A 130,440-nucleotide genomic window follows, 5' to 3' on the forward strand; every position below is an offset into this window, starting at 1 on the left:
ACAGTAATAACTAAATGGTCATGGTTAAAATGAACCAACATTGACTGGCTGTAGGAAACAGGAGCAAACAGCACCCTACTGTGTCAAATGCTGCGTTCCAGGCAATCCGTAATCCATGTTTTCACAACCTTCTACCCGTGAAAGTGCCCTGGAACGGCAGTCAAACCCGTAACTTACTACCCGTGAACTCGTACAAAATCGTTGTACTCCCAGTTACAGTTTTTGACGTCACACACACAACAAAACAACAATGGCGACCCCTGTTGATGCTGTACAGACGACAGTGATTAACAGTGAGAAATTGAAATAAATAGACATCAATAGGCAATGTAAAGTAATTCCGCACACCCAAATATGTCGCAGACTAGAAATCGGTAGTATCAGCTAGCGCTAGCTAACGTCAATGTTAGGTAGCCGCTGGCTAACGTTAACGTTAGGTAGCCTAACCTGAACCCTGCCAACGACACAATGTTTAGCTAGCCAGCTCGTGACTTTGCCGGGAATCGCTACCAAGTCGTGAGTCGTGACTTGAAGTCCTAACTTATGGGCTAAAAATTGTGTCTGGAACGCAGCAAAAGTCCAATCCATCGTCCCCGTCCTCTTTACGTCGACTTTGTCGCTCTATAATAACGTCACATGACTTCCTCCTTTTATCCCATCGTAATTAAAAAAAAATAATTTTTAAGCTTCCAGAGGGCTTTGTTACTTTAACGTAAACAGATCATGTTTTGGGGCGTTTGCTGAAACAGCTGATGCTGTCGTTTGTTTCGTAGAATGTCCTCCCCTGAAAAAGGCTCCCAGAAGTCGTTTGAACAAGCAGTTACAACCTATATTTACATTTCTAGTGGCGGCGCCCTCTAGTGGCTATAGTAATTATGGCAGGAGCAAAACTGGAAGTAAGGTACATTTATGTTGTATGTTGGGATGGTGGATGGGTCAAACAAACACAGGACTTTCACCTGGGAGAGCAGAGTTTGAGTCCTGTTTGAAATTAAAAGTAAATGGGTGAGTTTCTTTTAACTTAACGAACGTCACGTGCAGCATCATGTGCGTAAACTGGAAGTGAAGTAATGGCTGATTTTAACCCAAACCACAGTCTTTTTTAAACCTAACCAGAGAATGTCTAATAAGGGAAGAACTTCAACTCTCTGGATACTTCCGGCTTCTGAACAGGTTGCAGTTCCACTCTGGTTCCATATGAGTGCGCTCACAGGCAAGTGCAGAATGAATGGAGGTCTATGGAGCTATACCCCTCAAAATCCACTTTTCTCAGGATATCATTTTTTGTCTAGTAATTTGAACGTTGCATTTGAAAGGGGAGGCTAAGCAAATACACACTGCTGGGTGTTTTTTATTCTAAAAAGCCTTTTAAAATGTCAATGACGTCATAAACATATACGGCCAGAGATACTGCTTTACGACAAGCTCTGAGTCGCTTCCTTTGTTCTCTCGAAGCATCGACAACACAGCTGACAGGTTAGCCTCTCCCTGTTAATACACGTGCTAGAAAGAGGTTTGCTGATGTTTTAAAGACCACGCCGAAATATTCACACACACACACACACACACACACACACACACATATATATATATATATATATAAATGTTATATATACAGTATATATATGTGCCATCAAGCGGGATCTCTGGTCATAATCAGTCCTTCACTGACCAATCAGCATTCATTAGCAGAATGCTAGCGTGTTATGGGCAACAACGACTCAACCTGTAAGAAATCGAAAGGACACAAGTACTCGTTCATTCAACTTTCGACCTATAATCCATGTTGAACTTGCAAAAACTACAATCAAATCTGAGATTTCTCAACGACAATCAGGCTAAAGAGACAAATTTAGCCGTCTAGCTCCATAGACGCGATCCCCCCCCAGTGGAACTCTGGTGGAACTGCAACCAAATTCGGTACAATGGGGCTGAATAGGGAGTGAACAGGCTCTCCGTAGACGGGCTCTGACTTAACTAAGTAGTTTTTGTTCCTAACCAAACTGCAACCATTTCACAACGTTAAAGATATGTTTAAAATTGCGACCTTTACGTTCAAAACCGCGACTGACGTTCTCTGGTTTAGATAGGCCTATGAGGTTGTAGGTCCGCTATTTTATGAAATGCTCCTGTGGGTCGTATTAGAGGGTTAGGAACAAACGTCCCATATCGTTGTATGGTTTGGAGGACTTGTTATCTTTTTGGGAGGACAGCCTCCAACAATAAGGTTCTTTTCTGTTCTTGGAGTACTCTTTGGAGTGGGACAGGCCTTTTGACATGCCACAGTACGACATATGGGGAGATGAAAGCTGTAATGTGCAGCAGCTACAGATCACATCAGGCCTACAGCTCATTCGCATGAACAGAGATAAAGTGATCAGATTGGAAAAGTCATCCAATTCGCATATGAAGATATAACTCCCGTACCTGTGGAAGAAAACACCACATGGGTAAACGCTCGGATCCTTAATCAGTGTGCTACATCATGTGAGATCCGTGCCTAAAGAGATATGTCTAAATCTAATCTAGGTGTGTGGTCACCAGGTGACCAGCCTCAGCATTAATGTAGCTGTCAAAATGGCTCATCCAATGACTGTTCCCATGGCTGTGTCTCCGTTTGATCAGATGGTGCGGTGGTGGGGGGGAGGGGGAAGGAAATAAGGACCAAGACCAACATGATGACAGGTGGTGTGTCTAAAGTAATGTCTACATTTCATACCAACAAGGTCAATAGGCGACCATCTACATCATTAATGTAGCTGTCAGAAAGCTCCTCCAATTACTGCTCTCAATTGGCTGCAGTTCAGTTTGTCAGGGTTCTGACGCATCTACAATTCACCATGCAGTGTTTGTGTGTGTGTGTGTGTGTGTGTGTGTGTGCGTGTGCGTGTGTGTGTGTGTCTGTCTGTGTCTGCATGCACGCAGACCTACCTGTGTGTGCATGCTTGACAGTTGGCTTGACACCTACTAATGAATGAAGTAATTAACTAACGCAGGAACAAATTGTAGACAAAGTGACATCTTAGAAAATCTGAATTACACATGGTTCAGTGGTAACTGGAGAAGCTGTGGTTGTCAGAAATGGGCTGCTGGTGGTGATGTTCATGGTTAAGAGAGAATGATCATGTTGTTTGCAAAAATAATGGCTATGGCTGTGAATACAGATTTACCCCAGGGATAGACGTTAATATTGTAACACTTCCACAACTGAAAATACATGAACAGAATGAAAATATATATAATCATTCATCAGTCATTCAAATTGAAAACTCAAGTTCTTTGAAAACATTTATTATCTCGCTGTCTCTTCCTTCAGTCTATCTGTAATAAATGGATAATGGACTGCAACATTATGATTTTCACGGAAACGTGATAACAACAGCACCGTTCTCTATAGGGGCGCTATGTTCTCCGGTGTCATTCTTACGATATAACTGCATGGTGGCCACAGAGGGCCACCAACGAAATTTGGTAGCCACTTTTTTTTTGGACATCAGGCCATGCTTAATGTCAAACCCCAGCTTTTCAAATTCATTCTTTAAAGGATCATTCTTGTGATATTTTCTATTTTCCTTCTAGTCGAAGAGTCTCATGTGCAGAGCCAAACAAACAATAAATGCATCAAGTAACATCTATTGTGTGTGTATCAAAGCATTGCCATATCTTTTTCCTATATTCCTATTTTTTTGATTGTGGAAAAAAAATATTTTGCTGTTGTGATATATGTTAAGGTGTTTGCAGACTCATGTTGAAAAGTGTAGCTAAGCATTATGTAAAAGGTAAAAAGCCACAAGTGTTTTATTTTTTATTTTTATCGTGCTAACGTGATGATACAAGTGAAGACAAGTACAGGGACACATAAACAGCCAAAAGACATACATGCGTCAATAATTTTAATATAATAGGTCTATATATGTTTCTGAAATGGGCCAGTCTGCATAATGAGTACATTTTAGTATATTTTGATGCTGATACTTGTGTACTTTTGCTTGAGTATGATTTTGAAAACAGTGCTTTTACTTGTAACAGAGTTTTTTTTTTTTTTACAATGCAGTGTTGTTAATTTTACTTGAATGTAGCATCTGAATAGTTTATCCAGCACTGATTCTGACCATGCATAATCGCCCAGCCCCGCTCAACAGAGTTCATCCATCACTACTCAGGCTTCTCTTAAAAGTGTAATGTCATGTTTTTGTGAAACAGCGCCCCTGCCAGCGCATCACTAACAGTTCAGGCGGAGAGTGGTACTGCAGCATGGGCGACAGCAATACATTCAGATAACGTTATGTAAGAAGTTGATGAGAAAGAAGCTGCAAACATCAGGGAGACACAACAGTGACTATAGAAAGCGCTGTGCTGTTTCAAAGTGGTGTTTGTGAAGAAAATATCACTCCTCGAAAGAGAGGGAGTTTTTCCTTTCCTGGTCTATTTGACGTTAATGAGAAACACGGCGGTGTGTCTGGTGAGAAGAGGGGTTAACACCCGGATATGGTGTTTGCCGAATTACAGGAGATGCTCTGACAGATACAGAAAATATAGTGTGTCCATTTTTAGGAATTGGGTAATTCGAGCTGCGTTGTTGTTGTTGTTATTTCCTTGTTTTTGTGAATGGAGTTCTGCTGATACAGACACCAGCAGAGCGGGACTGTGCAGCCGGCGAGCGGTTTATGACCTGCTCTAATCTTCTTTTCAACTTCGTTGAAAATATTATATATATTTTTTGAGCCCCGCTCCCATGCAGCAAAGTTAAAACTAAACTTTACGATCTCACATTATGTTATTTATTTATTATTATAACATGCTGCCGGTCATCCATCCTTTTTTCTTATTGCCTCTGACTAATTCATATCACTTTACCATATTTTATTTAAAGGAAATATTCCATTTCTAAAATAAATGTTACGTATTTTGTTTTCTGCTACATTCAAAAACTAAGACCTAGATTACAATTGCATCAATGAAATGTCCTCACTTCACTGTCTGATTGATCTAGGTTACACGTCTGGATAAAAACACCAACTTTCATATGACAGGGGGATTATATATCTATTAGAAAAATATATCTATACATTTCGGTCCCTGTAAATCTGTAATATTAGAACTTTTGATTAAATTCTCGTAATATAGAAACACATAAGGCGATACAATGCATTACATACGAAATAAATTAATATACAACTAAAAATATATTACAGATCCCCCTCTGTATTTTAGAATGTTGTAGCCCAAGGCGCGCTCAGCGATTTGGCGCTAGAGTGTCTCCGGTTTACTGTAAATTACGCTCTAAACTAGCTGCTGTAACGTAGACACTTTACTCTTTCAGTTTTTAACTGGGTTTTTAAAATATAATCCCATGACATTAATGGACAATCATGTCTGAGGAGGAAAATAAGGTTGTCGAAGAACTTTTCAAAGATGTCAAATTCTACGTGGTAGGGGACATTGACCAAAAGGTGAGGCTCTGGACGTTAGCTTCTTGTAGCTAAATTGGTAGCAGGCTAAATTGCTAGCACCATTCAATCTGAATGGGGTGCTACAGGAGAAGCTAACCAGCTAGCTAACTGGCTGACATGCTACATGAGAGACAGTGATCTTGTTCTTTGGCTGACAAAGTATTGTGGCGATCCTTATATTATGTCCTGTAAACATATGTGTGAGGGTGTGTTTGTGATACTCGACTTCACTGTGAATATTTTGGTGTAGAAGCTTAGTTACCCAGCACTAACATTACACTTTTCATACAACCCTGTTAGCATTAACGATAGCTATGAGTTTCGTAGTTGCACAGATGGTTAGCTGCTAGCTTATTCCTGTGGTTTATCTGTCACAGGGCTTCTTCAGCTAGCTAGTAATACAGCTGGCGTGTGTTAGCTTGCCTTTTCTAAACCATGACCGCAGTACATATATTGCGTTGTTGTGACGGGTAGTGAAATACCTAGGTGCACAGGATTATGCACGGTGTTATCCTGCATCAACCTGTGACCATCAACATCTTGCTAAATTGGGCGCCCCTTATTGCGCATGCTATTTCTCTTGTTGGTGCTGGGGGACCTGTGGCACGGAGCTGTTTTTCCTGCCAAATTGTGACTCCTAGTCGCACCTCTCTTTCAGCGTGTTTATATACAACAGAGGTGATGCAAGTGTGTCACATTAGGGAACTGTGATTTCAACAGTAAATGAAATGCAACGTCATTGTCTAGTGATACACCACCTTGTGAGGTTATTGTTCAAGTCAAATGGGAGCACGAGAACATAACGTTAGAGTAACGTTAGTTGTTCATAGAGCCTTTCCACTTAAAAATCGTCAACCTAGTGAGCACAGTCCGACCAACACCTTCATTTGATTTCTGTGGGAACTATATTTCAAATGTTAATGCATCATGTAATTTCCTGCTTGTGTAATATGTGCACATTTCCACTTATAATCCAGTGCACGTGACTGTTTGGTTCAAACCACTCTCACTGCCATTTGTTTTGCTTCCTTTTTGCATTTCAGTCCTAACACTGACAGTTTGAGATCTAAGATGTCATTGCATGTGTCTTAGTCCTTTATGTCTTTTTGCTGAGGCACCACACATGGGCTTCTGTGGATGCATCGTTCAAATGAGACCCTTGCAAACAAATCCAGGTTTTGAGTAAGCTGTACTGAAATGATGTCAGAATGTATGAAACTTGGGACAAAGTAGCTGCCAGATGCAGGGCGAAGAGGCGGTGCATCTGATAAATATCAGGGTTTTAACAGGATTCTACTGAGTACTGATTTTTGACAAATGCTTTGTTGAAATGTGCAGCCTTCTTGAATTCAGTGGATAAAGCTCTACCTTTCTCAACGCGATTGATAAACATGTTAGATTAGATTAGATTAGATTAAACTTTATTGTCATTGTGCAGAGTGCAAGTACAAAGACAACGAAATGCAGTTTGCGTCCAACCGGAAGTGCAAAAAGAGCAGAAAAGTGAAAATGTGATATTCAAGTATAGACGGGACAAGAAATATAGTGCAGTGTAGACAGTAGTGTACAGTTGGTTAACAGATGGTGGTTTAGAGTAGTATAAATTAAATATAAATGTGTGCAGTGTATTAGCAGTTACCTTATAAGAGCAGTATAAATATGGCTATGTAATATGAACAATATTACATAGATATGTGCAATGTAGTAGCAGTAACATTATAATAGTAGTGAAAATAATATAGATATATGCAGTGTATTAGTATAAGAAAAACAGAATAAATATGGATATTCAGTACGAACCATATAGACAGATGTGTACAGTATGTACAGCTATGTGATATAACCACAGCTATGTGCATGTAACCACTACTCTAATGACTTATTTATTTCAAAAATATTGCTATGAACTGAACTATGCTGCTTCATCCCCGACAACGTATATAGAGCTGGGCGATATGGAGAAAATCTGATATCCCAACTATGACTGACTAAATACCTTGATGTCGATATTGTGTGGTGGACAATTGGTGCCTTCCCAACATATTTTACCAATGAGATTTGTGATAAATAATCCTCATCAATAATGTGGATACAATGACTAAGTGGGTAAAGGCAAATAATAGAACAGTTACAACAGTCTGGTAAATGTAGAAAATTACATCTTTACTGTAATGCAGCCTTTAAAACCGGGAAAAGACAAAACTTGTGTCTTATTACAATATCCAAAATCTACAACAATATGTAGTCCCATGTATCGATATCGATATAATATCGATATTGCCCAGCCCTAGTTGCATTGCTAGCAAAGTAACTCCTATTGTATGACCTTTGGCCACCGTGCAGATTGTTGGGGTCCCAGTTGAAGCCAGTCTGGGCTGTACTCTGGACTGAACTGAATTTGACTGAACCTTGTGCGGATATTCCAGGTGGTGCAGCTGCTGAAGGCGGGAAAAGGAAAGGAGGTGTCCTACAATGCTTTAGCCACTCACATTATTGCAGAGGACGGGGACAACCCCGAGGTGGGCGAGTCGAGAGAGGTCTTTGACCTGCCTGTTGTCAAGGTAAGGACTGTGCCAGAGTACGTTCACCCATAGCCAACGTTAGACTCTGTGTAACTTTTTATAACTTGTCCCTCCCTATAGTTAAATAGGCTGGTAGTTTTTAATTTCCATTACTTCCTTTTTATTTTTGGGTTGAAAGTGGTCCTGCAGCCGGTCAGCTTGTCCTAGCATAAAGACTGGAAACAGACGGACAACGGATAAGCAATTTTCCACGGAATTGCAAACAATTCCTTTCATGCATAAAAAACACAGCATGTGTGGCATGTTAATTTTTAACCGCAGTCAAACAGTAACGGTGACCTAAAGATACGTTGCCCTAGTGTAACTGAGAGAATCAAGCATTGACCTTTTTTGTTCTTTCTTCTGTTTTCCAGCCGTCCTGGGTGATCCTCTCAGTCAGATGTGGAGACCTGTTACCGTATCCTTCCACCATCGGGTCCAAAACACCTCAAATTGGTGTCATTTAAACATGTTAACAATAACGGTGTTAATGGCAGCAGAATTGTGTTTACAATTCCAGAAAAAACAAAAGTGTTTTCTAACTAATTGACCCACAGGGTTATAGAATGTGCAAAGTTTATCAAAAGGCCAAAATCAGAGTTTTCCTGTGTTTCTCCATAACCGTGAACACCACAGAGTTACTGGATTCTCCCCAGAACCAGGACAGATATTCTTTGGTGTGACAGCTTGTCTACCTAGGGTAAGTGTGTGTGTGTGTGTGTGTGCGTGCTTTCTTATGGCAATCCATTTTAACATTCTCAAGGTCTCTACATGTACATATCATATTTGAGATGTATGCAGACAGGAGAGGTCAGTTGAAATCATCTGTCTTCCCGTCAACCATGCAACGCTTTGTTTTTCTGGGTCAACATTTTGACATTTTTGTCATGTTTTCCGATGTTCTTATCAACTTCTTTCTGCGCCTTTTGACATTTTTGTGGGATTTTTTTCAATGTTCTTTTTTTTTTTTTTTTTTCAAAATGCTATAAAATTGAATAAAACACCCAAATTAACTCATAGTAGCAAACTGATCATTATTTTACTTGTGAAGAGCGTTGTAGTGAACCATCCATATTACTTTTTTTTTTTTTTTTTTTGAAAATTTGGTTGAAAGAAACCCAAATTTCTGATAGAGAAACTTTTTGAAAATGGGTAAATTTGACCCGATGACAACAGGAGGGTTAAGACATGGACGTTCAGTTAGTGCTGGGCGGTATGACCAAATATTTGTATCACGGTATTTTATTAAGATTTGGGTGTTTTCACTGCATATCATGGTATTTATTTCTTTTGCATGACTGGCCTTTTTTTTTTTTATAGGTTTATAGTGGCGTATTCTACTCTCAGGAGTACAACAATATAAAACAAGTTTTAATGTCATCATGGATTATGAAAGCGTTGATTAGTATAGGGTTTGCTCGGCCCCACGACATGGTACAATATACGAAGGAATCAGAATGCATGAAGCAGTTGCAGAATGTAGACAGTTTTTATTGTGGTATAACAAAACCTAAAAAGTCATCATGTCGGCTAAGGGAGAGAGACCCTGTCCCTGTTGGCTGAAGAGCCGTGGACTATGATTGCTCTGAGCAGGATGCATGGAGATGAATTACAGTATATTATATCCGGCTTTTCCCCTGATGATACAAAGTCACTAAATTTGTCGCTAGTCGCCTTTTAGAAATAAAGTCGCTAACAGGGTTTGAGAAGTAACACTGCGCCCAGCGCGACGTTCAATGTTGCTTTACTCCTTTATACACCCTCTGCATTATTTGGAAAAAGACACAGTTTCAGGTGGTGCAGGCCCTCTACTTACTAGAGCTGTAATCGGGCCTTAAAAGTTAGGCCCGACAAGGCTCCGAGTCCGACAAGTACATTTAGATTGACAGCTTTTTAAAAGCCTGAGCCCGTTTACAGCCCGACATCATTCAAATGTCCGCACGCACACAGCTCTTTTGTCAAGAATGAGTCATTTATACATTTATACAACATGATTCATGACTAATGTAGGCTATAGGGTCCCGTCGGGTTCGGGCAAAGATCTTCAGCTCCACTACTTACATTTGGAAAGTCTGGGGATGGGCTGGCCTGACACTTTCTACTTTTGAAAAAAAACAAAAAAAAACATGAACCTTTCGAGCATCTTAATCTCATGATGTGTGTGTGTGTGTGTGTGTGTGTGTGTGTGTGTGTGTATACACAGCTTCCAGACGATCTCAACACGTTGTGGGCCTACATAACCTTTTATGGAGGAGAATGTCAACTTAACCTCAACAAGAAGGTCACCCACTTAGTCGTGAAGGAATCAAAGGGGGTAAGTGCACGCTCTGCTTGTAACCGACCATCTACCGACCGCCAGAAATGATCTCGCGACCGCCAAGTTGAGAACCACAGCTCTGAGCAAACTAATGTCATGTAAAAAGATATTTCGTGAATGTGCCTATGCAATGAGTAGAAATCAAAGATTGTCATGTTCATCGTTATGGGCACTTCTAATTATACGGTATGTTTTTTGCCCTCCAGGCCAAGTTTGAGTGTGCCCTGAAACACCCGGGCATCAAGGTTGTTACCCCGGACTGGATAACAGATTCTGTTAAAGGTAATGCTAGTGCTTTATCTAGTGTATTTCTGCCTTAATTTGACTTATTATTAATATTTTTTTTGATTGGTTTCGATTCTAATATTTGTCTATATGATGTGCTGACGGAGTTTTGAGGGTGCGTTTCTATAGTAGGGCTGCAACTAAAGATTACATTACATTACATCAGTCATTTAGATGACGCTTTCATCCAAAGTGACTTCCAATTAAGTGCTTTCAACTTTGAAGGTACAAACTCCAGACAACGAGTAGGAAGTGCAAGTACATTAGCTTCAGATAAGCAAAACTACAAAGAGTCATATGAACGTGCAGCTGTAAAAAAAACGATGTCTGTCAAACGATTAAAATATTTAATCGCGATTAATCGCATTAATGTCATAGTTAACTCGCAATTAATCGCACATTTTTATCTATTCTAAATGTCCCTTGATTTCTTTTTGTCCCATTGTTTTTTTTTTTTTCATTTTAATGCTCTTATCAACATGGAAAAGTGGATGCGATGCAAATGATATCAGCTAGACCCTCGTCCTCCACAACGTTAACATGCCTACATGCAGTAGCCACCCATTTAGCTATGGCTGCAGTAAGTTTGTTCTTAGTTGTTGTATCCATGTGCTTCTGTCTGAAGTCATCCATTGTCGCCTGGCTTTGACGCGGGGGCGGAGAATTCACATCAGCTGTGTGCTCGGCCATCAAGTGGTATTTCAGACTGGACGTGGTGCGATGAGAGCTCAGTTCACAACGACAAAACACACAGATCACTTTGGTCTTGTCAGTGGAACCGTTTGGCAACTTTTTAAAAGTAAACTTTCCATCCAGAATCTTATTGGCATCCATTTCGGCGTCTGGCGCTCGCCATCCACTCAAAACGTAACGTTAGCCTACTACTCTTTGGCCGGCTCGCAAGCCCAAGCAAGTGTGTGCGGCGTGCCTGTTGTTTTGTTTCCGGTCTAGCTAGATCCGGTGTGGTGTTGTAGTTTTTCTAACGTTACTAGTTGTTGCAACAGCATGTGAAAAAAACTACAAAGTTTGCTAGGCCAAAAAGAACGTTAATCTCGCACTAAAAAACTTGATGCCGTTAAAATGGGTTTGCGTTAACGCCGTTAATAACGCCGTTAATAACGCGTTTAACTGACAGCACTGATATATATGTGTGTGTGTGTGTGTGTGTGTGTGTGTGTATGTATGTATGTATATATATATATATATATATATATATATAGTCAAATGTCATTTTCTGAACTTACAAGACTGCTGTAGCTTTTACTATTATTTGCCTTTACCCACTTAGTCATTATATCCACATTACTGATGATTATGTATCACAAATCTCAGTGTGTGAATATTTTGTGAAAGCACCAATAGTCAACACTACAATATCGTTATCGATGTATTTGGTCAAAAATATCCTGATATTTGATTTTCTTCATATCGCCCAGCTCTAGTTCAAACCTTAAATATAATCAGTTCACTACCCTACATGTCAAAGAAAAGCATCAAATCTCCTGAGAGAATATTTGGCACTTTTGCTTGAGAAATTACTGAAACGATGAATCCATTATTAAAACTGTTGCAGATTAATCTTGTGTCAATTGATCGACTAATCAAATGTATGGATGAATGAAGTTTGTTCAAACCGGGGTGCCGTCCTTTCCCCAATAATAACTGATCTCGGAGGTTAGGAGTTTTTTTTTTTTTTTTTTGGACAAGTGTTTCCCAAAGCAGCACCAAACCGCAGTGCATGTGCAGGCTTCTAAGAGCGGTTGAATACACTTAAAAGTGACACAACATATTTAAGTGTTTGTACGCCGTGCTAAATATTTAAAATACATACTGTACATTACCATGCATCCATAGCATGTTGGAAATGACACAAAAGAAATGTTTCTTACAGTGAAGTATGAAAACGTAGCTTAATGTACGGTTTCTCTTTGATTGATTTAGCAGACTTTTCCCTTGCGCTCCACTGAAACCTCGAAAGAAGCAGTGATGCCTCTTTAAGAAGCTCATAAGAATCTTTTAAGTTTAATAAATATGTACGCCATTGGTTTTTAAAGTGCTCATATTATGCTTTTTGGCTTTTTCCCTTTCCATTATTGTGTTATATATCTTTTTTGTGCATGTTATAGGTTTACAAAGTGAAAAAGCCCAAAGTCCACCCCAAAGAGACTTACCATCTCCAACAGAAAACACTGTTCACAAACTGCTCCAAACAGCTCTATTGTAGTCCAGCCTTTACTTCAGAGACAAACGTGGTCACTTTGGAACACGCGTTATAATGCTCGCCTAGCTGCTAGCGTGGCACGCCCTCATACTCTGCTTCTGACTGGCTAGTAGTCCCAACAAAGGTGGAACAGAAGTGAGAGGTCTCACTCTGTAGCTAAAACAGAGAGCTCAACACACAGGGTGAAAAGAGGAGCTGCAGCAATCTACAGTACAACAAAAATATGGTGTTTTTTGAAAATTAAACCACATATACCTATTCTGATATAATCTCTAAATACAATTATGAACCTGAAAATGAGCATAATATGAGCACTTTTCTCTTAGACCTATGTATGTAAGGAAATGAAAGTGTGTATATATACAGTACATCTATAAGTCCAACAAAAAATGGAGTAGCTAATCATCGCCGTGATCAGACATAAACCAGTCAGTTGATGCACAACAATTGTGACTCATTCCTTTCCCTTTCCACCTTTTACAGACAAAAGCAGGAAAGATGAGGTGCTCTATCACCCCAGACTCACCTACGTGGAGCCAGAGGAGGACGACGAGAGTGAAGCCGAGTCGTACGACCAGCGCTCCCATTCCGACGGAAGCTACAGCCCCCGGCGATCCCGGCGGTCCAGCGGCGGCTCGTCTGGCGAGGAGTCCAGCCCGCGGCGCCGACCGGGACCCAAAAAGCTGAACTCTGTCTCCCCGAACTCTCCCCGCAAGCCCGAGCGCCGCAGCGAGCGCATGTTCGACGACTCGGACGACGACTCCTCCACGGAGAAGGAGGGCACCAACCTCAACTGGACGCCGGCCGAAGTGGTCACGCCGACCGCCCCCGTCCCGACCGGCACGGCCAGGCGCCGAGCCGGGCCCCCCAGCAACAAAGACCCGGCGTCGTCCACCGGCAGTGGGCTGATTAACCTGTGTGCCACCGTGCCTCCCGTGCCGGGGAGCGTGGGCGCCATGCCTGCAGAGGCTCGCTCTGCTGCTGCTGCTGCCATCAGTCACGCCACACAGCAAGGTCAGTGTAAGATCCATTTTCATTTGTTTTGGGCTGTAGGACACAAATTGTCCACTGGTGTCACTAGTGTGCTTTTGAGTGATGTAGGCCTGCACGATTCGGGGAAAAATATGAATCATGATTTTTTTAGCTTAGAATTGATATCACGATTCTCTGCCACGATTCTTTTCACACGAAGTGTAATGTTTATTACACACATGAACCATGACAAAACAAAACAAACTGGCAGTACCGAACATAGATTTTTTTTTTTGGCACCTATAGCACATTGCGCATCACCACAAGCCTGTAAACACAGAGGCTTCAATGAATTAAGAAAATCAAGTACATACTGGCCATTTAAGTACAGTAAGCTACCAAGAATAGGGACATATAACACATTGAACTACATATGGCCCTGATACAGGCTCTATTTCAACTCCTTGAACATGTCTTTACATAATTAAAACATGTCCAGTCCTTCCAGAAAAATGCTGAGTTTTTTTGTGATCATTGCGGGCAAAAATCCTTGATTATGCGTCACGTTTTCTTAAAACATGCGATGGAATATGCGGGATATTTATTCAATTTTATGCGATGAAATTGCGGGAACTTGCAAAAACTTTCATCGCGGGGTTTGCAGCTTTTTCGATGACGTTCACGTCGCGTAATTACGTCACTTCATAACGTTCCCATGGCAACGGGAAATGGCTGCTCTTGTGTGAAGTAAACGCAACATTTTTCAACTTTCTGCTAAGATATATGTGACTTTTTTGCAACGAAAATGCGGGGATTATGAAATCGTGCAAGCCCCGCATATTTTGCGCGGAAATCGGCAATTTATGTGGCGAAAGTGCGGCGTATTTGAAAAAATGCGCCCCCCCCCGGATAAATATGTAGACTTTGGCTGATTATGCATTGAATTATGTGATCGCATAATCGCGTTTTTCTGGCGGGACTGTATGTCAATGTCAAAAAAATCTTTTTAGGTAGGAACCTTTCAGCAGGTAACATGGCGTGCTGTTAATCGGAGGAGCACAAATAGTTTTTGAAACGCTACACTGCGCAACGCTCGCGTGGATGTGTAAATGTTTGTTGATGGAGCTTAATGGACACATGGATTCTTGCACGTTCATACGAAGAACATTGTGATCAATAAATGTCCATCAAAGCTGACTAAGATGACTATTGGAGTCAGTGATTTCAACAGTAGGCTACTGAGCGGTGTAAGGTAGAAGAGAGCGCGTCAGCTAGTTTACTAGCCATAGACCGTTTATTTCAAGTCCGTATAGCAGCCCCTCAGTGGCTTTAAGTTTTTAGGCTTAGCCATTATAGTCTGTACGTCAGGAACGTTCATATGCCTTCGTCCCCAAGGCTGCACAGTTCCTCCTAGATACAGTTCCAGGGTTTCCCCTGGTGTATTGCAAGCCCGGTGGCCCACCGGGCCCAAGTTGCCCCTCCCCAGGCCTAAGTATCTGGGAATTATTAATGTATTTTAGGACGTGTTTTTAAACTACAGTTACAATGGGGCGGCTCGGTTGGAAACTTATACGTAGTAATAATTTTTTTTCTTCTAATTTCCAGTTAGCTTTTAGCTCTGACTGAATGCAGAGCCCTATGGAATCTGTCTTCAGTGTGTTTTAAATTCTCAATTTCGCGATTCCGTCCATCATCCGGTTTTCAGAGAAACTTCTGGGCTCTCCATTAATGCTGCGATCAGTCTGGGACTGGCTCCAGCCGGGCCCTGGTCGAAAAAAGACACCTGCTACCGGGCTAAAGAACATTTTTTTGGGGGGGGAACACTGCAGTTCTATATCACCGCCACGCGACAGGTTGAAGACATGCTCTAAATAAAGTCTTGGTGTCAGGACCTAAGTGTCTCGCTGTATTGTGACCATCGTTATGCTGGGCAACGATTTGTGACAGTATCGTATTGGGAGTTACTCTTTGATTCCCACCGCTGGTTTCTAACCCAGTATCTTGTTGATGAAGCTTTCACGTGTTTCTGCTTTTTAGGTGTATCGGTTCCAGAGGGCATCCCTGGGTGGAGCCCGGCTGCTAGAACTCTCCGCAACATCACCAACAACTCTGACATGCAGCCAGCCAGTCGACCTGCCAACGTAGCACATGTAAGACATCCCAATGGTTCTCCCCAAAAACATAATGTAATGTGGACATAATGTCTAAGTGGGGAAAAGGCAAATAATAGAACAGCTAGAACAGTCTGGTAAGTTCAGAAAAGTACATCACTTTACTGTAATGCAGCCTTTAAAACCAGGAAAAGACATGTCATATCACAATATTACCATATCCAAAATCTAAGACGATATCTAGTGTCATATCACGATATCGATATAATATCAATATATTGCCCAGCCACTCAATAGATTATGATCGTTTTTTTGGCTGGTGAGTGAAGCAAATCCACCAGCATTTGGCTAGTAGATGCTAGGTGCTAATTTTGAACCTTGGTAGCATGTGTCACGTAGCCGACTAGTGCAAAGTTAGCACTAGCAAGTTAACTAGTAGTTAAAAGGGAACTGTGCAGTTTTTTTTTAGCTTAATTTACCTTAACTGAACAGCTTCGGAGTCATTGGAATAGTTATATGACTTTTTCGGTGTTGAATGGTGGTCGTCTCGCTCCCCCCTAGCGCCTGTGAGAGCAAAAACCACCCTCGCAACTTTGGGCCAGCCTCAGCGTCAGGAAGTATCGCGTGATATCAGGTCTCGCGATGTAACAAATTGCTTCACGGCACTGCACACATACGCCCATTCAGGAACCGGCTAACAAGGTAGCGATGGAGTTTTTCACACTATCGTCATGGCTGAGCCGGCACAAAAGAAGCAGAAAGCTAGGAAAGCATTGTCGGGGGAACAGAGAAAGAGGAAACAGCAGACTGACTGAGCGAGTTTTTACGACAGCGTTGCCAAATATCTATTCCGAAGCTGTAGGGGGAGCTCTATAGAGAAACCTACAAGCAAAAAGAAAGCAGCAGCGAAGAAATTGCTAAAACTGCATAGCGCCCCTTTAAGAAATGGATTGTTGCCTATTTTTCTTCTATCATCCGCAAAATGTTTTTCTCACTGTCGGTTAGCGGTTAAACGGTTAATCGTTAACATCCCTACAACAAACTGTGTGACGTTGTAGGGTCAAGGTGTTGGCAAGAGTCACATGATTACAATCTCCAGAGATCGGATTTATGGCTGAATATGGACTAGCGATGACACCACGACGGCAACACTCATTGATGTGCATCAATGGTGTCACTTCACTGGTCCCTGTCCTCCTTTGTTGCAGATCCTCCAGAACCTGACCGCCAATCAGACAAAGCCGTTGGAGCAGCAGACCAATCAGAGCCACGCTCCGACCCCCAACAGCACCAACCCTCTTCTGTTCAACCAGTCCAAGCTGACGAGCCAGTCGCTCACGGCGGAGCAGCAGCAACAGTTGCTGCTGCAACAGCAGTCTCACCAGGTCGCCCAGCAACAACACCAGCAGCTACCGCAGCAGCCGCAGCATCCCATAATGCACCTGCAGCAGCAGCAGCAGCAGCATCAGATGTTGCAGCTACATCACCAACAACAACAGCAGCAGCAGCAGCAGCAGCAGCAGCAGCAGCAGCAACAACAGTCCCAGGTCCCACAGCAACCGGGGTTTGCACAGTTGCCCCAACAACAGCAACAGTTTCTGCAACAACAGCAGCAGCAAATGCACCAACAGCAGATGTTTTCGCAGCAGCAGCAACAGCAGCAGCATCATGCGTTCCCCCCGCAGCAGCAGCAGCAGCAGCAGCAGCAGCTCCGGCCCCAGCAGCTACTGCGGCCCGGTCTACAGCAGCAGCTGCAGCAGCAACAGGCCCTGCAGCAGCAGCTCCAGCAGTTCCAGCAGCAGCAGCGCATGCAGATGTTACAGCAGCAGCAACAGCAGCAGCAGCAACAACAGCAGCAGCAGCAGAACCAACAGCAGTTACACCAACAGCATCTCCAGCAGCAGCAGCATTTCCTGCAGCAGCAACACATGCAGCAGCTGCAGCAGCAGCAGCAGCTGCAGAATCAGCAGCAGCTGCAGAATCAGCAGCAGCAGCAGCAGGCTCTGCAGCATCAGACCCAGCAGGCCCTGCAGCAGCAGCAGACGCTGCAGCCTCCGCTCCAGCAGACTCCGCACATCTCCCAGCTGTTTGGACACGAGCCGGCACAAGAAAGTGAGTACACCCAGAGTCGAGCGTGATTTATGCTTCTGCGTTAAATCTCCGCCGTGACTACGTGCGTAGAGGCACGGACCCTACGCCGTAGCCTGACGTGCACCTCTCGAAAAATCTAGCGTTGCCGACGCATGTCGCTCAGCCGTGGCATGGTAGGGTTGCATTTTCCCCCGACTCATTTCCTGGTTCTCCTTCTCCATAAACAACATGAAATCAAGGAGAGGGTTAACTTTTCCTGCTACAGATTTCCCACCGTGGTCAGAAAACACGGGAGACACTTTGTTTCTCTCACTATGACTCTAGAGTCGCTACTCGCTCCGAAGCTAATCGCCGTCACTCTCTCACTCGCTCTACCATGCACTCCCGATGCACACACACACACACGCCGGCCCTGCTATTCTCTTAGAGATTGACGCACACACCAAGGCACACGTATGAACGTCGGGCCACTTACGTAGGCCACGGCGAAAGCCCCTGCGTGGAGCCTCTGCAGAACCATAAATCCTGCTTTAGCGTGGAGGCTGCCGAAACAAATACAACCCCTTCAGAAGCTCCGCCCCCGCAGATGCACAGACGGATAACTACTGGCCGGTCGGCACATTCACATGCTGCCTCCCCCCACCTACCATCAACTGTCGCCGCCACCTGTTGCCGATTGGGCAGAAATAGTCTTTTGTGGCACTCCTTCCTGTTTGTTTTCTATTTACAGAGCCAGGGCTGTGTATTAACACCGGATTTTTCAGCGCACACAGAAAATAGAGAGCTAGGTGACCGTAAGGAGACATTTGCTGAATTTGACAAAGTGTATTGGATTAACATCACTTACTATCCCTTTAACACATTGGTCCAGAGTGAAATATGAATGCCTAGTGTTCAGATAGGGCCAAAATGGAGAGAAAAAGATAACTCTTTAAGCGTGATCGCCTTAAAGCTATAGTGCGTAGTTTCAGTCTCCCCCATGAGGAATTCTAAGTAATGACAACAACACTGTCGGCGCGTCCACATGATACAAGCCTTACATGATCGTGCACAGCCTCCTCTCCTCCTCCACGCAGTTACTAGTAGCCAAGGAGGACACGGAGGATTAAAATCATCTTCACTCAAGTTGCTGCGCACGAAAGTCGCTGGACGACACAATCTTCTGAACATAGCCATACTGACAAATCCAGAGAGAGTTGTGTGGAGCTGATCGTCTTAATTAGCTTTTTAGCAACTCTTTTGGCAACGGCTTGAATGTAACAGACGTTCATTAATATCAAAAAGTTACGCACTAAAGATTTAATGTGGAGTCTCTCTGTCATTGATAATAAAAACCAGGGCTGAAAGTTCTCAGGCACCATGCCTAAATTTAGGCATAGAGCAGTATTACATTTATATAATATGTAATTCAATACATTGTATGCATTTCCTCCAGGGCAGCATTCCAGGCTCACAAATGGTTTCTTGCTTTAACCCCTAAAAACCCATCTGAGAAGATTTAGTTACACTGTGATTTTTTTTTTCTTTCCTTCTTTTCTTTAGTTACTTTAAGTTAGTTTAAAACTATTACTCTGTTGGTATTTACATTTGGATTTATGGAAGAACATCAAAGCTGGGTAGAAGTGTTCGTCACACACCAAAGTCGTGGCTATTTAGGGTCAGAAACACCGGTGGAGTACAGGGGAAAACCCACCAAGAGCAGGCTTTTAGGCAAGGTAGGCAACTGCCTGGGGGCCCGAAACAGATATCGATTTATTATGATGTTTAAAAATCGGATCGGATCGTGGGTCAAAAAGCTGATCGGGGACATCCCTAACAGCAAGTTCATTAAGTCTTGGCATGTTCTTTTCTTGAACCTGCACATTCACTTCTGTGCCTTCTTTCTTTTCTAACCCTCAGTTCCACCGGATGGCTTCCTGCTGGGCTGTGTGTTTGCTGTCGCTGACTACCCGGAACAGATGGCTGACAAACAACTCCTGGCCACGTGGAAGAGGGTAAGACAGTTACTCAGTCTGCACAAGAAAAGCAAGAAGATTCTCATCTCCTCCTTTTAGAACTGCCTGGGATAAAATACCAGCAGCTTATGTTATGAGTAGGTTTTAGTTGTTTTAGTTTTTTTGGTACAGCAGGGAAAACAAGGCCTTTACTGATAGGACAGCTTAGACATGACAGGGCAGAGAGAGGGGGGAATGACATGTAGCAAAGGGCCGCAGGTCGGAACCGAACCGCGGCCGCTGCGGCAAGGACTGCGCCTCTGTACATGGGGCGCACACTCCACCAGGTGAGCTACCCAGGTAGCATAGTAAATAGTAGTAAAGACATTTACTTTGACTTTGTTTTAAACTTTTTGAAAAATATATATAAAAAAAAATAATTTGTGGCTCAATGGGACGTAGATATTAAATATTTTGTTTAAAAAAAAAAAAAGAGCAGCAAAGATTGTAAAAAAAAAAAGAGGTAAAATCTGTTGTATATTGTTTTATGTTTACTAAACCCCTCCCCCAGGTCATCCAGGCGTGTGGAGGTGCTGTCGACCCCACCCTGACCAGCCGCTGCACACACCTGCTGTGTGAGAGTCAAGTCAGCAACATGTATGTACAGGTAAGGATGGGTGCTATCAGAACATACACAACTCTATCAAGTACTCTAGCATTAATAAGAACATGCAGTGTGAGCCGGTGTAACACAAACCCACAGGAGTCAGAATCAGAAACGGGTTAATTGCCTAAGTTTCACGTACATGGAATTTGCCTCGGTGTTCTTTGTGCCCAATAAACATAGTAAGAGAAAAGAAAAAGAAATTCTGCAAAAGTCAGAAATCCTAAATATGAAATGATGTATAACATCAAAAATGAAAAGAGCTGTACAGTGTATAAAACGAAAGAGGATGTAATGTGTAAAATATTGACAAGGAATGTAATGTGTAAAATATTGACAAGGAATGTGCAATTGTTTACAGAACGAAGAATATGTGTAATGTGCAAAACTAATAACTGCAAAACTGCATTAGTTAGCTCTGGCGACTTGAGGTGTGGGCTGGGATAAGACAGAGTCGGTGTCAGTGGGGGGCCCGGGCCTTGTTGATGAGGCCCACTCCAGTCGGGAAGAAGCTGTTCTTGTAGATGGAGAGATTTTGGTCCTGATGGACCGCAGCACCTGCCGGAGGGGAGGGGTTCAAACTGTTTGTGTCCAGTGGGGGTGGGAGGGGTCGGCAAAATAATCAGAAACGTGACGGTGATAGTCAGCAGGTGCAAAAACGGGAAATGGCACAGCCTTGCGGCGATGGAACCTGTCCATCAGACATCGTATAAGAGAAGGAGATAATATAGATGATAAAGAGGTCAATGATTGGTCAACCAAGAGCCTGGTCTGAGGTTTTTTACAGGTTCTGTAAAAAGGACGTTTTTTCCCTCGCCGCTGTTGCACCAAATGCTTGCTCGTGGGAAACCGTTGGGTCTTTGTAAATTATAGTGTGGTCTAGACCTACTCTATCTTTAAAGTGTCCTGAGATAACTAGGGTTGGGTACCGAACTCGGTACTTTTTTGGGTACCGACCGAATTACGTCGATACTACCGAGGACCGATTCACTTTAAATCAAACGGTACCAAATTTCGGTACCTGAGAGCGAGTAAGCGCAAGCTTATCTGTCCACTCTGCATGTTGACAGAGAGCGGAGCTCCGACACACACACACACACACGCGCGCGCGCGTGTGCAGAGGTGCGGACGGAGTAAACTCGAGCAAACTGCGTCGGCTCTGCAGTTTTGTTGAAGTAACAGTGAGTCACGGAGGTGAGCTGAAAGCTGTCACGATGCTGTTGACGTCACACTTCCTCTGAGACAAGCAGGCACAACAGTGGTTTCTATGCCCTGGGGACTGACTGACAGGCTGAGGTTGTAAGGCAAAGGCAACTTTATTTCTACAGCACCTTTCAGCAACAAGGCAATTCAAAGTGCTTTACATAAAACATTAAAGAGCAATTAAAAACAGTCGTGATGAAAATAAAACAGGCTAAAATAGAATAATATACAAATACAAGAATAAAAGTTACAGTGAGTAAGGAATGAATAATTATTCAATTTAATAGGTTGTAGGGACGGGTTTGGGAGGAGAGAGGGAGGGGGTTTATTTTTATTTTTGTTTAATTTCTTTAGAGTGTAAAATATTCTAAATAAATAGCATAATGTTAATAAAGTAAGTAGTAAATAGGATAAATAGGTTTGGAATTATTTTTACAACTGAAATAATTTTTTTGAAAATTACTGAGGGAAAGTACCGGAAAAAAGGTACCGTTGCGTACCAGTATTGGGACCGATATTGGTTCAGATGCGAAAGGTACCCAACCCTAGAGGTAACTCCTGTGGTGATTTGACACTATAAATACAATTGAATTGACTGAGTACCTGAAAGTTGAATTTATGGCTTTAAGAAAAGGGCCAGTCTGCTGAACGTGCTGACTGAACTGCATGGTGAATGTCAAGCCATCTAGGCCTTGATTCAGTTGAGTTTGACCATGTTTGATTCAACTTGCCAAAAAACATGGCATCTTTGTCACCATTGTTTGATGTCTGTGGTGTTTTTTTTCTCTGCCAGGCACTCCGAGAGGGGAAGCGCTGTATAACAGCCCACTGGCTCAACACCGTACTGAAGAGGAAGAGGATGGTTCCTCCTCATCGGACGTTGCATCTGCCCTTCGCCTTCCCTCCCGGAGCCAAACCCTGCTCCCAGCACGTAGGTCCAACTCCCACTGTAATCTGCTTTACTCATATCATGTTTGTTACCAGCCTGAAATCTGTTGGTGTACATGAAAAAAAGGCACTGGCATCTTAACGTCTGCCTGTCATCTCTGTCCTTTAACCTTTTCTCTGTCGTTTCGCTGACAGATTATATCGGTGACGGGGTTTGTGGATGCTGACAGGGATGACCTGAAGTTGATGGCCTACCTGGCTGGTTCCAGATACACCGGGTATCTGTGTCGGAGCAACACCGTCCTCATCTGTAAAGAGTAAGATTTGGGGGTTGCAGATGATAGCTACCTGGGTCTTACTAATGTCATCAAACGTGCTAATCTTGGATACACCATGCTAGGCATGATCCGGTTTCAAGGTATACCGCGGTTTGGAAAAGTCCAATTTTCGTCATACAGTTTCTGCGGTATGAGCTGTTTTTGAGTCTTCAAGGACAGAAAGTGCAGTTTAGAAATCCCTCACCCCTCTAGAGTGCAGTGCGTTTAAAAATACATTGTGTTAAATGGGAAAAAAAGTTGTTTTTTTACCCAGACATTTCAAAATAATACATTTCACAGTACTGTGAAACTGATATTTTTGCTGAAGGTTATCATACTGGCCCAAGCCCACTCCATGCAATGTAACATGGTTTAAAACGAGTGCTGGAGAACAGAAAGTTGTATTCAGTGAGGCCTCACTGTTGACTCATTGATAAAGTGATAAAGGATGTGTTGTGTGTCAAATATTAGGATTTGCACCATCAGTTCAGAGTGTTTTCTGCCACCCAGCCATACTGAATTGAATACCTTTTGTCATTGCATTTATTAGTACAATGAAATTGTAGAGCCAGTAAGGTGCATCATCATTGTAACGTGTAAAACTCATCTCACAACACATTCATTGCACACGCACACACACACACACACACACACACACACACGCACACACACACACACACACACACACACACACACACACACACACACACACGTACCGAATACATCTCACCCATCATTCATAGCAAACACTCTCATCTTTCCTGCTAGCATATCCTAACCATAACATAAAAACACAGCTTGCCCACTCTCACACTAAGTGGATAATAAATATTCTAATGTGGATAAAGTGCTGAGTAACTAAATTAATTAAAAAAAGTAATTTTAAAAAGTTTAGCTTCATTTAAGACTGTTATCGCTTTGGGAAGGAAGCTATTCCTGAATCTGCTAGTCCTTGTTTTTAGACCTCTGTAACGTCTCCCTGAGGGCAAGAGTTCAAACAGTGGGTGACCAGGGTGAGAACAGTCACGTGTAAGTTTGGTGGCTTTTGAGAGCAGTCGAGTGTTGGTGGTGACATGGTCGTCTTGCTGCTCTCTCTTCAGACCCAGTGGGCTTAAATACGAGAAGGCCAAGGAGTGGAAGATCCCCTGCGTGAACGCCCAGTGGCTGTGTGACATACTGCTGGGCAACTTTGAAGCCCTGAGACAGATTCAGCACAGCCGATACTCCATCTACACACACCCTGAACCACTGGTGCCTAACCCACAGCTGGTCCAGAACCTGCTGGGTATGTACAGTTGAATGCACCGTCAGATAAAACAGATTGTTGCATTGTATGTCGGATATTGAGTTGTATTAGAATGGCATAGTTGGGAATTAGTTATATAATACTACACAAGGTTAAAGTAAGAAAGAGACAATGGGCCCTGTCTTGCACCCGGCGCAGCGCAAAGCCCGACGCAAGTGTCTTTGCTAGTTTAAGACCGACGCAGTTGTCAGTTTCCCGTCCAGCGCCCACATCGTTTAAATAGCAAATGCACTTGCACCCATCTGTGCGCCCATTGGGCGTGCTGGTCTTACAGGGAGGTGTGTTCAGGTGCATTCTGGGCGTATTGCAGCGGAAAGTTATCGCGCCACTGACCAACAAAAACCTGGTCTAAAGTCAACAGCGCAGCATTTCATTGTTATTTAAACAGCACAACTATTTTAGGCTCGTGCACACTATGCTTGTTACACACACGGGGACGCGCAGCAGCACACAAACATGCAGAAGATTACAAATAAAAATATTACAATGTGAAATAGTTTGGGTGGCAAAGTGCTCGTGCCATATGTGATCTGCTCGCACGCTTTCACTTCACGCACGAGCAGATCAGTTTCTTCTCCTGAAAATCTCTCCTTCCTGCTTAGCCGTCATAATAGCAATGCGCCATGGTCCAAACGCGCCTGGCTTTTAAAGGGAATAGGAGATGACACTCTGATTGGTTTATTGCATGTTACGCCCAAAACACACACATGATCAATTAAGACACTAAGTACAACCCTTTTCACGCCGTGCGCTCAGATCGTTAAAATAGGTCCCACAATCTGGGATGTCACGCAATAAGCCAGGCAGGTGTTACACACACACTTCTCCGTGGGAGTAGCCTTGGTGTGTGAAACTTTTAAACTGCAGTTTAAAGTTATTTACAGTTTATTGTAGATTATCTCGGTATCATTTGTTTTTTGTGTGTGTGTGTGTGTGTCGAATATTTAAACATCAGTGTATCAACTGTAATTGCCAACTGTAAGCTGAAAACAAACTGGCTTCTGTTTTTCTCTGTAGCTGCTTGGAGAACGCCGATCAAAGTATCTTCCGAAGCTTTGGCGGTAAGTTTGGTGAAGGCGCTGCTTCCTGTCTCCTGTTTGGTGCAACAACAAAAACCAACTCCGTCATTGGTTGAACTCATTTAGTTTTAGTCGTTAGCAGCCAGCTCTCAGAGACCAGTTCCCTTTGAATGCTTCCCTAAACACTTTTATTTAAATTCTGTCATTCAGATACAGTATTCAGTGCAGGTCTATTTGTATGGATGCCTTTTTTTTTTCTTTTACTGTTTGCACTAGTTTCCTTTTGTTACAGAATTGATAATTGGTAATATGTCATCTCCGGTGAGATCTGTCGCTGAAAGACTCCTCCTCCACACTTTTATTCTGGTGATTAAACTAGTTTATTTTGCCATTCATAAATTGTTTGATTGGCATAGAGCTTCAAAACTTGGTTTGCCTTCACATTATTCCCACATAAAAGATGAAACCCCTCCACAGTTTGACCCACACGTGCAGCGTCGGTACATAAGATTTGAAGTGTTTCACATGTATCTTATACTTTTTATTTATATGCTAATGTTCCGTCAGTACAGGTAAAAAGAGACTGGGGCTGCAACTAACGACATTTTCTCGATTGATCGATTAGTTGTTTGGTCTATAAAATGTCAGAAAATGTCAATCGGTGTTTCCCAAAGCCCAAGATGACGTCCCCAAATATCTTGTTTTGTCCACAACTCAAATATATTCAGTTTACTGTCACAGAGGAGAGAAGGAACTAGAACATTATTCACATTTAAGAAGCAGGAATCGGAGAATTAATTGTTTTCATAAAAAATGACTCTGATTCTATTGATTCTCGAAATAGTTGGCGATTCATTTAATAGTTGACAACTAATCGATTCATCTTTGCCGCTCTAGAAAAAACTAGTCTATATCCACTATGTTTCATTTGCGGGGATTGTTCAGGGGGCGCCGGAAATTCCGACGGATGTCCCTCATTTTCGGCCACTTGTCCGTCTCCTTCTGCTCTCTTTGTGTTGGCATTCTAAACTCCGGTGGATTTCTGAGGACTATGGTTAACTGCTCCTCAGATCTCTGCAGGGTAAATCCAGACAGCTAGCTAGACTATCTGTCTAATCTGAGTTTTCTGTTGCAAGACTAAAACAACTTTTGAATGTACACATGTTCCACCAAAACAAGTTCCTTCCTGAGGCTATTTTGCCGAGGCACTGTTGCTCCATCCTGCGATTGGCACCGCCCAAGACGATTGTGATTGGTTTAAAGAAATGCCAATAAACCAGAGCACGTTTTTCTCCCATCCCAGAATGCTGTGCGGACTAGCCAGACCCTCCTCCGCAGCGCTGTGGAGGAAGGTCTGGCAATGTTAGACTAAGAAGAGACCAAACAGGCAGTATATGATAGATTACTTGTGCTGTGTTTGTGTCTCTGTTATGATCGCGTGGTGTTTAGAGTCTCCAGCTGCTCCAGAAGCAGAAGATAACCGACTCCACCAACCAGCCGGCAAACAAGAAGGCCAGGTCAGTACCGCAGCTCTGGGTACAGGACGTTTGTCCCTGGGGAAGTTGGACCAAACATCAACTGTCCAGATTACTGTGTTCTGATGATATTTTGGGTAAAAGTACAATTGTTTGTGTGTGTCTGTAGACTGGAGGAGATCCAGTCACCCAATAAGAAGCTTCCTCCAGAGTCCACTCCCCGGGTCATGTTCACAGGCTTTGAGCCCGCACAAGTACAGCAGTACACAAAGGTAAAGTAAGACTTCACACAACTGTTCAGACAGGACAGTGCCCGACAATCAGACAGGATGCTAATGTTACACTGATTTAGGTCATCACCATTTTAACATTCAACATTTCTTTATATTGCACCTTTCATGCAAGCATGCAGCCCAAAGTGCTTCATTTAAAACACAGATGAGAGAAAAGCAAGACTAAAAATCACAACAATAAGACCAAACCAACGGAATAAAATGAACACCAGGGTTACAAAATGATAAAAAAAAAAGAACACTTACAACATAATGCAATAGCTTTACTCCATATTTAAAGCCAGATTAAAAAGACAAGTCTTTCTTAAGTTTACTTTTAAAAATACAGAGAGGGCTTGTCATTCTGGTGAGTTCCACAGTTTAGGGGCGTACAAATCCAAATGCACTTTCCCCGGTACTTTTATGGGACACACAAGGAACATTTAAAGGAAAAGCAGTGGCTATCAGGTACTAATCACGGCACTAGCTTTCTGTTTCTACACATCAGTAAACATAATGTGTTTCTTCCTAACATTAGCTCCTCCAGTGTCTCCTGCTGCTGAATGTTTTAAAGATGTCCGTCCTCATCTCTTCCTCCCCTGCAGAGGTTACATGCTTTAGGTGGTGAAGTAGCCGACGGCAGTCCGAAAGTCACTCACCTGCTGGCTAGTAAAGTGACTCGCACCGTCAAGTTCCTCACCGCCATGTCTGTGGTCAAACACATCGTCAGCCCAGAGTGGCTGGACGAGAGCTGGAGGAGCCAGAAGTTTGTGGGTAAGTGGGTGTGGGGGGTGTGTGTGGGTGTGTGGGTATATGTGTGTGTGGGGGGAAATAACAAAAAAACAGGGAATACAGTATACTTGTGGGGTCTGCACAGCCTTGTGGGGCCCAAAATGCTGGACCCCACAAGGTTAAAGGGCTGTTTGAGGGTTAAGACTTGGTTTTAGGATTAGGGTTAGAATGAGGTTATGGTTAGGGTGAGGGTAAGGGTTAAGGTTAGGCATTTAGCTGTGATGGTTAGGGTAAGGGGCTAGGGAATGCATTATGTCCATGACGGGTCCCCACAAAGATAGTGAAACGTGTGTGTGTGTGTGTGTGTGTGTTTTGCAGATGAGCAGAGCTACACCCTGAGGGACGCGGAGGCGGAGGTGTTGTTTGGCTTCAGTTTGGAGGAGTCACTAAAGCGAGCCCACAGTGCACCGCTCTTCAAGGTTAGACCACAAGCTTCACACTCAACACAAGTTGACTCTGAAACCAGTCGGACCGGGCCTTTAATCACAGAAATAATTGGAAAGAATGATTCAGGCAAGAATGTATCTTTCACTGAGGTTATTCTCGCTGGTTGGAATACTGGCAAGACCTTCCACAGTGGTGCAAATTTGTGAACTTGGATTGGTTCTGATTCATTTTGTCTGTCTGTCTGTCTCATGTAATGGGTGATGCAGGGAAAGTACTTCTACGTCACCCCGGGGATCTGCCCCAGCCTCAGCACCATGAAGCCCATCCTGGAGAGCGCCGGAGGGAAGCTGCTGGCCAAGCAGCCCTCGTACAGAAAGATCATGGAGCATAAACAGAACAAGGTGCTTCAGATACTTGCAATCCTTTAATGCACCTGTCCACTGTCATGTCTTATGTCCTGAAAAAACATTCTTCTTGGAAAATGGTTTTAAAATGCAACATAATTAGGTCGGTTGGTGTAATGACAGTTAAAAGGGTTTACGCGCCCCTAAAATATTCTTTTTTCTTGAAATTCCTCATAGCCGGTGGATGGTGGGTGATGTAAAGGAATGATAAGGATATGTTTTCATATATCAGATTTCAAAATAAAACAAATAGAAAAAGAACCCAGTGGACAATAAAATACCTCCTGATTATTGAACAAAAGTCTTTTTATTTTTGTTTATTTATTAGCAAAGTTCTAACGATGTCGCTCGTTTGTTGCAGAACCTTCCAGAGATCATCTTAATTTCCTGTGACAATGACCTCCACCTCTGTAGAGAATACTTCATGAAAAACATTGGTAAGAGAGACACACACACATACACACTCACACACACACACACACACACACACACACTCCTGTTTAAAGTGCTCATATTATGCTCATTTTCAGGTTCATAATTGTATTTATAGGTTATATCAGAATAGGTTTATGTGGTTTAATTTTCAAAAAACACCATATTTTTGTTGTACTGCACATTGCTGCAGCTCCTCTTTTCACCCTGTGTGTTGAGCTCTCTGTTTTAGCTACAGAGTGAGACATCTCACTGCTGTAACATCTTTGTTGGGAGTCACACATGCGCAGTAGCTAGGTAAGGACTACTAGCCAGTCAGAAGCAGAGTATGAGGGCGTGCCCTGACAGTACCTAGGTAAGGACTACTAGCCAGTCAGAAGCAGAGTATGAGGGCGTGCCCTGACAGTACCTAGATAAGGACTACTAGCCAGTCAGAAGCAGAGTATGAGGGCGTGCCCTGACAGTACCTAGGTAAGGACTACTAGCCAGTCAGAAGCAGAGTATGAGGGCGTGCCCTGACAGTAGCTAGGTAAGAACTACTAGCCAGTCAGAAGCAGAGTATGAGGGCGTGCCCTGACAGTAGCTAGGTAAGGACTACTAGCCAGTCAGAAGCAGAGTATGAGGGCGTGCCCTGACAGTACCTAGGTAAGGACTACTAGCCAGTCAGAAGCAGAGTATGAGGGCGTGCCCTGACAGTACCTAGGTAAGAACTACTAGCCAGTCAGAAGCAGAGTATGAGGGCGTGCCCTGACAGTACCTAGGTAAGGACTACTAGCCAGTCAGAAGCAGAGTATGAGGGCGTGCCCTGACAGTACCTAGGTAAGGACTACTAGCCAGTCAGAAGCAGAGTATGAGGGCGTGCCATGCTAGCAGCTAGGCGAGCATTATAACGTGTGTTCCAAAGTGACCACGTTTGTCTCTGAAGTAAAGGCTGGACTACAATAGAGCTGTTTGGAGCAGTTTGTGAACAGTGTTTTCTGTTGGAGATGGTAAGTCCCTTTGGGGGGGGTCTTTGGGCTTTTTCACTTTGTAAACCTATAACGTGCACAAAAAAGATATATAACACAATAAAGGAAAGGGAAAAGCCAAAAAGCATAATATGAGCACTTTAAGTGCTGAGTATTGTACACTTTTAGAAAGCACTTGTATAGAAGAGTTGATCGTAGAACTAGTTTCTGACGCCTGATGTCTCTGTTGTCCAGATGTCCACAACGCGGAGTTCATCCTGACAGGAGTTCTCACCCAGAAACTCGACTATGACTCATATCCTTTACAGCAATGACCGTTGCGTTCCGTTTTATTTTTTTGATTATGTTTTGGGGCATTTTAGGCCTTTATTTGGATAGGACAGCTTAGACTTGAAAGGGGAGAGAGAGGGGGGGGTGACATGCAGCAAAGGGCCGCAGGTCGGAGTCGAACCCGCGGCCGATGCGTTGAGGAGTAAACCTCTACATATGGGCGCCCGCTCTACCAGGTGAGCTAACCAGGCGCCCTCCCCATTGTTTTTTTGACGTTCTTTTGTTTCCCCCCGCTTTTTAGAATTTTTTCCGACGTTCTTTTATCAATTCCTTCCTTCAAATGTTATAAAATTGACCTAAACACCCACATTCAATGACAGTATTGAACTTATCGTTAATGTACTTGTGAAGAGCGCTGTACGGAACCATCCACGTTATTATTTTTTTGACAATTTGGTTGAAAGAAACCCACATTTCTGATATAGAAAGGGTCAAACAGGAGGGTTGATTCATTAAGTTCACCGGTTGTCACGCAAATAAAACGCTGATACAGATAACCTGCAAACTGCCAAAAAAAAACAGCCCGATAATCGGTCTATCCCTAGCAGTCAGTGGTATGTGCTGTGGACAGAAGCGAGTTTCCTTGACAGTCCCACGTATAAGTTCACTTGATGGCGAAGCAATGAGGACGAGGAGCAGCAGATCAGGAAGCCACCTGCGTACGGTCCAGACACACTGACTTTTTCTACGTTTTAACTTCTGTGCATAGATCATTTTGTAGCTTTTTGTTACCTGTTTGAGAATAAATAAATAAATGGATGTTATTTTTCTGAAATGAATGTTTAAATTATGGAGGATTTTAACCTTTTACCTGTTGTTCAAATAAATTGTGTGAATGCTTCAGCTGGTACACACTGCTTTTTGAAATAAAAAAACTGTACATTATGTTTGTGAATTTTTTTTTGGGCTTTGTTGCTTTCTGATCATATTGTCATAATGTTTTATTTTTTAGCAGGGCTGCACAATCAATCGCAATGTTATCAATATCGCAATATCAGGATTTCCGCGGGGTCTTAAAAAGTCTAAAATTTCAACATCAAAATATTTAAAGATTTTTTTTTGGGGCTTTTCCTTTGATAGTGACAGTGGGTAGACGGGAGGGAGAGGGGGATGACACGTAGCAAAGGGCCGCAGGTCGGACTCGAACCCGCGCCGCTGCGAAGGACTCAGTCTACATCGGGCGCACGTTTCCTCTGGGTGAGCTAGAGGTCGCCCCCAAAAGTCTTAAATTCGCTGAAGTATTGTGTTCTTATTTTTCAGCTGTGGGAAGTGCAAGTTTAGCAATACTTGGCTTGACAAAACTGAATTAGGGCTTAGTTGTTAAATGTCATTCATAATGGTCTTAAACAGGTCTTAAACATTTGACTTGGTGAAACCTGCAGAAACCCTGAATATGGACTAGTAAATATCCATATCGCCGGCGGGGGGGGGCACAGAGATGGGGACTCGAGTCTGAGACTCGGACTCGAGTCGCACTTAAGTCTTACAAACAGCTGACTTCAGACTTAAATTGCGACTCGACCCAAAAGACTTCAGACTCGAGCTTCGAGACTCGTCGTTTTCATGCAATTATTGCTTTTTAAATCTAAATGTATTCATGTATTTCTATTTTCTTTTATTGGCGCATATAGACGTTGGGGAAACGTATGACGAGCTGTATGTCCCCTGCCCTTTGCCATAATGTGCAACGTAACGCATGCGCTATGCCTTATGTACGCGCACTCGCATATCAAAAAATACATTGACATGGCGACACCAAATCCTCCTGGAGTTGTGCCTTTTCTCATTAGATTTGCTTTCAATAACTTGGTAAACAGAGGCAGTAAGCTAACAGCTACATGCTAGGTGTGTGGCACCAAGATAAATGATGCCGGATCAACAACGTCGGACTTCATCAGGCATCTCAAAACACACCCAGATAGGTCAGTCACACACGCTAATGTGAAAAGAGACGTTACATTTAGCATATGTCGTCACAGGTAACAAGCTAACCATCGCAAAGTGTTAATGCTAAGTGCTAATACTGGGAACAGGCACATTGTATCTTTATAGTTGTATCCGGATCAGATGACCACACATGAGACTTGACTTGGACTAAAGCTCAAAGACTTGAGACTTGACTTGGACTTCCAAAAAATGACTTGTGAGCATCTCTGGGGGGACAAAATATATGTTAAAGGCAAAATATGTGTCAAACCATTCTGAATGAAGTATTGTGGTGCTGTAGACGTCCCAGCCTACAAACCCTATCCTACACACTAGAGAAAAAAAGTCTTTGGTACAGATCCTCGTATAAATCACACTATAAACATTTTTATTTTATTTATTTTTTCAATGAAAATGAGAGTATTGATACAAAAATGGTTATTTCCTCCAATATCGTGAATCATATCACAATCACAGTTCCTTATATGGTGCAGTTCTAGTTTTTAGGCATAGTTTGTGTCTTCGGCCTGTTCCTCAATTAAGAAGTTTTGGGAATTAATATCTGAGATTTACTCACATGTCAAAACAATCAACTCCCCAAATTCACGCTTAAGAGAAAGAGGGTCACATTTCAGAACAAAAGCTCTGTCTCGTCTTGTTTTCACTTTTGAGGTTTTGAAAGCTTTCTTGAAGGTATTCCTCCCAGGTTTGAGCGGATAATTCCTGATAGATTTGATTTAATTAATTGGTAATGAGGGTCTGGGGTAGTTACTGGTGAAGTTCTAATTGCTGGCTGTCAGACAGATAGCCGGGGGTCATGTGTGGGTGGGGGACGCAGGGTGGGTGGGAGCAGGGGGAGGGGGGTTGGGGGGGGGTCAGCGTCGCCTGCGGTGCTGCCCTCAAAACTACAGCACACTGAATTAGACACAGCCTGAGCCAAGGTCATGTGCTACATATTCTGTGTGTGTGTGTGACTGTGTGTGTGTGTGTGTGTGTGTGTGTGTGACTGTGTGTGTGTGTGTGTGTGTGTGACCGTGTGTGTGTGACTGTGTGTGTGTGTGCGTGTGTGTGTGTGTGTGTGTGCGTGCGTGTGTGTGTGTGTGTGACTGTGCGTGTGTGTGTGTGTGTGCGTGTGTGTGACTGTGTGTGTGTGCGTGCGTGTGTGTGTGTGTGTGTGTGTGCGTGTGTGTGTGACTGTGTGTGTGTGTGTGTGTGTGTGTGTGTGTGCGTGCGTGACTGTGTGTGTGTGTGCGTGCGTGTGTGTGACATGAAACGTGATGTTCAGTTCTGTTTCTCTTTGTTTATTTTAGATTTGATGGGTGTCAAAGCAGGACCCAAACTGCAGCTTTAGAGTAGGATTGGGCATCGAGAACCGGTTCCAACTTGGAATCGTTTCCAATCAATCAATGGAATTGTTTTTTTTATAATCATTTGGAAAATTTGGTTTCGAATCCGATCATCGGTTGCAAATTTAACGCGCAAGTTTCGGTTTCCGCGGCGGCCGCCGTACCTCCAGGAGCTTGTTGTACCTCCAGGAGCTTGTTGTACCTCCAGGAGCTTGTTGTACCTCCAGGAGCTTGTTGTACCTCCAGGAGCTTGTTGTACCTCCAGGAGCTTGTTGTACCTCCAGGAGCTTGTTGTGGTGCAGCCACGGAGCACAGGAAGCTTTACGGTGAAAAATCCAATGTGTCTTCTTATCTGTCAAATTAGCATGGGACCCGTTTCAACTATTATTTATTATTATTTCATCAATTATTTTCTTTAAATGCTATGAAATTGACCTAAACACCCAAATTCAATGACAGTAGTGAGCTGATCATTTCATTTGCTTGTGAAGAGCGTTGTACGGAACCATCCACGTTATTTCTTTTTGACAATTTGTTTGAAAGAAAACCCAAATTTCTGATAGAGAAACATTTTGAAAATGGGTCATATTTGATCCAAGGACAACACGAGGATTAGGATCAGAGGTCACATGACCCCGTTTCAAAACGTAGCCTACGTTTGGAGCGTTATTTATCTGTCCCAGCATGATGTGGTTGGTACTAATGGACGTCTGAGTTTATTGTTTTCCCTCGGTTTGTGGAAGACTTAGGGGCGCATATTTAGTTGGGGGGGTTTTGGGTGTCTTTCCTCAAAAAAAAAGTGATGTTTTTCAATAAAAAGATCATGCAATTTGACATCATTTTGGAACGTTATATCACCATATCTGTGTCTAAAAGGTTGGAAAAGCTAGAGCAGATAATAGAGAACACTCAAACAACTTAACCCTTGTGTCTGTTTTGCACAGGAGGAGGGTTTAAAACAAAAACACATCATTTCAACAATTAGATGGTGTCGCATTTCAGTTAGCAATTTACAAAACAGCCTCCATCTAAACGCGGCTTAACTTCCTGTTTCGTCACCGTTTGCACAAAAGGAGCTACAGAAATAGACCTTCACGGCTCTATGAAAGGATTCCTAGAAAGGTACGTCAAAGGAACTAACCCTCGTGTTGTCCCGTTTTCTAAATGTCTAAATGTTTATTTTTGACTACCTAGTTTTGATAAAAAAAATAATATGGATGATTCCATACAACGCGCTTCACAAATACAACAAAAGATCGGATCTCTTTCATTCACAATTTTGGGTGTTTTGTTCAATTATTTTAACATTTAAAAAAAAAAAAATGTTTTGAAATTGAACCTGACTGAACGTTGACATATACCCTTCTTTGATTATCCTTCCATTAATATTGGTCTAAATAATCCATAATTTCTGCTTTTTTAACTAAATAATTAGGTACAATTTCCTATAAAAGGAGGTTTATTGACTATGAATTCCAAAAATAAGTGTAAAACTATATAAGTTGGTGATGGTGTTCTTACATGGTAGTGAAATAAGTGTTAATAAAAAAAAACATTGAAAAAAAGTGACAAAGATGTCGAAAAATGAGACAAAGACGCCAGAAAAAGTGTTGATTTTCAGTTTTGACCTGGAAGGATGATGCATGGTTGACTGGAATGAAAATGGGTTCTAGGAGTTCTATACTTCTAGTCTTCCTGTCACACACATGCCGTCTTTATGCTCATCCCATTCAGTTTTTCTCATGCACTATAAATGTGTTATTTCCACCCATTCTAAAATGGTGTATTTGAATGTGTCTGCATACTGGGGTCCCTAAACAGTCTTGGAGTTGCATATATCGGGTCTGACTGAAAAGGTGGGACTCTTGTGACTATAATGAGCCCAACTGTATCCATGTGTGATGATGTTAGTGCCTCTGATTTCTTTATAGTGAATCAATGAAACCTCGGGGATAATCGACAGCCTCGTGAAACTTTACAAACACAAACTAGAGACCTGGGACACGTTCACACCGCGAGTCTTAATGCTTAATTTGGATTTTTTTGCTCAGATCTGATTTTTTGTTTGTCTGTTCACATTAGCTTTTAAAATGCGGCCTATATCAGATTCCAGTGTGAACTGTTTCGAACTGACCCGCATGCCCAAAAAAACAATACCAATGACATCAGACGCAGCACGCTGTCGCACTAAAGTGAGAGAGGTTATGGAGGAAGTCAGCATTTTCGCTTTTATTTCAAAATGTTTGTGTAATGGCAGTCGTAACATTAATGAGCAGGTGCTGAGGAGGAGAAGAATGAAGAGAAAGAGAGACAAGTTGGCTATTTTGGCCTTTTGCGGAATTATGGCTGCAAATCCACTACAGAGGTCTGTGTGGATTGCCATTTTGTAGGCCTAGTCAAGTTTTTAATGTTACTGTCTGTGTCTAGGGCTGACTCCCGCCGGCGCATAATTGTGACAAATGTCGATGTAGATTGACGTAAAAAAATCAGACCTGGGTCTGATTCAGGACCACATATGGAAGTGGTCTAAATCTGATTTGAAAAAATCTGATCTGGGCTAGAATTGAGTGTTCACACTACTTCTGAAGAAGTCTGACCTGGTCACTTGACCCCAAAAAAAATCAGATTTTGGCAATTTTTGGCTGCATTCTGAACATAGCCTAAGAGGATATATGGCTTTCCTATTTCTATAAAACAATAAGAGGGTTTCGGAGCATTTTCCAGAACAGACGTACCCGCCATCCAATCGCAGACAAATACAATTGTTACAGACATCTCAAAATCTCAAAATCAAGATCCCAAATCCCATCACTAGTTTTTTTTTTGGTGTTCCTCAAGGTCTTGGTGTCTTATTGTGGTATTTTGGAGGAATTCCTGACCTTTTTTTTTTAGCGATTCTCGAGTAGTCACAAACAGTTACATTTTGCACCAAATCTCTGTAACAAATGGTGCAAAACCCAAACATTGGGCAAAATATTATGAGACATAATTGAGCACGACAATGGCCATCATATACTTGCATCATAATGTTCTCAGCCCTTATACACCCTGAAAATGGAAAATGGAATAGTTGCTTATCTTAAATGAACAAATCCCACATCAAAATAACTAAATAACGGGTGGCCTCTAGCTCACCCAGTAAGAGCGTTCGCCCCATGTAGACTGAGTCCGACCTGCCGCCCTTTGCTGCGTGTCATCCCCCGTCTCCCTCTTTCACTTCATAATAAAGGGAAAAGCCTTTAAAAAAATGTCTTTAAATAAATGAACCAAGAACACGTAGTGACGTGAAGGCACACGTCATCAAATCAAAAGCAGATTACGCCCTAAGCTGTTTAAAAATTGCACGGCTGTTCATTTTCTGTGGCAACCCGTTGTAATGTTTAAACATTGACAGAATATCGAGTTTGAACCGATTCACGACGGAACAAAGTCTGACATGTTGTTGACCCATTTTCAAAGTTTTTTTATATCAGAAATATGGGTTTCTTAACAACCAAACTGCCCCAAAAGAACTTGGATGCATGCATGTACGTTGTATGGAACCCATACAACATATACTGTACATCCATAATCTTCGCAGGTGAGATTAATGATTACTTTCATTGAATTTTGGTTGTTTTATTTAATTTCATGGCATTTGAAAAAATTAAATGGTTTCAAAACAGTATCCTGACCAAAGTTTGACATAAATCCTCTGATCTTAACTATTGTATTAGTCAAAAATAATTCATAATATCTGCTTCTTTTCAAACTCAAAAATTAGGTAGAATATCATTTTATTAGGTTTGTTGACCATGAATTAAAACAAAGCGTTGAAAAGAGGGACACAAACGTTTACAAAAGCATAAAAAAGCATCCAAAAAGTTGGAAAAAGTTCCAAAATAAACCCACATTTTTCTATTTTGACCCGGAATGACAAGTTCATGGACGACGGTGAAGACAACACAAGGGTTAAAAGCAGCTGATTCGCCCCAGATGTCCTGTTGATTATGACATCATCAGATGAATGAAGAAATTCACATAAGCAAGAACATCTCTGAGTAGAGAACACACACACACACACACACACACACACACACACACACACACACACTCTCTATTTGTGCGATCCTAATTAACTCCAATTAGAAATGCAAATAAGGAGCCACATCTTTGATTAAGCAGCAGTCGGGCTCCTTGTTGGTTTGTGATGTCCTCCTCTGACGCAGCCCAGTTTTGGAGAGAAGGAAGAGAAAAGGAAAAAGTATTGGGACACAGAAAACGTTGTAATTAATGTAGAAATGCTTCATGTGAGATATTTCTAATTAGTCCCCAGTCCCTCCCTTTTGTTGCATCAGACCCACTTTTGGCCCCGCCAACTTCCCCGCGTTCCACAGGATGCAGAGGAATTACAGACTAATTACACAGAGACGGGCACTGGGATTCATCCGGCCCCGCAATTTACATATGAGCTAATTAGCATATGATGGAACTAATGACTAATCATTTAGCCAATTACAAGGCTGGGCTATCTCATTACGCTTTTGGAAAAAGTAGGCTCGGAGGAAAATGGATTGTTTGAGACAAAGAAGAGAGCAGCATGAGACAGTCTTTACCTTTATGTAACCAGGTTTTACCGTCCAGACGTCCACTGCCCTGCTCAGGGGCACGTCAGTAGATGTGGCGGTAGTGGTGGATATTAGTCATCCACTTAACCGGTGGTGGATTGTAACCGAGTACATTTGCTCAAGTACTGTACCTGTAGGTGCAAATTCTTTTCTTTTTTGAGGTACTTGTACTTTATTTGAGTCCTTTCTTTTCATGCCACTTTCTACTTCTACTCCGCTACATTTCAGAGAGAAATATTGTACTTTGTACTCCACCACATTCATCTGTTACAGCTTTAGTTACTAGTTACTTTACTAATACTAACTAACATACTATACTAACTACACATGTAGTTTATAAAAATGTTTTATTATTAATTTATTATTAACTACCCAACAATATAACGGCCTACAAGCCCAGCTGAAATGATTAGACCATTAAACACACAACTGTTTGGATCGTTACTTATTTTCCTGAAGCTACTTACATATTTTTACTTAAGTAACATTTTCAATGCAGGCCTTTTACTTGTAACAGAGTATTTTTACAGTGTGGTATTAGTACTTTTACTTCAGTGAAGGATCTGAATACTTCTTCCACCACTGCACTAAACAGATCAGGTCCCAGTACTGAGTAGTAGGGATGGTTTCACGTATGTATCAGGGTTTGTTTGCGACGATTTTCTAAATCTGTTCTTTTGCCTAAAATCTGTATTTTTTAGTTACAGCAAAGCAGAAAATCCATGTGATGTACTTCTTTACTAATGAAATAAATGTCAGACAGAATGTGATGTGCATTCTGTTTGGAAAACAATTTGTTTTTAGAAATGCCTCGTGATATGTTGTCTCTAGAAGTGTTATTCAACTTTTGTTTTTGTTAGATAAGGACAAGAAAATGGCAATACTCAATACTATGGAATCGCAATACTTCTAGAATCGCGATAAATGAAAATCGCAATACAAATCCAATCAGCAATGTCTGGTGAAAGAATCGAATCAGGACAAAAGCATATGGTCCCAGTCCTACTGAGGGCTAAACGATTTTGGAAAATAATTTAATTGTGACTTCTTCTATATATATATATTTTACCAATATTGCGATATGTAATGTAATTGTTTAATACTTTACTAAGCAGACACTTAGCATACCTTTTACTCAATTTCACTGAGGGCCACACTGGAACATAAGAATCACATCAAGGGCCAGACATGTTTAGTATCTAGCATCTTTTACTGTATTATTGCAGGTCTCATATAGCCTTCTCACTTACAGTCTGGTCGAAATAAGCGACAAAAATGTCAGAAAAAATCGTCGGAAAAGGCGCCAAAAAAGTTGAAAGGGCCAAAAATGTCGGCAAAACAAACAGAAACTTCATAAGATGTGACAAAACATTGAAAAAGCTACAAAAAACTAATTTAATTTAATTGTGAACCTAAAATGACATGCGGGCCGGATCATCATCTGCCAGAGGCCGGATTTGGCCCGCAGGCCTCGAGTTTGACAGGTGTGCCTTTTAAAGGGCCTGTATATTAGTTTGATCTTGTGATTGTTAGGGAAGGGGTGTGTATTCTACATATATGTAAATGTGAAACATGAATGAGAACAGAGGGGTGAGGAGCTTTTCGGTGTGTCTCTACTGTCCTCTACTGGGACAACACGGCGCTGCACTGTGAAATAAAGCGGGACAGCAGCAGCTGATGTCTCCACACTCTGGAAGCCCTTTATTATTAGTTCTCCAAACTCGCAGGAAGCTCAAGTGTTTGACAGCCAACAACTTACAAAACCAAGGGAAACACAGTTATTTACAGCTGTAAACTCAATACGTTTCAGACTGACAGAGAAAGTGTTAAAGGCATGCAAGGGTTCAGACAACAATAAAATAAATCCAACTGCTTGCATACAAGTGGAGGCTGCTATCAAACTGTGCCTTTAGGTTTGAATAATAAACAAAATGTTTTTTTATACACAGAACACAGTAAATGGTCCGTACAGTGTGTTTTAAATCACATTTGTCAAACTAAAACACATTTCTGACGTACAAGAAAAGAAAAATCTGTGAAAGACATTTTAGGAAATATAATGGCAGTCTTACCCAGAGTCTGACGAGAAGAGGAATCAATCAGTGTATCTCAGTGTGTTTCTCTCTGGGATGCGTTTACTGTCAAATGTAAGCCCAGCTTCATCAAAACCTCCACAACTGTCTTACTTTTTTATTCCTGGACATAAAAATAGAACCAGATTACTTTGGCTGACAGTGGAAGCCATGCGTTTCAGTAGCAGTTAGTGTCGGGCCTGTTTCACTGCATTCATACGTTTAGTTTTTATTTACAATAGATTGTTGGTATATGCAGAAGTCAGTATAGGCATACGTCTCATCTTCCCTCTACTCACCAGTGCTATCTCATTTAATTTTACATTTTTTTATGAATATCGTCACTGTCTGGTGAAAACCTTGTATGTCCAAAGCATTGCTTTTTTTTAGGAAATGAAAATAAAACGCTAACTTGAAAACATTTATTGAGCTATTCAGGTCAGACAAAGTCAGACGAAACTGCCTCGTCACTGTTTAAATAGTTATAAAACCCCACAGACAGGAGTAAAGGGTGACCAACAGCATTGATTCATTCATTTTTTTATTTTTTATTTGACTAAATAACGAGATACAAGGTTAGCGACGATATCAACCGGAGGTGAGACATTTGGTGAAAATTGGTGATAAATTGCAGGTGAAAAACCCACGGAGGATTATGTTCACTGGGAATGTTTTTCTCCGGTGAACAAAGAGCTTTTTTACTTTTATTTTTTTACTTTGACACCAGAGGTGGGTCATGTCCTGGGGTCCTGGTCTTAAATTCATAACATTAGGCCTCCACAACAGATACCTGTAGTGCTGATTTAATGATGAAATGTCCAAACGGTACTTTTTTTTTTGGTTCAGAGACGCCACTGCGGAGCGTTTGTCATGTAAGCATTAAAGCGTAACTCTCGCCAAAATGCAACCTAGGGTCTTTTTGTGAATGTACCCGAGTCAAACTTTTGTTTAAAAGCATATTTAGGACGGAATCGCCACTTTTAAGATTTACCGTATTCTCGTTTTTTGGTCAAATGGCCTTTTTGAATGGGAGTGCTAGGGGCACTTTTATGCTAGCCTCAAAATAGCTATTTTTAAAACACTAAGAAGGCTCGACACAACATGAGACTTTGCTCAAAGTATCACCAGGGTGTCTACACCTTAACCAAAGCATTGACAACATTGGTTGTGTACCCAGAGTTTACTAAAAAGAAAGGTTTTGAGCAACTCACTGTAGCTGTTGTTCTTCCGGTCGCCGTCTATTGAGCCAGTCAACAATAGTCGAGGGAGGAGAGTAAAGATGGAAAGCTCCAAAAGCTTAGTTCCATATACTTGCACGGATAATTCGTTGTTTTGTCATTAGTGAAACACAATATTGACCTTGTAGTTGAAAAAGGAGCCTCAAGAATGACATTTCCTCCTATGGAGTCCGTTCATTTGCATTCTGAGATCGCCTTATTATTGACTGGGAAAATGGCGGATAGCGTAAACAACAACTGCTAACGTGAGTTGCTCAAAACCTTTCTTTTTAGTAAACTCTGGGTACACAACCAATGTTGTCAATGCTTTGGTTAAAGTGTAGAGCCCCTGGTGATACTTTGAGCAAAGTCTCATGTTGTGTCGAGCCTTCTTGGTATTTTAAAAATAGCTCTTTTGAGGCTAGCATAAAAGTGCCCCTAGCACTCCCATTCAAAAGGCCATTTGACCGAAAAACGAAGATAGGGTACATCTTAAAAGTGACGCTTCCGTCCTAAATATGCTTTTAAACGAAAGTTTGACTACATTCACAAAAAGACCCTAGGTTGCATTTTGGCGAGAGTTTTAACAGCTCCTCCTAGTCCCTCACTCCGAGCTTTCTCCGTGTCTTCTCCCAGGCTTTGGAACAGCCTCCCGTCCCATATTAAGGCATGTTCTATGACTGAAAAATTCTAATCTAATTTAAAGACCTTTTTTTCCTTCACTTGCTTTTAGCGACGCCTGAGGCTGCCTGGCAACAAGCCATTGCTGATGTAATTCACTCTTCTAGCGTTTTTCAACGTTGTTTTACACTGCAATTTGTTTTGTATTACATTTTGTGGCGTTGTGTTTGTTATGTACTTCTAATTTATGTAGCCTGCTGTTAGTTGTCCATGTATCCAGGCATACTCCACCCCATCTGCCCTGGTTGTAAAGCACTTTGGGTCAGCTTATGCTTTATAAATAAAGATGACTTGACTTAAAAGTTTGGGGGTGTTGGAATGGGTATTTCTTTCACTTTTTAAAGGTAGCAGTTTGTCAGATTCTAGCAGATTCTAAGCTTGGTTAAAGATGCCCGGAACGTACCTCTTTACTGATACATTCATCTTCTCATCTGACTCGGATTTAGCCTCACAGACTGTTTAAAGCTGTCTGTCATAATGAACTTACTCAAAAAAAGAAAAAAAAAAAGAATTCTTTCAGTTTGGCGAGAAAAAAACTTCAAACTTCAAAAACTTCAAACAACTCACTACAAATGGAAACGGCTCTGCATATGCACAATAAACAACAGCTATGTTCAAAGAAGCTACATAAGTCTAGTATGCCTGTATATCATTTCTATATTATACTTCATACTACTATACATAAAAAGTCTACACGGATAGATTTGAGCTTTACAGAATGTATCTTTAAACAGGTTAGTCTGTACAGGACTGTCTTTGGGTAAACTCTGCATATTGATCACCACAACCTCTACTTTCCATAGACATCTATTCTCTCTATCCAACAGTGTTAAATGAAAGCACACATACTGTATCTCTCTCTCTCACACACACACACACACACACACACACACACACACACACACACACACACACACACATTACATGTCATTTAGCTGACGCTTTTATCCAAAGCGACTTACAATTAAGTGCGTTCAACCTTGAAGGTACAAACTCCAGACAACAAGTAGACACACACACACACACACACACACAACCAATCATCCAACATCACCATCATCAAAGCTAAAACCAATGTAACACTTTTCTGAAGAAAAATAAACTCTGTTCACCCGTTTATTCAGATCACTGAGATAAAACGTAAAAATAGACTCAGGTAGCCTGAGTCTGCCATGATTCAGATTAGATTCATATTATTCTATATACTGATCTGTGACATGTTAGTGAAGCAACAGTGAAGAAGTCCATCACACTCTGATTGGCTGCAAGCAGTCTGAGTCCAGATACTCTGAAAACATCCACTCCAAAATATCCAGACACCCAGCTGAAGGTGCTCTCTGTTGCATGTCTGTGTCCACCAGAGAAACATCCAAGAAACTGATAAAAGCTTTGGGGGAGGGGTTGTGGAAAAGGCTGAGAAGGTTGCTGGAAAATGTATATATATATATATATATATAATAATAATGATAATAATAATAATAATCAGTCCCTCCAGGATTTCGCAGCCTTTTTTTGAGATTGTTGCGACCCAAAATGCCTGATTTCACGGGAGCTTTTGTAAAAAATTGCGATAAAAGTTTTGATGTTGGTATAATATGAAAATGGCTGGTGGATTTAAGACAAAAAATAATAATTTATTGAATGAATCAAATTTGAACGTATGTGTCAGTGGCTTGTTGATCTTTACATTGTTAGTTATTTTCCTATGCTGGCCTGGCCTGGGACACACATTCATACGGTTTGATAATACTGACTTTAACTTATCATTGCACTTACAATAATGAGCGTAGCTGTCCTCAATTCAGGTCATCGTGTGTCATCTCATCTCCTTTTTCTCCTGCATCCACCGTGTGTGTGTGTGTGTGTGTTTGTGTGTGTGCAAGCGTCAGTCGCGGGGGGTACGGAGCAGTAGCCCCACCCGCTGCAGAGAGCCGACAGCCAGGATGGAAATGGCAGCAACTTCAGCGACTTTTAAATCGTTAAAGTCTACATTGATGTTAAAATGTATCGGACGGTCTGAAATGTCTTTCGCTGTACGTTTTGTTGGTAAATGAGTCACACACACGTCTTGTCTTCATATCAAAAACAAGGAAATGACCAACCCGTTCTCACTCCCGATTGGTCATTGGCTCTCAGAGTGCACGTGGGACTGCTGTGATTGGTTGAAGTCGCGAGAAACTTCAGGTTATTGGTCAAATGTACGGAAAAGTTGCGGTGATTGGTCAAAATTGCAAGTCGCACCAAATTCACGGTGATTGGTTGAATTGGCGTGAATTGGCGCGATTGCGACATCGCGAAATCCTGGAGGGACTGAATAATGTGTTATTTGACCAGATTTCTCTCCTGAAGAACTACTGAAACCTCCTCAGCTGTGGCACAGCAGCTTACGTCTTAATACTGTAGCTGCCAAACTTGTTATGCAGGCCCCCCCTTTTGTAGATACAAATCATTTTATGCGATTCAACAGGGAGATTGGCAGTTGACTCCTGAAAATCCAACTGTGGTCGCCACTACGTATTTTGGTAGTTGTGGTGTTTGGTGTGGCTTCATCGTGCTTGCTTGCTTTACGTTTCCCCGGCAATCCTTTCACAAAACGTGTCCGTGCTTTGCTAGCAGTGCAGCAGAAACATGCATTATTTATATATTTTTTGGTTTGGGAACCACTGTCTTAACACATATTATCTTACAAAGCTGGGATGAAAGCTGGGGAGTTCTTCTTTTCCATTTCGACAGCTACGATAGAAAATCATGTGCTGTCCTTGCTGCTGCTGGCGTACTAATACCACGGTGGACTAGAGAGATTTGTGCGGCTGACTCATATCAATATGAAAGCTTCAACTGTTTTGACGACATATCAGCTGATATTCATTTTTTAACATGAACACATGAACATGTTTGATAAGGATTCTCACTTATTTAAAGGCTCAGAGGCCCTGTGCACAGTCACACAAGTGTTTTTTAAAATAAAAAATAATATGTATTTATTTTTCTTTGTTACAACTTAGCTCTCCTCCAGATCTGTGTCGGAGTATACAGTGTGTGTTTTGTTTTTGTTTTGTTATTATGATTGTTAAATGTTATGTTCAATTTGCTTTGTATGCGTATGCATATGTAAAGCACTTGTAATTGCCTTTGTGTATGAACTGTGCCATATGAATAAATTGCTTTGCCTTACAGACATCTCCTTCACTCTTTCTGTATAAAGAAATCTAGAATAAACAGTGCTAGTTTTACACGACCTAAATATATCTTTGGTATGCCTGTGCTGCACTTTGTTATTTATCAACTGACATATGCGGCGATAAAGAAATATTTATAAGCTAAAACCAGCCAATATTCATAACCATGCCATGTATCGGCCAGGCTCTGGGGGTGGCTGTATAGACGCACGTCGTACGGCACTCGTGTGGTTTGGATTTCAAAAGGATTTCAGGCCAGACTTGCATTTTTTCCAGGTTTTACAAGCCATGTCTTTGTCCACAACCCATCCAAAAAGGGCAAAAGGTAAACATCACACAATATTGCTGTAGGAACAAAGTGCGTCTTTCGTCATTGTGTGTATGCTGCACTTACATATTTTTTGAAAGCCTGAATGGTAGATGAGAATATCACACTGTGTCCTTAGAGGCCGCTGCCGCTGTGCGCAGGACTTGGCCAGCATGTCTCCCGCCGCCTTTCTTGCCGCGGCCCGGAGAGCTGGGGTTGGACGCTGACATTCGGACATTCCCCGCCCTGTGACTCGCCACGGCGGGGAGGAGAGCGGAGGAGGGGGAGGGGGAGGGGGATGGAGGGGAGGAGGAAGAGGAGGTCGGGGACAGAGAGGAGGAGGTGGAGGACGAGGAGGGCGAGGATGAAGAGTAGGAGGATGAAGTGTAGTAGCTGTGTTGGGAGGTGAGGGCGGCGCTGGAAGTGGTGGTGGTGGCGGTGGAGGTGAGGGTGAGGTGGTGCTGGCGTTTGCTGCTGCCGCCGCTGCTGCTGCTGCTGCTGCTGCGAGGCCCGCGCTGGGCCGGGCCGGCACTAGCGTGGGATGGCGACAAGACGTGGCTGGATGAGGGGAGGAGACGACTCAGATTCAGAGACGGGATAAAAGATTTGTGAGGAGGAGCGGGGAGAGAAAAGGAAGGCAAGGACCGAGAGGGGGAGCGAGGCGGGGAGTCTGACGTGTTTTTCACCGTGGAGGAAGAGGATAGGGGACACAGAGAAGCCTGTTGCCTGGAAGGCTGGGCGGAGGAAGCAGGAGAGAGTGACGGAGACAGAAGAGAGTGTTTCCCAGAACAGGGGGTGGAGGAAGCAGAGGAGGAGGAGGAGAGTTCGGTGGTGTCTGAGCAGTGAGGAGTGGACAGAGAGGCAGACGGGTGTTTCCCAGAGCTATGGCACAAGGCTGGGATCTTAGAGGCACGCAAAGCAACGAGCGAATGGCTACTATCCCCGGCTGCTCTACTGCTTCCGCTGTCCGCCTGTAAACAGACATCACGGGATACGGCAAGTCAAAGCCAACAACACACAGCTTACAGGAAAAAGGAGAACACCACTCAATTTGAGCACCCATACATGTTACTTCTATGGCTTGGCCAGCCAATCCCTTTCTTAACGCTAGAAATGATACAGTCCACTCATCTCACACCGCAAAGTGGCACAGAGAAAACGTCCCTACAAAGCAGATGAGGCCGGTAACGTGTTGACACACTGACCATTAGTGCTCTGATCTATCTTCAGACCTGGGAGAGCTTGAAACTAGTTCTTGCGATGTGTCGTCAGACCCGTCTAAAGGTCAGAGTCTACAGCTGTTGGCCAATCACAGCCTGCCGTCACAGAGAGGGCTGAGATCAAAATAATTGTACAGTGGTGGAAGAAGTATTTATATCCTGTACTCAACTCAAAGAAGCAATGCCACAGTTCATTACACACGGCATTAAACATTGTTACGTTACTAAAAATATGGCAAAATGTACTTTTATACTGTATATTTGTAAACTATAGAGTGTGGTCTAGACCTACTCTATCTGTAAAGCGTCTCGAGATAACTCCTGTTATGATTTGATACTATACATCAAATTGAATTGAATTATAATAATATTACTGGATTCATATTATCTATAACTAGTGATGCATTTGTGTCTTAGTAGCATTTTACTAGTTTGTTGAGTGTTGAGTTGGAGCTAATTTAGTTCATATGCTGTCGGGTAGTTCAATCTATAACATCAGAACGTTATGTGTAAAGTAACTGTAGCACAAATAAATGCAGTAAAAAGTACAATATCCATCCATTCATTGTCATCTGCTAATCTGGGGTCGGGTCGCAGGGGTCCAATATTTCCGGCCCCTGCACACAAGGCTAATCACTTATAAAAAATAAAAAAAAGTGTGTGATTGTTTCGTAAAGTGACAAAACTTGTTGGGCACAGTCCCCTAAATTCCCCCGTGAAAGAGGTTTCAGGTGCTGTTTGACAATCTGAAGCACTTTGTTGAAAGCATGCTGATGCATTTATTTGTACCATTACCTGGCAGGACTGGCAGCAAAACAGCAATTCTTTCTGGAGCAGTTTATACTCTGCAAACAGCTAACGTGATAGCTTCTTCCATCATGTACTCTCCAGTTTAGAGCTGCCTCCTAACTGTAAGCTGTAAACTTCTTCTCTCTCCTTTCTGTTGCTCTGCTACTCTCAGCAGACAGAGTCTGTGAAGATGCTAATGTGGAACTATCACCTCCACTAGTTTAGACACTCTAATTTGAATGTGATAACTACATGTAGATAGCACAAACAGCAAACAGCCACATAGTCCACACATATTTAAAGTTACTATGTGTAGGATATGAATGTTTTCCCCTTCCTTTTTTATTGTCACCTGGTGGCTGTTTTTAGCATTACGTGCTAGCAGTAGCTAGTTCTTATGAATATTTGGTTGCCTACACACTGACTCCCAGGATAAACAGCCACTGTTCAGTGAACTGCTGATTAGAAGTTCCCACATAACGGAACATCTTGGTAAGGTGTCTCATGTACTGATCCAATCGTTGTTGACCTCTGGGTGTACGCCCTAAAAGCCCAGGCAAAGTGTGTCAGATTACAGGTTAAACCCATTCTCACTTATCTGTTTACATCCAAAGTGTAGAAATGCTTCCTGATGTAACGACAAATGCAAATGGTGAAGATAAGCCCTCCTTTTTCCACCTGGGCAGGGTCTCTATATGTTGTTGATCGCCACATTTTCTCTTTTTGGCTGAAATGCACTTTTGCTTTCCATCACATATAACACAGACACTCCTCCCTTTTTTTTGGTTCAACAGAATCCTGAAGAAACACTCTTTCTTCTTTAGTTAATGTTCTTTCTATACTGGCCAAAGACATAGTAGTAGCATGCATGACTGACCTAATGCAGTGCTATTTCTCTTAAATTAATCAGGATTTGCCTGGAAACAGTAACGTTCATGTACAAACACAATGTCCGTGACAGAAATTATTAAAAGACATAAAATACTTTTCAGAATAACTTGTTTTGTAATTACTTTAACTTTTCATGAAAGACATTATGATTAAACTCTCTAAACAGTGGTGCCACCGACCACAACATACATGCAGTACTGACACGATGACATATACTTTCATGACACATAAATGTGATGGTAATCAATGACGGAGGTTTCAACTGGATTATTAATATTTGTAAACGGTGGCTTTTGTGTCCTTGTTTGAGGAACAAGATATTTTGAGAGTTTTTGACACCCGGATATATTTCCACAACTCACTGCCAGATGAAGAACGCTCGTACACGGTGAACGTGCAGGTTACATGCAGGTCAAGATCCACTCCCTGATCCACTAACTCAACTGTCAACTGTGCTGAGTTTCGAAACATTGCTAATTTTGGATATGGAGGCATTAATGGGTACTATCACATAAATCAGGGAGTGTATCTTGAAAGGAGGGAGCCAAGGTGAAGAGGATTCACGCACAGACAGATATTAACTGGAGATAGACCACACAAGATAAGACAGATATGGACCATGGCAGAAATGAGCTCAACACATTAAAAAAACTCACTGCAAACAGCCAAATCATTAACACACGATTCACTCTTTTTCCAAGCTATTGACTAATTGTTAATATATAAAACAGACAAGTAGTGGCACACAGTTCACCCTCATCTAAGCTATTTATCTCAAATAAGATAGTAATTTACACAGATTTATTCCACATGACTTAACCCCAAGTTTCTGCTTGCTGATTGCATATTTCAGGGACTAAGAGGGTAAACTCATGTCTCATGAGTCTACCCAGATTTTAATATTTATACAACTTCATTGTAAGCAGAATCCAAATCCAAAGTTTCAGATGATAAAGTGGAAACGTTATTCATTATTGATTTTCTTTAAATAATGATGATGGGAGGGTTATGTTGACCCTCTGTTAGTTACCACTAAGTAGTCGAATGTACCGATACTTGACAACAAAAGGTCAAAGGTTGTTGACTAACCCTAACCCTGCAATATGAGTACGGTAACGCAAATCCAGTTGCCATTTGTTGGAGCATTACAGTGATTCCCCTTCCGTCTATGCTGACTCAGGTCTCTCAGAGTTCCTTTACCTGCTTCTGGGTGGCCTGCTGCTGGCCCTTAGCTGTCTTCTCTGGTGAGCCAGAGGAGGGCGAGGGCTGAGACTTGGTGTGGAGTCGCTGAGCAGAAGAGCTGGCGCTGCTGCTGGAGGTCTAGCAAGGAGATGCATAATCACAGGGTGAGTTAGTATCGGCTGGCTGGGACTGTGTTATCATTTTAAAAAACACGTAGGAGATACAGCATTTGTATGGTAGCAGCTCCAACACTAAAACTTGTTAAAAGCATCAGATTCAAGAAGCAAAGATGACATCATTGATTTCCAAGTTATTAAACCACAGCAGCACATGTAGGGAACATGTGCATTACTGTACGTAGTGGGGTATATCAGTCATCAATGGTGGTTGAAATGGGCAAACAGTAAGACAATTTTAAACAATATCAGACGATATTAAGCAACATTATCAAAGACGTGATTGGATGCAAACAGACAGGAAATGTGTGCAGGGCGATGTGAACTGAGGCAAAAGTCCATCTGCGTGAGATGAAAATGTTTTTACTTTTGCAAAAGCAATTCATACAAGGGAGGAAAGAAAGGAAGGAAGTTAGGCAAGTTTTGGGAAAACAGGCAGACTCCTGGTACGTATATAGGCTAGCTGGCTGACCCTAACGTTTGTACAGTGGGACCAAATTCCATTCTCAAATTCTCTGTCCACAGGAGCAAATGCCAGGAGAGGAGTTCTTACTAAAACAAAATTATGACTGGTTTGTTAACTGCATGTCAAATTAATCAGAGCACACAAGGCCTGAGTTACCATAAGACCGGTTACTGACAAGCATTTAAAAGGCTATCTTTATACGGAGTCCAACACAGTCACTCCACATTAAACACAACGGGGCTACATTCAATTCCAGCTAACTTCGCGGAGAACAATGAGGGCAAAACAGCCTCACCTAACTATTTTAACTGAATATTCTCTGTCTAGCTCAGCTGAAAACACAGAATCTGCAACACGTTACCAAGACGTTCACTACCGAGCCTGTTTGTAACCGGTAGGCAACCCCAACGTGATCTTCCCCTGTTCAACTAACTTTACGAGATAGTGTGCAACTATCCTGCTTTTTTTTTTTTTACAGACGTGAACTCACCCCAGACACTTGCCTTGTTCATGGACTCAAGGCGAGTGCGCTGCTGAGAATGAATAGGAGAAACACTGGAATGGATATTTGGCGTTATTTTACGGGGAACACTAATGTATGAAACTGGAAATTAGATTAATGTTCCGGATCGTTCCGGCCCACTTTAACCCCTGCATAGAACACAGAACATATGTGAAGAGTCAGAGAGTCAGAGCAGAGAGCCCGCCACCAGCCCAGCATCACTGAAGCAAGCGAGCTCCGCAGGCAGAGGAACATCAGACCTGTTTATTGGTGGAGGTTTTCCCAGTGTCGTGTGGAGGCTGTGCTTTGGCCCTCTTACTCTGAGGTGGATTTGGGCCCTTGAGGATCTGAGCGGCTGGCCTCTTGGATGGGCTTCTCGCCCTTTCTCGTTTGGCTTCGTCTTTAAGCTGAGCTCTGGCAGAGGAGTCAACGGAAGAATTGGGGGACTGAGGAGGCGAAGACACAATGCTGCAGGCCGGGGAGGAAGGGGCAGAAATAGTGCCCACACTGATTTCCAACTGTTTAATGGACTCTTCCAGACTGTCAATAGAGTTGAGCGTAGTTTTGCAGAGCTCCTTCCTCTGGCTACGTGACTTTGAGTGTCTGGTATCAATGGGAGAGGAGACCTTGATGTCTCTGTCACAGGCATTGCCTTCACCCAAGTTCAATTGTTTGGTACTGTTGGTCTCAAACCTCTTTGATTCTTTTGTCTTCTTCTTGGTCGTCCTAGCTGGCGTTCTGTCCGACGTTATCTCCTCCTCTTCCTCATAGACAACAACCTGAAGAGTCTTCTTTCCTGTTTTGGTTGTCCCTGTCCGCATGGCCTGGCTAATTGCAGCCAGTTTGTCTTTGGGAAACTTAAATTTAAATTTCCTTTTGGTCTCTGGCTTTCTAGGAGGTTCTGGTTTATCCTGGTCTTGGTTTTCAGAAATTGAGCCATTATGTCCTGAAGTTCTTTGATGTTGCATATGTAGAGAATTCTGACCATTTCCTGTGAAGTCCTTCAGGTCTAAGCCCATATTCGATGCGGTGATGCACATTTTTCTTATGTCCTGTTTCTCTTCATCCTGCAGTGTCTCCTTTTTCCTCCACAGTATTTTCTGGAAAGAGAATCCCATTAAAGTCTTCCTCACATTCAAAGATGGTAGACAGACGCTTGTAGGCTGACTGAATGTCCATAGGCTCGTTCAGGAAAATGATAATAGGTTTCTTATCAGAGTCACCACTGTCCTGGAAACTCTGGTTCTCATATGCCAGATAAATGGGTTCACCGGTGCTGTCCCCAGCTGCGGTCTGTACGTCGGAGGGATTCATTTCGGCTAGCTCTTCCTCTTTGGACTGTGTCTGGACTCTTGGACTCCTGGAGATTCTAAGGCTGATTTTACCAGTCGGAGGTGGTGGAGGAGGAGGTCCCTCATTTTCCCAAATTTCGGGGCTCAGGCTACCTCCTTCTTCTGTGTATTGTGACTGGTCCCTGGATAGCTGCACCGTTGCCTCCGGGTTCTGGGGTAAAAGTTTAAGGACAGGAAAAGAAGCTACACACTCCGGGTCTGAGCTCAGAGACCTATCCTGCTCAATGTCTATCAAGCAATCATCTGGGTTGTTTTCTTTTTGTAGAGTTACAACCACCATCAGGTTTGACTTCTTCTCAGCTGGTACCTCTTTGACAGAGTTTTTATTTGTCTGCTCAGGACTTGTGTCAGTAGCTTGAATGTTTTCTTTTTGAAGAGTAACAACTGTTGTAAACTTGACCTTCTTTTCTGCTGCGGTTGGGGAGCGCACCTGTCCAACAACCTCCTTGTTAATCTGATCAGAACTTTTCACAGTAAGATCATTTTGCTTTTGTGAAGTTATCACTGCAAGTACCTCCATCTTCTCTGCTTTCTTTTGGGCTCGTGTTGGTACCTCCTCATTCTTCTGGACAGTCTGAAGATCTTGTAAAGCGACAGGTGGGGGTACCAACGCCTTCTCTACTCTTGCACAGTTTGAGGAAGGCAATTGTTTCAGCACATTCTCCTCTGTTTCCTTCTTCTTATAAGAATTGACATTGTCTTTCTTTACTTCAATGTGTCCTTCTAGTCCAACTGCTGTTATGAGTTTACGAGGGCAGCCATCTGTAATTCCCATCTGAGAAACTGACTGGTGGTCAGATGGTGCTAACTTTGAAATCTTTAGATCTGTCCTCACCTCTTTTTTCCATTGCTTATTTCCACCTGGCAAATCATTATAATTTGACAGTTCTGTAGTCACCTATGATAAGAAAAAGCAAGATTAAACACTTCATAACCTGGAAATTAATAAGAAAAATATTAAATTTAGTGTTTTATATCCCAGTATTACTTTAAAAATGAATGTCCATTGTTTCTCCAGTATTATTATAGACAACTAGTGTTCATATAAGCATTCTCGTGTCTTTGTATCTACTACCTATGTAGGCAAGGGTTGTGTATGTGCTGTATTGTGGCTGTGTGTGCTCAGGCATAGTGTGATCGATCCCAGTTAAAAGTATATGAAAGACTTGAGAAGCCAAAAGCAGGGTGGAGAGCTGAAGTTTATTAATCCCAAAAGGCAGGTATGGAGTATGTACAGTCCATATAACCAAAGATCAAGGAAAGACAATGCAGTCGGGAAGAAAGCCAGGTGTTTTTGGAATGGTGGGTTTTTTTCCCCATCAAATTGTGTTAATGGTTTGTCCCCATGAGATTACAGAAAGGTAGCACCAGTTTAGTGTCATGATGTTCTGATTTATATCAGTAGAATCATATACTATACTATGACTTTTTTCGACATGCTATACTGACTTTTTTCGACATACTATACTATGACTATATTTTTTAAACATGCTATACTATGACTTCTTTTATAAATGTTTCGACATACTATACTGTCTTTTTTATCCTTTTTTCAACAAACTATAATGACTTTTTAATGTTTTTTTCAAAATGTGAAAGTTTGCATTATCTGCCAGACATATATACTATTACATTTTATCACTTTTTTCAACATACTGTACTAACTTTTTTCTTCGACATACTACTATGAAGTTTTAATCAGTTTATCGTCATACTATCCTATTACTTTTTTGACATACTATATTAATGCCTTTTTTCGACATACTATACTATGACTTTTTTATCACTTCTTTTTCGACATTCTATACGATGACTTTTTTATTACTTTTTCGACATTTCTTTCCATTTTTGACATACAATACTATGACTATATAAATTTTTTTGACATACTATATTATGACATTTTTCGACATGCTATACTGTCTTTTTATCACTTTTTCGACATAGTATACTATGATTTTTTTTCGACATACTATATAATGGCTTTCTTACTATAGTATGACTGGTGGCTCAGTGGTGACAACAAGCACCAGCAAGTAGGCACTACAGACTCTGACCCATGGGTCGATCCTCTGTCTGGGCTGGCACTATTTGTGTGGAGTTTGCATGTTCTCATGTACTTTTTTCGACATAGTATACTATTACTTTTTTAATATACTATGAATTTTTTTGTAAATTTTTTCTACATGCTATACTATGACTTTTGTATCACTTTTTCCGATATATTATTCTATGAATTTTCTGACTCTTTTCGACATACTCTATTATGAGTTTTATGACTTTTTTCGACATACTATACTATGACTTTTTTGACATATTATACTATGACTTTTTCCAACATGCTATACTGTGACTTTTTTCGATATATATACTATACTATGACTTTTTTATTAATATTTTCGACATACTATGCTATGATTTTTTCATAAATGTTTTTATGATTTTACTATGACTTTTTTCGACATACTATACTATGACTTTTGAATCACTTTTTTTACGACATACTATACTATGAATTTTCTGACTTTTTTCAATATACTATATTATGAATTTTATGACATTTTTCAACATACTATACTATGACTTTTTGCAACATACTATACTATGATTTTTTTTATCACTTTTCTTCCAACATAATATACAACATACTTTTTTTATCCATTTTCAACCTACTATACTATGACTTTATCATTTTTTTCAACATACTATACTATGACTTTTTTATCCATTTTCGACATATTATACTGTGACTTTTTTCGACATACTATAATACTTGTTAATAAATGTTTTCGACATGCTATTTCATGACTTTTTAGACATATGATACTATGACTTTTTAATCACTTTTTTCGACATACCACATTATGAATTTTTCATGAAAGGCATTTCAGTTGACCAGGAAGTTGTTTCAGTTTAACAGGAAGGTGGCTAGGAAAAGTAACTTAACATTCCCTGACTGGGATCCAAACCTGAGTCTCTCACATGATAGTCAGTGATATAACTCATTGAGCCATCCAGTTATTCCAGGTTGCAGGTAATTTTGCAATTAATATATCTTATTTACGTGAGAAAAAGTCTCACAAGCAAAAAAAACGATCTTGTTTTTCTAAATGAATGAGTCATTATCTCATGAGTTCCCAAAAACAGAGCTCTTCTTCTGTAACCCTGCAAACATGACCCTTCTTTCTTGTATTTACTTCCTGCATGAAATCAGGACATGCTCCACAGAGGCAAAAAACAGAGCTCTCTTTTGGGGAATTCATAAACTTTTCTGTCATATCAGATAGCTTAGAGTGATAAGAGAATTTTTGAAAGACAGAAGGTTGCGAGTTCAAATCTTGTATGTTTCATTAAGTTTTGAGGTCCAATATACTAAGTGAAAGAGACAAATATGATGAAAACATAACCACTTTTGTGAGGTCAGATAGCTTAGGGTGATAAGAAACTGCTTGGAAGATGAAAGGTTGTGTGTTCAAATCTTATATATATTTCAGTAAGTTTTGAGGTCCAATATACTAAGTGAAAAAGAGAAATATGCCAACAACCTAATCATTTAGGTTAGGTCAGATAGCTTAGGGTGATAAGCGAATAATTTGTAGACAGAAGGTTGTGTGTTCAAATCGTATAGGCTGCAATAAGATTAAAGACCTACTTTACAGGAATGAACAACTCTAATTGATGAAGAGCAAAGTTATAAGGTTGTGTTCCTGTCACTCTTTCCCAACCGGTTGGTTTTAAGAGATAAATGCACTTTTCGACATACTATACAATGACATTTTTTCCAAATTTTTTCAGACATACCATGCTATGACTTTTTTAACACTTTTTTCAATATACTATACTATGACTTTTTATCACTTTTTTTCGACATACTATATACTATGACTTGTTTTGACATACTATACTATGACTTTTTATCACGTTTTACCTCTTTTTTTACTATGAGTTTTTTAAATATTTTTTTCGACATACTATATATGACCTTTTTATCATTTTTTTCAACATACAACACGATGACTTTTTTTTCGCATTTTTCGACATACTATACTATGACTTTTTTTCGATATACTATACTATGACTTTTTATAACTTTTTTCGACAGTATACTATTACTTTTTTCAACATACTATACTCTGACTTTTTTTAATCCATTTTCGAAATACTTTTGACATGCTATGACTTTTTTCAACATACTATACTATGACTTTTTCGACATACTATACTATGAATTTTTTGACTTTTTACGACATATTATGCCTTCTTCATACAAACTTCTTCATAAATTTTTTTCAATATGATATACTATGACTTTTTTAATCAATTTTTTCGACATGTTATACTATGACTTTTTTCGACATGCTATACTATGAATTTTATGACTATTTTCGACATACTATTCTATGACTTTTGTATCACTTTTTTTCGACATACTATACTATGACTTTTTTTAATACATTTTTTCGACCCAGCTATACTATGACCATTTTGGACATTCTATACTATGAATTTTATGACTATTTTCGACATACTATTCTATGACTTTTGTATCACTTTTTTTCGACAAGCTATACTATGAATTTTATGACTTTTTACGACATTCTATGCTATGACTTTTTCCTAAATCTTTTCGACATGCTATACTATGACCATTTTGGACATTCTATACTATGACTTTTTTATCACTTTTTTTGACATACTATTCTATGACTTTTGTATCACTTTTTTTCTGACATACTATACTATGACTTTTTTTATAATTTTTTCAACACGCTGTACTATTACCTTCATTTGACATTCTATACTATGACTTTTTTTTATCACTTTTTTCTACATACTATACTATAACTTTTTTAATAATTTTTTTCGACATGCTAGGACTATTTTTGACATTCTATACTATGAATTTTATGACTATTTTCGACAACCTATTCTATGACTTTTGTATCACTTTTTTTCGACATACTACACTGACTTTTTTTATAATTTTTTTCGACATGCTATACTATGACTTTTTTTCGACATTCTATACTATAAATGTTAGGACTTTTTTCGACATACTATGCCATGACTTTTTCATGAATTTTTTTCAACATGCTATACTATGACTTTTTTTGACAAGCTATACTATGATTTTTATTACTTTTGACAAACTATGCTATGACTTTTTCATACATTTTTTCAACATGCTATACTATGACTTTTCGACATGTTATACTATGAATTTTGACTTTTTCGACATACTATGCTATGACTTTTTCATAAAAACTTTCAAAAAGCTATGCTACGAATTTTTTTCGACAAGCTATACTACGACTTTTATGACTTTTTTCGACATACTACGCTATGAATTTTATGACTTTTTACGACATTCTATGCTATGACTTTTTCCTAAACCTTTTCGACATGCTATACTATGACTTTTTTCGACATTGTATGCTATAAATTCTATGATCTTTTTTCGACATTCTATACTATGACTTTTTTATCACTTTTTTTGACATACTATTCTATGACTTTTTTTAGTACTTTTTTCAACATGCTGTACTATTACCTTCATTCGACATGCTATACTATGACTTTTTTTTATCACTTTTTTCTACATACTATACTATAACTTTTTTAATAATTTTTTTCGACATGCTAGGACTATTTTTGACATTCTATACTATGAATTTTATGACTATTTTTGACAACCTATTCTATGACTTTTGTATCACTTTTTTTCGACATACTATGCTATGACTTTTTTTCGACATGCTATACTATGACTTTTTTTTGACATGCTATACTACAACGATTTTTTTCTGCATGCTATAAATGACTTTTTTCGACATTGTATACTATGAATTTTATGACTTTTTTCGACATACTATGCTATGACTTTTTCATGAATTTTTTTCAACATGACTTTTTTTTAATGATATTTTTTCGACATTCTATACTATGAATTTCATGAATATTTTCGACATACTATACTATGACTTTTTTAATACATTTTTTCGACCCAGCTATACTATGACCATTTTTTCGACATTCTATACTATGAATTTTATGACTATTTTCGACATACTATTCTATGACTTTTGTATCACTTTTTTTCGACATGCTATACTATGACTTTTTTTCGACATGTTATACTATGACTTTTTTTCGACATGCTATACTATGACTTTTTTTCGACATGCTATACTATGACTTTTTTTCGACATTCTATACTATAAATTTTAGGACTTTTTTCGACATGCTATGAATTTTATGACTTTTTTTCGACATACTATACTACGACAATTTTTTCTACATGCTATACTATGACTTTTTTCGACATTGTATACTATGAATTTTATGACTTTTTTCGACATGCTATACTATGACTTTTTTTCGACATTCTATACTATAAATGTTAGGACTTTTTTCGACATACTATGCTATGACTTTTTCATACATTTTTTTTCAAAATGCTATACTATTACTTTTTTTGACAAGCTATACTATGATTTTTATGACTTTTGACATACTATGCTATGACTTTTTCATACATTTTTTTCAACATGCTATACTATTACTTTTTTTGACAAGCTATACTATGATTTTTATTACTTTTGACAAACTATGCTATGACTTTTTCATAACATTTTTTCAACATGCTATACTATGACTTTTCGACATGTTATACTGTGACTTTTTTCGACAAGCTAAACTATGACTTTTTTTTATAAATTTTTTCGACATGCTATACTATGAATTTTATGACTTTTTTCAACAAGCTATACTATGACTTTTTTCAACATGTTATACTATGACTTTTTTCGACATGCTATAAATTAATTTTTATCACTTTTCATACATACATATTTTTTCATACTAAAAATATTGAACACAGCTGATTGAGAATTCCTAATTTGACGCACCCATTTCCCATTTTACCAACTCATTCATTACTCTTTTAGTTACTTTTTCATCCAAATACCACATATTCTAGCATTGCTAATGGATGCAAATTTGTCATGACAGGTGTATTGCTCAGGACCCAGGGAAGTGCAGTGTTGACTGTGAAGTTGTTTGGATAAGTGGTTCTTGAGAAAGCTACAAGCAGCAAAAGCACAGGCCAACCAATCTGCTCGTTCCGAACAGACACATTTTAAACAGGCACTGCACTAGTTACTGACATAAATGGACAGAGAGAGACAACATAAAGTCAATGTAAATGTGTTAATCCAGATATATTAGCTGTTGTGAGTTAGGACCAGGAACATATTCACTGCAAACTACAAACAAGGTGAGCACACCCATTGTAGTTAGGTGAGAACCTAATTATTTGATTCATTATTGTTAATGGGATACTGAGGAACTAGCTAAAGACGCAATAAGTTAAATTTGGTTAGAAATGGTTAACATTAGAACACAAATCCAGATTTTTAACTCATTGTGGATTAAAACAATCTTTTTCTGGCAGAGAAGTGTCTTGTGCACAATTGTAGGCTACTTTGTCAGAATATTCTGATGTTGTCTTTAATAAAAGTCTGCAGACTTTCTTAAACATGCACTCATAACTTCAGGGAGCCACATTTTGAAATTTGAGTTAAAAAGTCTGTTCTGGATATTGAGTCGTTAATAATTAGTACTGTTAGACATTTTTTCTTTTCTTTGTACCTTAGACTCCATCCCTCTGTTCTGAAAATCAGAGGCTTGGAGTTCAGCCACACCTCTGCTCCCTACATCCCTCACAGTGCATTTCTGCTGAAACACCTGGGTGACAGGGGCAGAGGGTCCAAGGTGAAGGTTAAGTTTTTGGTTGGGGCAGAAGCACAAGGATGCAATGGATGCTAAAGACCTTTTCTCAATGCTTCAACATAGTGGTTTCCAACATATCTGTCAGATTAACGCAGTACCCCTTCATAATATGTTCCAAACACAAATTATTAAATAAGTGGCTTTTTTTCATTTTAAGCCAACAATTTCAACTGTTGAGCCATTACTTTAAGCTAACTATTTTAACCATGTTGTCCATTACGTTTAGCTATTTCAACTTTTTAGCCATTACTTTAAGCTATTTAAACTGTTTAGCCATTACAATTGGCTAACTATTTCAACCGTTTACCCATAACTTTTAGCTAACTATTTCAAATGTTTAGCCATTATTTAAGCTCACTATTTAAACTGTTTAGCCATTACTTTTAGCTAACTATTTCAACCGTTTATCCATTAATTTTAGCTATTCATGTCTACCATTTGTTCATTACTTTTAGCTAACTATCTATTGAAACGTATGCACTCGCTTGCTAACTAGTTTTCAAGCACACTTACATAACTGCAAGATGTAGTGTTCAGGTGTTACAGCAGATATATTCTTGAACTCAAATCATAATTTCCATTTTTTTTTTTTTTTATTAGTTGAGCTGCTCCACAATCTTTCCACGTTCCCCCGTGGGTACAAGTACCCCTGCTAATCACTGCTTTATCGTGTTCATGATACCAAATTTCACTTGAGGGTTCAGTTTGTGGGCACATACAGTAAGTTAGAATGAGCAGTCTGTAAAAACAGGTAATATGTAAAATATGTATTTTAACTGCATGATATTCATCAAATCAGCAGTGAGCCATACTTGACAAAAAGCAATATGAGCACCAGCTAGTTTCCCTGGTTAAGTATTTGATCTCCTCAAGTTTTAAGGAACAGCAAATGAATAACATACCTGCAGCTCTTTCATGAATTTACTGTCCTCCTCCTCCTCCTCTTCCTCATCATCGCTGTGTGCTGAGGCTGTAGAAAGGGTGGAGGTGGAACCAGCCAGATGTGCAGGAGCAAACATCTGGGGTTTGGGTTTGACCTCTGGTGGCTGTCTTAGGGGTTTGGGCTGAGGAACCACAGACGGCTCTTTCTCACCCTCATCCTTAAACAGATTCATGAGGTAAAAACACAGCGTAGAACACATACACTACTTTGTTGTTGTTGCTTTGTTGCCATTTTTTAAGAAGGGGAACAATTTGTAATTTCCTTATTTTGTGACGTGTATCCAAAGATATAAACTTCATCAAAGTCTCTGGAGGCTTTCAAGTCACACAACTTATTTCAAGTCTCCTCAGATTTCAGATGTATAGTCTTCTTAGCTATGAGCCCACACACACACACACACACACACACACACACACACACACACACACACACACACACACACACACACACACACACACACACACACACACACACAAACATACCTGGGCTCCAACCGGCTCTTTCCTGGTGGTGAAAATCACCTCTCCTGACCGTCCTGTGGTCAGACCTGAATTGACAGCATGGAACCTGGGAAGACAATAAGAAAAAAAATAATAATGCATTCAAGGTGATTTATAGTTGACTTTAAAAAGCCCGGCAGAAAGCCTGGTCTGCAGGTGATCTTTAGTCATGAACTGACCTTCGTGGAGGAGGAGGAGGAGGAGGAGACTTGCCGGCCCTCTCTGGGCTCTGCTTCATCTCCTTGTCCACACTGGTGCGACGGGGTTTCTCCACCCTTGGCCGCCTGTTGCTGGGAGAAGCTGAGGGAGAAACTGATGGGGAAGCTGAGGGAGAAGCTGATGGAACAGCTGATAGAGGAGCTGAGGGAGGAGGCTTCACGGCGGCTGCTGGAAGCTGTGAGGCTGCTGCTGGAGCTAAACACATCCAAACATCAAAGTCAGCCGTCATTTAGTTACTTAGATCTGGGAGAGAATAATTAGGATATGTGCCTGGTCATGCCCGTTTTGTGCATTTTAGGGATGGGCTATCTTGCTGAATGATTGACTGGTATCGGCTAAAAAGCCAGACCCATGCAGCCTTCATACGTTTTAACCCATTGTGCTCTGGGTCGACCAGTTCTCAAAAAATGTCAAGCAAGTGAACCACTTAGTGTCACACACAGATACACAGCAGCCAACTTATGCCCGTGCTGTGTGTCTCTACCAGCTGCACCACACCACTGAAGTGCTGCTGTCAAATATAGATATTGGAGTGCATATGGCTGTGTTTTGTTTTCTCTGTTCAAACGGCTATCATACCTGTGTCTAGGGGTTGTAACTGGGTGGAGTCCACCTCATCCCTCAGCTGCGGAGGTGTGTCTTCCTGGGAATCAGACAGAAGTGCCCGCTGCTCCACTGAGGCTGCCGCACCAACACACACATACACAACATATACATGTTTAGGTCCTATCTTAGAAAAATGGCGACGACTACGCACCGCAGTTAGCATGATCGGTCGAAATGTCACCTTGTTTGGCAGAAATCTGTCTTTTTTTCTGTTACACAAAAATTGAGATTATGCTTGAGTAAATGAAGCCCCAATTCACAAAACTGGTAAAGAAAAATAATATTCATATTTAAATAAATCACCTGGAGAGACCAGTACTGAGATTAGCTCTCCTATTCAAGTTTATGTTCTTCTTGTTCAACGGTTGTTTGGTAAATTTACAGATTATCATGTCTCGTGATTTTCGCCAAAAAAACCCTATCATCTATTTTCTTTTGGGGATTTTATGATTTTGTTGGCATAATTTGGCATGAGAACTTGTACAGTTTAGTAGTTGTTAATAAATCCTCCGTTCTTCCTGAATGTGACTAGGAACACTGGTAAGAGCAAACCTAACAGGAAAAAGTCGGAACGATTCAGGTTGAGAATAAGAAAGCGTTGTTGCATTAGGCCCAATGTCTTTTCAGTGACTTGGATTCTACCTTGCAGTGTCGGGTCCAGAGCCGTGTCCTGCTCTGACTCTGATGCAGTGGGGGTGATCTGTCCTGAGGCAGAATCAGAGCAACCCTTTCTGGTATCGGACACATTCAGATCAGGGATGGACATAATCAGGCTGGCCTGGGCTTCCTGGAGGACCTGGTCACAGTCTGTGTTGGTGTCGGTGGGTGGAGGCTGACTGGTGTCACAGCTGGCTGACTGCTTGGCTTGGCTGGTGCTAGAGTGGTTCGTACTGTCAGTTTCTACACTCAGACTGCCCACTGGAGTTTGTCTCTCTGTAGCCTGAGGGGGACACACAGAGTCACACAGGTTGATGATAGCTTGGGGGTTTGTTATAATTATACTATAGCTACTTGGGCGGAGTGATTATTACTCCAACTCTGAGCGAACTCCAGGCGAACTCTCTGCTCCTCACCACGGGGCTTCTCAGGTGCTGCGAGCAAATCACTCCGCCCAAGTAGCAGAAGTAGCAGTGTTTCGCCTTCTGAGAATATAGTTCCCAGTTTGTATACGGTTAGAAGATGGCTGTGTCTCATGTGACCTTGTTATTTGTACACGCTGTGACTATACAAATCATGTAAATAGGAACATGCTGATGTTATTTTGTCACTTATTGGGAACAGTAGGCTAGATGGAGCCGGTTACCTCCAGGATCTGTGCTAAGCTAGGCTAGCGGTGGGTGTGTCAGACAGAGATGGAGATGAGAAGGGTATGTACGGACTTATCTAACTCTGGGGGATACGGTGAATAAGCTAAAGTCCCAATACGTCGGCGTGTTCCTTTAAACTTGATGATCAGACATGAATTGCCAAAACATTAGAAGTATAAAACATAATAGTGAGTGAGTATATACACTGTATTTCACACTGACCCCAGTATGTGTCTGTGAGTGTTTCACGGTGGTCCGGTCAGCGGGGCTCTCCTGTGTTGGTGACTGCAGAGGCCCCGGTCTCCTCTGCAGGGCAGGGCTGCCCTCTCTGCTGCGAGGACTCACCTTCACAGCACAACAACATTTCTCATGTTCTGCACTAACAGAAACATCTGTTTATACACCAGGGCTGCACAACAGATTTTTTTTATTTTATCGTCATCGCAATATCAACTGGCGCAATAAACACGTTGTGAAAAGCTGCAACATATCGCGAAAGACACTCAAGAGATTTTTTGACTCAGTTGAGTAAGAAAATATCAGTAGAGAACTGCAATTTAAAATGTAGCTGTCATTCTTTTTTTAGTGCTGCCTTTTATATTTAATTCAATGTTCAACTTGTTCAGTAAAAGAATGTTGTTCCTTTCATTTGTTTTTAAGTCAACGAGCAATTTGTTGTATTTTAGCAGAATACTGAAAGCAGCAGAAAGGCAGAACTGAGAACACTTTACTATTTTATTCATCACAAGTAATATCGTTATCGCAATATTCAACAACGTTATTGCATATTTTCTTCATATTGTGCAGCCCTATTATACACACAGTCCCACATTTTGTAATATTCATTGTTATAATCATTCACCGAACGGACCAATCGTCAGCGCTGTACCTTGGCCACAGTGGGTGAGTCTCGTCCATGAGTGGGTGTCAGTGGGGGGCTGGGGTGGTGCTGGGAGGGCTGGATCACTGTGGCTGCTGCTGTGTTCATTCTGCGGGCCGTGACGAGGGAGGGTGAGCCCGCCTGACTGCCAGAGAGGGAGGGGGTGGGCAGAGGAGGTCTGACCGAGGATCGAGACTGGGGTTTGGGGGAGCTCTGGGGGCTCTGGGTCTTCAAGGGGCCCGGTTCAATTTGTAGGACCTTTACAGGCTCCACGTGGGCTGGTCTTGCTTGGGTGGCTGACTCTGACACATACCTGTTGATACCAGGGAGGACAGAGATGGCTATATACGCATCAGCATTATTTTCCTGCCAAACAGAACTGTTTTAACGGAACTGTGTCCATCCTTGGACACTTTTTGGCTAATGTTCTATCAGAGTATCTTTTTGAATACGAATATAAATTAGCTTGTCATATTTTCAGTTGATTTAATGATGTCAAACTTAAAGGTACTCAATCAACTCTGCTCCCTGTCCCCCCTCCATTATGTGCATGCGCACTAACCCCCACCCCCTCCCCCAACCATCTTGTCGGTGACTGGCTGGAACGTGGTTTGTTGTATTTTGGTGCACAGCCTGTGCCTCTAGTGTTTGTTTGACGTTTACGACCCCTGTGTTGTCTCCTGAGACCGGGCTTTTTCACAGTGTGTTCAGGAGACCGGCAGCTAGCGGATCAAGGAGAGATGCCTACGAGTTGAGACAAATGAAATTGTGCTGAAACCATGCAGGAACTCATTACGCACCTTTAAGTGAAACTTCTTACCTTTCTAACGGAATGTCATTTGAACCATTTAATATAGCTCCGTCTTAACAAGAGCTGGCAAAATGAAGCTAATACCGGTTAATTAGCCATGCGCTACTCGGACACCCCCCCCATCTCCTCGCTGTAAATCACTGGGCGCTGCTGGTTATCGGGGGTATTAACCATATTAACAAATCACCCCAGATTAACATCAATGCTCTCAATTCATCCAGGAATGTACTTCAACAACTCCAAATTATGCAGTAAAAGCTCCTGAAGTTCCACTTTGAATGTAAAGTTTTCCCGCCATCTGAGTTCTTACTGCTTTTTCTCATTAAAGTCACTTTCGTATACAACTTAGCCATGTAAATATCCATGTAGATATATGAAAATTCACACTTATATTCTTAGATGTGTATACATTACTTTTATTTGCAATTTGGGGGCGATCGCCCAGGAGAAGCACAACGAAAACACTGGAAAGTGCGTCAGACCGGATGTGTCCGGATACGGCCAACAGCCGCGAGCTGCGTCCGTACATGGACACGGTTACAATACTTCTGAGTAAAGTTTATGAGCACCTGCGGAGACGACTGAGGCCTTCAGTCAGGTCTTTGACCCTCTTCAGCATGGAGTCCATCTTGTGAGGCTCCTCCTTCAGGAAACGCACGGCCTCCACCTCCAGCCTCAGCACGGAGCGCATCTTCCCCTGCAGCTCTGGATACTCACCTGGAAGACAACCAAACAGTAGAGACGCAATGAAATCAAAAATGACCTTTTCTCCGTGTAAACTTTGTAGTTCTACATATCGCCATATATAGATATTTGAAAATGAATCCGTTGGGTCCTGCAGCCCTAAGCAGGATAATTAACCCTTGTGTTGTCTTCCCGTCGACCATGCAGCTTTTTGTCATTCTGGCTCAAAATGAAAACCTTTTTTTCACCAATGTTTTAGTCGTCTTTTTCGACACTTTTGTGGCTTTTTTGACGTTTTGAAGCTTTTTTCCCCCAAGTTTTTGTCACTTTTTCCAATGTCTGTCGATTTTTAAAAAAAAGTTGTTCTTGTTTTTTCCCCCCATGTTTTTGAAGCATTTTTGTTTGATTGTCTGATTTTACATAAAATTGCTTGATTTCTTGCAATAAATCAAGATATTTTGTAATACATTTCTTAATCAGAGCATTCACATAAGGCAAGCATAACATGAGCAGAATGCTAAATATTTAAAAATCAATGAATCAATTGTTACAAACACAGCCAATTTCTTCCCATGGAGCCATTCCCATGGAAACGTTCCCCAACAATGCGTACAGTGTATCGTGGTACAGTCCAGAAGTGCAGTCGAAGTGGAACAGTAAATACACAACTGCATGCAGTCATTTCAAGATAAAAGGCAATCAGATAATATGTTTATGGGGCTCACAGCATTAAAAAACAAAGTCTGATTACTCTGGACGATCCACAGACCTCAGATTCAACCGTCTTTAGTGGAACTACTCTCTATTGAGAAAAAAATAAACTCTGTGAAAACTGAAAACTGTTGTTGCAATTTGGGTCAACTGACCCTTTACATTCACAACTACATGTATAGGAATTATTGGCTTTAGACTCAAAAGAAAAATAATGACACATTAATTACATTAATACCTCCCTTTCTAATAATCGTAGGTGGATGACCTATGTGATGATTCCATTTACATCCAAAGTACTGATCCATTACATCCTAGCCCACAGAGAGACACTGTTTGATTCAGTCCTGTCTTGAAAAAACCCAAAACCCACCGACCTTTAAGAATGGCCAGAGCTTCTCCAACCCTGCGCAGGTTGACCGCTCCCTCCTCCACGTCTCTCAGAGTGACTGACAGCTGGTTGGGACTGGAGGCGGAGCTATGTTGCAAATGGTTCACATAGTCCTCCAGTTCACTGAGAAAAAAAGGCATCAAACATTTGGCATTAACAGTCAACACAGGAAGAAAAATGTATGTGATAGCCTACTGTAGACACAAGATGGCAGCAGAAAGTACATTTAAGGGGGTTCCAAAGTTCTGTCAGTGGCCTTTAAGTTAGAATAAAATTTTATTTTTTAGAGCCAGTTTTGGCTTTAACCCTCTAGACCAGGGGTATCAAACTCAACTTCCCTAAGGGCCACACTAGAAAATGAGAATCACATCAAAGGTCAGACAGAGTTTATTGTTTTTATGTCATGGGAAAAGTCAAATATCTTTGACTATATTATTGCATGTCTGATATAGTCTTCTCACTTACAGTTTGGCCGACAAAAATGTCGAAGAAAATGCCAAAAACGTTTGGAAAAAGCATCGAAAATGTGTTCACGTTGTGAAAAGTGACAAAACGTAGGTGGGCCAAAATGTATTTAAGTGGCCTGATCAAAATTAGCAAGGGGCCGGATTTGGCCCGCGGGCCTTGAGTTTGACACGTGTGCTCTAGACAGAGAACCCATTTCTTCTTTTCAAATTTCTGACTTTCATTTCTTCTTAAACAGTTTTTTGATGCTTACATTGTGTTGGAACACTGTTCAGATACCTTTCAGACTGGTTAGCAATTCTGCTTATATATTCAATTAGACCATCAAGTGACTTTTTTTTTTATTTTTATTTTTTAAATTGGATTTATCTGTTTAAATAAGAGCAAATGAAACCTTCACAGCTAATGTCCAAAAGTATTCATTACATTTATGATTTGATTTCAACTTTATTGGGATGTCTTCAGCTTTCACAAAGACTACTTACTGCAAATGTACTGTAAGCATGACTGGATGCACAGCCTGACAGCTTGTTTTCTGATGCAAACCACCTACCCCAAATGACCCAAAGAGGTACAGTTGTGTTCAAAATAATAGCAGTGTGATTTAAAAAAGTGAATAATGCTCAAAATCCTTAGAATAGCTTTTAATTCCATAATATCAATGTATTGGGAACACTGCACATTCAATTCCAAATCAAAACATGACCAAAATTGATCAAGTTTGTGTTATACCTTTACAGAAAGTGAAGAAAAAGGAATGTTAGGCTGTTCAAAAAAATAGCAGTATTTGCATTTTTCTTTACAAACTCAAACATTTACTGTATGAACTGAAAAATGTCTCAAGGGTTTGCTTTACTTTGAATCATGCACTAATATTTAGTTGCATAACCATTATTTCTGAGAACTGCTTCACATCTGTGTTGCATGGAGTCGACCAACTTCTGGCACCTGTGAACAGGTATTCCAGCCCAGGACCATTGAACTACATTCCACAATTCCTCTGCATTACTGGGTTTTGTCTCAGAAACAGCATTTTTATGTCACCCCACAAGTTTTCTATGGGATTGAGGTCTGGGGATTGGGCTGGCCACTCCATAACAACAATCTTGTTCATCTGGAACCAAGACTTTGCTCGCTTACTGGTGTGTTTTGGGTCATTGACTTGTTGAAAGACCCATTTCAAAGGCATTTCCTCTTCAGCATAAGGCAACATGACCTCTTCACGTATTTTGATGTATTGAAACTGATCCATGATCCCTGGTATGCGATAAATAGGCCCAACACCACAGTATGAGAAACATCCCCATAACATGATTTTTTGCACCACCATGCTTTACTGTCTTCACAGTGTACTGTGGCTTGAATTCAGTGCATGGGGGTCGTCGGACAAACTGTCTGCGGCCCCTAGACCCAAAAAGAACAATTTTGCTCTCATCAGTCCACAGAATGTTGCCCCGTTTCTCTTTTGGGCTGTCAATGTGTCCTTTGGCAAATGTCAACCCATTCAGTACATGTCTTTTTGTCAGCAATGGGACTTTGCGGGGGCTTCTAGCTGATAGCTTTGCTTCACATAGCCTTCTTCTGATCGTAACAGTACTCACAGCTGACTTCAAGTCTTCTTTGATTGTAATTGAATTTTCTGCACTTGTTTATATGTTTTCCCCTCTCCAATCAACTTTTTAATCAAAGTCTGCTGTTCCTCAGAGCAATGTCTGGAACGACCCATTTTGCTGAGTATTTCAGTGTGAAATGCACTATAACCAGCATGCACACCATTTGCTTTCTTCCTTCCTTAAATATGGGCCATAATTGACACCTGTTTCTTCACAGAATCAATCACCTCACTAATTGAACACAACACTGCTATTATTTTTGAAAAATTACAGATTCAATTACACAGAATGAGCAGCATGCATGTCATGACTGTTGGGTCTGTTGGTTTTCTATGACTCTACAACACTTACTAGTAAATTATTTGCCATGTAGAAATATCACTTCTACCAAAAAAAAATATTTATGAGGTTAGTGATGTTGGACTGCTGTTATTTTGAACACAACTGTATGTGCACAGTGGGATTGTCACTTTAGTGTTAAACTGTGTGGGAAATGTGAAATAGCACTCTATGTCAAACTCAAATTGTGACATTTAGAGTTTTTCATCTGTGCAAAGTAATTGTTGAATGACGATAAAAAAAAAAAATATATATATATATATATATATATAAATATATATAGATATAGTGCAGCCCTATAAAGTACAGAGTGAAAAGTGTTCAAAAGCGGATATATTATACAAAGGTTACAGGAGCGTGCCAGGATGGAGGTTTGGTGGAAATAAGTACATATTGGATATATATGAACAGGAAAGGTCAGTATCATATTTTCAGCTTTTCAGAGACTGGAGAAAGAAAGATCCTCCATTGCAAAATACATAGAGATCTGTAAGCTGGTGGAACAGAAGCTAACTCTACTAATAAAGTGTCATGCTTCTCAGATTATAAGATAGGTTGCTAAGCAGTACAAAGTAACTGACACTTGAGGCTTGTGTCTTGAAGAAAAGGGCACAAGAGAAGCTAATGCCTTCTTGATTGGTCGTGTTGGTATTTTGTTAATGATGTACGTGATTTGGTGTGTGGAGAGATAATTGCATTACACTCTTTCTGAACCTCCTACTCATGATGTTTGATAAATGCCAGGCTTCTGTTTGCACAGTCATATGGGTTATGAAGTCAGTGTGTAGCATGCTAACATGAAAATGAGTTCTGATGTCTCTGGAAAGCCATGTCATACCCGATCATATCACTCCCCGTGCCCCTGGCTCTATTTTTAACAATATGTTTCTTCACATTTTCTCTCGGCCTAAAGATGTTTGCTGTGCTCTGTCTTACATGTCACCAACGATTTTGACTTCAGCAGCAGTGACATCATCAAGGGGCACGATGTCAGAGCGAGGGCAAATGTTCAAAAGGCTAAATCGCCACTTAAGAAATCATGGCCACTAATGGAACGTCCAAATGTTGTACAGTGTGGTAGGATCATAGCATGTGAGCGGAATAGAGCGGTGCGAATTTCGGCTTCTCGCTCATGGAGCTTTTCCTTCCCTCCACTCTGCCGCTCAAAGACGTTCAAGGCTAGTCCACACAGCATTCTGGGATGGGAGAAAAACGTGCTCTGGTTTATTGGCATTTCTTTAAACCAATCACAATCGGCAGCGCTAGGGGCTGGACGCAGGTACGGTGCCTCTGCAAATTAGCCTCGGGAAGGAACTTGTTTTGGTGGAACGTGTACGTTCAAAGGTTGTTTTAGTCGTGCAACAGAAAACTCTGATTGGACAGATAGTCTAGCTAGCTGTCTGGATTTACCCTGCAGAGATCTGAGGAGCAGTTAACCACAGTCCTCAGAAATCCACCAGTTTAGAATGCCAACACAAAGAAAGCGGAAGGTGACGGACATCCGGCCGAAAAACAGGGACAACTGGCGGAATTTCCGGCGGCACCTGAACAATCCCGGAAGTGAAACGTCGTCGATATAGATTACTCCACGCTCAACTCTAGGGCTGGGTATCCTTATTGACAGTGGTACCGATACCATTACCGTGATTTCAATACCGGTTACTGAATGATACTTTTTTTGATACCAGTTTTATAAAATCCAATTTAACAAAAAGAAATTACAAAATTACACATTACGGCACAAATCTTTTAATTTGTCCAGCTCTACGTGAGCCCTGTCTCTGTGTGTAGCGTAGAGTTTTTCCTGTGTGTGTCTTTGACGTGTAATGTTACACAGCCAATCACCAGCATTATTAGATCTTGGTAGAAGCATGCTGCATGCTTATTGGCTCACTGACACACAAGATTAGCCCCTTAGCTATTGAAATATGGTATTGAATGACGAGGCATTTTTCGATACTCGATACTACGGAGGCCTTTGGGTCGGTGACTAAAAAGTGTCAAATTCGGTACCCAGCCCTACTCAACTCAGATTTCACCCCCCTCTACTCAAATCCATCACCATCACTCGCTCCAAAAAAAGAAAAAAAGCTACGTTTTATTTATCATGATGAATGGCGCCCCACCCTTCCAAAGTCCAACGGATGACACTGGCGGCACGGAAAGGGAAAGTGGGCGCCGTTCATCTGCATGTACTGTGCTGCAGTTACAAAGAGACGGGCTCAGCCATGCTTCGAAAACTCCCGGTGTGAGCGGTACCAGAGCAAAACTGGAGCGGGGGATATAAGTTGACGCTCACACATTTTTAAGTCCGCTCTCCATCCAAAATCCTCCCGTTCGCGCTTCCCGTTTGCGCGCGCTCCGCTTAGATGCTCTGGATGGGATAGCCTTGATCCCGTGTTTCTCTTCTTAGCTTGTTGTCTGCTGGACATTGATCAGTCACATGTCAATGACTGAAGGATACAGGGTTTTAATCCTAGTGAATGTAAGAGATATGGACAGGATGTGTGTGGGGTTGGTTAGAAGGTGTTTGAAGGTTGGTGAGTTACGAGGTGGCCTGGTTATAAAGGGCTTAGAGAGTGAGGAGAAGGAGTTGAATTCATTGTAGGACAGGGAGCAGGAGTGGGGCTGGGAGCAACAGACAGGGTAGGGAAGTCAGATTGTATTTAGAGACAGAATAACAATAACATTATTGGTTTGGATCTTTGACCAGAAGAAAAAAACTAGAATATGGTCTCATCCTTTTAAACAATCCTATGTAACCTTTGTTGAACAGTGTTGAATACTAAAATGTAGTGGCACGGTAACGGTGACACAAATGAAGTGACACAGTCAGTGAACTGACCCAGTAATGTCAGTAACACATAGGGCTGGACGATCATTCCAAAAAGTAATCGAAACCGAAATTCAGAACCTCTAACCGACGTAATTCTCCCATGTCGGTTATTTCTTTATCCTCTCCCATCATTAATGGTTGAGCATATTTACAGTACAGACCTCGTCAGTAAACTATGAGGGCAACAAATAAATAAATAATCGTTCATTAATCGTAATCAAGGTATAATGTTCAATTAATCGTGATTTTGATTTTAGGTCATATCATCCAGCCCTAGTAACACAGCTAAATCTAAAGGTTGCTAACATTAGCCAGCATGAGCAAAAACGGTAGAAGCAAAACCTCTCAATGTCCTAAACGGTGTTTTATTCATAATGAAATCACATTGTTATTTGCTACTCTTTCTTTCCAAAGTCAGGTAGTCTTTCTTCAAAAATATACATTCAAACTCTTACCTGAGCTGTGTGAGTATAGTCTCCTGTGTAGCCAGGTAGTGGACCCTCTCCTCCTCCATCTGAGCTCTGCGTATGTACGCTGCCTCCTCGGACTGAGCCAGCCGGTCGCAGATCAGCACCACCAGCTCCTGACCTGCCATCCGCAGCATCGAACCCGCGCTCTCCTGGTTCGACAGCTGGAACACATGGAACAGCTCAGGAATTGGGGATTCAACGGAACTTTATTTGCTTAGCTAGTGGTGAGGCCTGAGGGGGTCAGTCTGTCCCTCCAACACTTTGGTCCAAGATATATCTAACGACTGACTTCACTGCCATAAAGGCTGGTCTGGATATTATCGTTCACAGAGGCCCCAGGACCTTCCATATCCTGCCACCGTCAGGCTCAAATGAACCGGGAACCAACACTTAGTAGACCTGATCGTTATGACATTTCTATGATCTCTCTAAGTTTTTGGTTGTTTTGGACTAAATTAAGGCCATTCATTTCAATTTTCATGTGTATTGCAATCAAGATCTAAAGTTGTTCCCAAGCAACCACTCTGTTTCCCTGGTAGCACCTGAGGGTTTGACTAATACCTGGAACAATCATTCCACATAGTTTCTGTCCAAGCCCGACCTGAACCTGAAACCCCAGCGGCACTTTTGGGCCCGAGCACAGTTAAAAACCCAAATTTCCACTGCTGCCTGTAAGTAGAATAAAACACCAGTACCTTTGTGCCAACCCAACACCGATTTAAGCCCGGGATCATTTTCAGAAATGACATCCTGGGTTGGGCCCAATCGGGTTCGTGCAGAGAATCAAAGCTCTGATTGACATCACTGCAATTCCCATAAATGCATACTGTCCTTTCCTGTCTACACTGAAGTCATTCTGCATCCATTTCAGGTTACTGTGATGATGATCATGATTATTATTATCAATGTCACATTGATTATAAGTGGTGAGTATACAGGTCCGTACCTGTAAGTCTCTGAGCTGGTTGAGTTGCAGTCGCAGCTCACACACATTTTTCTTTGCTATCACCAAGCTCTGCTGCAGCCCGCTGTCAGAGGGAGGGGCTTGAAGAGCCAGAGGGGCGGGGCTGAAGCTGTCAGGCTCAGATGACATTCCTGAAGGTAAAAAAAAAAAAAAAGAAGAGATGATTGTTTAGATCATAAAAATGAGTATGTTCTTGGTGGCAGGGAATGTCACCTCTGTTGAAAAAAAGAAGACATCTCACCAGGTCTGTTGCTGAGAAGTTTGCGTTCAGCATTCTCACTGAAAAGACAAACAGATAGTTACATAATAAACCTAACTATCCTGGGTCTAGCCAGGGTTTACACAGTATACAGAACTCATTTCATGTTATTACCTGAAATACCAAGAACTGTCCGATACAGGTCTACTGTATTGTGCAGAATCATTTTCTGGTTCACTCCTATAATATATTAGGGGGTTCACATATGTATCGAGATTTTCCCTAGAATCAATATTTTTGATTTATTTATTTTTACCAAAGATTCCGCAAAATATCTTCTGTCTATACCGTACCGCCGACGGTGACTACATCATATCCGTTTCCAGCAAAACGGAGCAAAAGCAGAAAAAAACTGAAAATCCATGTTACAGTATGTACTTCTTTACAAATGAAATAAATGTCAGACTGACAGACTGACATGGGATGTGCATTCTCTTTAGAAAACAAGTTTTTAGAAATGCCTCGTGATATATTGTCTCTAGAAGTGTATTATTCAACTTTTGTTTTTGTTAAAGAAGGAAAAGAAAATCGCAACATTCAATACTATAGAATCGCAATAAATGAAAATCACAATACAAATCCATTCGGCACCCATGTATCTTGAAAGAAACAAATCGGGACAAAGGACTTTATTCCAGCCTGATAGTGTATGCTCTTATTTAACCTACATTTGTTGGTACACATTTCCTGGATGCATGTAAAGAACATATTGGATGTTTTGCACTTGAGTTGCTTCTGCTGAATCAAAGCTGCTGTTGACTTAAAGGGATAAAGGCACATGTTACAGACCTGACAGCGTCCTTGACTCCTGGAATATCCGGTCCCATAGACAGAGCAGTGTGCACCAGACCTGCTAGACTGGCTATCTGCTGCTCCATGGCTTTCATTCTCTCACTGAAAAATAGAAAAAACACGTGTACAGTATCCATCACATAACAACTAAAAATGTGGTAGCGCTATAATATCTAAATCAAAGGATGTGTTGTCAATATGATAAACGAAATTGTGCTCCATAGCCTTAGTAGTGGTCAAAAACTCATAAAGTAATCTATATCCACGACGTTTCATTTCTGGGATTGTTCGGGTGACGGTGGAAATTCCGCCGGATGTCTGTCATTTCGGCCGGATGTCCGTCACCTTCCGCTCTCTTTGTGTTGGCGTTCTAAACTCTGGTGGATTTCTGAGGACTGTGGTTAACTGCTCCTCAGATCTCTGCAGGGTAAATCCAGACAGCTAGCTAGACTATCTGTCCAGTCTGAGTTTTCTGTTGCACGACTAAAACAACTTTTGAATGTACACGTCTTTAAGGCACTTCTGTTTTTGTTGGCTTGCGGCCCGGAGGTAAAATGGTTGCCCCACAACCACAAGGTTTGGCGGAACAATCCCAGGTCATCTGGCCACATGTCAAAGTGTACCTGAGCAAAACACTGAACCCCAAGTTGCTCCCCGGATGCTGTATGTATAGCAGTTCACTGCTCTTAATACATTAAAGGATGGGTTAAATGCAGTAGTAGAATGTCACTACATTGACCTGTACTGTGTGTGTGTATGTGACAATGAAGAATAAAGTTTGACATCATCCCTCAAACATCAACATCAATGAAAAACTAAGGTAGGTAGGTAGGTGGGTGGGTAGCTTGAACCTATGTTGGTGATTGAGGTTTCCCGTTTTTCCTGAATGCGCACCTCGTAAAGCGCTTACAATGAAGTAATGAAGGTGATTGCTCTGGCTCTCAGCTCACCTCTGGGCGTTGCTGCCGGTCACATGACCCTGAAACAGTCTCTCAGGTTGTCCCAGAGGGCTGTCCAAAAAAACGGATGAGGACGACGAGCCACTTCCTCTGCTTCTGTTTACAATCTCCACTGGGGGTCCGTTACTGTCCCGCCGCAGGGACCGGCGGACTGGGGACATCCTCTCTGTAGAAACCAGGCCCACCCCTCCAATGACCTGTCCGTCAATCATCCTGACTTCGTTGACTCTGTGAGGGGAAGGGGGCGGGGTTTTAGTTCCCAGTGGAGGAAGCTGGCTGTCTCCATACTTCCTGCTCTTCTGCCTGGATGGTGAAAAATCAGATGGATTAATACACACCTGGCTACGTGAACGCTGTCTTCATGGCCAGAGTGTGCTGGGTCCTCATTTCTATTATTGTATTCTAATCAATCTGATCAATTACTGATCAGTTCTTCCTCTCTGCTTAAAGAGAGTTAAGAAGGGGATATTAACCTAGATTTATCTAATAACATAAATTACTGTCTCGGGTGCAATGTGTTGCCGCAATGTTTTAATTTAGCATTGTATACTAAGACTACAGAAGTAAACACAATAATCCATCTTGTCAGGCTTCAAGTAATGCGTTTGTGTCCGAACTACCAGCTTACCACACCAACCAGCATCCTGTGAGAAGATACTGGCAGCTACAGCCGTGGCTTAGGCGTGTGTGACAGCCACAAACTGAGCATCCACCGTCAGTTCTGGCAGGCCAAGTAGTCAAGACGCCACTAACCGCTATTGGCCAACAACACGGTCGCATCAGCTGATCTGCGTTAGCGCATCAGCTGGTCAACTCCCCTCGCTTCTAAATGGCTACACTCAAACAGGGCGCCCTACTTAAAGCCGCTTTAGTTTGTTCCTAACTGCTTGCTGCTCGCATCTATGCAACCCACCTCCTCCCCAGCTCCACCTTGTCGTGTATAACGTGGCATAGGCTTCTATGTCAACGTTGCACTCTGTTCATATGGGGGAATAGTTTAGCTCTCCCAGTCTTAAACTGTGTGAGCGTCCCCTAAGGCACACAAGAAACGTGTCTGATGCGGCGCTGCTGCTGCTGCTAGCCTTGTCTGTACACATGTATGTTTCCCATTGATTTACTGCTCTCAAGCAGTATACTTCATGTTAAACATAAATATATACTGATTTGACAACGTCGGCAGTATTGACGGTTCTGTATTGACAGGTGCAATATTTGAAAATCTTTTTTTAGTTACTGCATTTATATCTGCATTTATGTCAAAACGTAGAGACTTTCAAACATCAACATGTCATTTGTTAATATGTATTTGTGTCAAAATGACATCTTCTCGTATTCTATTTTGCCTGGAAACGCTTCGCGTGAAAAATAGGCGTCGGTCCTATTTCTAGCATGCACACGTCACGCCTGAGACTTGCATCTCACCCAGGCAGTGTGCAAGCTCTAACATGTTAACATGGGAGCCGAAATAAAAACGGACACGCCACGCAGCCAGTGTGTAGCAGCCAGTGTGAAGCAGCCAGTGTGTAGCAGCCAGTGTGTAGCAGCCAGTGTGTAGCAGCCAGTGTGTAGCAGCCAGTGTGTAGCAGCCAGTGTGTAGCAGCCAGTGTGAAGCAGCCAGTGTGAAGCAGCCAGTGTGAAGCAGCCAGTGTGTAGCAGCCAGTGTGTAGCAGCCAGTGTGTAGCAGCCAGTGTGTAGCAGCCAGTGTGAAGCAGCCAGTGTGTAGCAGCCAGTGTGTAGCAGCCAGTGTGTAGCAGCCAGTGTGAAGCAGCCAGTGTGTAGCAGCCAGTGTGAAGCAGCCAGTGTGTAGCAGCCAGTGTGTAGGCGGCCTAATGCTGCTGCTGTCCTCTGAACAGAGCCATACCGCCAAATTTAATTCGTAATTTATTCAATCAAATTTCCTAAAGAATTTTTATTGTCTGTGTTGTTCTGGACTTTAATGGACCTGACAGAACTGTTGACTCAAAACAACAATGGCGGACGTGATTGACAGATGGTTCATCCAATCACCTGCCAGGTATTTTTTTTAGGTGCCTGCCCTTTCCCAACCGGTATCCCATGACGGCTTCTCAGATGGCTCTGTGTTAACAAACCATCTGGCTCGTCAGGTTATCATAACTTTATAATGTTATTATAAAAAGTATTGATAGCATGATATTGGTTCCATCGATATTGGCAAGCTCTGAAAAAAGAAAGGCAATATTAGGAACCCCCTCGTGGATGTGCAGACATATAGAGAGGATAGTTACTGTATGCTGCAGTTGCTATGGTAGCAGGCTGAATTAAGGTCCATGACCTCAGTCAACCTCTCACTTCCTGATCTCTGCTCTCACCTCCTGCTGCACGCGCTCAAACGAAGCACAACCGTCAGAAATCATCACCTTCAAACAGTATGGACAGCTCGGAGGTGTCTCTGAGTCCAACGTCAGCTGGACTGGGTTATGTTTCCAGAGACAGACAATGTATAGACCGAAACACTGTGGCGTCGCGCTGGCACAAAAAACACCTCCGGGTAGACAAATGGCCATTCATTTGAATTGCGGAGATATGTAAAAACTGCAAAATTGTTTATTTCGGTTGTCATTTTTAGCCATAACTGTGACGTTTAAAGATATATAGTTAAACATGGAGGTTGGACCAATCTGACGTTTCTGCTTATTTTCCGTACTGTGTTGTTTTGCTAGCGTCTTTGATAAACCAAATCTAACGCCGGGTGAATTAGATCTCCAACTCAACGCTAGTGAAAGTGTTGACATATGAAAGCATCAAACATGTATTTTAGATGAATGAGGTAGAGTATATCCAGTTGTTCCTCATCCCCATTTTCTCAGTGCTGTTAAATTGTATGTACGGGACGCAGGAGTTTTTTTTACTCGGAAGTTCTTGTAAACAAACATTGTGATTGGCTCTTTATGTATCTGGATTAGGGCTGCACGAAATGAGGAAAATATCTAATTGCGATGAGATTATTTTTGTGGCATTTTAGATAGAGATGGCCCGATACCAGTTGTTGCTTCCTGATACCGATTCTGATACCTGAACTTGCGTATCGGCCGATACCGAGTACTGATCCGATACCAGTGTGTCATATATTTTATTATGTTTTAACAACTGATGTATGGATGTGATATTATTTCTATCTTTGTTGTCGGTCTGGCTCAGGTTAAACTCTTTGTGAAACATGAACAAACACAAACAATGAACGCCCCAGAACTTTCTTTTATTATGCAGTTTGACAGTCAGTCATAACGGAAAAAGAACATAAATAGGGCTTTTCTTTAGGGCTTTATTACATAGTATCGGATCGGTGCATAAACTCCAGTACTTCCTGATACCGATACCAGCGTTTTAGGCAGTATCGGAGCCGGAACATCTCTAATTTTAGACAGCTTCGACATGAAAGGGGGAGAGAGAGAAGGAATGACATCCAGCAAAGGGCTGCAGGTCGGAACCAAACCTGCGGCCGCAGGAGCGGGGGCTGAGCCTCTGCATATGGGCGCACGCTCGACTGGGTGAGCTACCCAGGCATCCCGATTATTTTGACTGATACTGCGATTGTGATATGATTCACGATATTGGAGGGAATTATATTTTTTGTATCATTACTCTCGCTTTCATTTAAAAATATTAAAATTAAAAAAATAAAATGATTATAGTGTGATTTTAGTGAGGACCTGTACCAAACAAAGATTTTTTTCTCTAGTCTCTAGTGTAGGATAGGATTTGTAGGCCGGGACGTCTCTGCAGCACCACAACACTTCATTCAGAATGGTTTGACACATAGTTTGCGTTTAACAAATATTGCGCCACCACTGCAATTTTGATATTGCACTAGTCCATATTGCGATTTCAATAAAACTGTGATTAATTGTGCAGCCCTTATTGGATTGCATGTGAATCAGTGTGCGTACCTGTGGAGGGAGCGGGTCTGGTGCTCCATGCTCTCTCCGTAGCCCATCAGGGGTTTAACGGAGGCCCGGTACTGCTGCAGCCCCCCGGGGATCCCCGTGACCCCGGCGTCCACCATGTCAGCAGTGAGAGAGGGTGGAGCGCTACACTGGGAGGAGGTCATGCTGAGGTGACCTCCTCCTCCGTCCTGCATGGAGGAGCAGTAGGAGTCTGGGTAATGTGGTCCACCTCCGCCGCGCACCACCAGGGCCATGCTCTTACTGTTGCCGATGTCATCTGACACACACACACACACACACACACACACACACACACACACACACACACGCACACACACACACACACACACACAGATCAGACTTGGAGTTTCACCAGTCACCAAAATTATTTTTTACTGGATCAGACTATGATGTCATAGGTCGAAATGTAAAATATGTGCTGTTTATGTAGAATGTATTTAATGTGTTTTATACACCCATTAAGGAAATCGAGGTCTGGTAAATGATGAAGGAGCGGACTACCCTGAATAAAATGTGATAGTGTTAACTTATTGACTCTTTTGTTGTTCTGTTCTTAGGAAATATGGAGATGGTGTTGCTTCTTCTGTTTGATTGTGTCTTTTCTACGTGTCTTGTCGAGAGTGCATTTTTCCATACAGCACGAAAGAATGTAATTACTCTTAACATGTTGTATTTCATGCCTGTGTGTGTTATGTATTTTATGTCATTTATTTATTCTGTACAGCACTTTGGTCAACTTTGGTAGGTTTAGAGTGCACTATGAATAAAGTCTGATTTGGATTGATTACGTTCCATAATGCCCCGACTTCAAACCCAAGTGGCTCTACACTTTCAGTGATTTTGTTGAACGAACCAGCTTACACGCCTACGTTCCCAGGAAGCATTCTTGTGCTACACCGTAAGCGCAGACACATTGCTGAGTATAATACTCTCAAATGTGCGACAAATGGTATTATAAAGCAAGATTGATAGCTCTACTTTCAAGCCAATAAGCATCTTAATTTCAAAGACTTATTGACATATGAGTCCTCTTCCTGAAACATTGCTAAAAGTCCACCTGTCCTTACGTAACAAATGGCCAACAAAATCCAAAAGTCAAAAAAAAAGTAATCCTTTTGTGGAGAACATCAGAGCAAGTCAGAGCAGACTAAACATCAGCCACTTGTTACATAGGGACAGGTGGAGCAGACACTAGAGCAGCAAAGAAAACAGAGACAACTACAAACTTCAAGAACAAGTTAATGTGAGACCCAAAAACAAACCTGCAATTGCAGGATTTCTGCAGGTTTCATCAAGTCAAATTTTAAGACTATTTAAGACCTTTTTTAAGACCATTAAGAATGACATTTAAGACCTTTATCACAACAACAACTAAGCCCTAAATTCAGTTTTTTCAAGCCAAGTATCGCTAAACTTGCACTTCCCCACAGCTGAAGAATAAAATCAGTTTTATGTCTGTGGTACAATCTGAAAGAGACTCGTGCCAATAACACCAAAGCTGATTGGCTGCCATAAAAGTAGCATGTTGGTCTCATTTGTAGTCGTAATAGAGCGAAATTATTATATTATATATAATAATATATAATTATATATGAAAGAACTACAACACCACGGAATAATAATAACAAAGAGCATTGGAGGCAGCTTACATGGAATTAGGAAAATTAAGACCTGTTTAAAATGATTTAAGACCTACAACACAATACTCTGAGTCTCAGAATTGAGTGTTGTATATTGTACAGATTGTAAAACCCTCTGAGGCAACATTGTGGGCTTTATACAGTGAATCACGATGACTTGACTTGATTAATTTTCCTTTTGTCATGGAAAAAAAACCATGCACATTGCATTTTGTAAGCTTGCAATAATGACTCAAACATTGATCCTACATCAGCTAAACCAACAGATGTTTGAATTCCTTCATTCCTTCTGCCATTAGGCTCTTAAATACTGCTGATGGCAATAATGCTTTGATTTATGTATTTATTACTTTACTTAAGTTGGATTATGGTTGTATATTTATTTAATTTGGCTTCATTTCGGCAACCTGTGTGCTTCGCTGCTCTTGCCTGGGTTATCCATTTGTTGACCTGCTGCTACAGACATGTTGCTTAATTGAATGATTGTGTTTATTCTTGTCTGTTGACTGCAAAATTGAATTGCTCTTCAGGGATACATAAAGTTGTTGAATTAAATTGAAACGGAGGAGCCTGCAGGCATCTCACCGGGCTTGACGTCTTTTCTCTCCAGTATGGCGCTGCTGCTGCTGCAGAGGGAGCTGGATCTCCCAGCTGCTGACAGGCGATCCCGTGGTAACGTGGCGCTGCTTGGATCCCCGACCGCTGCCCTCCCCCCTGTGCTACCTCCACCATACGCCATCCTGGAGGGAGACGAGGGCATGGAGCGGACCATGGGTGGGGACATGGAGCCCTGCAGGCTGTGCAGGGTGCTGCGGCTGGACGACGACAGGGCGTGGACTGGGCTGTGACTGCCGTACAAAACCTCTTTGGAGATCTGCAAAAAACAAACAAAAAAGAGTGCTCTAAAGCTACGCTCTGAGGGATATCATTGCCCAGACTTGTGAATTAAAATACTGATTTAAAGAGTTAATTTCCTCTTAACAAAGGTCACCCACCCAGACACTGTGCACAGAAAAACCTTACATGTACTGTATAACCTTTCGTTGTCTCGACATCCTGAAATAACTTTTTTAAATGTTTAGAAATACTGTACTGTTTGTCAATAGGATGAAATATTTGCAGTAAAACATATGTTTTGACGAGTTGTTCAGTGTTCAATCAGTTAACATAAATATTGGTTGAAAGAAAGCTTTTCAAATCAGGAGTGACAAAAATACCCAAATATTTTAAGCCATTCTTCGATACCCGAAAAGGAGATTGTATGGTCATATTCTGGGGAATGTTGAAAGCCAGCGCGACAGATTTTCCTAGGTTAATTTTATAACCTGACAGAGCACTAAATGAGACTATAGAGTCCAGAACAGCTGGAACTGATTTCTCAAGATTACTTAAATACAGGAGGACATCATCAGCAAATAATGAAATAGCATGGTTCTTTTCACTTGCTGTAATACCGGTTATGTCCGGATTAGTCCTGATAGCCTCGGCCGGGGGCTCAATAAACAGTGTAAACAATAAAGGTGACAGGGGGCACCCTTGTCTACAACCTCTGTGCACTTTCAAAACCGAAAAAAAAGCTTTTCAATTGCATACAAAGAAAGAAAAGAGTAAATGAATGCAAAAATGTCCCAAGAAATCTCGGAATGTCCCTAAAAAACATCATCAAGAGGGCAGAAATTAATTAAGCCATCATTTTATCTTCATTCAATTAATTGAATTTCCATCTGTGACATACATTGTCACAAACAGCGCTGTTTATAAATGCACTGATAACAGCAATAGCATGCTTTGTATTTATCTATGTTGGCACACAATGCTGATTCCTGTCTGTATTTTATTCTGGGCTCATTTCTCATTAAAAAACAGCAACTTTATGCACTAATGACTATTTTCTTTTTAAAGTGCCCCCATGCACTGACCTTTTATATTTTTTTCCTACACTGAATGAAGGCTACATGAATACATGAAAGTTGAGTCAGTAGTGATTCATTTAATGTTCAGAACAGGTTTGCTCAGACCAACACTACCGCTTTTAATGTTTTATATCATTTAGTGTCATTGACTTTAGTTCAGATTCTTTCTGTAGTTTTGTAGGCTTAACTTTGTTATTTCAAATGTTCTTATTTTAACATATTTTTTTTGTATTGGTATTTGTGTCCTCCAAATTTAAAGTTGAAGTTCTTTGTCCATGACGCGTAGAATGACGTTCCTCTTTTCCAGCAGCAGCAGGCAGGGGACGCATGTTTCAAAATGAGAATAGTTGATACTATAAACATTACAAATCAGAAAAATGTAGCCAGAAATACACATTCCATGCTCATGTTACTCACCCTGCCAAAAGGTCATCCTTAAAAAAATTAAAGACTTGATTCAAAACATCTTAATCTGGCAGATATAACATGAAAAAAGCTACATTACGTTACATCCCCTGGAGAGGGTGGGGGGGGGGAAGCTTTCTTAAAAATGAGACGTCTGCCAGGTGTGCATGAGATGAGATTAAAACAGGCAACAGCAAAGGCTGAATGCTCTCAGAGACCAAAACAAACCCAGTGCAGGAAAAACTGCTTTTACAGAGAAGCCCTGCGTAGGCATGCAGGTGTGTGTGTGTGTGTGTGTGTGTGTGTGTGTGTGTGTGTGTGTGTGCGCGCGCGTGCGTGCGTGTCTGAAAGCCGCGCAGCGTGGGAAGAAGTCAAAGCGTCGACAGGCTCTCATGAAGCCAGTGTATCAACATGTGTGAAATGGGTTGACTTCATGCTGCGCTCCACAGCCGTATCCACGCTGACACACAAACCGTCAGATCAACTGATTCCTCTGCTGCCTGAGACATAACGTGTTAAACAACCACAGTTGAGTGGCTCCGGGCTCTGACTGCCAGGCTGATCCAGGAACAGCCAGTGCATACGGCTGCTGCAGCTGCTGTGTAAACCTCGCAACTCTGAACCTAAAATATACTCTCTGCTTGTTTGCTTCAACTTCATCTATTCATTATCAGTACCTGGTTGTGACACGGCAAATATTAGTATACACATGCATACAATGAATCTGGGGGTCTTTATGCACGGCAGAGGGTAATGTGTGATAATTCCACGTTTTTGTACACCCACCTTTTATCTACATCTCTTTCAGTTTGGGATTTCCTTCCTTTCCTGGAAGACCCTTTTCTCAGTTCCCAGTAAACAGGCCTGGACTTGTTGCATTTCATTCAAAAGTGTCTGGGTGGTCCCAATGAGCCGTTTTACATATCAGGTTCTGCCATCATGGAGCTCTGTCAAGCATTCAACTGAAGCCAGTATTCCTGAAACTCCACCAAAGTTGTATTTGAAATACTACTGGATGTTAGGCTGAATGTTTGGGATTGATGCACAAGGCATCTACTTGGTTTCCATTGTTTTTTTGAGGGTGTAAGGATATAGGGTGCTGTATTCTGTACACATCGTGAAGCCCTTTGAGGCAAATTTGTGATTTTGGGCTATATGAATACAATTGACTTGACTCTACTTTTTGTTACTTTTGTTGCTCATTCTGAATAAATACTGTTAGCGATTGTACACTGCATCGAAGCAATCCCTGTCAGGAAATCAAATCAAAGTAGTTAAGTGAATGAGTGAACTACTTTACATCATCATTCACTTAGTCAGGTTGAGCTGCCAGAACACACTGATATCCCACTTCACTGGCCACTTGAGCTTGGGGGCTTTCTGAAACTTTGGTCGTGTGGACTCTTGCCTCCAACAATCTCTTTGTCTGTCCTTTTCTCGTGTTCCCGCCATTAATCATGTTAACAAGCATGTCTTTTCCTGTGCTACTGTACACAAAGCAACATCACTGCACATATGTGACTCAGAATGATAGAGCCTAATCTTACATGGCACTCACTCCGTCTCATTTAAATCAAGCGTAACGTGCGGTATGCGCTGCAGCTCTACTCTGAAAAATCCACAAAAAGGAAGAATTTCAATGTGGGTTAGAGCTCGGTAAGTGTTCAAGTGCATGTTGCAGTATCATGGAGCCTGACTGTGTTATATAGTAATTACTTCTATTATAAAAAAAAAGAGAGTAGTTTGTTGATACAACCAGTAGTAGGCAGATAATCGCGTACTGTCATTAGATGTTTCCATCATTTGTCATGTCACAACACGCGGAATCCAAATCCGGAGTGTAAAAACATGGTTTGGGGCATGCATTACAGGGGGTTCTCCCGGGTCAACAAACAGATGGACAGTTATACACAAATATGTCAGCTGGCACGTCGCAATGTGGCTCTTCCTTCACCACAGCTGACAGTGAGGAAAACACTACGAGAGATTAAAAAAAAAAAGGCTGTATGTGAAATAAATATTCACTTTCATTCTATTTCAGTGTCTTTATTCCAAGTGTGACGTTTGTGCACAACATACACACTGCCCCCTTGGATTTTTCTTTTCCCAATGCAGACATCTGCACTGGTACGTAATGCCTCCAGGAAATAGCCACAGCCTTGCACTCTCCAACACTGACACTGAAAAGCTCTTACCTTCTCCCACCTAATCTGCTTTTACAAGCCACACTAACTGCCGGGCCATGTAAATGGAAGGGTCATCCACACTGAGAAAGATAATGATAACGGTGTGAGCACCCTACACTGACGAACGATAACTTCTGTAAACACCAAGCACCCTCCAGATGTGTCGGAGCTTGAAAAAAAGCTATCGATGACCTGTTACTGCTCTACACTGCGCAGAGAAAGAAATGGAAAACCAAAAGGGAATGGGTTCACGAAATTACAAGGGTTGACACATTTTATTCATATTTTCGCATGAGTCAGCATCAATTAGATGGTATCCTGGCAATCGTCAAAGAGGACATCAGCAAGAACCAAACAAACGTTAGAGACCCCATCAGCAGCCTAATATTACGTTAGATACGTTCAATAAATTGTATAACCAGACTGAGTGATTAGAGTTAGAACGATTTTTAAATGATATATTTATAGTTAGCGTTCTTACACTTTGGCTATATTGAACGCGTAGCGTATGCAGGGCGTTCGCGGCGCGTACGTGCCGCCGAATGTATCTTTTAACCTGCTACACCTGCAGCGCACACACGGCGTAGGATTGTGTGAGTCACAGGCGAGACGGAAAGCTTTTGCTTTGAGATTGTTGTCGTTTCTTCAGTTTTTTTGGAGCCTGCACGGCGCTGGGAAAAGCGTCAATATACTGTCAGCTGATATCAGAGGACGCAGGTGAGGGAAACAAGAAGTAAAAACGCTCATTGACAGTCATTACGTTGTTTCCTGTATAAAGAAATATAGACACTTTATGATCCATTTCTGTGTAAAAAGGCTGCACACACCTCACGTAATGAATATAAATAGAAGACTTCTATTTTTATGCTTGTAGAGTGGATCTCCGCGGAGCATACGCACCACTACGTGCTGCTGTCGTGTCCGGTGTAGCCAGTTTCATTGATTATAGTGGAAGCAAAGTTTTGGAACGTCTGCTCTGCTTACATCATGGGTGCAATGTAGCCGGCACAGAGTTGTTACTGCAGTGTGTTTGACAGTTAGTCTGCTTTTAGGGCCCTGTCTTGCACCCGGCACGGTGCAAAGCCCGACACGAGTGTCTTTGCTGGTTTAAGACCGACGCAGTTGTCAGTTTCCCGTCCAGCGCCCACGTCGTTTAAATAGCAAATGCACCTGCGCCCATCTGTGCGCCCATGGGCGTGCTGGTCTTACAGGGAGTTGTGTTCAGGTGCATTCTGGGCGTATTGCTATCTTGAGGCAGTGGGAAGTGATCACGCCATTAAACCAACAAAAACCTGGTCTACAGTCAATAACGCAGCATTTCATTGTTATTGTAACAGCAAATTAGTAAAATGCGCCTAGACTCGTGCACAGCGCACGCACACTATGCTTGTTACACACACAGGGACGAGCAGCAGCACACACACATGCAAAAGATTACAAAATAAAATATTACGGTGCAAATCCACCATCTTAATAGCAATGCACCAAGGTCCAAACACGCCTGGCTTTTAAAGGGAATGGGAGATGACACTCTGATTGGTTTATTGCATGTTACGCCCAAAACACACCTATGATTAATGAAGACACTAAGTACAACCCTTTTGAACCATGCGCCCGGCTCACGGACCCTTTTTTTCACCATTAAACTAGCAAAAGTGGATTTGTACACGCCCCAAACACACCTGCGCCAGGCACTTCACGCCGTGCGCTTAGATCGTTAAAATAGGGCCCTTAGTGTCTGTTGGTGTTAAAGATTCTTTTGCATATGAATTTGAATCAGTCATAGTTTACAAATGATATGCCATGTCAAGGCAAAAAGAACTGCATTATCATTAAAAATAAACAAATCGACACTGCCATTACGGCAAGAATATATAGGACTTCCGACAACTTCATCCAAAATGTTCCCTAACAGCACAGATACCCTCCTCTGACAGGGTTAGATACGTCATTGTTTCTAATTGGCGACACGGTGAGCCATGGTAAGTGAAACAAACACATACAGCCGGGAAAATGATAAATAACGAAAAATTGTGTTTACCTACAAACGTGATAACCATGTTCACAGCATTCCAGCCCAAATAACTGAAGTTTTTTTCATGCAGCACAAACGCCACCATCTTTCCATTATACTGCAATTCGTTGTCTGCTGCACATGGTCATCGTTATTGGTCCTAATGTGATTCATAAGTTCTAGTACACATAATAAAACAATGGATATCTTACATCTTTTCTCCATTTAAACAAAAATACAACCGACGTCTCATTTGCACAAACTTCTGCTATCGTCGTAAGTCACAGTGTGGAATCAACTAAGTGATTATTTCAAATCAGTCTGACCAATCGTTTCAACCTGGAGGTTTACCACGCAAACACAGTGCAATGCACCTCATTATAGAGGTTTCAATCCACACCCATATCCAACCAGACTGTGTACTGATTTTTTTAATTACACATTGATACGATTCTCCTATGTAACCTGTTGAGTTGATGCAGCTCATGTTCCAAACTCTACTCTAAACACACAGCTTTGTATAATACTGAAATACAGTTTGTGCCATTTGGGACTTACCTCAGCACTAACACAGTCAATAATCCAGAAGCTGTGCAGATGAGAGGTGCACAGCAGCCTGCATGACTGAGTGGGTTACACCATTCAAATCCATCTCTTTATTAAAAAAGAAAAAAAGTAAGGGCGTTGATCTCGAAACCTACACACAGCCGACATGTCGTAACACATAAACTACCAAGAGTCGGATAATACGACATCAAAATAAAGCCTGCAGTGTAACGTCCAGACCAGTTAAACAAGGAGGGCAGGCTGTCAATCACATGATTGTTGCAGCACAAATTGAGTCGGCACAGATTCTCCACAACAACAAAACCTCCTTCCAACTGTGAATCAGCCCTGACTGGCTTTCAGCTAACACGCAGCATCTTCTCTCTCAGCACACAAACACACGCACACGCGCACGCGCGCACACACACACACACACACACACACACAGGTTTGTGGCACTATCTTTGTGGGGACCCATCATTGACATAATGCATTCCCTAGCCCCTTACCCTAACCTTAACCATCACAGCTAAATGCCTAACCTTAACCCTTACCCTCACCCTAACCAGAACCTCATTCTAACCCTAATCCTAAAACCAAGTCTTAACCCTCAAACAGCCCTTTAAAGTTGTGGGGTCCAGCATTTTGGCCCCACAAAACTGTCGGGACCCCACAAGTATACTGGACTCCCGGTTTTTGGACCCCACGAATGTAGTTAAACAAGAACACACACACACACACACACAGGTTTGTGGCACTATCTTTGTGGGGACCCATCATTGACATAATGCATTCCCTAGCCCCTTACCCTAACCTTAACCATCACAGCTAAATGCCTAACCTTAACCCTTACCCTCACCCTAACCAGAACCTCATTCTAACCCTAATCCTAAAACCAAGTCTTAACCCTCAAACAGCCCTTTAAAGTTGTGAGGTCCAGCATTTTGGCCCCACAAAACTGTCGGGACCCCACAAGTATACTGGACTCCCGGTTTTTGGACCCCACGAATGTAGTTAAACAAGAACACACACACACACACACACACACACACACACACACACACACACACACACACACACACAACTCAGAGTTCTAAGCCCACAACAGTAGTAAGTATTGATGTATTTTTTTGAAAAGTCATATATGCTTTTCATATATGAAACTATGATGGAGGGCTTGGAGCCAATGTTGGGTAAATATGAGTATTACATATCATATGAAAGCTCTCGGTGAGATACATTCAGTGCCAAAAGGACACAACTGAAAGGATGAGCCGTAGGTTGTAATCAAAACAAAACAGCAAGAGGGAGGTTTTGGCATGGAGCATGCTAACAACCCTTGGGCTTGGAGCCAAAAGGGGCATCCGTTGACCAAACTTGAATCAGCTGCTGTTGCCACGCATTGAACACAATAAGTGGTCATTTTGTCTTATTAGATTAAGCATTGCTATGGAATATTTTTCTTTTTTTTTAAATGGCAAAAGAGTAAGGCTTTTTGGCACAAACATTTTCCCAATAGATTAATGCTGAAAGGAGTGGTGTGTAGGTCAACAGTTAAAGTAAACCACATTCATTTTCACTCAAATGTTTCAATTACACTTGGATCAACACCGAAAAAAGATAAGAACGAATATCTTCGTCTTAAAGTAATGCTCAGCAACTTTCCCCAAGCCTTTCAAAGTTACAACAGATTTTCATTTGCTCCAAGCCCTATGTCTCATATTTGAACTGAAGAGATACCATGACTGAATAGACCTGTTTTACCCAAGCTAATACTCATTTTAACTTTTCCCTATTTCTACAGGGACAACGTAATGTACAGGAATTCACAAGATCTGTATTCAAGAATAATTACTATGATAAACATAACATGGGGGAATGAACGTAGAACATTCCACAGACTAAATGGTCTGTCTCGAGGTTACACCATACTGATATTGTTTATGTGAATATCAGAGATAAACAGAAAGCAGTGGACAGTGAAGGAGGCGCTTCTCTGTCAGCATCTCATCTGTCAGACTAGTGGGAGCAGAACAGCGTCTTGGCGTTCTGACAGAATCAGACCCCCTTACTGACAAAAGCTCCCATAATCCCAGTAACTGGCAACGCAGGGGTAGTGTGTACTGTAATTGAGCATTTTATAAACATCCCAAACTCATGGATGGAAAGCAGAGGCGTGTTATCACGGCAGCTCTGAGAACATGAAGCATGGACAAAGTCCTCCTGCAGCAGCAGATCACAGAAACACATCCATCACATCTCTGGGTCTGAGCTCTCTAACCAACAGACCTTCCTCCACAGCGCTGTGGAGGAGGGTCTGGCTAGTCCACACAGCATTCCGGGATGGGAGAAAAACGTGCTCTGGTTTATTGGCATTTCTATAAACCAATCACAATCGTCTTGGGCGGTGCTAAGAGCCGGACGGAGCCACGGTGCCGCTGCAGAATAACCTCGGGAAGGAACTTGTTTTGGTGGGACATGTGTACATTCAAAGGTTGTTTTAGTCGTGCAACAGAAAACTCAGATTGGACAGATAGTCTAGCTAGCTGTCTGGATTTACCCTGCAGAGATCTGAGGAGCAGTTAACCACAGTCCTCAGAAATCCACCTGAACAATCCCGCAAAAGAAATGTCGTCGATAAAGACTACTTTCACACCTGCCTCGTTAGGTCCGTTTAAAACGAACCCTGGAGCGTTTGGCTGCATAGTTCAGTTTGTGGTGTGAAAGCTCATCTGAACTCTGGTCAGATCAAACAAACGAACTCTGGTCCGCTTGAAAACGGGGGGCCTTGGTTCGCTTATAAGTGAACTAGAATTTGGTTAACTTTAGCTGAGAACACGATCTACTAGCCTGCAATTTCTACCTTGCACACAATTACGGACTTATATATGACTTAAGGGATGATGACTTTTAAACGCATAAGCTGTTCTGACCACACATCGCTGGTCGTCTCTCTCATCGTCTCTCACATTGTTCGCCTTCTTCTAATATATCACAAACACTAAAGCAGAACCAGAAAGCCCGGGACGCTCCATTATTTCTGAGACCAGAAGTGTCGGCGAGTTTCGGATATTCTGTCCAATATACAAGCGACCGATTGCGGACGGGTGTTTACAGTGTTTGGTGCATCTGACAAAGTGCAGTGTGAAAGCAAACCGAACCAAATGAAAAATGCAACAATGTTGCAACTTCACCCGCAAATTGCACCGAGTCCACTGAACTATAGGTGTGAAAGCGCCCTTATATAAGTGTATGAGCCAGGTATAGTCTATTATTGACGAATAAATTTTTTTTGGTCACTTACGGTAATTAGGGCACCTGATGGCGGCGGAGGAGGTCAGATGGGACATCATCTGTTCACCTGGGCGTTTCTTTGTGCATAAGAGAGGGGGTGACAGGGGTCCGGGAAGGCTTATTTTTTTGGAACGCAGTTTTACGCTGTTTAATGCCGGTACGTACATCTTATGACTATTGGACACCTTTGTATGCCAGTGAAACACTTATGGAATGTCTTAGATGCACAACCTTGTTTGTTTCTCCTGCAAATAAATCTACAAAACGCAGTCATTGGATGTGTAAGTCATTAACAGCAAGCGCATCTGGCAAGTTAGTTCCCCCTACTCAGCCTCTCGGCGGCCAAAATTTTAGTTTTCAGATAGTCCACTATAATAAGAATCAGAAATACTTCATTGATCACAGCGGGGAAATTGGGTTGTGTTACAGTTGCTACAATTGTAGAATAGAAACATAGAGAAATTATAGGAAAAACAGAAACAAGAAATAATTAAAAATAAAACCGTCATTTTTGGCCAGCCCCACATCCTTTTTAGCTGGCCCAGTTTAACATACAAGACTTTCTGATGGCTCTTGTCCCGTGTTTTGCTGTCACGGAGGAAATGAAATTAGAATACCGGAGAATGAATCATCTCTCAAGCAGCCAACAATTACAGGTGTCACACAATTTCCTGATAAGAAGCTAATTAAAAACTGGGTCACTGCCAGAGAAAATAAATCCCCCAGCCCCTTTCTGACGGAAGAGTGAGTATGTGATAGGGCTGGACGATATGAGGAAAATATGAGAACGATATTATTTGCGATAAACGGATATTAAAGGGTACCCAAGTGCTAAAATACAACAACTTCTATGGACCAAATTGAACATTGAACTGAACACAAAAGGCTCCAACAAAAAAACGGATTATTGCAATTTAAAGTGCAGTTATTTTTTTTTAAATCCTTGAGTGCAACCTTGCAGTCTTTCGCGATGTGTTTATTGTGTAAATTGACAATGACAATGACGATTAAAGGTCCCATGGCATGAAAATTTGACTTTATGAGGTTTTTTAACATTAATGTGAGTTCCCCCAGCCTGCCTATGGTCCCCCAGTGGCTAGAAATGGTGATAGGTGTAAACCGAGCCCTGGGTATCCTGCTCTGACTTTGAGAAAATGAAAGCTCAGATGGACCGATCTGGAATCTTCTCCTTATGAGGTCATAAGGGGAAAGGTTACCTCCCCTTTATCTGCTTTGCCCACCCAGAGAATTTGGCCCGCCCATGAGAGAGCGACATCATGGCTTTCAAACGAGCGAAGCATGGCAGTTGGTCAGGGCCACACTCCCAACCTCCACCTTGCCCCCCCCTAACTCTCCTCCTCAATAGCATTTAAAGCTACAGACACAGAAATGGCACATCCTAAGGAAAGCTCATTGTGGGACTGGCTCTAGTGGCTGTTATTCTGCACCAAGGCTGAATTTCGGGAAAGAGACTTCAGATACAGTATTAGGGGACCACTAAGGTCTGTATAAAAGAGACTTCAGATACAGTATTAGGGGACCACTAAGGTCTATATAAAAGAGACTTCAGATACAGTATTAGGGGACCACTAAGGTCTGTATAAAAGAGACTTCAGATACAGTATTAGGGGACCACTAAGGTCTATATAAAAGAGACTTCAGATACAGTATTAGGGGACCACTAAGGCCTATATAAAAGCATCCAAAAAGCAGCATGTCATAGGACCTATAAAAAAAAAGGAAATGTAAACACATTGTAGGGCGTTTTCACACCTGCCTTGTTTAGTCTGGAGTGTTTACCTCCCTAATGCGGTTCCTTTTAGCTATTATGCTCCGAACGGCTGGAACAGTCGGCCTGAGGATCTGACAGCAGCTGGAAGTGTTGGAGTCTTACTTATTTACTTATATTACTTTACTGTATTTATGTTGTAAAATGATATTCTGTTCGTATTCGTTGGATCTATTATTCTATTGTATTGTTATTCATAATATATTTTTCTCTCTTATCGATTTTCTTTGTTTTCTTTGTTTTGTCTTCTTAATCTATCTTATCTAGTTCTTTAATCTAGTTTTGATTTCACTCGGTTTAACTACTTTTACTGTTATTATAGCTTTTAAATCTATCATCTAGTCATCATTTTTATTTTCTCCTGGGCATTGGTCTCTAATTGTTTAATTGTTTTTGTCTTTTCTGTTGATTTTACGGTCTACACTTTCTCACGTTCTACACTTGTTCTGTCTTATTATTGGCTTGTCGGTCATCTGTGAAGCACTTTGAACTGCACTAACCTGTATGAAAGGTGCTATACAAATAAAGTTTAACTGAGTGACGAATGTGATGAAACACAACTGCTCTTTAATCGGGTCACTGCAGGACACGATGCAAAATATGAAAGGTGGGGACAGAAGCAGAGTTTTGGCTGACTCACCCTTCCCTCTGTGTTGGCCGGCCGGGCATGGCGGTTGAACACATGTGCTGGGTCTTTATGATAAACCTTCAGACAGGAGTGGGATGTGATGTTTCTAGAAGCAAACAGAACACACACAGTGGCAGTTTAATAACTCTGAAGGTGTGTGTGTGTGTGTGTGTGTGTGTGTGTGTGTGTGTGTGTGTGTGTGTGTTCTTCTTTAACTATATTCGTTGGGTCCAAAAACCGGGAGTCCAGTATACGTATATTGTGGGGTCCCGACAGCTTTGTGGGGCCAAAATGCTGGACCCCACAACTTTAAAGGGCTGTTTGAGGGTTAAGACTTGGTTTTAGGATTAGGGTTAGAATGAGGTTCTGGTTAGGGTGAGGGTAAGGGTTAAGGTTAGGCATTTAGCTGTGATGGTTAAGGTTAGGGTAAGGGGCTAGGGAATGCATTATGTCAATGACGGGTCCCCACAAAGATAGTGCCATGCACTATGTGTGTGTGTGTGTGTGTGTGTGTGTGTGTGTGTGTGTGTGTGTGTGGACAAAAAAAAGGCTGTATTTCTGTGGTTAGCTTGGTAGATATCGACAGCTAACATGCTGCTCAGGCAGAGCAGTGGCCATGGTCTGTGGTGGAATTTAGACTGCACTGAAGATGACTGAGGTGAACTCGGAGGAACGATAGAAAGGCCGACATTTGATGGCCAGGAGCTCCAGACAACCAACCAACTGCTGAGTGAACATAGTTAATGCACGTACATTCTGACATTATGAATGGGTAGAAAGAAGAGCAGGAAAGGAAATATTTAGGGCCATGGTGTAGGTACGTACATTAAGGGTGCGTCGATTGAATGGTCATGTTTTCTTTTGCTTTTAAGATCATTTTGGGGCATTTAGGCCTTTATTAGACAGGACAGCTGAAGATAGGATAAGGGGAGAGAGACAAGGAATTACATGCGGCAAGGACCGAGCCTCTGCACATGGGGCGCACGCACAACCAGGTGAGCTCCCCAGGCGCCCCAATTGGTCACATTTTAAATCAGAATCGGTATAAGTTGAACTTACACAACTAATAGGCATATTCCACTCTCTCTCTTAGAGACACAACATAAACCATAGCAGCCTATGCTATGTTATTGGGAGCACCTTAGAGTTGAACAAATATGGCTTTCCTGGAAAAAAAAAAAAAAAAACATTGTAGAAAATAAAAGTAGGAATAAAAGCTAAATGTGCACAACACATTGTTGTCAAAATATACAAAAGAGAGTGGAATATGTTCACATATTGCCTGCTAATAAATAAACAGTTTACTTTCTTATCTCTACATTTTTTTTACTTAATAACACACAATGAAAAACTGAAGTAATTTTGGGAGGATGTACATTTAGTTCTGAGTAATGCAGGCTATAAGATTCTTTTCTCGAGCACTGTCTTGTACTTGGGTCATATTTCACTTGTAACATTACAGAGGGACAGATACCTGGTAAAGATACTCCATACAGCAGCAAGGAAAAGCATACCCAGAAGCTGGTATAAGCCTGATTGAGGTTTAAGGGAAGATTTGTATGCCAAAAGATGTCAGAAGTGGACATCGTACCTGAACAAAACATAAGGACACTGGCTTACAGCTGGGACTCATTAGTGGATAAAGCAGCTACTTGAAATAGTAAACATTCTATTTCTATTTTTGTGGCTATCATCACCTTTCCTCGCAGGTCTTGTTTCCTTTTTGTTTGTTTTTATTTTATTCCTTCTTAATACTCACAAATTGATGTGACTGTGTACTGTGTATTGATTTGAAGTCTTCTATTTATTGTGTAATGCTACACAATAAATAGAAGACTTCAAATAGACTTTGTGATCGGTCTCCTCCGACACTGCTTCCAGTTCGGTGATCGGCCCCAAAAAGCGTACATATTTAATTTTAGGTTCACCCTGTTCTGTATTACAGTAATCTAGGAAGCACCCATGTTAGTGTGCTTTTGTATGTCAGTTCAACTGTGAGTTACTGCATCAAAAGGCCCCCACCTGATGTCCTCCAGGTCGTAGTAGACGTTGCGGCTGGTGTCTTTGATGTAGATGGCCATGTTGGGAGACTGGAGCATCTTCATGGTCAGCTGATGAGGGAAGGCGGTGACAAACAGAGCCCGCAGCGCGTCCGGACTGCTGATCTCAGCGGGAATCCTGACCTGCTTAGTCTCCTCCCCATACTGCAGGTACAACACACCTGACAGCGCACGCACACACACACAAACATGGCTTTAGTCTCACGCACGCAGGGCTGTAAACTGTGAAAATAATGACACATCCATCAATCTGAATTCACCAAAAAATATAAATCTGTTTATAAGTTTTTTGTTTTTTTTAAGATAATTTGTTGGGCATTTAGGCCTTTATTAGAGAGGACAGCTGAAGATAGGAAAAGGGAGCGAGACGGGGAATGACATGCAGCAAAGGATCCCGGGTCGAAATTGAACCCGCAGTCGCTGTGGCAAGAACCGAGCCTCCGCACATGGGGCGCACGCTCAACCAGGTGAGCTACCCAGGCATCCCAATCGATCACGTTTTAACTCAGAATCTGTATTTTACACCACTAGTAGGCATAGTCTACTCTCTTTCTTAGAGACACAACGTAAACCATAGCTTAGAGCTGAACAAATGTGTGTGTGTGTGTGTGCGTGTGCGTGTGTGTGTGTGTGTGTGTGTGTGTGCATGTGCGTGTGTGTGTGTGTGTGTGTGTGTGCGTATGTGTGTGTGTGTGTGTGTGTGTGTGTGTGTGTGTGTGTGTGTGCCTGCCTACCAGGCGGCCTCTCTCTTGTCTGGCCACTTGACCGGCCCACAGGTAGACTTGCTCTGGCTTTACAGCCCCTTGTAAAGGGGACTGTGGGGGGCAGCACCTCTCCCTCAGACATGGTCTCTGAAGCCAGAGGGTCCTGCTGCTCCGCCGTGCCCAGTACACCTGCACAGGGGGGGCTCCTCGCCTGGATGGAACGAAAAAGGAAAAAAGAGCAGACTTAAATACACTATTATATGGGATTCTAGTCCTGCAGGGACAATAGTGACATGGACATTTAGAAGAGGACAGTGAGCTTGAATGATGATGAGACGGCTTCAAACTTCCAGAGTTAGCCTTTTTATACGCATAGGGAAATATGCAGAGAGACGGGCATTTTCAGCCTAATGAATTTCCATTTTTATTCAAATGTACTGTATTAGTCACCTGCAGCAGTCACATGTCTGTAACATCCACAGTGCTTGTCAACATAGTCTTCTCCTCACCTCAGGGCAGTTCACTACACCACAGTCAGATGTTGGCATTTCAGTCAGCCAAAGCTACTTCTGATACAGCAATTTGGTAAATAAAACTATAGTTAGTATTAGTGTTTTTCAGTGGAAAAAGAACACTTCATGCAGATACTTCACAATGAATCTGTGAACTGCAGGAGGGCTTTTTATGTCAATCGTTGACTTTGACGTAACAATAAGCATCAGCAGACTAATATAACAAAGATAAGGAACATGATACAACAGGGACTCTTTTCAGAAGAACATTACAAAGTTGACTATAGGAAAATAAGAAGTTGCTACCGAGGAAATAGTATGGATCAACGGAAGTACATTTCCGGGATAACTGCCTGACTGATGTGATGTGACGTCTCTCCTTTCCGCTCTCTGTGTGTTGCCGTTCTCAAAATCCCTTCGCTTTGGGAAACAGCAACCAACTTCGAGCTAACAAGCTATATGCTATAAAAGGGACAGTTCTTAAGAAAATTTGGATCGTGCAACAAGACAGGCCTGCTTGGTTCTTTCGGCGAATGATTGTAAAGATTTACAAAGAATATGTTTACGGCATTTACTCTCTAACTGGGACGTTTTGGGACTGATTTGTTGGGATTGCTGTGGACGTAGTTGTAAATCAATACACTAGTAAGAGCATATGAGGTTTAACCATGGATCCAGCTAATTTAAATAGCTCATGTTACTGTATTGTGTGAACAGTTAACTTCATTTAATAGTGGCGTTGTCTTTTGCGGGGTGCAAATGTTCCACCTAAACAAGTTCCTTCCCGAGACTATTTAGCAGAGCCACCGTCGCTGCATCCGGAGCTTAGCGCCGCCCAAGACGATTGTGATTGGTTTAAAGAAATGAAAAAAGCCCAGAGCCCAGAGCCCCCTATCCCAGAAACTATGTGTGGTGTAGCCAGACCTTAGTCCACGGCGCTGTGGAGATAAGTCTGGCAATGCGAGACTAGTGTGTGTATAAAGCAGTGACTTGATCAGAGGTAATTGGTCTGATGTGGACTTCCTCTTGGCAGCCCAGGCATGTGACGCAGTCCTGTTAGCAGACACTCTAATCGATGCACGGCCACTGAACTGATGTTTGCAAGCTGACGTGTGCACAAATGCATACACAAGGACACATACAGAGACTCACTTGGATGCACAAAAACACTGAGTCAACACACTGTAATGACAATGTAAGACACACGGGCTAAATGGTGCCCTGTGGCTAACAGGCCACATATCCACAGTATACTCTGCAACACACTAAGATAAATTATAAACATCTGTCTGTGTGTTAACGCCCAACCATCCTCACCGACCACCTCCCCCGCGCAGCCAGCCGCGTTCTTATACAGCGGCCGTCAGTGTGGTGCATACAGCAAAAAAAAAGGTGGAATGCTTACGAATTACAGTGCTTAACTTTTAGTAGCTTTTTGAACGAAGGGTTCATGAGAACAGGCTGAACAGTGATATAACCACAACATGTATCCTGGAATTCATTCAAAACTTTGATTTGTTTAAAAAAGTAATAAATAAATACATATTTTAAAATATGACAGAGAGAGACAATCATATTGCTAATCGCAATGAATTGTACAGCAAAGTTTGGAATTGTTACGGCTCTGAGGACAGGCGGGGAGGAGAATGAAATAAGGTTCCACAGAATTATATTTATGTGTCAGTTATATTGAGTGCAATATGTTTTGTGCAATAAAGTTTATTTGTTGAGTCTATCTGTTAATTGCTTAATTAAATACTGTAATGTTTTTCCGATTCTAATAAAGGTTTATTCATTAATAAAAGATGAGGTAAAATTCATCAGTTTACACCAGTGTACAGGCATAAAAGTTAACAATGCAATTGCCCCGATCACAAAAATTGTGATATATATATATATATATATATATATATATATTTTTTTTTTAATGCATTTTTGATATTTTAAAATCCATTTTCAGGAATTAAACCTGCTCTCAATGTCCCATTAATGGAGGCAGCATCTTCACTGTCACATTGACAATGTACATTTCCAACTTCTCGGTGGAAAATCTCAAAGACGTTAAGGATTTAGAGGAATCAGATCAAATTTCATACAGTGTACATGAGGGCCAGTCAACCTTTTGTCAACACGTAGACGTGTCAGAACATGTTGAGCTATCTGCCAGGATAAACTAGAAAAAGCATCAAGACTCAGAGCTACAAGTACAATCGAGGCTCCATAAAAGCCAATTGATAATCTGTTCAAAACTAAAAGAAGTCTTCCTCGAATTCCATGAGAAGCTTGCTATCAACAAACTTCAATATTCACTTAAAGGGTCAGCTAGTAGGGCCTTGTCTCCATGCTCTATTCTTTCCCAATCCTCTCGGTCTCCTCCGATTCATCTCTCTGTAATCTCCCTGTAATAACAAATTAGTTAAAAATAATTTTTTTTTTTAAATCTAACTAATTAAACAAATAAAATAATGGCCTACATGTAGTGGTGGAAAAAAAAATAGAAAATCGTATGTATCATGATTTTTTTGGCGACGATTCTGAAAATCGATTCTTTTCCCCTGAATCAATATTTTAGATTTTTTTCCCCGAATAATTCACCAAAATATTATAATATATAGTTATACCATACTGCCGACGGCGACTACATCATTTCTGTTTCCAGCAAAACAGACTGAAAGCTGATAATGCAGAACATACAGAACATAATTTTTATAAATGTCAGACTGACTGACTGACATGTGATGTGCATTCTTCTTAGAAAACAATTTTTAGAAATGTCTCGTGATATATTGTCTCTAGAAGTGCGTTATTCAACTTTTGTTTTTGTTAAAGAAGGAAAAGAAAATCACAATACTCAATACTATCGAATCGCAATAAATTAAAATCGCAGTACAAATCGTATTGGCACCCATGTATCGTGAAAGAATCAAATCGGGACAAAAGCATATCGTCCCAGTCCTACCTATATGACATAAAACTTAAACTAACACCTGGGTTTTCAATCAGATTTTCTGAATATCTGTTAAGGGGTTCCTCAGGGGTCTGTTTTGGGGTCTCTTTAATTTTCTATATTTATTAATTGCGTATAAATTCCCTTTGCTGCATGTCATTCCCCCCTCTCTCTCCCCTTTCATGTCTTCAGCTGTCCTATCAAAATAAAGGCCGAAATCTTAAAAAAAACAACAACAAAAAAACAGACAGACAGAAAGACATAGGGAGACAGAGGGAGAGAGGGGGAGTGCGATGGACTGAAGCGTATGCTACTCACAGAGTGACGGCTGACTCATTATGAATGGGTCCAGCACGGGTCAGCGGCGTTACACACGTCTTGTGTAGGCTATGAAATGTGTGTATCGTCACTGCGCTGCATTTTTATGAACTATGATATTCAGGCCATGGGTCACATCTCTCGCCCAGGTCCAGCAGGCTCCGTCTCACACGCTATTACTCAACGAACTGAAGTTAGTTCCATTCAATAACTTGTTTTTCGCCGTGGCGGCCGCAATAACAGAGAGTTACCAGCGGAAACACTGGTACCAATACAGGTTTCCCTCTCATACTTAACAATATACAGCTGTGTTAATAACAATTAAAACTGTAGACAAATGTCAGCAGTTTGGACCGCCGACGGTGTGTCTCTCCATGTTGCAGGTGAGCCGTGTGTGAGTGAATTGGGGGGGGGGGGCTGCACGGAGGAGAGATCCAAACACAGGCACGGCTTTAGAGAAGGAATGGGTCATGTAACGCAACATTAAACCATATCAATATAAACGACATCGCTTCTTTCGTGGCGAGGCAGCAGATGCGAGGACGTTAGGTGCACCGGTGCGACCTAGGAAAAATCTTAGTCGCACCCTTACAAATTTTGGTCGCACTCTAGAGCCCTGTTGTCGGCCATTTTTGTTGCCATCTTTGTGGCCACTTGTTCACCCTGAAGTTGTTTGTTTACTTCTGGCAGTTTAGCCACATGATAAAATCACTTACATGCCTGCTCGCTTGCTGTGAATTCTCTTTTCCTCACAATATTTGAATAAACATTTTCATATTTGTTTTTATTAACGATTCAGTTACAATTTGAATCTATAACTAAATTTAGAACATTCCTAGGTTGGAAGCTAATTCAGTCCTACTCAAAAATGTTTACAGTGTGCAAATATGTGCCTGCAGCACCCAACCATACACAAACACACACATCCTTTAAATGATTTCATACGATTAATGCTGACGTTAAGCACAAGGATTTACCTGTGGTGAGGAAGGAGCTTCCATCAGAGTGGAGATGGATGTAATGAAAGGTTTAAGGCAGACAGGTCATCACTCAAACCACCACTCTGTGTTTAAAATGAATCGGTCTGGCTCCGTCACATTACAAGCAACAAACTACAAGCTGACTGCGTAAAGGAAAACAACTGCGGACTGCCTGAAGCACTCAAATCCAAAGACATAAAACACACACACACACACACACACACACGTTATTGTTGTGCAACCCTGTAAACCCTCACTAAGTGTTCCTGACTCGTACACAGTTTGTTCCTACCTTAACGAGACAATCTAAGTTTTGAGGACCGCTAATTACAGACATGAGGGAAGTTGACAAGCCACATTACTTCGCCCCCACGCTGCAACTGAAAAGAAAGATTGATGATGGGTTTTAGAGCTGTCACGTGCCACTAAACATAAGTCACAGTCAGTGGAATTTGTCTTGTCACTGCAGTTCAGCAGTTTAAGTATATGTACAGTATGACACCCTGGGTGATAACTCATTTTCGATTCCAACACACCTCAACATTTTATTCTTAAAATGCAAAACCAAAGATTGTTCTTGCTGAAGAAGCTACTAGTATTTATTATTGACACGTTTAACTAGTGTACATCTTTTATAGTCCGATTTAATGAAGTACGATGATCTGTTGATTTAACAATGATGATCTAATTCTCGACACACCTCGCTCCTGTGTTGGAAACTTGCTTATTGGATAACCAATTGTTTTTCTCTCCATCATTTTTTAGCAGCCATGCTACCAGCTAACCAGCTGCTAGCCTCTGTTATAGGGATTGTTACAAAATGGTGCTATCGTTATTGAATTTACCAAATATGGTAGGGAGTGTCTCACTCAAGCATAGCTGCTCTGTGTTTGGGTCACAGGGCGTACCAAACCAATGTTGCATACCGATCCGAACGTCCTGTACCGAAATGGTTTGGGACGAACACACAGACTGTACCGTTACAGGCATGTCATCATGCAAAGCATAAGCAGCCTGATTTGAGGGTTTTTCCTGACTCATATTGGACCTTTGAAGGGTGGCGGGGGGACGGCTACGCACGACAGTATTTGATAGAAGAACCCTGTATTTTCATCAAAGCTTAAAAAATCTGCCTCACCGAAACATCTAGGTACAGAATTCCCAGGCTGTCACGAGACAAGCAATGACTACACATGGTTGTGGTAGCTTAACTGATCTCTGAACAGAAGCAAAGACCGACAAGAGCAGTATCTACAGCTGATCTGAGTGCTGCTTGAGTACACAAGGCGAGTGCCATGTGAACGCCGAGCACCTTCTGCACAGTGCACACTGAGCACGGTACAAGAGCCCGAAGGGAACAAAAGTCAAAGTAAACAACCACTGTATAGACAATACAGAGGGGCTGTCACAATGGGTTGGGATCAAACAGATTTTACACACCGTGATGTGTTCACTATGTATATCTGGTCAAATTCATATATCCAGTTGACGTATTCTTTGATCAGATCGTTCCTGATCTAGAGTAAATCAAGATTTTGCTATCTAATTTACCCTCCCTCCATCCCTCCCTCCCTCCCTCCATCCTTGGACAACAGAAAACCTTCTTCCTACACTACATACACATCCATGACCCTGAACTAAAGCCCTAAGACAGTGTTTAACCTCAAGTAGTCTGGATCAACATAGGTACATTTCCAGAATAAACCCCAGACATCCACGCCTTATGTTAGGCTTTGCCCCTCTGCTTCCGCTCTCTGTGTGTTGTCATCCTTAAAATCTCTCGCTTCGGGAAACAACAACAGCTGCTGGCTAACAACTTATGAGTATTATGCTCCATATAAATGGAGTAACCTGCAGATTCTTATGAAATTGAACAGCCTGATTCCATTTTTAAGATTATTTTTTGGGCAATTTCCACTTTTAATAGACAGGACAGCTTAGATATGAAAGGGAAGAGAGAAGGGGAAAACATGCAGGAAACCATCACAGGTCGGACTCGAACCCTGGAACCTCTGCGTCGAGGAATAGACCTCTACACGTGTGTGCCCGCTCTACCAACTGAGCTTACTGGCCGCAGTCTGATTCCATATAATCACTTGAAATGTCTTCTTTTTGAGTCCATGTATTCTAAATGTTGTTTAACGTCCTGTAATTGTTTTATGCGTGTGCTGTGTATTTTCAACTGTACATTATATATTAATTACTATTTTTATAAGTATTGTAATTTTATATATATTTTATTTAATAGCATATTCACCCACAACTATTGTAACTAAGAATCTAAATATCTCTTTTAAGAATTAAATAAACAAGTCTATATCTGGAGATCTATTATTGTCCTTTCTGATCAGACTGCTTGCAGGTTGTAATTGCTTGGCCACACTAATTATTATGATTCATCGTAACGCATTTTGAGATATCTCAAATGTAACTGTAGATCCAAGTTTCAACTGTTTGTTTACTGGCACATACTTGCCATGCCCATGCACATGTGCCCACAGGTGCTCTGTACAAACTCGCTGGAGTTGCAGGCAGCTGGTGTAGTCTACGTGATACCAGGTATACGCAATATACCCACTAAGAAAGCTCCAGGATTTCCATATACCCACTTAAAAATGCCCAATGACCCACAACAACACACTTTCCATTATATTTTTGATATATTTTGAATTGTCTTCTGTGTTTTTCTTCTTCACATAGGCTAAATAAAGGTATTTCCACTGTAAATTTGTGCATAAAAGTGTATCCAAATGGAGGAAATTAAGTCAAAACTTCCCTGGGGGAGAACACCCAGACCACCCACTATGATATGCTCCCCCCTCCCAAAGACTAGACTTCACCACTGGTTGCAGGTGTGATGGATGGCGTTCTAAAGGAAACACTTTTTATTCCGCCACATAATGCTATTTTAGTTTAACATCATCCTTTCCTAATGCCTTACATTTCGCTACCACTCTCAACAACGGTGCTAACGCCGTTGAAAGAGCGGTGGGAATCGTACCGCAATTATATATGTCGGCATTTCATTAAAATAACCATGTTTGGTGTATTAGACTAACGCCGAACGGAGGAGCAGACAGTAGCGCTTTGTTCATTGTTCCTTGTTTTATTTTTGGATGGCGTGGACAATTGTTACTAACCGACTCAACAGAAAATTGACAGCTGTTAAATGGAGTTTGGCGCTCCACGCCTCTCCGTAGAGCAGACAGCCAACAGACAACCCGCATGTGTTCATACAGTACAGCGGCAACTCGTTAGTCAAGCTTAGCATTGGCAAACACAAAAAAGGTCATCAAGTCTAGTGTAGCTAGACAGAGGCGTGACTGTGTAGCTACACGTTTAAACGCTTTAGTTAGTGTGGCTACTTTCTTAACTTCTTTTAAACAGTTAAGACTTTCGGTCAGCGGACATGTTGGTTGGTTAAAGTTATATTAAAATAGGTTTAACGAGCTTACCTGGAGGCAGAGCAGTGTAGGTTGTCGCTTCAAAGTGCTAAATTAAATTATAACGTTAGCTAACGCCGGCTAACTAAATTCTTTGGGGTAAAAGTCCAAGCGCTTCACGTTGTTTTCTTCGCCTTTGCCTCTCGGACTTTTTTGGTTCTATTTTTGCAGGATATTTCCAAGTGTCTGAGGCAGGTGCATTGAAAAACCCCACCTCACTGTCACTGCCTCTCTCTCTACCTGCTGCTGGTGCACTATTACAACAAAACTCCACCTCAGTAGATAATGCTGGCTTTACCAGTCTGACTAGCAGAACAGTTTATAGCATGACACAAACACTTAGCCAAGTCAGTCTTGTATAAAGTAGCCTGCATGAAAGCAATACTTGAGTTAAAGTATCTTGAAGATGACTTTGGTAAAAGTAGTACACTTTTAGACTATAACTTGAGTAAAAGTCTTAAAGTATCTGATATTTAGGCCTACTGTACTTAAGTATCAAAAGTAATTTTCTGATATTAAATGTAATTATTAGAAGTAAAAGTAAAAAAAAAACCTCTGATTATGAACTTTATTGTGGCTTCTTCATAGTAGAGCATACAATTCAGGGTTTCTACACCTTCTTAAACATCAAAGTCTGGCATCAACAAAGAGAAACAGAGGAAGAATCTTTCACTCTAACGTAGAAAAACATTTCTTGCAAGTAACGAGTAACGAAGATGCTTAGGGCGAGGGTCTTCACGTTTTTTTAAGCCAAGGATCCCTTAACTGAGAGAGATGGATCAGTGACCAGCTCCCCCCCTGCCCCCTCCTCCCTTATTGCACCACCACCGCAACACACACAGACACATAATTCAAGTAATACAACAAAATAGTAGCCTATAAATGTCACTGCTTCATTGAAACAACTATTACAGCATCTCTGCACAGACTTTTGGCTGACTTATCATCAAGATAAAGTTAACAGAGGGCAGCAACACCTTCTTTTTGTTCGACACTGGTAGCTAAACATACAATCAGGCCTAATACTGAACAACCTGACTACACTGTAAAGGCTGGGGTGCTTAAGAAGGCCCAATCAGTCCTGTCGGGAACCGAGCTATCCTCTTTTTATGTGATCAACTATTTTTATTTTGACAACATACAAAACATACAACTCACAATATGAACACATTGTCATCATCACCCACCCAGACACAAATCAAGAAAAGATGACACAGTAACCACAATATTCAAGACCATCAACACGATTCCACTTCTGACACCAATGTAGCGAGCTACGTGGAAGAAGTCGAAGAGACAGAGATATTGAAATCTACGGACGTTTATTCAACCTCTAAACACACTCGATACACAGAGGTCATCAATCTACCCCAGTGTCTCAGTCATGGTAATCCAACAAATGTAAATAAACATGAACGCTATATCAAGACTAAAACCTAGGTAACGTAAATGCATAACAAAAACACTAACATCATTTACACACCTAAACTAGGACAGGAACCGTTAATAACCTAGTCCCATGATCCTTTGCACTGCCGTGCAGAACAGTTAACACAACGGCATCCTGCCGGCCGTTACAATAGTAACAAAATAGACAATAAACCAAATAAACATATGTATAAATGACACCACTATAAGCCCATCATACACGTCCCTCCCCAGCACAAAGCTTCTTAGGAGCCCTCCAGAAAGCTCAGGTACTTTACCCATGGGGGGGGGGGCGTTGTGTTTGTTTGGCAGTTGAGTTCAAATATCAACAATCTTTGCACAGCATCACCTACTGCACCTTTAAATCTCACCTGTTCCCTCATGCGGTCCTGGTGTCCCATGATAATGGCAGCATGGTGAGGATACTTCTGCCTCAGGTGGTCCAGGAACACCTCCTTCTTCCGCTCCACGTCCGAGTGCTGCATCATGAGGCTATCCAGCTGTTTGTCCCTGCAGCTGGCGTGAGCAGCGGTGAAGTAGCTCCGAGGTAAGGTGCTGGTAGAGCGTGGAGCTGAACCACAGGACGAGAAGTCCGGGTTACAGATCGCGCTGCTGCTGGCGTGCGGTTTCTTGTGCAGCAGACGCTCAGTGCTGCTGTCCACAGCAGTAGGAAAACAAGAAGATACCCTGGATTGGGAGTTTCCGGGATCTGAGTGGGGTGTATGAGAGAGGAAAGGAGTAAGGAAACAAGATGAGAGTACAGAGAAAAAAAGATAAGAAAGTGTAAGACAGGACAAGATAAGACAAGATAACATGGCAGAATGAAATGCTAACACTAAACTATTCAAAACTATTATAACCTTGGAGACAAATCAAAAAAAAGGTAAAACTTTTCATGAAAAGTGAATTTCCTCTGAGCTTGCATTTGAATCAATAGTGATACCTATCTGCCAATGATATTTGATCAAATGATCTTGATTTTAAATAGTCATGGCCAGCATGTACAATAAGGGACATCATTCATTCATCTACATTTTGTACTCCAAATAATGTGCTTGTTTTAGCCTATGTTTTTGTATGGTTCAGTTGCTGTGTGCTGTTAATATTGTTAATGTGCATCAGTGTGTGGATAAGTGCTGCGATAATGGCGGAACAATATGCAGCTCTGCAGATGATGAGAACAACAGATTCAGGGAAGCTAAAAAAATAAGATCCAGCTCAGCATTCATTCAAATTCAGATACTTGTCCGCACACAGCTGGAGAGGGATTGCCACTGAAACGTAGTATGTGCAGGAAATTACAGGGGTTTATGTAGGCTAAGTATCTGAAGCCTGAATAATACTGTTCTCATGAGGCGTTGGTATTTGATCACACTCAAGGTGAGAAACAGGACAGGAAGTAGTTAGTTCCCAATAGAGAGGCGAAGTCCCTTCCCCTTTCAGCGGACCACCATGGGACCTTATTTTGGAAAAGATATGTGCGGTAGTACAAATATTTTTGATCCCATTTGAATTGAGTCATGGATTACACATATGGTGTTCGTCAATTTAAAAGATAATTTTGCAAGTCAAGAAAGTCTCAGTTTGTCATAAAGAAAATACAGTACGTAATTAGAAAGAGTACACACTTCAAACTTGCATGGGTGACGTCTCGCTGAAGACCTATTACAAACTTTGACTTATCTTCTCTTGCAAAATTATCTTTTAAATTGTCGAACATCATATGTGTAATTCATGGCTCATTTCAAACAGGATCATAAAATCAATTGTTCACCACCATACAGACAGTATTTTTTTTCCAATATAAGGTCCCATGAGGTCCACTGGAATGGGGAGGGACTTCGCCTCTCTATACACATTGTTAGCACATGCATTACCTGGCCTAATGTTAACAACTTCAAGCAGTTAGTTTCTTCATTTACCTGTTCCACAGTGTATTCTTCGCTAAAAGAGGCTAAAAAGCTCTGTAATTATTAGAGTTGGGAATATCTGCATACCTCTGTCTCATCACAAACCAACAGAACTGGCTGATGGCACTGTACAGCCTAAATATGTTATTGGACAAAATAATTAGTTCAGTCTAAATGCCACCCATCCAGTCCTAACTACAGTGTACTGCTCCAGCTTCTGTGACTGATGCTGTCTACAGAGCTGTGGCATTTTACAATGTCAGACCTGCAGGCTCCAACATACACACACACACACACACACACACACACACACACACACACACACACTGTAAAAAATGAATTCGCAGCAGAGGTGACACATCGGGGGTGCAGAAACTCTGCACAAGTGACCGTCTGTCCAAACCACACTCTGACTCTGACTTCAGTTATGAAATCAAACACAGACTGGATGCCAACTGCTGTTATTTAGAAGTAAGCAGCGTAGAAGAATTGTCCATGACTGTTTTGTTTTGGTGTACAGTCTGTATATTGTTGGATTGGATTAGTTTGTTAGTTTCCTAATCTCCTTTCAGCAGCAGCTGAATGAAGCTGAATGGAGATGTGGACTAGAAATATAAACTAATCAGTCTGTTCAATGGACAAATATTTTCAAGAGGTTACACAATCGCACCCATGCAAGAAATATACCCGAAAAAATATATAGAGACAGAGCGAGTCCCGTCTCAACCGGAGGGGAAAACAACTATGCGTTCTCTATTGACTTGTATTGCGTGAAGGATCCTCCTCGTCAATTCCGTCTGCTAGCAAACAACAGAAAAATGCTTAAAGGCTGCTGTGTGATGTGATACACTACCAACAATGTAAAGAACCCACAGCTTCATTTTTATGAGCCGCCAAACCGAAAAACTGAGCTTTTTATGAAGAAAGCTTTCTTTGTAAAGTGGATACAAACGTGAGGAATCAGAAAGAATGGGAAGACTGTGGGTGACACTAAGCTAACGTTATGCCCATGTACACGTGTGAAGCAAGTACTTTGTTACCAAGTCAAGTATCCAAATGTCAGTTTTAGGCTAACTATATTTAATTATATTTAAGTTAAGCTAAGCATTTTGACAGTATGCAACTTGTTTTATAGTGTAAATTGGTTAAAAATCCAAAAGCTATGCAGTATTGTGCCTTAGCATGTTAACACATAGCTAACATTAGCTTACTAACAGCTAACTTGTCCTCTCTCGGGTAGGTTGTTAAAATAATCATTTGACATGCTTAAACCTGATGTTTTTTTGCTAGCTGCAGGGATTTTTTTAGCGTTTCAGCCTGTAGTTGCATATTGTGGCACCGATTGCTTTCCCCTCTGGTGGCCGTGGTTCTCATAGTATACTCACTCTGTCTCTATGGGTTAACATGTGCACCTACATGTACACACATGTAACACCTGTGCTTGTTAAGCTTTTCAGTTAATAATAATAATAATAATAATAATTAAAGCTGTAAGCAGCGTTGGACGGGCCTTCGCTCCTCTGCGCGTGTCGGGGTTACTGGTGGACGCCACTCCTTGTGACCGTGCATTTGCGCGGCACTCAGACACTGCAAATCGTCACCAATGAAAAGATAACTCCCTGCTGAGTTCAATGATACCTCACACAAGACTCTACCTTATACGGTTCAAAAGCCATGAAATAATGTAATAGGTAGTTCTTATTTAATGATAGTTAAAGTTCACAGTTTCATCAGTAGGAAAGGGAGGAAGGATATTGTATAATGTATATGGTGATTCCCACCCCTAGTGGAGAGCCCATCTGGAACAATGGACCAATCTGGAATCGAAGGGTCAAGCCAGAGAATTTGAAAAACTACTACTTTAGGAGTATCTTGTTTTTTTGTTTCTTAACTGATTTCTTGTAGAGTACAGATAAACATGGCCTCCCCTCTCACACGCACATATACAGTTTCAGCATGTTGACATTTGGAGTTGTCCTGGAGCTTTGCTGTCTAATAAGGACACTGTCACTCACTGGTTGGATGAAAAATGCCTTTTTAACATATCGCTGGAAGGTTATATTTCATTGTGTGTGGTAGTTACAATACACCAATACAAAGTTATAGCTGCCAATCTACATATATTCTTATATTCAGCATATATATTTTCTCGTATTTAAATGTATTTGTATTTTAAATAAGAAAAAACTATAGTTATTCCACTAAGAACCCTACACAACGTACAAAATGTGTAGACATATTCTCATCTCCCTCCCCGATCTAGCTTCTGTAATGTGACATGACATTATTTAAAATTTGATGACTTTGAATCAATGTAAAATGCAGATGTCCACCAAGGAGAACATTGGCTAAATGACAACTTTTAGTTTCTGTGACTGAAGACACATTTCTCAGAACATCTAATAATCATCCTTAACAAGTTGTACGTGGATCCTGTGGTTCTGATGGGCCTATTCCATTTATTTATGTTCAATCAGTATCAACAACTATGTATACCCTTGGTTGTCAGAGGAGGGTTTTAGTATTTATCACATGGACACCTGCCCTTTCAATGAAGGCTATCCACAACTCCAGGAAGATCATCAGGAGAGTCTGTTGCTTTGGTCGTGTAGATTCACTTAGATTTGCATTACGTTTTGGGGAATAAGTCAAATTTTATGTTGCATGTTTACCTTAAGGGATGTTTATAGTTTCATATTCCTGGGCTAGGTACAATGTGCAGACAAAAATGATGCATGCTGAATGCACAGTGGGGTTTTTTTTAGCATCAGAAGGGAGCGTCAGGCTAAATATCTTGGAGGATGTGCTGTACCAGAACAAGCACTCTGTGAGTGTGTGTGTGTGTGTGTGTGTGTGTTCTTGTTTAACTATATTCGTGGGGTCCAAAAACCGGGAATACAGTATACTTGTGGGGTCCAGACAGCTTTGTGGGGCCAAAATGCTGGACCCCACAACTTTAAAGGGCTGTTTGAGGGTTAAGACTTGGTTTTAGGATTAGGGTTAGAATGAGGTTCTGGTTAGGGTGAGGGTAAGGGTTAAGGTTAGGCATTTAGTTGTGATGGTTAAGGTTAGGGTAAGGGATTAGGGAATGCATTATGTCAATGACGGGTCCCCACAAGGATAGTGAAACGCACTGTGTGTGTGTGTGTGTGTGTGTGTGTGTGTGTGTGTGTGAGTGTGTGTGTGTGTGTGTGTGGGAGTGTGTGTGTGTGTGTGTGTGTGTATATATGTGTGTTTGTGTGTCTTTCTCTGTCATAGGCTTTAAAGCACACTTGTAGTGTGTAAAGTCTGCATGGTCACAACATGGCCCTTTGTGCACAGGGGGGGGTCACACTCCTTTGCAAACTTGGGCAGATGACAAATCTGAGTCAAGCAGATTCACGAGGTCACCAGGATGCAGCAACCATGGACTGGCCTTTATTAAAGTGCCTCTGACGTTCCTCATCTTATGAATCATCTTATTTTTAGGTCCCGCATCAATATTTGTTAAGCAAAAGCATCATCCGGTAAACATATTTCCTGCTTAAGTTTACACGGACGCATTGCTTCATTTTGATTGATGTTATTCATTATATTTTCTTCTGTGTTAAACCTTCCCACTGCCTCCTCTCACCACCGATAAACCTAATCCATTCAGTCCATACTCACACAATAACTGAGGCTGAAAACCTTTCCTCCAACATGACTGCTGGACTCTTGCGCTCCCCAGATTCTGTTCTCAATGAGGCTTAAGCTGTGCTGAATTTAGTGCTATATTACACATTTAAGGAATCGTGTAGTAGTATTTCTCCTAGTGCAGACATGACTCACAACTTGTGTTCAGACATGAAGCACATGATATATTATTGGTATTATTGATTAAAACAAATTAGTTAATTCATCAACATCGTTTTTTCAGCAGCAGCTGTTTTCAGTGAAAACGCTCTGGTTAACTGAATGTACACTGAAGTACACCAGACAGACACAGTCAGAAATCCTAAAACGGGAGGAGGATAGATAGTTTACTTTTACAACACCAAGTTTCTTGACCCAGTGTAGCACTCCCTATTTTTTCCTTCAAAATGTCAGCTTAATTGGGATGAGGTTACTAAGAAATATGCAGGGGGCATGTTGAGTATTTTTCATCCTATATTTTTTACATGAGCAATGATGAATCTTGACTAATCTTTATAAAATAAACACAGTTTAAAACCCTAGAGACCTAGGGGCACCTCCCCTAGCGCCCTCACTTGGACCACACCCATCTTTGAATTCGTTTTGTGACTGCATCTTGCATGGTTGACAACTTCTGACATAACAGACAGACAGTCATAAACAACTGGCAAAGTACTCAAAAACCGCCTCCCTGCTATATCCTGTTACAGTAAGCCTAGGTGTTACATTTTACCATGATGACACACACTCCCACAGACACAAATGAAAACAATACCAGCATTGCTGTCGAGGTGGGTAAATATTTAACGGTTACCTACAGTATTAGTTTCAGCTCCGGCACGTTCAGCTTATCCAGTTCTGTCTGTTTACATTGATGTCTCAGTGCAACACATGCTGCAGTGATAGAGCTCACACTGCTCTGGGCACATCACTTGGAAAGTTCAAATAGGGTGTGTTTCTGTGTTTTTGTGTGTGTGAGTGAGTGTGTGTGTGTGTGTGTGTGTGTGTGTGTGTGTGTGTGTGTGTGTGTGTGTGTGTGCATGTGTTCCTGAGGAAGCATGGGCCAGTCTCAGTTTTTCCAGACCTCTTGTTTCCCCTCTAAGTTAGAAGGCGCTTATAGTACAACATCACAACAACACACTAGCAGGATGCAGCAATTCCCACATGCGTGGTGGAACCCCCGAGGTGAGATGGAAGGTGTATTTAGGGAGAGGATGTGACAGTTGAGAGTTCCATACAAAAAAAAAGCATTGTATGCATCAACTGCCAATTAGTTATATACTATTTAGATACAGCATTTAGGGGAGACTTCAATCTAGTCAATCAGTTTGAATTGTACCATTGTAAAATGTTGTATGTAAAATGTCAAGCTTACATAAACAAGGAACAACGTGTTGTTCCACTAGTGTACTTTGACACGTGAATGCACTTCATTCTGTAGCCTCAAGGGGTTTCTTCATTTAATAGTTCTATCATTTAACATTATTATAATCATCATACCCCCCCCCCACCACACACACACACACACACACACACACACACACACACACACACACACACACACAATTTAAAAAAAAAATGTAAAAATGTTTACTCTGTACATTTTAACTGACCTACTTTTAACTTTTATCTGAGTACATTTTTTACTTCCCATCAATTATAATCCACAGAATAAAACGAGTCCTACCTGATAATCCTGAAAATATCAGCCTTCGTCCTCATGTCATGCCTGAAGGCATGAAATCCCTCTTCAACATGCCTTCTACCCAACATCAACATCTATTTTATCACTGAAGTGGAGTGGATTAAACTGAAGCTCTACAACCACGTCCCATAATCTCCTATCAACCCCTGCTGGCAACTGTAAATAAAGGCTGGGCCTAATAACACACAAACAGAAGGAAGGCGGATTCCTAAAACAGCTCGCTGTGAGGTTTTGATATGTATCATGCTCAGTCACAGTCAAAACGTAGGTTTGTAGAAAAAGGTAGAGGTCCACATCCACACGCTGCGGAGCGGAGGAAGGTCTGGCTAGTCCACACAGCATTCTGGGATGGGAGAAACACGTGCTCTGGTTTATTGGCATTTCTTTGAACCAATCACAATCGTCTTGGGCGGTGCTAAGCTCCGCATGGAGCCGCTGCAAAATAGTCGTTTGAGAGAAAACTCAGATTGTACAGTCCTCTCTAGTCTAGCTAGCTGTCTGGATTTACCCTGCAGAGATCTGAGGAGCAGTTAACCACAGTCTTCATAAATCCACCGGACATCAGCGAAAATACATGCGTCCGAGCAATCCCGGAAGTGGAACGTCTAGGATATAGACTTGGCAAAGCGAGACTAGCCCTTGACGTTAACGAGGGTAGTAAGTTGCTCCAGGATTGCCGTGACATTGTACAGTATTAAAGCAACACTATGTAAGTTTTAGCTGCAGCTGTAGTTCCAATGAGACAACCTGTAGGGGGGACCGAAGCGGGACAAGTTACATAGTGTTGCTTTAATGTAATAGAAAACGTCAACATTATGTTGCAAATAAGTAGGGATGCATCGAATCCAGGATTTTGGCATCGGATTCGGCCGAATATTGGGCTTTTTGACGGGGTTCGGAATTTTTTTCCACCTAACCGAACCCTACGCTTGCATTACGCACGCTACGCTGGTCGACGTAATGACGGCGCCGTTGATTACAGGAAGGTGTTTACGTAGGTGGCGCGTTCAATGCAGTAGGCTGTGAGAGAGTGAAAATGGAACTGGTGAGCAGAAAAAGTGTTGTTTGGCAGTACTTTCAGTCAAAAGAAGGCCATTCAAGTCGAGCTACATGTTCAATTTGCAATGCCATTTTGTCTCGTGGTGGCGAGGACCCTAAACAATACACAACATCACCGCTGTTAACACATTTGCGTATGAAACATCCGAAAGAATACAAGTTGCGCATGAAGGACTCTACAGACAGCAGCCAAAATGCAGCAACTTCAGGTACGGCAAAGGAAGGACAGTCTGTGGACGTTGTTTACTTCATTAATGTGTTTACTGTGTTCATGGACTGAGGACGGGAGGAGGATTCGGTATTCAGAATCTTAACCAGTGGATTCGGTACTCGGCCAAACCAACCAAAAATCTGGATTCGGTGCATCCCTACAAATTAGCTGTATGTCAATTTTTCTAGAAGCCAGGGTTAGGTCAATAACCTGAACAATTGCATTTAGAGCCACCACACTCATTTCGTGAAATATGACAACTAGTTTACTGTAAGGAGCTGTGTGATTAGTATTGAGATTAGCCAAATTCAATTGGCCATAAAAAGTTTAGGCCAGTTGAAACGGGACAATAATTCCATTTTATTTCCCTCACAATGTGAATGTTGAGTTCCAGAGAGAAGCTGTCTTTTTATGTTTTGTTACACACACACACACACACACACACACACACACACACACACACACACACACACACACACACACACACACACACACACAGCACAAGTAAGATCCTTAGAGGAAGAAAAGACAGCCAGTTTAATTGTCCCAGTCCTATTGCTTTGAAGTTTGGTGTACATTTAATTTGTTCTGCGCCCTAACATGGTGCTGTAGATATTTTGGTCTATTGCACTTGGTGTTAGTGGGGGCGTGGTGCTTCAGGGACCAGTGAGGTGATGAAATTCAATCTGAGAAGGCTGGTTTGAGTAATAGATCCATGGGTTCAAAGGATGTTACAAATCTATATATTTCAGAACCTCTTTGGGTCAAATTGCTCGGTATATTTCAGTGACAACCACATACTCTCATTATAGCATCAGCAGATTTCTTTCCCACACTACCTCCACTTATGTGACCTTAAAGAAAACCAGTCCCTCCAGCACTCTTTGATTCTGATTTCATACACTCAGTGCAGACTTCTCATGCTGTCAAATTCAGTACTTTGCTGCAAAGGTCAAACAGTAAGATTTTGTTTAAATGTTGACACTAACATGTCCTCTGCTTCATTTAAACTGCTGCAAACTACTTAAAAGAACAGACATGGAAATTGATTCAATCCACAATTTAATAGACAGACAGACAGACAGACAGGCAGGCAGGCAGACAGGCAGACAGGCAGGCAGACAGACAGACAGACAGAAAAATCTACCTTATTGATCCCTATATTGGGAAATTCAAATCGACACACAAATTCTGTGTCTATCCTATAATTTTCACAACTGATCTTGTTTTAGTCCCAAGTAAATGTTTACAACAGCACCTTAATTTGAGCAGGTATACAGTAGGTACGCATACAGTATACATACATACATACAATACATCCAGTCCTTATCCCAATGACACAATGTCCTATAACAGTGCTTGACACGTCAGGGAGAGGAAACACAACTAGCACAGTTGCTCATTTCTATTTCACAACTATTTTTGGTGTATAAATGTAAACACGCCAGATGAGTTTGTGTTAGTGTTTCCATGGAAAGTCCAAAAATACAAATGCCCATAATACTGCTGTAAGACAGTCTGGCCAATGACTGTAGGGAATAAAAGAAATATAGAAATGGCGAAGGAACAGAAAGAGAAGGGGCGAAGCAGAGGTGACAAAGGATAATAAGTTTCTATTTCTTTACAATCATTCTGTACCACCCCATCCCCCCCCCTCTCTCTCTCCAGTTGACGAAGCAGATCTGATTGATCTAGTTCAGTGGAGGCCTGGAGGTAACTCTCTCTCTCTCAGCTCTTTACTGTGCTTGATAGGCCTGTGATGATATTTGGTTCGCAATTTGGACAGTCAGTCAGCCAGGCAGCCATCAGTCAGACAGTCAATTAGTTAGCAAGGCAACATCCAATTAGCCAGTGAGCCAGACGTAGTCATATTTGCTCAATTGATAACCTAATGCTCTCTCAGATTAGACTTTGAAAAAGGATACGTCTGATGTTATTCTATATTTTTCCAACGGCCAATAGAACAGTTTGGTGTAGTTTGTCTCCCAATACTTTCCAACTACACCATGCCATGGGATCCTAGTTTTACTGGTGTGAATCTTTATAAACACCTCACAAATATATTCATTTTCATTATAAAATAAAGACCCAGTAAAGGTTACTCAAACAAGAGGAACTAGTGCATTTGTTGGAGATTGAGTGACGGATTAATCCACATTTGGTGCTCTAGTGAGTATTTGGGACAACAGGACCAGTGTGGTGAGAGTTCACATAAGCAAGTTTGAGCAAGCTCAAAGTTCAGTTCAAACAGATTAAAATATGTCCATACTTTACTTGGTAAGTGGAGTGAGCTAAGCTACTAGTTTCTGTACATTAAATAACGCTACAATTAAGCTAATGTTACTCCCCAAAGAATGTAACAAGCTAAACTACAGCAACATGGCAAAATTATGCAATGCAATAGGCTACAAATAAGTTCATGGCTGTGAAGTCTTAAGTCAGGGTGCTAATGTAGGCTACTTTTTTAAAGCTATAGTGCGCAACTATTTTATATTAATGGACGTCCGTTACATTCAAAACGCTTTAAAACGTCACGGTTAATTAATCGTAAAGGCTCTGCTACACTGAGTGTAAACTGCACGTTACGTGTAGCAGTGTGTGTAGTTCTTATTAAACCTCCTTGATAACATAAACGCTCACGTATGTGCACACACACACACACACACACACACACACACACACACACACACATCAGCAGTGTTGGGGAGTAACGGAATACATGTACCGGCGTTACGTATTCAGAATACAAATTATGAGTAGCTGTATTCCATTACAGATACAATTTAAATAGTTGGTATTTAGAATACAGTTACATTGTTGAAATCAATAAATTACATGACGATACTTCTCTATTTCACGAGTTTATTCACTCTCTGAATAGATTAAGGCAACTCCATGCATTTCCCAGAAGCCCCAATATGAAAATGAAAAAAATAGCTATTTGCGTGATCACTGATAGAGGTAGAGAGCAGAGCCAGGGCCGGAATGCGTTTCTATCTTGGAAATTCAAACAGCATTTCACATTAAAGAAAGAACAGGGAGAACGAAATACAACAGTGCAACCTCTGTTTGCCAGCAACCAACCTAAAAAAAGTAAGTTTTTTTTTTTTTAATTATCCAAAAGCATTTAATTATCTGCTTGTTCAGGTACACATCCAGCCAGTTAGAACAGAAGAACACAACAGAATAGGCCTGTTTAGTAAGCTGCATGTAATGGCCGCATTCCTACACTTATAAAATGGAATTCAATGTGGAAGTAATCCAAGTATTCAGAATACGTTACTCAGATTGAGTAACGTAACGGAATACGTTACAAATTACATTTGTGGGCATGTATTCTGTATTCTGTAACGTAATACGTTTTGAAAGTATCCTTCCCAACACTGCACATCAGACACCGGTCTGGTCACCGCGAGTATTGCTTAAAGTGCTCATATTATGCTTTTTGGCTTTTTCCCTTTCCTTTATTGTGTTATATATCTTTTTCTTGCACGTTATAGGTTTAAACAGTGAAAAAGCCCAAGTCCACTCCAAAGGGACTTACCATCTCCAACAGAAAACACTGTTCACAAACTGCTCCAAACAGGTCTATTGTAGTCCAGCCTTTACTTCAGAGACAAACTGTTATAATGCTCGCCTAGCTGCTAGCATGGCACGCCCTCATACTCTGCTTCTGACTGGCTAATATTCCTTACCTAGTTACTGCGCATGTGCGACTCCCAACAAAGATGGAACAGAAGTGTGATGCCTCACTCTGTAGCTAAAACAGAGAGCTCAACACACAGGGTGAAAAGAGGAGCTGCAGCAATGTGCAGTACAACAAAAATATGGTGTTTTCTGAAAATGAAACCACATAAAACCTTTTCTGGTACAACCTCTAAATACAATTATGAACCTGAAAATGAGCATAATATGAGCACTTTAACGTTACATCAAGTAAGCAAACAGCAGTAAAACGCAGAGCAGAGCCAGCCCCTGACCTCACGACAGCTGCTGCTGCAACGGGGAAACGTTGTTGTTAATTGTTTGTTAGCTTGTTAACGTTCCCCGTTAGCTAATGTTTACAGTGAGGGCACTGATGATAACGTTACGTTCGAACAAGGCAAAACTCTGCAACAGCTCAAACATGTCACTGACGTTAACACTTAACTTTTGAACGTACACGTTCCACCAAAACAAGTTCCTTCACGAGGCTATTCTGCAGAGGCACTGTGGCTCCGTCTGACGCTTAGCTCCGCCCAAGACGATTATGATTGGTTTAAAGAAATGCCAATGAACCAGAGCACATTTTTCTCCCATCCCAGAATGCTGTGTGGACTAGCCAGACCCTCCTCCAAAGCGCTGTGAAGGAAGGTCTTGCAATGCGAGACCACCAATTTAATAATGAGACAAGGCGAAATAGAAGTTACCAATGACGGGACTCTTAACTGGGTGGGTAGCATGAATCTCCTGGTGGAGCTCATCACTGTCTGATGAAAAGCTGGTGGCTGTCCACACTCCCCAGGCCAACAGACGGTGCTAGTCCTGAGTACTCCAGGACGCACAGGCACCTGGAGAGTCTCTCTTCTGCTAACAATACTATTTCCTGAGATCAACAGCGCTCCTTTGCAGCAACTGGACATTTAATTCCCCCAGCTTATTCTAATAGTCTCTTATATCTCTTTTTAAGGAACCATAGTGTCCCATCCGCATTTTCTCATCTGAGCTTTAAATCTGCAACCTTATATGACCCCAAACCCGCTTAAATCAGCTTTCTCCTTATTTGCTAACATAGTCAGTTACACGATTTGTACTTGGGTAAAAAAAAAAAAAAAAACAGAAATAGCCACACTGTGGGCATGATCAAAAATAATCACTGGGAACTTTGCCATGAGTCTTATTTCCAGAGACATGTAGCTCCACATGTAGCCCGAAAGATAAGAAATATACTCTGGAGATGTTTGCGGACCAGCTGTTTCCCAGGGCTCTCAGTGCTCAGCGAGGCGCACAGCACAAGATTTTTGCAAAAGAATGTGAAGAAGGATGGAAAGACTTTAGAGATTAAATCGCACTGCTGCTGTCAGAACAAATCATCAACTTAGAGAAGCAGCAACAGAAAGTAGGTCCTTCTGTGGCATGGCAAGAAAGACAGAGAGGCAGAGAGATTAGACATTTATAAGTTCTCAGTTAAGTTCTCTGTTGTTGGTTTTCTGGAGAGAAAATGTAGTGGCCGAAAAGGTTGGAGTGTGTCTCAGCAAAGCTATCCCCAGAACAAATAAAGGTAAAAAATAAGATAAATTAAATAACTGAAAAAAACAAAGAAAGCGTCAAAGGTTTTCACAATACTTCAGGTCAATGTTGTAGTAGTCAAGACCGGTCTTAGACCGGAGGACCACATTTTTACTCGGCCTTGTCTCGGTCTTGGATGAAGAGGACTCTGGATTTTATTTCAAGACCAGTGAAGACCACAACATCAGGAATATCACAAAATTGCCTGTGTATTGTCTGATTTATGTGTTAACATCATTACTGTGATTGGATGTAAAACGTCCTGCATCAAATGCAACCAATTACTTGACTCATTTCTAGTTTGGAATGTGTGAACACGCACTCCCAAAGTGAATGTAGGTGACAGGAGAAAAAGCTCTGGCTGCCTGGGAGGTGTTAGCCAAATCGTCGGTAATAATATTTTCTTTATTCAATTTTTTTAAAGAGTTTTATTTGCAAAACAACATCTAAAAGAAAACAGACAGCAGTGTGTAAATTCTGCAATTTAAGCTAACCGACACAGCTGGGACCACCTAAAATTTTTTATCAGCACTTAGAAAGGAAGCATAAAGAAAGGTAAGCTAATAGTAAGTGACGTTAGCAAAGCTAGCTAGCTAATGTTTTCAATCTGCCTCTGTACCAAAACTCTTCAGAAATCACTTCATCCCTCACCCAAAGTGATTTAGAGAATATTAGCTACACATATTAGCTAGTTGTGTATATACCGTATGTTTAAGTTGTTTGGTCTTGGTCTTGTCTCGGTCTCGCCCTGCCATGGTCTTGGTCTTGACTTGGTCTCAACCCCTCAAAGTCTACAACACTGCTTCAGGTACTGTAGAACGTTATTAGCCCATATGTTTACAGAATTTACTATCTAACTGGGACGTTTTGCCCTGAGCGTTTTTTTCTTCCACCTATCCAGTCAGCGGTCAGAGCAGTTCCAAGAACATACTTCTTTTTCTGTAGCCAATCATTGCAACGCGGTCTGTGAGACAGCGTACAGAATCTTGAAAGTGCACGGCTCTGCACTGAGACCCTCCGTGCACAGTCGCCGAGTTGCATAATATCACCGTTCACACCGCCCCGACCAAATTACCCGATTCCAGATTCTTGCATTTGAATATGTTCTAGTTTCTTCTCTCCTCTGTGACCGTAAACTGAATATCTTTGAGTTGTGGACAAAACAAGACATTTGAGGATGCCATCTTGGGCTTTGGGAAACACTGATTGACATTTTTCACCATTTTCTGACATTTTACAGACCAAACAATTAATCCATTAATCGATAAAATAATCAACAGCTTAATTGACAATACAATTAATTGTTAGTTGCAGCCCTAGAGCAAATAATAATTCATAAGATGTATTCCAAAGGATGAAGAGAGTCCTATTTAAAATGCATACTGTACCCACTCCACACAGATACAAAAAAGGAAATGAATGAGTATGAATAACAAAACAAAACAAAACAAAAGATGTGGCGACCCCTGCTGTTTTGCCTGTTCAGCTGTGTTTCTATAAAATACATTCATCTCACTGTTTGGTTGACAGGTTGGTCATGATGGCCTTCTGGTAACACCTGGGCACAGCGTTACCAGCTGTTACTCAGCCTCTCTCTCCCTGCAGGCACCCTTCTGGTGATGTGGCAGTGTTAGTTCCTCCTTGAGTCCCTTTTTGTTTATTTTAAGCATTCTGTTATTTTTGACATGTTGTTATTCATATAATTCAGTTACTTTTGTCAGAGAAATCACTTTATCAAATGTTTTAAACGTTGTGTCTCCCATTTTGTCATGGCTGGAAGTCAGGTCAAGTTTATTTTTATAGCACATTTCATTATAAGAGCCAGGTTGTGACAATGATTAAAACCTTGGCAACGACTAAGTATTTTATAAACTGGAACCTATTTTTCCGTGAATTTGTGTCCAAGTGACTAATGTGAACAAAAATCTTTGAATCTGGTCCAGTATTGAGTGAGAATGCTGTTACTGGCAGCCGAGAACCGGGCTGCAAAGTAATCCTATAGGGCAAATGTGCATCGTCAGCTTCCGTATTTGCCACTGACAGGCACAGAGTGTTATTACAATTGTCTGACTACATTATGTACAGGATTCCTACAAGTAAGATCCATTTCGTTTTACCAGAAACAACTTCGGAAATCGGCATCACCAAACTCACCAGACTGTGTAAATAAACACAAGCATTTATAGAGCCAGCATGAGTGAATGAAGGGTTTATTTCAGCCAAACCAGAGTGGTGGTTGTTGGAACAGTGAAAAGATGAACCGAGACGGCTTTTGGTAGTTTTATTTTGTTTCTCTCGACTTTGAAAATAGATTTTGTTTCACGATGATAAAATTACTGTTTATTTAAATGTAGTCAGGTGAGTTTGGCGATGGCAATTTTAGGGCTTTTTTCTGGTTAAACAAAAAGGATCTTGCTATTTAACAAAAAAGGTCTCTCTCTTTAGGGATTCCGTTCCATGATGTTGTTAGCTACTTAGAATAATAATTTGAGCCTGTCAGTGGCAAAAACAGCACTTTTAGTGGACGTACATTGAAGATGCGCAATTGCCCAATAACTTATATTGTAGCTTGTTTCACATCTTGCTTAATACTGGACTGATTTCAAAAATTGTTGTTCCCATCAGTCACTACATAATACTGAAATTTCCCTTTTTAAAAAAAAAAAAAAAAAAGAAGCATATTATGGAAAAAGACCTTGAAATAAAAACATTAAAAGAAGAAGAGAGGAAAGAAAGAGGAAAGGAGAAAGTTGATGTTGAGGTCTGTGTGCTACTGCTGGTGTTCATTGTGAAAATGCTGTTACAGCCTGTTATTGCCCGGTGACTGTGACTTTGCTGCTCGGTGTGTGTGTGTGTGTGTGTGTGTGTGTGTGTGTGTGTGTGTGTGTGTGTGTGTCTTGACAAGAACACATAGCCTGGCAGTGACAACTGGACAGAGCCAAGACAGCCATGGGAAATATCATTTCTGCTTGTTAAACATCGCACACGTACACACGTCAGTGAAGCCTGCAGTTCTTCTTAGAATCACTGACTGTAGATCAAACCTCTGAGGAAAGTTCTCAGTCCTCAATGTCTACCCAAACCAGCAGTACATTGTATCATGTTTAAAAAGTTATTTTAGCACTATGACAGACAGGATTATAATAATTCAGCAAAAAACACTGGTAAACGAATGGCCATCTGTTATTGATATTATGAAAGTACCGACATCTACTATATATCATTCATTTTTGGGGGCACTAAAAGATATTCAGGTCTGTAGTTTGAGGACAGTAAAGTGGTGCATTAGGCTTAAAACAAATAGCGTTTAGAGAGAGTTTCAGGCATTGACAAAATGTCCTGTTAGCACTGAAAATCCCAGCACTGTCACTGTGATGTTCCATCTACACTGAACAATATTATAAACGCAAAACTTTTGTTTTTGCCCCCATTTTTCATGAGCTGAACTCAAAGATCTAAGACCTTTTCTACGTACAGAAACGGATTATTTCTCAATAGAAAATGAATATAATTCTTTACAAAGATAATTTTCTGGTTTTCCTTGCAGTCTTACTGTATTGGAGGAGTCCGGGGGGGGTCCGAAAACCAGTCAGTATCTGGTGTTATGGTTATGGTTAGGATTAAGGTTCATCCCTCTCTCTCTCTCTCTCTCTCGACCTGACTGCAGTTCAACGTTGTAACTGACTTGAGTGGGCAAATGCTCACATTCGATGGCGTCTGGCACTTTGGAGAGGTGTTCTCTTCACGGATGAACCCTAACCCTAACACCAGATACTGATGTTAGGGTATATATATATATATATATATATATATATGTGCTGATAGCACATGTAGGATTAATGTGTTAACACCTGGCAAAAACAATATCCCCGAAGATGCAACTGTATGCCCTATTATTTAATAAGTGCCCTCAAAAATATCTTACACTGAAATGTGAGTGGTTGCAAAAGTATTGATGAGAAAATTATCTTTGTAAAGAATTATATTCATTTTCTATTGACTTTCTCCACTCTTTTCTCTTTTTTTCCCCCTTGTGTAATACTGGATAGAATTTCTATTTCGGGTCTCTAATAATTAGTCGTATGAAACAATCTGAGGCAAATAGGGGAAATCACTCCTTGATGAAACCTCTCACAACTCTTTGACAGCAAGGGGTCAGAAATAAACACGACTTCATTATAAGATGTCATTAGACAAAAGAAAGACGCACTAAATGTGCACTAAGAATCGTTTCACATATTTGTCTGAGCTCCTAAATCGAGCGCATAGTTAACGTTCAATTTGAAATGACTTAGATTTCACATTTTGTGTCAGTGTTTACTGAATGTTGCCTTTTTGCGATGCCATTATAGTCAAGGCCGAGTTGGACCCACTGTAAGCAAGTCAGTGTTTCTTTTTCTCTCTACTAAGCCTATTTGGTTTCTGCATGACAAGTTTGTTAAAGCACATGTTCCAATATATTGGCCATCCCACCGTTTGCCTTTCGCTCCCTCCCTCTCCTACTCTCCCTTCCTCCCTTCCTCTTCCCTGCAGCTTTTGAAGTGGCGAGCACGAAGAGATTAGCTTCATTTATAGTCAAAGGGCGGAATGTGATGATAGGAGAGGGAATGTAACTAATCAGCAGCGGGCTGTAATCCACTGGGACAAGACAGGACAATACTGCTGGACTCCAACTCCCCGCAGAGGAATGTATGAGTGGACAGAAAAATCACTAACTGGTTGAAATCTAAACTGAATACTGTATGCACACAACTGTGTGTGTGAACTTTACTTTACTCATCTCTTCACACACAAACACAGTCACAACATTGGGACTCCATACAAGGTTAAGTAACTTTAAATTGAACTGAAATTTAAGCTCTCTTCTTTTGCAGCACATTTGTTTTGGAATGAAATCATCCAGTCTCTTCCCTGAAATATATGGGAATTGAGAAGCTATGTTTGTCAAAGAGAGGAGGGGATTTGGAGAAGTTTCTTCTGAAGAGGGAGATTCTGGAATGTATTTGTACTTCATTGAAAGGGGCTCTACTCGAAATAGTGAAAACGAAACAAAACAGTGGGCTGGGATTGCCTCCACAGGGCTCTAACGGACCGTACCGCAATATGTGAAATACATACAAAGAACAGAAAAGCTCTGATTACAACACACAAAGGGAGTGTGACTTCATTTTCTGCTCAGGACGCTAATATTCCATTGTATCTTTATATAGCAAATATAAGGCTGGCCACACACGTCGCGTGGCGGCTGCGTGGATTTTTCTGTCTTTACACACCAGAAACGTGTCTGATGCGGAGCTGCTGCTGCTAGCCTTGTCTGTACACATGTATGTTTCCCATTGATTTACTGCTCTCAAGCAGTATACTTCATGTTAAACATAAATATATACTGATTTGATTACAGCAAAGACAACGTCGGCAGTATTGACGACAAAATAGGCTAGAATAGAAAGAATTTTATTCTTGTCTTTTATGTTTTAATCTGCTTTGTTTTCTTTTAATCGTTTTCTAACTGCTCTTTAATGTTTTCATGTAAAGCACTTTGAATTGCTCTGTTGCTGAAATGTGCTATACAAATAAAGCTGCCTTGCCTTGCCTTACAGAATATTTCGTTCTGTATTGACAGGTGCAATGTTTGAAAATTAATAATTATTTGTTATTTTTTTAAATTACATTTATATCTGCATTTATGTCAAAACCTAGAGACTTTCAAACATCAAAATGTCATTTATTAAATGTATTCCTGTCAAAATGACATATAAACATCTTTTTGTATTCTATTTTTCCTGGAAATCCTTCCAACACGCTTGCGTGTCGCGTGAAAAATAGGCGTCGGTCCTATTTCTAGCATGCGCGCGTTTTCGGCGCGGCTCGAGCAGTGCCTGAGACGTGCGTGTCACGCAGGCAGTGTGCAAGCTCTAACCTGTTAACATGGGAGCCGAAATAAAAACGGACACGCCACGCAGCTAACACGCTCACGCCACGCAGCCAGTGTGTGTTCCATGGGTAGTGTATTTTACACACTCTTTACCTTTTTTGATCAATGAAAGTCCAAGTCATATTTGCAGTTAGATTAGATTAGATTCAACTTTATTGTCATTGGGCAGCGTACAAGTACAAAGACAACAAAATGCAGTTTGCGTCCAACCAGAAGTGCAAAAAGAGCAGAAAGGTGCAATGTGATATTCAAGTATAGACGGGACAAGAAATATAGTGCAGTTAAGTTAAAACCATTGGTTCCATTTATTTCCATCAAAACTTCTTTGGTTTTCCAGACAAACTATGGCTTATTACGGTATGTGTGCATGTGTAGTGGTGTGTGGTGATAGTGTGTGTGTGTGTGTGTGTGTGTGTGTGTGTGGGGTCAAAAACTGTATGTGCTTCCGGGAAGCACTAATTGGCTCTTACAATTAGTATGCTGCTATATTAATGTTCTGACTGTTAAGTACAGCCCCTAACAGGATTTCTTGGAAAACAATTGGAAGTGTAGTTCTTGGATGGATGTGTTAAGTTCAAAAGTAGATGGACTTGGACGTAAGTTAGGGTTATTCATAAATGTTAAGTGATTAAGTTTTGTATACTTGGTATCTATGGTGATATGTCGATTACATGACGGATCAATGTGTTGTATATAAGGAAACCAGAAACAGTGTCAGGCACCACGCTGATAAACGAGACGAAAGATAATCGAAAATGTTTGGCGAATAAAGCATGGCGTACAGGAGAGATTGTGCTATTTTGCTGGTTTTGCTGGTTACTGCCACCTAATCATTTTTATCCACAACTACTCCCTATTAACAAAGCTGAGACCGCTTTTAAGTGTGTTTATTCGGAACAGGAAAAAACTATTTTGCTTTAGACGTGGTTGGGCGATACGGAGCACAAACTGGTTTTGGAGTTAGTCTTCAGAGAATTCATGTAAATGTGCATACATGTCTACAAATGGAAGAAACAAATTGATGTCCTGGAGGACAAAAGTTGCAATGAAACCATCACATTTTTTAGGTATGTGACTATATGGACAGTAACCTTTGACATTGAGTCCTATCAGGCAACAACACGCAACTGTAACACTGACAAGTTTTCATTAATCTCATGCCCTGCCTCCCCCTCGCTGCCTAACTGTGGCATGCGCTGGATGAAATAATGAGGTCTCTTTTTCCCAGGACACAGGAGCGTAAGCTGACTGGAGCACAGATACTTTTTGACTTGGCAGGAGAACTTTTTAGCCTTCATCGCTGAAATGGGCTGTGATGCCAACGTCATCGCTTTATTGTAGCACTGATCCCCAACCTCGGGCAGCTAAAATGGAGGAGGTTGGTGGTGAAGGGGGACTCTTGAACTGCAATGTACAGGAGTGTTGGACTCAAAACAGAGAATTGGCCGCAATGGTATTATGCCACTGGAAATGTATCTCAGCAACCTGCAGATTTAGTGTATTTTGTTAATATGGGACTGTAAAAAAAAAAGTTATTGCGCTTTGAATGTCTTTAAAGGACAGGCAGGTGTGCCAATTAGTTCACTGGTAGTCTTCCTCCACAGCGCTGCGGAGGGGGGTCTGGCTAGTCCACACAGCATTCCGGGAACGGAGAAAAACGTGCTCTGGTTTATTGGCATTTCTTTAAACTAATCACAATTGTCTTGGGTGGCGCTAAGCGCCGGACAGAGCAATGGTGCCGCTGCAAAACAGCCTCTGGAAGGAACATGTTTTGGTGGAAAACGTGTACATTCAATAGTTGTTTTAGTCGTGCAACAGAAAACTCAGATTGGACAGATAGTCTAGCTAGCTGTCTGGATTTACCCTGCAGAGATCTGAGGAGCAGTTAACCATAGTCCTCAGAAATCCACCGGAGGTTAGAACGCCAACAGGGACATTCGGCAGAATTTCCGCCGGCACCTGAACAATAGAAAAGTCAATATAGATCAGTTCACTGGTAAATGACCAAACTAATGGTAAGCTCTGGTTTTTGCGCACAGCTGATTTAGTCTTCCACACAAACACACGCACATAAAAACAAAGCTATAAATGTCTCTGTGATATTTTAACTGTAGACAAATAGATGATGAATTCTGTGAGTTATTGTGACTTGTGTACTCAACTGCTGAAGTTGAACTATGTCACAGGCGAACATCATATGACATATTCTTCCTGACTTTCTGTTAAGATACAGAATAAAATGAAGGTGGGCACAGCTGTCGGCAAGTGATGAATTGCTGTTTTGAGATCAATTTAAACAGCTAGAAACAACCTACATTTCTGTATCTTTAAGATGACATATTGGTTCCACTGGTGGTACCTGTTTCAGACCCTGCAGGAAAAAATACAACAACAAAAAGTAACTTGCATTAGTAAGATAACATATATATATATATATATATATATATATATATATATATATATATATATATATATATATATAGATATATATATCATATATATATATATATACACACATATACACATATATATATATATATATATATATATAAAAAACTCTGAATGTGGTAATAGTCCTAAATCTTTGTGTTCGTGCAGAAATAATAATAATAATAATAATAATAATAATAATAATAATAATTGTAACAAAATAAGAAGAAAAAAAACCTTGATCAATCTCAAACTTCCTTGGGTTTCTTTCTTTTTTAATATACTTTATTCCATACTGTACTGATAAACTGTGCTCAGCTCAAAATGTTATATTGAATAAGTAAAGCAAATGCTTCTTTGTAATTAAGTTTATTTTTCGTGAATCATGACTGTATTTATATCACACCATGACCTTACTCAAGGGTGCATAATTATAGCATTTATGTACAAACTCAGATGGAGTTGTATCATGTAATATGGTCACTTACTCCGTATTAGCACTGACCCTCATGACAGGCCGTGCATTAATTCAAACATTAATTCATTCTGATTCCTACATGTAGTAATGCATTAACGTATGACTTGAACATGTAGCCTCATTTTAAAGGGTTACATATAGTCTATGTGCACACACGCACACACGCACACACACACACACACACACACTGCTGTAGGCTCAAATGACTCATGATAGCTGACTGCATCAAGGAGAGCGGGATTATTTCCTGTGAATAACAACGAGGTAAATCCTGAGCTGCTAGTGTAGATCTCACAGTGTTTCGTTTGTTAGAGAGCAGATGACCTCAAAAAGAAACAATACTTTACTGTATGTTGTGCGGACGTGCAGTTTAAAACAGCAAATATTTGAATGGGTACAAACACAGAACTGTGTATTGGGTATGTCTATTTTTTTTTGTCATACCTATGGTCTACACGCCGACTTATTGGGAGTATGTCTTATTCACCGTATCCCCCAGAGTTAGATAATCCCTTACGTACCCTTCTCACCTCTTCTGCTATTTGGGGCGGAGTGATTTGCTCGCAGAACTCCAGGCGAACTCTCTGCTCCTCACCACGGGGCTTCTCAGGTGCTGCGAGCAAATCACTCGCCGAAGTAGCAGTGCTTTGTCTTCTGAGAATATAGTTCCCAGTATGTATACGGTCAGAAGACGGCTGTGTCTCATGTGACCTTGTTATTTGTACACGCTGTGACTATACAAATCACAACATGTAAATAGGAACATGTTGGCGTTATTTTGTCACTTACTGGGAGCAGTAGGCTAGATGGAGCCGGTTACCTCCAGGATCTGTGCTAAGCTAGGCTAGTGGTGGGTGCGTCAGACAGAGCTACGACACACATGGAGATGAAAAGGCTATGTATGGACTTATCTATCTATCTCTGGGGGATACGGTGAATCGTCCCAATAAGTTGGCGTGTTCCTTTAACAGCTGGCCCGTCTCAGCTCGACTCAAGCCTGCAACTCAGCTGGTCAAGTAGCTAGTGGCTGGTTTTACAACGTGAAGGACGTAACCTGTTTTAACAGCCAAATTGAAGTCAGCTGGTCAAGCCAGTTACAAACTGAATTGAAAAAATACAATAACAGTATATCAACCAATATTTTTTAAAACAAACACACAATAAACAAACGTATATATATATATTTACACGTATTAATAAAG

At 41.3% G+C, this 130,440-nt stretch overlaps 3 protein-coding genes across 8 annotated transcripts; 1 reads left to right on the plus strand and 2 right to left on the minus strand.

The window, feature by feature from the left end:
* Nucleotides 1-5,253: 5,253 nt before the first annotated feature.
* Nucleotides 5,254-31,287, plus strand: paxip1 (PAX interacting (with transcription-activation domain) protein 1). Of its 2 annotated transcripts, XM_078264980.1 has the most exons (23): nt 5,254-5,453; nt 7,880-8,014; nt 8,389-8,432; nt 8,651-8,714; nt 10,218-10,328; nt 10,538-10,613; nt 13,321-13,851; nt 15,847-15,959; nt 17,129-18,032; nt 19,911-20,005; nt 20,517-20,612; nt 22,606-22,743; nt 22,896-23,017; nt 24,118-24,302; nt 25,341-25,384; nt 26,792-26,859; nt 26,987-27,089; nt 27,695-27,863; nt 28,200-28,300; nt 28,535-28,669; nt 29,034-29,109; nt 30,307-30,366; nt 30,998-31,287. In XM_078264980.1, the coding sequence occupies exons 1-23, from the start codon at nt 5,373-5,375 to the stop codon at nt 31,012-31,014; spliced, it is 3,468 nt and encodes a 1,155-aa protein (XP_078121106.1). In that variant the 5' UTR covers nt 5,254-5,372; the 3' UTR covers nt 31,015-31,287. The 2 variants fall into 2 exon arrangements, with proteins under 2 accessions (XP_078121106.1, XP_078121105.1); XM_078264979.1 differs by having other exon boundaries at nt 30,307-31,287.
* Nucleotides 31,288-42,327: 11,040 nt separating this feature from the next.
* LOC144527102 (uncharacterized) lies at nt 42,328-51,702 on the minus strand. Its single transcript, XM_078264987.1, has 3 exons — nt 51,224-51,702; nt 49,838-49,957; nt 42,328-46,295 (listed from the first exon to the last, which is right to left on the minus strand). The coding sequence occupies exons 1-3, from the start codon at nt 51,610-51,612 to the stop codon at nt 45,860-45,862; spliced, it is 945 nt and encodes a 314-aa protein (XP_078121113.1). The 5' UTR covers nt 51,613-51,702; the 3' UTR covers nt 42,328-45,859.
* A 186-nt stretch (nt 51,703-51,888) lies between these two features.
* On the minus strand, nt 51,889-113,914 carry LOC144527100 (uncharacterized). Of its 5 annotated transcripts, XM_078264981.1 has the most exons (23): nt 113,840-113,914; nt 106,960-107,297; nt 96,991-97,171; nt 96,219-96,417; nt 94,209-94,302; nt 82,007-82,295; nt 79,764-80,037; nt 75,847-76,158; nt 74,894-74,998; nt 74,087-74,124; nt 73,828-73,976; nt 72,867-73,042; nt 67,145-67,281; nt 65,942-66,089; nt 64,571-64,874; nt 63,904-64,026; nt 63,017-63,314; nt 62,348-62,449; nt 61,729-61,963; nt 61,532-61,616; nt 61,009-61,206; nt 59,966-60,061; nt 51,889-53,213 (listed from the first exon to the last, which is right to left on the minus strand). In XM_078264981.1, exons 2-23 carry the CDS (start codon nt 107,074-107,076, stop codon nt 52,026-52,028), a joined length of 4,848 nt encoding a protein of 1,615 aa, XP_078121107.1. In that variant the 5' UTR covers nt 107,077-107,297; nt 113,840-113,914; the 3' UTR covers nt 51,889-52,025. The 5 variants fall into 5 exon arrangements, with proteins under 5 accessions (XP_078121107.1, XP_078121109.1, XP_078121110.1 ...); XM_078264983.1 differs by lacking the exon at nt 59,966-60,061 and having other exon boundaries at nt 113,840-113,913; XM_078264984.1 differs by lacking the exons at nt 106,960-107,297; nt 113,840-113,914 and adding an exon at nt 105,173-105,423.
* Nucleotides 113,915-130,440: the final 16,526 nt, after the last annotated feature.

The sequence above is a fragment of the Sander vitreus genome, chromosome 12 (assembly GCF_031162955.1).
Source record: "Sander vitreus isolate 19-12246 chromosome 12, sanVit1, whole genome shotgun sequence".
NCBI lineage: Eukaryota > Metazoa > Chordata > Actinopteri > Perciformes > Percidae > Sander > Sander vitreus.

What these genes read in the sequence shown, in the direction of transcription:
- paxip1 (XM_078264979.1), top strand. Translation starts at nt 5,373, where the DNA reads ATGTCTGAGGAGGAAAATAAGGTTGTCGAAGAACTTTTCAAAGATGTC. An exon ending in CAGTCACGCCACACAGCAAG is followed by an intron (nt 13,852 to 15,846) that starts GTCAGTGTAAGA and finishes TCTGCTTTTTAG; the next exon opens with GTGTATCGGTTCCAGAGGGC. An exon ending in ACACGAGCCGGCACAAGAAA is followed by an intron (nt 18,033 to 19,910) that starts GTGAGTACACCC and finishes TCTAACCCTCAG; the next exon opens with TTCCACCGGATGGCTTCCTG.
- LOC144527102 (XM_078264987.1), bottom strand. Translation starts at nt 51,612, where the DNA reads ATGCCTGTGACAGAGACATCAAGGTCTCCTCTCCCATTGATACCAGAC. An exon ending in AAACCTCCACCAATAAACAG is followed by an intron (nt 49,958 to 51,223) that starts GTCTGATGTTCC and finishes TCTCCTTGCTAG; the next exon opens with ACCTCCAGCAGCAGCGCCAG. An exon ending in AGCAGGCCACCCAGAAGCAG is followed by an intron (nt 46,296 to 49,837) that starts GTAAAGGAACTC and finishes CCCCTCATCCAG; the next exon opens with CCACGTCTTGTCGCCATCCC.
- LOC144527100 (XM_078264981.1), bottom strand. Translation starts at nt 107,076, where the DNA reads ATGATGCAGCACTCGGACGTGGAGCGGAAGAAGGAGGTGTTCCTGGAC. An exon ending in TACGACCTGGAGGACATCAG is followed by an intron (nt 94,303 to 96,218) that starts GTGGGGGCCTTT and finishes GTTTGCTTCTAG; the next exon opens with AAACATCACATCCCACTCCT. An exon ending in ACTATACTCACACAGCTCAG is followed by an intron (nt 67,282 to 72,866) that starts GTAAGAGTTTGA and finishes TTTTTTTCTCAG; the next exon opens with TGAACTGGAGGACTATGTGA.